At 39.4% G+C, this 139230-nt stretch overlaps 3 protein-coding genes, 1 long non-coding RNA gene and 4 pseudogenes across 4 annotated transcripts; 4 read left to right on the forward strand and 4 right to left on the reverse strand.

Annotated features, from left to right (window-relative positions):
• Positions 1–16326: 16326 nt before the first annotated feature.
• Positions 16327–16866, reverse strand: LOC112184014 (cysteine-rich receptor-like protein kinase 29). Its single transcript, XM_024322316.1, has one exon. The coding sequence runs from the start codon at positions 16864–16866 to the stop codon at positions 16327–16329; it is 540 nt and encodes a 179-aa protein (XP_024178084.1).
• Positions 16867–18043: 1177 nt separating this feature from the next.
• Positions 18044–26688, forward strand: LOC112186268 (annotated as a pseudogene).
• Positions 26689–42601: 15913 nt separating this feature from the next.
• Positions 42602–52565, forward strand: LOC112184016 (annotated as a pseudogene).
• Positions 52566–53841: 1276 nt separating this feature from the next.
• LOC112184017 (cysteine-rich receptor-like protein kinase 29) lies at positions 53842–60483 on the reverse strand. The gene is made up of 6 exons (XM_040513338.1): positions 59862–60483; positions 59045–59175; positions 58916–58962; positions 57426–57704; positions 56914–57124; positions 53842–54099 (listed from the first exon to the last, which is right to left on the reverse strand). Exons 1-6 carry the CDS (start codon positions 60481–60483, stop codon positions 53842–53844), a joined length of 1548 nt encoding a protein of 515 aa, XP_040369272.1.
• Positions 60484–61294: 811 nt separating this feature from the next.
• LOC112186277 lies at positions 61295–63118 on the reverse strand. The gene is made up of 3 exons (XR_005806119.1): positions 62647–63118; positions 61990–62318; positions 61295–61903 (listed from the first exon to the last, which is right to left on the reverse strand). It is a non-coding gene; the product is annotated as an uncharacterized LOC112186277 (long non-coding RNA).
• Positions 63119–63335: 217 nt separating this feature from the next.
• LOC112186269 (probable LRR receptor-like serine/threonine-protein kinase At1g56130) lies at positions 63336–72450 on the forward strand. Its single transcript, XM_024324621.2, has 24 exons — positions 63336–63560; positions 63890–64088; positions 64177–64248; positions 64330–64401; positions 64491–64562; positions 64932–65003; positions 65341–65412; positions 65531–65602; positions 65708–65779; positions 65862–65939; positions 66069–66140; positions 66479–66550; positions 66640–66705; positions 67593–67658; positions 67916–67960; positions 68565–68629; positions 68721–69100; positions 69594–69792; positions 69891–70052; positions 70588–70706; positions 70961–71171; positions 71264–71495; positions 71598–71748; positions 71954–72450. The coding sequence occupies exons 1-24, from the start codon at positions 63428–63430 to the stop codon at positions 72260–72262; spliced, it is 3063 nt and encodes a 1020-aa protein (XP_024180389.1). The 5' UTR covers positions 63336–63427; the 3' UTR covers positions 72263–72450.
• A 2435-nt stretch (positions 72451–74885) lies between these two features.
• Positions 74886–101805, forward strand: LOC112186275 (annotated as a pseudogene).
• A 24632-nt stretch (positions 101806–126437) lies between these two features.
• LOC112184018 lies at positions 126438–128353 on the reverse strand (annotated as a pseudogene).
• Between the last annotated feature and the right edge of the window lie 10877 nt (positions 128354–139230).

The raw sequence follows: 139230 nt of genomic DNA on the forward strand, positions 1-139230 counted from the left end.
TTTAAGTATGCTAGCTGAAGATCGAGAAATTGGAACAAGAACGTTTGCCTTGGCTGGCAATCCCATGAATACGTCGGTGTATATAAAGTGACTCTCAACATTATTATATGCACATTATAGATGCAGTGTTCAAAGATGATAGACTCCCGTACTTTTCTGGGATTTCCTTGCAGAAGTAGATGGATGATTAACATGGGATTGAACGCCGCTGGTGGAATGTGTCAAATAATAAGAATTTTACCCAGTCTCTGTAGCCAAATCAAATTAACCCTGAACCAAGGAGACCTTTATCTCTAGGTTCCCTGCATATTGAAATGTTTCTTTGACCTTCGAAATTTCGCACTGTTTTTTAATCAAATGTTAGAGACTAGACTACGTAATGGTGAGGTTTTTTAAGACAAGATGAACACTTTAGAAGAAGAAAACGAAGAATAAATCATTGATTGTTTGCCGATTATAACGCGTAATCTTGGTCGAACTTCTAAAAGAAAAGGCCAAGGAAAGGAAAGGAAGCTTATTCAAATTTTGACTTCAACTTTTTCATCCGAATTGTAAAACGTACTTATGAACGTAAGAAATAATGTGGTGCTGTCTATAGAAACCATGGCTGTTTCGGGATCCGTTTAATCTGTGGCCTTCGTTTTGCAACACCAAGGAGTTCTTGAAGACCCAAGACCCTACTCTAATGCTTCTCGGATCTAACTAGGTTCTGAATCAATACATGAGTCTGAAAAGATTGGTTTACATGGTCATAATGTGATATTGTGATTCAACCTGTTAGATTTATGACCGTACCTACCTGTGCACAATCTGTGAAAATAGTAAAGCCAATTCCAAAAATCATGTTGCTTACTTTATGTCAACTCATAAGCTATTAAACTCACTAAAAATAGCGTCCGCGCTATGCCATGTGATTTGTTATTGTTAACCATTTTATGAATTAGAATTCAAAGCACCGATCTGTATTTCCACCAACAAATATGTGTAATATCTATAAGCCACTATATACTCTTATGGAGCATAATCATAAACTTGCAAATATTCAAACCAAGTTGTCAAAAACAAGGTTAAAAATCAATTGCGAACCTTGATATAGCTTAATTCTAACCCAAATAGAACTTTCGGTAGCTCGAATAGGAACCAATCTTCCTAAAATTAGACAAATAAAATTTTGATTAAAGAAAAAACAAAGAGATTATATCAATTTAAAAATGTCTGTTGCCATCCAATAGACGTCTATTGCCCCCCAATAGACATTCAAATTTTTTTTCTTTCCTTCTGCCCCATTACTTAAAAAAAAAAAAATCCGATTTGGGCACCCACATCCTCTTCTTCTCCCATCTTCGACTTTGACGGTTACAAACCTTTCTTCTTTGAGGTTTGAATTTGCTGGAAGAGCTTGAATTTGACGGTTGAGCAACAATTTTAGGATCACCCTCTTCCTCAGCCTTGGCAGGCTTCTCTGCCTCTTCGACCACCTCCTTGGCTAGCTTGGCCTCCGGCTCCAGCACAGCCTCCTTCTCGGTCATAGACTTCTTTGCAGGCGGAGCCTCTGACTCTACCACCGCCACCTCACACAGCAGAGGCAGCAGGCTTCTCGTGTTCCTCAGCCATGTATACGACTATAATTAACTCACTCCGGCGAAAGAGGAGAGAGAGAATGCAGATCAGAGAGAGAGAGAGAGAGAGAGAGAGAGAGAGAGAGAGAGAGAGAGAGAGAGAGAGAGAGAGAGAGAGAGAGAGAGAGAGAGAGAGAGAGGCATGATAATAGTCATTTAATTAGGTTGAGGGCTTAATAGCCATTTACCTTTAAATTGGGTTAATGGGAATATAAATTTGTGGATGAGGTAAGTGAGATAATTTTGGCTCATTTTGGTGCTTTTGGTCAAGAACCCTTTTTTTTTACTATATCTGCAATGAATAAATTATTTGATGAATTGTTATGAAAAATAAAAATCAATGACCAACATACGGTCAGTGCTGTATTGCCTTCCATGAGCTGGTTGATTAGCACTCAGTGCTATATTGACCAACATATGGGTTTTGTCAAAGGTTTCGGCTGGGAGCAAGGTTCTAAAAAACGGCCTAGGCGGCCGACCAGGCGGCGCCTAGGCGCTAGGCGTCAGCATCCTGTTCCGATTTTGGCCTGGGCGAAGTGGTTAGGCGTTGAGCTTCCAGGCGGCCGCCTAGGCGGGTTAGGCGGAGGGTAGGCGGCCTAGGCGGACTTGTTCGGGGCTGGGCGCTGAATTATTTTTTTTTCCTTCTGATTCTAGCCTGGTATCAAAAGAATGAAGAAGATTCAAAACTCAAAATCATTTAGAGCTACCCTCTGAACTGAAACCCAGTCCTCGACTAAACCCTTGATTCAAAATTGACAACCCAACGCCGGCGACTTGATTGACAGTGGTGGTTCCGGCGATGAACCCGATGAGAGAGAAAGCTAGAGACCAAAATTCAAATCTTGAGTCTGAACCCGATGACTGGAGCTTTCCTTGGTGAAGGCAGCGAAGATCTTAGGTGCTTGGTTGTCAATTTTTGCGAGAGAAAGAAGAAGGATGACGAGATACTGAGAGAGGTAGAAGATGAGAGACTGCAGAGAGGAAAATAGGAGAGTTCACGAAGAAGAAGGCAGATTTTTCTAATCACACTTAATTGGAAAATGACAATTATGTCCTCACACTAATTAATATAATTACAATCAATAACACTCTGATGAGAGAGTGAGATAATTAAAACTAAAAGAAAAGGAAATAGAAAAAAACACACACTTGTTTATATATATATATATATATATATATATAATAAAGTAATAATAAAAAACCGCCTAGTCCCCACCTAGGCTCCCGCCTAGGCCTCTGGGCGCTAGGCCCCGAGCTACCGCCCGACTAGCGCCTAGCGTTTTTTAGAACCTTGGCTGGGAGGGAGATGAAGGCGGAGTTCTTGCGTTATGGTCTGGCGGAGCTCCTTGCTGATGGTGTCCTGGATCGGCGATGCCATGGCTTTGATTGATGGTGTGGAGTTTCGGGGCCTGGATCCGAATCGTGTTTCTGTGTTGCTACATGTCGAGGAGGCGTAGCTCGGGCCTGCTTGGATCGCCGGGATGCTGGCTTGGCTAGGGCGGATCGAGGCAGCGCTGGTCGGTGATGTGGGTCTTCTAGAAACTGGTCGACAGACGGTGATGTACGACGGTTGAGGGGAGGAGATGGTGGACTGGTCCGTGCCTGAGTGATGGGCCTGGAGTAATTCTTGGTAGACTACCCTATTGGGCCACAAACTATTGGGCTGGGGTTCTGCCCTAGTCCATTGCAATTTTGGGCTAGGGTTTAGGCTCTTGGCCCAAACCTATGTTTTTAGCTTTTGTCTAATTACAATAAGTTTCTTGTATTAGGAACCTAAGGAGTGTAGTTTGGCTTGTCTATTTGCTATGTGCTATGTTTCCATAGCTTTTAGGCTCGCTTTTAAAGTGAGCGATTAGTTCGAATGTAGTTGGTCTATTCTATGTACTACTGTGGCTCCTCCACGAAACCTTGATCTGGCCATTGTTATGTGTCAGCGGGTGAGTATGTAATGGCCTTCTTAGCATGCGCTATTATCAATGGAATTACCATTTATTCAAAAAGCAATATAAAACTTAAAACATCAAGTCAACCTAACCACGAGGTATAATTAAAGAATTTAAAATTAATTTAACCAAAAAGTATGCAAGCATAAGTGTTTTACCTCATGCAAAGGCATATATTTTCACTTCACAAAGAGAAAAAAAAGGTATTCTAGTATAAACCTAACCAAAAGGTAGAAAGTGCTTTAGGGTTCAGGGTACATATAATTATAAATCAACCTAACTAAAAGGTACATATAATTATAAAACACGAAATCAACATAAAAAATAATATACAAACTAGAATGTTTAACCTCATATATAGAGCAATGTTCTAAAAATCGGCCTAGGCCACCGCCTAGGCGCTGGGCACTTCCTTACCGTTCGGATTTTAGGCTAATCGATCGAGATGGGCGCGGGGCTGAAAATCGGCCGCCTAGTCGGGCTAGGCGGAGCCTAGGCGCGTCGTCCTAGGAGCAGTGTTGCTTCCTTTTTTTATTTTTTATTTTTTAAATAAACTCAAATAAACACTCACTGTCGATCACTGAAGTCGAAACCTAACTCAGACACTCACTGTCGCTGTCTCTCCTCTCTCTCTTTTTGCGGCACCGCGACACGGCCTCTCTCCCTCTCTTCGTCAAGGCCGCATGACCTCACGGGCTCACGACCGCTCTCCTTGAGGACCTTGATTGACTTATCTCTCCGTCTCTCATGAATTTCTAGGTTTAATTTCTGGGTTGAAATCGTTGAATTGCATAATTGGTAAGTTGAATTTATGGGTTTTGAATCTATCTGTTGTTTCTCACTCTTTCATGAAATCTAGGTCATGGTGGAAGAGATAGAAGGTGCTCGGTCTTTTGGTGTAGTGGGGCGAAGGAAGAGAAAAGACACAGAGATTGGTTTAGCTATTGGAACCCAGCAAAGGCTATTTCAAGTTGACAGGTTTGCTAAACCCAACAAATGTGAACTTGCAGTTTGACATACATGTGGTTTGTTCATTGAATCAAATCATATAACAAACCCACTAATATTGAGACTTTTTTTTTTTGAAATAGGTTAGCCCTTTCATTATAATTCAGCAAGCAGTACAAAAATGAAACACCCCTATGGGGTCGTCAGAAAGAATCGTTCCTTAAAATCTCATGAAACCCTATTCTAGAAGAATAAAATCCCAAAAAATCCCTAGTACACCCACCTTTTGGTAAATTCACGTACTCTGATTCTAACAAAAACCTAGAAACCTCGAAGCTTACATAAAAAGTGTCCAATTAAGGCACTGGTTTTTGCGACCCAAACAAAAATTAAAAAGCACTATGGGCCATAGAGACCCAATCCATCCAACCCCCTAACAAAAAGGTAATCCAGCCCACTTGAAACCCTAGATCCGTGAGGCCAAAACTAAGGCCCACAGACCAAATCAAGGCCCAATCTGCTCGGGCCCAAAACAGAACCCTAGCAGCCCAACACCAGGCCCAACCAAAACGCCTAGGGCAAACCCTAGCTGAGACTGCAGTCAAGCAGCCGCCGCCGCCGCCATACACCACTTGCCTGAGTGAGACACCTCACTACCACCAGCACTGATAGCACCCTCCAGAAGACCACCACCCATACCAGCAAGACACCTGGACAGAAACGGATCCCATTCTAGCAGAAGATAACGAATCTCACCACCATACTCGAAGCCCAATTCCAGCCCGTCACCCACCTCAGCCGCCAAAGAAGAATCGAGAGCACCACCGGTCCTGTTGTCCTCCAACAGAAATGATCGATCCCAGCCATGCCAGAGAGCGCCACCATAAGGCGAAAAACCCAGCCTCTTTAATTGCAGATCCAATCAGATCCAACAGCTCTCCATCGCTATCCAGACGCCACAGCCCAGGACGACTGCAAACACCAAGCGCCGCCATACGCTTCACCCACGAGCACACCTCTATAGAGCCGGTCAAACACCAGATCACCATCACTTCTGCCATCAGAAGCTTGAAAGAGAGATTTAGGCAGATTTCGACGGAGGAGCACTTTAAACCCTAGATCCGTGACCACTTGAAAGAGAGATTCTAGTATTCAGGAGATCTTTAATATCTTTTCTGAATTCTTTTTGATCTTCCTCTTTGTACTGAGGAATGGCTTTGACATGACAGATAGCATTCATGTCATGTAATCTTAATTCACAGACCACTGGGTCTTTTTCCCAAAACTTCTGAGGATCTACATCGATATTCTGTTCGAGTAGTTTCTTGATTTTTTCAAGAGTGGGAACTTTATGAGATTCAAGCTTATTCTGAAAGTGCTTGAGATTATGCTCATGGATGAAACTAGCTTCTTCTTCATCTCCACTAGTTTCTTCTTCTTCTTCAGAAGATTCGTCAACAAGTAATTCTTCTTGTTGTTTGATCTGGAGTATAGGCTCGAATTTGAGTTTGTAGGGGGTAAGATCACCACTATTCTGTTGCAATCTCTGATACTGAGTAGTAAAACCATGACCTACTACACTTTTTGCTTGTGTAAGTCAGTCTGCCCAGAACACCCGTTCTCCTTTTTTGAAGCCTATCGCTTCTTCATCCTAAATGAATCTTTGTTGGAGAATAAAATCATTTCCCAACAAGAAATCTGCTCCTTGGCCTTCAGATTGCCAAACATTCTGGATGATAAATGTTCCTCTACCAATAGTGATATGAACATTTTTTGCTACTTTATCTATGGTGAGATGGCTTCCATCAAATGTAACACTAGTAGCGGTTCTTTTCTTTTCTGTTCTCCAGAGTTCTTTTGGAATTGCAAATCTCTTTGCAACAGTGAATCCTGATCCATTATCTACAAAGGCGTGTAGATGATATTTCTTGTGATCAGGAAATTTTAGTCCAATCTCTATATAATTGCTGTATCTACTAGTAGAGATGATTTTCGATTGTTGAAGCTCATTTTCTTGAGCTTGTTCCTTAGGAATGAACGGTTTACATTCTTCCGGAATAATTTCTGGTGTTTCAACCAGTTCAATATCGATTTTTTCTTCATCGATGATTTCTTCCTTTATTTTTGAGGAAGAGGGTTCCATGATTTCTTGGAACATAGTTTTAACTTCTTTCTCTTTCTGCTTAGAGAAATATTCTTCATATTCTTGTTCTACCAATTGGCTGACAATGCCATTTTTGGTTTTTCTTCTGGCTTCATCTATGAAGCATTCTTTGTGATAAGTCTTTTTTGACTCTTCACAAAACATAGGGAGACCATTCTTTTCGTGACATAGGTAGTAGTCACAAACGAATGTACCAGGGTTTACCTGATAAGAAGACATTAAAGATTCTCTCTTACTTTCTTCCCAGTTTTTGATTCTTAGAACATTCATCCGTCTCGATTCGAAGTACTCTACTTCAGAATCTGACTCTGATTCAGATAAATCTTCTCCTTCTTCAGACCAGGCAGAGTAAACTGACCTGCCGTCTTCTTCATCATCAGAATAGGCTATTTCATAGCCTTTCATGTTTGCTGTTTCTACTATTTGCTCATATTCTTCGAAGAGTGCTTTAGTAGATCTTTTACCCTTTTCCGGCATTCATTGGCATAGTGCCCTTCAGCCTTACATAGCCGACATCTACAAGCTTTCTTGCTTGTTTGTTTATGCTGATAAGTATTCTTCTTTTTCTTGAAGAATTTCTTTTTAGGATCTTCATCCTGTTGTTTCTTGTAATTTGAACTTTTCTTGAATTTCCAGTCCTTTTTCTGATTACTCTTTTTGAATTTTTTTAGAGTAATATTTTTCTTTCTTTTTGTGGAATTTTGATTCATGACATCCTCAATTAGTGGGCATATCAAGTATTCCATAACAGAAATTTTCAACTCCTTTGAGTTGTTTTTTGTCCATCTTAGCTCTAAGATTGGCTTTGCATTGCTCTTTCAGTAGTTGCCGGATTCTGTCGGCAATTCCTCCAACTGAAAATCTTTCAATTGGTTTTTCAGCTATGCTTTCTTTCACAGCTGTTCTCCATGGTTCAGGGAGTTTTCTGTACAATAGATTAACTAGATCAGTATTCTCTAGTTCACCAATTGTACAGTAATATTCTTGAAATTCATTCAAGTATTCTTCGAAATATCTCATGTCACAAATTTTGAGTGCATAGATATTCGATTTGGCCGTTTCTTTAGCCTTTTCACTCAGATTTGAGAGATCTCCACAGAACTGATCATCAAGGGTACTGCAAAATCATACGGAGTCTTCGAATTTTTGATTTCTTCTAGCCAGTCTCTTCCTCTGGTAGTTTCTTTGAAGGATAGGTAATACTTTTTTGCTACTCCAGTAAGAGTAGTTTCATAGTACACCTGCAAATCTGGTGCTTCAAATTTTCCAAGGGTAAGTGCAGAAGCCATCATCAGGCTATCTACCCATTGGTCAATGGTTTTTCTTTTGTCTAGACTCTTGTCTAGGTTTAACCAGATGCCATAGTTCGTGATTGGAACTCTAGGCAGATTGTCCTCTGGGACAAATCTTTGGGAATTTCTTTCCCCTTTTTTACCTGTGGGGGCTTTCTGAAGTGGGAGTTTTGTTTTCCCTTTTTCTCTGCTAATGAAAGTTCTAGAGCTTTCTCCTTCTTCCATTTCAATATCTTGATAAGGAAAGACTTTTCTTGTCTTTCTGATTTTGAATTCTTTCATTTCATCGATTAGTTTTTCTAATCTTTCAGGATCTTCACAAGATTCTGCTTCTTCATAGAGGGCATAGAGCCTTTCTGCTCTGCACATATTGACTGGTCTGTTCAAATCAGCTTCCAATTCTTCTTCAGATATTGGTTCTTCAATAGTGGGTTTTTGTACCACTAACACTAGCTTCTCTAGTGCTATAGCTTCTTCTTAGCATATTTTTGTTTATCCTGAGGTTTTCAGGACAGACATCACTTTTTCTGTGATTGTCAAAATTGAGACTGATTTCTCCAGTCTTTCTACTTTCATAGATTTTTGCTTTCGCTCTTTCCGGTAGCTTTTTTGGACCGGCTAATTTCCATTCAAGAGAAAAAGTCACTTCATTCCAAGTAACTTTATGAATCTGTTGTGAATGGTTCTTCTGATTGGTGAGGAAACTAGTAGTAAGACCTGGAATATTTGTTATCCTGGTCTTGGGGGCTACTGTGGTGCTCATCAATTTGTAGTATATTCTATATACTATCGTAAGTTCTTGCATATCTTCTTTCATGGATATGCCATCTGTCTTGACTCTCAGTCGTAGACAGTGAGCTGCATCTTTCAAGCTGGTGGTGAAATTTGGGAAGCAGTTGAAATATGTTACTTGATCACATAAAGATGCTTCAAGTGTTCCCAACAGACTAGCTTGGAAATCTGTTAGTCTATTGTCTTGTAAGACACATAGGACTGAACAGTTTATGCCTTCTCGAGCGAGCAAATTTATGTCTACTTGGACTGCTCCGATATGCATAAATTGATATTTTTTTGCTTGCGCTCTGGCAACTTCTGAAGGAGTGATCAGTAGAACATCAGTCTCTCCTCCTGCTGTAGCGGGGGTTGTAATTTCCAGTAGTTTAAAATAATGGCTATCCATTAGATCAAACTTTCCCCTCTTATAGATTTGTTTAAAATCTAATTTTGGGATTGAGGAGTTTTTTATCTCCTGTTCGATTTCGTTGAATTCGAATTCTTTAGCACTTTCAGGGTTTTCAAGGAAGTGAATATTTTCTTTCTTTACAGCACTCTGCTGTGTATGAATTTCTTCAAACTGTGGTCTGGCATTCTCATAAAGTTCTTCAGCTAGTGCAAAGAGTGCTGGGAACATTAGACCACTGCTTCTTTCCTGAAAGGCAAATAGGAGATTATCTAGAATTGCCTTCTGGTGGTAAGCTAGTTTCCTGCCAGTTCGGAACACAGGAGAATCGAAAGTTCTTAATTCATAATTAAAAACATTTATAACTCCAGTTGGAGTTGGTCTGCTTTTTGGGAAAGCAGCAGCCGTCAACGGTCTTGATGAGCCTTTACCGTCTACCGTTTGAGACGGGCTAGCCAATCCTTTACCCTGGGATTGATCAGTTGAGGCTAGTCCTTTTGGACTTAGCAGAAACCTTTTGAGGATTTTGTCTTTGTGATCCTTTTCAGGCTCATGTTCTTTCCCAGTTCTTCTGCTTCTGGGATTACGACTTTCGTCGTCATCTCTTTGGCTGAACATTGCCATTTCTCTGGTCAAGGCATCTGGAAGATAGTTCTTGTTTCCTGCAATTAATTCAACATTATAATCATATTGGTTAAGAAATAATTGCCAGTTTGCTAATCTTCCTCTATCAGCAGCTTTGTCTAATTTGAAATTTTTGAAATTCTTTACTCTGGCACAATCGGTGCAGTCAGTAAAGGTTTTTCCAAGAAAAGTTGGAGAATTTAAAATTGTTTTCTTGACAGCCAAAATTTCTTTTTCCCCTGTGGGATAATTTAGTTCTGCAGGGCTGAACTTGCCGCTACAAAATTTGCAGATCTTTTCAATGTTAGTTCCAGGCGTTTTTGCCAGAACCACACCGGACCAGTAATTATCACTCGCATCTGTCTGGAGGATAATTTCATCATTCTCTTCTGGTTGTTGAAGAGGAGGGAGGTTTTTGCAGAGATTTTTTATCTGCTTCACAATTTTTTCATCATCTTCTGTGAAGTTCCATTTTCTTTTGGAACTGGTCTTAGGAGATAACATTGCTGTTAACCCTGAGATTTTAGGGATGAAATCTCTCCCATAATTTATGACACCAAGGAATCTCTCTAGACTCTTAGCATCAGGAATTCTATCTGGGAATTTCCAGATCTTTTCTAGGATGTGAGGTTGGAGTTTTATCACTCCATTCTTGATGTTTATTCCTAGGAAATCTACTTCATCGAGGATAAAGAAGATTTTCTTTTCACCTAGGATAATTCCATGCTGAACTTACAACCTCATGGAGGTGTTTCATGTGTTCTTCTCTGTTTTTGGAGAAGACAAGAATGTCATCTATATAGACGACGCAGAACTCCGCAACTTGTTTGATGATATTGTCCATCTTTCTTTGGAAGATTTAGGGAGCTTGCTTTAGACCAAAAGGCATTACCAGCCATTCGTAATGACCTTGTAGTGTTCCGAATGCAGTGAGAGGAATACTCTCAGGATGCATCTTGACCTGCCAGAAACCCGGCTTTGCATCGAATTTCGAAAAGACTTTAGCTCCTCTGAGCTGGTTGATTAGCCCTACACCCTAAACCCTAAAACCTAACACTTGAAACCCTAGATCCATGAGCTGGTTGATGTTTCCAGCCCACTTGAAACCTTAGATCCGTGAGGCCAAAACTAAGGCCCACAAACCAAATCAAGGCCCAATCTGCTCGGGCCCAAAACAGAACCCTAACAGCCCAACACCAGGCCCAACCAAAACGCCTAGGGCAAACCATAGCTGAGACTGCAGTCAAGCAGCCGCCGCCGCTGCCATACACCACTCGCCTGAGTGAGACACCTGCACCACCACCAGCACTGATAGCACCCTCCAGAAGACCACCACCCATACCAGCAAGACACCTGGACAGAAAAGGATCCCATTCTAGCAGAAGATAACGAATCTCACCACCATACTCGAAGCCCAATTCCAGCCCGTCACCCACCTCAGCCGCCAAAGAAGAATCGAGAGCACTACCAGTCCTGTTGTCCTCCAACAGAAACGATCGATCCCAGCCATGCCAGAGAGCGCCACCATAAGGCGGAAAACCCAGCCTCTTGGAATCCAAATTGCAGATCCAATCAGATCCAGCAACTCTCCATCGCTATCCAGACGCCACAGCCTAGGACGACTGCAAACACCAGGCGCCGCCATACGCTTCACCCATGAGCACACCTCTGTAGAGCCGGTCAAACACCAGATCACCATCACTTCTGCCATCAGAAGCTTGAAAGAGAGATTTAGGCAGATTTCGACGGAGGAGCACGTCTTCACCACCACAGTTTGGACCATAGAAGGAGGCAAAAGCCATCCTTCCAGATCGAAAGTACACTGCCTCCACCAGTGTTGAGAGGAAGCGGAGGAGAAAGCTCCCTTTCGAGAGTCTTTTTCTATAATACTTTTTTTTTTTTTTGATTATATCAATAACTAATCTTTTTATGAGTCGAACTCACAACCTCCCACTTATAAAGGGGAGACTTATGACACTAGACCAAATGGTACTGATAAAGGGGAGACTTTTTCTATAATACTTGATTTGATAAATTATTATTAATTAATATAGGAATAATAAATTCACTAATATTGAGACTTTATCTTAGGCTAATATTAAGTATGTTTATTAAATTCTTAATTTTTTTTCTCTATTTTGATCAATTAAACTATTTTCAATTAATTTTGAGATTTTAAATGTTTTTATTTATATAATTATATGTCATAAAATAATTAAAAAACTAAAATAATTAAAACTGCCTAGTCCCCGCCTAAGCCCCTAGGCGCTAGTCCCCAAGATACTGCCCGACTAGCGCCTAGCGTTTTTTAGAACCTTGATATAGAGGTATAATTATTTTCACCTCATAAAGATGTAAGTTTTTCACTATATATGTCTAAAATAAAGGTAAAAGTTTAACCACGCACTATATATACCTCATATGCAGATACATAAACAAAAATTTCATTACACTATAACAAATCACCAATCCATTGATAAGAGAGAAATGGTTCATGTAAAAGAGTGATGAAGACAAATTAAGTTAACAATTTCAGTACACACACACACGGAATAATAATATTTACCTCAATGGTGGTGATAAGAAAAGTGATGGTGATTAGAAAGACGAGACAATATTTTTAGGATATGAGAGAAAGAAGAAGAAGAATCAGGAAATGGGGCAATATGTATCAGGCAAGATCAAGGAAGAATAATTTCTTATTATATATAGATTTTTCTTTTGAATTCAATCAAGGAACTAATAATATAAATTAATGTCAACATATTAAATTTTCTGATATTATATTAAAACAGATTGCAATAATTTAGGATTACAGTTAATATATTGATTTTTTGTGCAAAAGATATTAAATATGGGTATATTAGGAATGAAAAATTTAGGTGTTGAGTCAGCAAGGTAGAAAATGAAATAATTCTAATATGGCAGCTGAGTCATAGGACCGTGATTAACAAAAAAATTCATCCGGACTACAATCAATATAGGATCTAGATTTTGGACTGTAATCAAATTAACTCTTTTTGTTTTCCTTTCTAATCATTTGCAATAAACCTTCTTATTACAATATTACCCTTGGCAGTTATGGTGGTGCCTATCTTCCTGCTCATTCCCAAGTTTGGAGTGTTTGGGCCTCGAACTGGATTGTGGGACTCATTTTTGGGCTCATGGGTTGGACTATTCTTTGGTGTGGGGTTGGATGGATTGGGTCTCTATGGTCCATAGTAGTATTTAAATTTTGTTAGGTCGCAAAGACCGATTGCTCTATTGACTTTTTTATTCCTACTTTGGAGTTCTGGGTTTTTGGTTAAATAAAAGTGTGTGAACTTTCAAAAAGATGGGTGTACTGAGAGTATGCTTGGTTCTTATTCTTTTTTAGACTAGAGTTTCAGGGTACTCTGCAAACAGCTCTCTTGAGTTCTGATGACCTCTTTTGGGTGGTTTTGTATTGCTTATTAAAATACAATATTGGGATGACATTTTTAGATTAAAAAAATATATAAAAAAAGAGATGCAACATAAAAAAAAATTATTAAAAAAAAAATACAAAAAGAGGAAGACGAAGCCAAAACCTTCATAATAGAAACACATACAACTAGAACTAGCTAAAAAAAATGAAATTGAGGAAGAACTAAACAGTCACTATTACAATTCAAAATAACAAAAAGAGGAGCCAAATCCCATCAAACTGAATTAGTTAAAGTGGTTCCAGAGAAGTTAAAAAACAAATAAAAGCCACTGCGAAACCAATTTGAAGCTACAGAATAGCAGCCGACTTTGCACTCTTCTTTGATTATGTCTATACCAAAGGCCTATTTAGCACGTATCTAGACAATTAAATGAATGAATCGCACTATTTAGTACCAAAGTGACTCAAACGGATGGATGCTAATTAAATTACATTATGATCGAAAAAGTGCTGTTATATTGATCAATCTTCAAGCTTTAGCGAGGATTTACTTTCAGTGATTAATGAAGCATCATCATTTTTAGTTACTTCGACAGAGACAACGTTTCTCCTGGATCTGACGCTAATATACATTAAAAATGCTGGTTTTGAGGGTACTGGGAGATTGAGAGAGTAGCTATTGAACATGAGGATAACTGAAGCCATGGTTGGTCTATCAGCTAGACTTTCTTGCACACATAACAGTCCAATGTGTATGCATCTCATTATTCCGGCCCAAGGACTAAAATATCGGATTTCGAGGATATATCGTTGGTTCAAAAAAAGGAAATTTCGATGGAAATATCGAGAAACTTTCGATATCGATAAATATTTGGAAAAAACAACGAAAATCTACATAAAAAATGGAAATTTGAAATGAAGCTTTAAGACATGCTTATTTGATCAATGATCTCTTGTATTCATATCAATAAAATATTGAGCAAATTCATTGCATATGGATTTGTAATGAAATAAGATAAATTTATATGTGCTGACAAAATAAAGATTCTTGACATTTAACTTAATACATTTCAACTTTTGATGTTATATGGATTGGAACACAATTTGAAACATGAAATTACACCTATAGTCTTTTACACAAACTATGTGTAAAAGACTAAAAGTTAAATATAGTTGAAAATAATTTGCCTTTTATTACGTCTATTTACCAAATCATCTTAATGTAAAACCAATCTAATTAGAATGTTCAATCACACATTTCATTTGTTTTTACCGAGAGAAATAATTGTATGGCTAATATGGTTTTTATTTTTTGGTCAAAATTTGTCCAAGAAACTTGGGTTTTGTTAATTGTTACTTTGTTAGAAGCTTAACTAATTTAATTTTGTTTTGAGAGTTAAATAAAATCAAAGGTGCGTGTGTATTGAGAGTTAATTTGGTTGGATTGGCAAAGCATCTCCATTTGTTTAGTGTTGGCAGAGGTTCGAAACCCACAAGTTGCCTTTTTGACTTGAATTGAATTTTAAGTGGAAATAAGTGGGAGAGAGATATTGAGCACGTGGCAAAAGAGTACAAGAGAAATAAGGGTCACGTGGCGGGTAAATAAAGAGACAGAAGGAATATTCCTAAAATATTCTCTAAAATCTCGAATATATCCTGAACTTTCAGGAAATATCCCGAAATTTCGGGAAATATCGAAAATATCGCTCGAAATTTAGTTGGTACTGAACAAAAATATCGCAACCTTAAAAAAATGAAAATTTCGCCGAGATTTCGGTGATTTTTTCGATTTTTTAGTCATTGTTCCAGCCCTTGAACTATTGAGATTATACATCCCACTCCACGTCACCCAATGTTGTCCACATGTATGACTTGCCTGTGGCGAGTGTTGAGATTATATATCACACATGAGAAAAATGGGACCTTGCCTATGAGTTTATAAGGGTTTAGACCACTCCATCTATTGCCAAAATGTTGGTTTTGGATGTGAATCCCAGATTACTTTATCATGATATCATAGCGGGTTATCCACGTGTGCATGTCTCATGGCCACACGGGCTCCACGTTACCCAATGTTGTCCATGTGTATGGCTTGAAAATTCGCTATACGTGCGGGGTCGTGCTGAGATTATACATCCCACTCCACATCACTCAATGTTGTCCACATGTTTGGCTTGCCTGTGGCGCGTGTTGAGATTAAATATTCCACATGAGAAAAATGAGACATTGCCCATGAGTTTATAAGGGTTTGGGCTACTCCATCCATTGCCAAATTGTGGGGCGTGTTGAGATTATACATCCCACGTGGGAAAAATTGGACCTTGCCTATGAGTTTATAAGGGTTTGGGCCACTCCATCCATAGCCAAATTGGTTTTGGATGTGAACTTCATATTACTTTATTATGAACCATTCTTCAATCCGGGATCTATCACATTTGAAGGTTTCCCTTCCCTCTAACTTTTCCATGCCTGCATTCATTTGTGCATTATATATAGAGTCAGAGACTGAATTTTCTTTCTTGTCACCAAAACTATACATGTTTCCTTTTACTTACATAGCTTGGAAGAGTTTCCACATTCTCTCCATGATCGAAGCAACTATTTTTCTGTCCACTTATTTTCTCCAAAATCAACACGTTCGCCAAAACTATAGACATCAGACTTAACAGAAAAATGTCCATGCTTCACATATTCGGGAGGCATATATCCGTTGCATTTGAACAAGAAGATTATAAGCTCTGTAGCCTTGTCAAGTACTTACTAGGTTCCCACAATACGATTAGTATTGCCTTGTGTTTCATCAAGCACAAACAACCTTGCCATGCCAAAATCTGAAATTTTGGGGTTCATTTATGCATCTATAATTAGGATGTTACCAACTTTGAGATCACGATGAATAGTCCTAAGGTGAGAATCAATATGAAGCTAATCACACACACACAAATGCAACATATATACTTAATGTACATTCTGAATTTGTGCTATTGGTTGATGGTGAAGGCGGATATATTGGTGGCGATGATGGAAGTGGTGCGACATTTGCTCGGTCGAGGAAGCTAGCAGGCTCATACCTAATGTTACAACTTGGTTTAAGAATTCTGGCCCCATCTTTCCCGTAACTGTAAGTTGTGATGTTTCCATAAGCACCAATCAAGCAATCAGTGCAATCTTGCTTGGACAAATCTGGCATTTTGGCGTGCACTGCGTTTGTGCATATATTGTCTTGAAATCTGAAGTAGTTGTGTTGTTTACTGCGAACTTACGAAGTGAACCACCTGCTGCAGCTTCACTATTCAAACTTTGGATTAGCTTCCAAAGCTCTTCAAAGAACCCTTCCACTTCTAATGATGCTACATTTCTTGGACTCACGAGATAGAAAGCAGGGGAATCCTCCATAGAGGGATCGGTTTGAGAAGTGTAACATGCAAGTGTTATAAAAGACAAGAGCTTCTTTTCGTTAGGACAAAGTTCTGTGAACTTGTGGCTCGACTCATTGAGGCAGCTACGACAAGCATCCTCCAGGAAATCTCTTCTACAAAGTCCGGTTGCATAAACTTCGTTGGATGAGTTTTTGGCATAGGAGGAATTGTAAAAGCCATAGCCATTGCCGTTGGTGGAGACAAGTGTGGAGATAAGGGTGCTTAGATTTGTTTGGTAGGCACTATTTAGCAGTGCAGTTGCCTTTTCCATTGGAACATGAATAGGCTGAAAGGGATTGAGTGACTGCGAGTAACAGAATATGAGAACAGAAGAATAGAGTTGCTGAGGAAACCATTGTCATGGTGGGATTTTACTTTTAAAGTGATGAAGGAAAACTATCAAGCTCTGAATCTGAATCAAGGTCAAAGTCAAGACAAAATGGAAGAGGGCTCAACAAATACTCACATGGATCGACAATGCTAGACCACAAAATGAGCTACACGTGTCAAAACCTGGATGAAAGAGTAGAATAATTAGCTACAGCACCATTAGTATAAAAGGGTTAATCAAGCTTAGTGTGATTGGTTGCGAAATTGTACAAACTCCATACCCGTAGTTTCTCTTCTTATTTTCTCTGTTTTTCTTTGTCTTCTACCTCTAGCTTAGGGTTTTGTTCACCATTGTTACTTCAATTTCAAGCTTTTTCACTATGATCGACTATGAGTTTTAACATGTGCTAGCCAATTTGTCCCGTGCTCTCTCTCTCATTTTATGCATTTAATTCATGCAAGTGACAGTAATTAGTCGCCCAACCTAGACGACATTGGTGGGTGGTCAAGAACTGAAGATCATAAGCTTGTGTGAACATGTACTTTTTTTTTTTCCCTTGATTTGATTTGAGGGATTCTTTATAGGACCAAACTTAGGTCATACGGTTCTGTAGAATACAAATTGAGAGCTATATAGCTGTGGGTTTTAATGTTAGCTCAACTTCTTGGGCTCAATTGATGATAATAACTAGCTTTAAGCCTTTAACAATACTTAAAGATATGGCATTGGGCCTTGCATACTTTCTTGGGCTCCGACATGAAAGTGATTGCCAATAATGGGCTCGAAAAAGTGAAAAACGAATAGAAGTTGGTCTTGAACTTATAACAGCTGATAAATGCTTTTCCAACAATAGTTGGGGGAGTAGCATTTGCGAACAAGTAATGACGTTTGCAGATGAAGATTCGAAAATGACATATTGTGACGAAAATTTGCTGGTAATAACATCTGTCAACGAGAGTTTCAATGGGAGCACGAGATTGTGGAAATATCTTTTACTTTTTTAACAATCTTTTGAGTAAAGTAATGAAAACGTGCCTTTTCTCTCCAATTGGAGTTTAACTTGTGCGAGATTGTCTCACTTGCTTTGTCATCCTTGGTCCCCGGTCGCCGGCGTTCATGTCACACTGACACTCAATGCTCACCTAGTCATTGCTCACCTAGACTTTAATACCTCTGGAAGACTGGAACCAATCCTTTTTGAATGGACAGATGTCACCTCGTCTTTTTTGTTTCAGACTTGAGAGCCCAAAAAGCTTTGTGCAGGTACAGATCGTCTTTTTCAACTCTGTTGCTACTTTGATCACCCTGGCTCTAAACCCAGTTTTTCCATGTCAACCAAGATGGAAGCATTCATGTCAGGGAGTGCCTCCCCATCAGTTTTGGTCTTATTTTTGTGCGTCTCTGGTATAGCACAAGCTCAAGTTTCTGCTCCTGCTCCTCAACCTCAAGCTACTAATGCCACCACTGACCCATCTCAAGGTTTCTAAATCTTTCTAATGACCGTTTTTTTTTTTTTTTTTTCCTTGTTACAGAAGAGAGCTAAAAGTGACTGTCGTCAACTTCGTGAGTTCATAACAATAACTTCTTTGCATGAAAAACAAAAACCCATATAAATGGTGCAGGACAATCTTGTCACTTCATCTATCACCACTTTGCTAACCTCTCTTCCCAGCCAAAAGCTTCTGACCTTCTGCTACCCATTTTATGATGGAAAACTCATACGTTTGACAAAGTTGTCTTTGTTTTTTTTGGGTTATGGCAAAGTTGATATTTTTGTGATTACAACATAAAGGTTTGAGGTTTCAATCTTTGTAATTGGTGTTTGCAGCGAGAGCTTTGAATTCAGTGTTTGAGAAATGGAATATTCGGGCCGATCCGAAGCAATGGAACACAACCGGAGACCCATGCAGTGGAGCTGCCATAGACTCCACCAGTCACTCCACCAAATTTGATGACCCCGCTTACAACCCCTTCATCATATGTGACTGCTCTTATCAATCCGGCACCATTTGCCACATTACACAACTGTAATTCACTCTTCTAATCTCTCATTTCTACTTCAGTGCCGCTCCCTAGAACTTCAATTTTTTAGCTTTACATAATTTGAATTTGCAGGAAAGTTCAGGACCTGGAAGTTGTTGGTGTAGTTCCAGACGAGTTATGGAGTTTGACTTCCCTCACCAATCTGTATGCTTTCTCTGAACTCGTGCACTTGAGTTGGACTCAGTTTAGTTACCCAATTTGTGATATTTCTCCCATGTATTGTAGGAATTTGGAAAGGAATTGCCTGACAGGACCTCTCTCTGCAGCCATTGCAAATCTAACTGGCTTGCAATATTTGTATGCACATCTAAACCGTTTTATTTGAATGCTATATTCAATGGATTTATTTTGGTGTTCATGATCATTTATTTGATTTTAATTTCCAGTACTATTGGCATCAACGATTTATCAGGCGAGATACCAAAAGAAATTGGACAACTTACTGAACTGAGATCATTGTAAGTTACTAAGTTTTCTCATTTGGGAGCCTCAGACCACTGATTAGGGGGACTTTGTTTGAATGTGTGATTCAAAATAAGAGAACTTAGCTTTATAGGACAGTTTGATCAGGTGGACTCGTATTTAAAGCTAAGACCTTGATGTATATGACTGTAGTCTCCCTATTCAATGTTGTCTCTGTATTGCTTGATTCAAACAAGACTTATTGTCATCTACCTGCTTGCACTTAATCTTGATTATCTGCACCAAAGAGTAATTTCAATTGGAAATTACTTGTCACTTTTGTAGGTCTTTTGGGAGAAACAACTTTTCAGGTTCTCTGCCATCTGAGCTAGGGAATTTATTCAAATTACAACAGCTGTAAGTTTGATATGTTGTTCATTTCTTTTTCAGAGCTTTGGCATGAGGGTTTCAGGTGTTTTGAAATGATCCTACATACAAAAAATTTCTAACCTCAGTTTTTTGGTTATATGCGAATGGATAGTGAACTGTGGGTATATGCAGATGTATAGGTACAAAATCTGCAAAATCGGAACTGATACAACTATTATTTACATTATTAGTCTATTACCTTATTTTAGTAATTTACTTTGAACATTCATCTGTTCTCTAATGACTGCTAGGTGTCAATTTACAAAAAGATTTAAGGTAGCAATACGTTTATGACAATTAATTACTGTTTACTTTGGCAGTTACGTATCAAATTGTGGAGTTAGCGGTGAGATTCCACCAACTTTTGCTAATCTACAAAACTTGGAGATTTTGTAAGAGCTTTACGAATGTGTTTATTTTCCCGAAATGAAAAAAGCATTAATTGATATGATGAAAGTTTATAGTTTATACATATAAGAAATTTGTACATTTGCTTGTTGCAGTTGGGCTAGAGGTGTTGAACTCTCTGGCAGGATACCAGACTTCATAGGGAATTTCTCAAAGCTTACTTCCTTGTAAGATACTGTAAATGAATACTACTTTTGTTTATTTGCAGTTTATTGACAATATTTTCATCCTTTAGTTAGGCTCTATGGGTTTTAAACTATATTTTACTTTAGGAGGTTTCAAGGAAACTCTTTCGAAGGTCCTATACCATTTGCATTTTCCAATCTGACATCTATTAAAGAGCTGTGAGTATCTAGATCTACTTGTCACTTTCTTTTTATTTTTTCATATCTACAAAGCTTACCATTTGCTGTCTGATGTAATATCAGACACATTAGTGATTTGTCGAATGCCAATGGGAGCTCTTCTCTTGCGTTTATTGAGAATATGAAGGCTCTAAGTATCTTGTAAGGCAAATATTTCTCACTTATATTTGAACCTATCACAACATCGGGATCATACTTCTGTCTTCTTATTTGTTTTCCTAATGAAACTTATCATGGCAATTTGGTTTCACATCCTGCAGGGTGCTGAGGAATAACAATATTTCTGATTCAATTCCTTCCGATTTTGGAGTATACCAAAGTTTGTCTCAGCTGTAAGTTTTTCTTGGTGAATGGTGACCATACATGTTGAGAAAACCCAAATTGCCAAAACCGGAACTTTTTTTTAAAATACTTTTGTCGTATTTCTTTTTAAATACAGAAGGAAACCAATACGACTTCTTAATTGCAACATTATCCTCTTCTCTAACATGACTGTAATGCATACAACGCTAAATAGAGTAACTTTCATTCAATTGCATCCAACCAGTTTAAGATGAATGATGATTATGGTTTCTTTTTTTTTCTTTTTTTCTTATATGAATTTTTACCGTTACTTCTTATTGGCTTAAAGCATGTAACTGATTTATATTCTTGCCTTTCCCAGGGATTTGAGCTTCAACAATTTAACTGGACAGATAGCAAACTCACTCTTTAATTTGAGTTCTCTCTCCATCTTGTAATACACCAATCCCTCTTGATTGTTTTATACACCACCCAAATGTAGTCATTTAGTATTGAGGCATGTATTTCTGTCTTTATAATTAGGTTTCTTGGAAACAATAAGTTGAATGGCACCCTTCCCGAGTATAAGACTGCATCTCTTCTCAATATGTAAGTTTTCAGCATATATGCTACAGATCTTAGTGCATTAAACTCGAGCTTTCTGATATATTTGGTTTCCATTAACTAAGGGTAGTGGTTTTGGCACTCCAAGTTCACAGTTTAACTCCACTTCTAAGGGGCTGAAAGTTGAGTGCAAGTGGTAAAATATGTTGAAAGGTGGAGTGCCAAAATCACACGCCTTGAATAAGTCATCTCTGTGTCAATGAACAGATTGCGATGATTTTACCTGAATTGCACGCTTCCTGAACTTGAAGGATTCTGAGTGCTCCACTTAACTTTGACAGTGACCTTGATACATAGAATAAAGCATTTTTGATATTGTTTTTCCTTCAAGATTGTTTGGAGCTTATTCTTAGTCCTACAGTATATTCTCTTGCTCAGTCAAATTGTTTCTCTTCATGATGTGGACTCCTATTCTAGCAAAAGCCTGAAATATAATCCACTGGGTTCAGGGGGACACATGGAGAAAATGAGGTTTTATATTCGACTTATCATGATGCAAATCATATATCAAAGTATTAATATCATGTGACATATGCTGAAGTTTGATAATGATAACAGTATTGTTATATTAAAATTTATGAACTATGGTATTTGATGTTTTTTGTCATGATATGTATGCAGAGATTTGTCGTACAATTATTTAGATGGGAGCATTCCTTCTTGGGTCAAAGAAGAAAAATTACAGCTGTATGTCTTCATTTTCCACTATTTATCTAGCTTTTTTTACTTTTCTGTTTGACAAAATTTTTATTTTATCAGTTAAAAGGCTTCTAGTTTAATGACTCTGTTTACTCTCCTTATATTATGATGTGCTAGTTCGTTAGTGATATTTTGTCCAAGTATATAGATTTTTTCTTGGTTGGCAGGATGGGTTTCCTTCATAAGTATCTGATGTCCCTTTATTAGATGAAATTAACATTGACAATTGGGCGTATTTTGCAGTAATTTAGTTGCCAACAACTTCAGCATAGAAAGTTTACAGAGCAGGTGATTCCTTTACCTCTGAGCTCATCTCTAGTGTTTTGGACATTTTGATAAGGGATGTGAGATTTGCATCTCACTTACATTTTGATACGTAATTATTGTAGCCAAGAACTCATAGCTATAAATAATATTTCTCTTTTCCTTTTGGACTAGTTGTAGAGCACATTTCACATTAAGCTATTCATGGTGAGAAAATTGGGGGCCTGAGAATCTGGTCATTTCTTGCTACCCAGAAATTAACTGCCATACTCATTTCGGTGTTTACTCATTTATTTATTTCAGTGGTCTTCCTTCAGGGTTGGCTTGCCTTCAAAGAAACTTTCCTTGCAATCGTGGCCCTGGAATCTGTAAGTATGGTCAAAGCCTTAACCATTGTTATTGTAAGTTAAAATGCCTTTGTGACCATTCTCTGATATGTGCTCTTGCATCTTTCTGCAGATTATAATTTTGGGATTAATTGTGGAGGACCTGAGATTACGTCTTCCTCCGATGGGATTGTGTATGAGAAGGAAAATGAACCCCTTGGACCAGCTTCATATTTTGTGACAGGCACAAGCAGATGGGGAGTTAGCAATGTCGGATATTTCGCTGGCAGTACCAATCCTCAGTATACAAGTTTCTCCTTATCTCAATTCACAAATACTTTTGATTCTGTGCTATTCCAGACTGCAAGGCTTTCTGCTTCATCAATTAGATACTTTGGCTTGGGGCTTCAGAATGGTAACTACACCGTGAACCTCAAGTTTGCAGAACATGTCATTGTGGCTGCTACTACCGGGAAATTTCTTGGGAAACGTCTTTTTGATATTTATATCCAGGTCCGTATCATCTTAATAAACTTTTTTTTCATATATAAAACCATGTTACGAGCTCTTATGATAACTTTTCTTTATTGAATTAGTGAAGTTGACTTGGGGTTCTCTTGGTATATATATTAAATTGTTGAATTGAATAAATTAGATCAAGTGTCTATAACAAATTTATTAATTATATTCGTCATTTTAAAATCTGATGGATATACGGAGTAGATCCAAAAGTAATCACCACTCAATTACTCAAGCTCTTACTTGATATGGTCTTCACTCCCCATCTATTGCCAATAATCATCACGTAATCACGTATGTCTTCTTTAGCCCCGAAGTTTAGTTCATTACCCCTACAATAACCCTTTCACCACCTTTCGCATCTCAATTAATTTCTGAAACCTCGATAATTCAAAGTCATTTCAAATCTTAAATATGCCAATCTCTATGGTAAGCTATAGTGAATCAAGCATCAATGTACTCTCTCATACTAAGCAAACTTAATATCCTCCTTTATTACGTTTCAGGGCATTCTGGTATCAAAGAATTTTGATATACTAAAGGAGGCAGGTATGTCATCTTTCGGAGCTGTTCAGAAGCCATACACGGCTCATGTTTCGGAGAACTACCTTGAGATCCATCTCTTTTGGGCTGGAAAGGGGACTTGCTGTATACCTGAGCGGGGTACTTACGGACCTGCTATTGCAGCCATCAGTGCTACACCGGGTAATATAATGTGGAAATTTGAGATGCAATGTAGCGTGTTTAGGTTCAGATGTTTTCACATAATCAACTAAAGAGATTTTGTACAGATTTCATACCTACTGTCAGTAACAGCATTCCAACTAGTAAGAAGAATAGAACTGGACTGATTGTTGGGATTGTTGTGGGTGGTGGAGTAATTTTGGTTCTGTTGTTTGTGGCTTTTTATCTTATTCAAAGAAGAAAAAGGTCTGACCCTGATGATGACGAAGGTAAACTGCTACTTCTTTTCTTGTTCAACGAAATCTATCATTAGTCTGTGGCAATTGCAATTAAATTTTGTGTTTGCTATAGATGCTCATAAATTAAGTTCAATCTATTTCGTTTTTATCTAGGACTAGAATTTTTGAATTTACTATTTATTTAGTAATAGTAACTGAGGCTTTGATCATTAAGTGATGAAGATTTCCAATATTCAGAAGTTCACTTAGTTTTCTGTTGCTCTTCTTTAAATTTTTGTCTATTATCTTCTTTTTATTGCCCTTGTTCTCTTTCAGTTTCTGTCCATTTTCTGCATCATTTGGTTTTAGTGAATCCATTTTTCTATATCACTACAACACTACGTAGTTCAACTTTTTTTTATTTTTTCATTGCAAACTCTTTGTATGTCAGATACATATAGCGTGTTTCAGTAGCTGCATACTTCATGGTTAACTGAAAAAAAAAAAAAAAAACAAAACAAAAGAAAGGAAAAGGGAAACTGATTGGCTGAAGAACAGGCTTACAGTTACAGACATAACAGTGTGTTATGTTAAATTTCCAGAGCTGTATGGGATAGATGTTGGACCACTTACTTTCAGTTATCCTGAACTAAAGACAGCTACAAACGACTTTGATGAAGCTCATAAGCTTGGAGAGGGAGGATTTGGACCTGTCTATAGAGTAAGTTATTATTGTAATAAAAGAGGATCCATGTGTTAGTGTTTACTAGTCGATACAGGCGTTGCACTTCTACATACCTAGTTCATATGCCTGAATGTAGACCATGACATCCTGAAACATTACAATATTCAACCCATTGAACTCTTTAGTTGTTGAACTCGCGTTTTCACTACTGATACTGGACAATGCGCATACAATAATTTTGTTAAACTTTTTTTCATAATGTTTTGATTGATAGGGAACACTTGGTGATGGAAGAGTAATTGCTGTGAAGCAATTGTCTGCTGCATCCCACCAAGGAAAGAACCAGTTTGTAACTGAGATTGCCACTATATCTGCTGTGCAACACAATAACCTCGTAAAGTTGTACGGATTCTGCACTGAGGGAGTTAAACGGCTCCTTGTCTATGAGTATCTGGAGAACAACAGTCTTGATCAAGCATTATTTGGTATGAGAATAAGACTGTTAATTTATTATGCATTATGCGTGATATAATACAAAGCACTAAAAGAATTTGTTATTATGGATTGCATGAATCAGGAGAGAGACGTTTAAATCTTGATTGGTCAACACGTTTTAATATATGCTTGGGCATAGCTAGAGGTTTAACTTATCTTCATGAAGAATAATCTCACCCCCAAGATATCGGATTTTGGTTTGGCTAAGCTTTTTGATGAGAAAAAGACCCACATAAGTACCCGTGTTGCGGGAACAATGTAAGATCTTACAAGATTCGGTCACCTTATTTTCTTTTCAAATATTAGTTTTCCATTCCCTTTTTGTCTTACAAACATGTTATGCTATTGTCAATGATACAGTGGGTATCTTGCACCGGAATATGCCATGCGTGGACACCTTACAGAGAAGACTGATGTCTTTGCCTTTGGTGTTGTGGCTCTTGAAATTGTCAGTGGTAGGCCAAATTCTGATCCGAGTTTGGGTGAAGAAATGACTTATCTTCTCGAATGGGTAAGAACTTTGTTTTTGTCCTCCCTGTCTATCCTTCCTTGCCACAAATGTTCCGAGTATTTTTCAGTTTTTGACTCTTGATGTGTTCATTGCTTTATGATTCCAAAAGCGCTTCTTGAAACGCAGGTCGATCATTATATGCCTTTTAGTTATCTTCTGCATGTGTTTCATTTTTAATGATACTATTGTGTTCTTGCTTCGTAGGCTTGGCAATTGCATGAAAACAGACGGGCAGTTGAACTAGTGGACTCTAGATTATCTGAATTCAATGAGGAAGAAGCACAACGAATAATCAAAATAGGACTTTTGTGCACTCAAACATCACCAATGCTACGACCATCCATGTCCCGTGTAGTGGGAATGCTTTCAGGAGATATGGAAGTGACAACAGTAACTTCAAAGCCCGGTTACTTGACTGACTGGAAATTTGATGATTTAACTACAGTCACCAGCCTAACAAAACTAGACGGTGTAAGTATTGTCACCAACGTGACTGATATGACGACCAGAGGAACTGATTTTAGCTTCAACAACTCATTAGCAAGTACAAGCATAATGGGGCAATCACCTCCTAATGCCATTCATTCTATGTCCAAAAATAATGTTGATGGTCGGTGAGAATTCTGAACAAGTAATTCAATGGTACGTCCCTAAAGATCGATTGTTTTCAATTTCTTTGAGGAGGGCGCGAGAATATACACGCAACTTTTGATTCTTCATGTACAAAGTGAAACTCTCATTCATTGTTTTTGTATCTTATTCTGTCTTTTGGTTGGACCAGCCTTATGTTGAAGATAAACTGAAGCTCTGGAACTATGTGTAAATGGAAAAGTAATCGAAGAACTTACAAGTTATGAAAGAGTGTGTTCCTTCGATCAACATCCAGGGTAGGTAAAATAATGGGGAAACGTCCATCGATGCCTAGGTTATAACATTGTCACGAATTAAACGATTAGTGACAAAAGCACTCTGATATTCTCCGCTTGAAAATTAACTTACAAAGAACGTGAGTGCCACACATCCTTACTACAAGGGATGACAAAGATTGTGGACCTCAATCCTTGAGCATTTAATATATACTAGTCTTCCTTACATAGCCGCGCACATGTAAAGCAGATTTTTAGTTTTAATATTTTTCTTTTAAAATTTAGGATTAATGCTCATACACCCTGATTCTATTAAAATACTTCCCAAAAACCCCAACAAATTATTTTTATTCCTCTTCACCCAGTCATCTGTCCCTTTCTTTCTTACCTCTACACAACTTTCTATTTTTCATTCCATCAGTACCCTTCTGTTGTTTCTTTACATTAGTTTATAATATGTTTAATATTTTTGTTACAATTGATAAAACGTGGTGGGTCCATTCTTAAAGTTATTTGTTTAAACAGAAGTGTGATAGAATTCATCTTCTATTTCAAAGGTAAACAGTACGATTTACTATTCATAATTTCGATCGTTGACAGACTTGAATTAATTGCTATCTGTAAGAATATTAGCAAAGAATTACAAAAAGAGAAAGAAAAATTGAGAAAGCTGAAAGCCTATAGAGATAGTCTTAATAGAAAATCTCCCAACTATTGGGATATCATTTATAGACTTCAAACTAGAATCTATAAAATAGAACAAGATATTGATAATCTCTTATATGTTCTGGAAGAGGAACAAAAACCTCTTGATTATTTGAGCATTGGTTAGATCCGCAAATCACTGGTATTAGAGCTTGTAAAATAGCTCAAAGGAGAACCCCTCCTAAATGGGGACAATGTCAGAATTGTTATTAGAGAAAATAAATTCTCTACTAAATTCCTCTGATGAGAAATATCAGAGTTTGTTACTAGAATTCTCTAGATGTCAAATTCATCTAGAAAAATTACTTGCTATAATCCACCAATTGGAAAGATTGGAAAACAAACTGGATTATATCAAGGAACTTCTAAAAACGGAAGAAGAAAAGCTGACAGTCGTCAGTAGAAAAATTCTTGAACAGCAAAAAATGCTGGATTCTATGAAAAATATACTGAAGGACAAGAAAGTGCCTACAGTAAAAACAAAGAAAGCTAATGGATTCAAACCATTAGAAAAACCAGATACAAATCTTGTTCCAAACATGATTTTTCTGGAACCATCTACTAGTCATACTAGTATTCGGTATGAAAACCCGGAAAAAAGAGATATCAAGATGTTAAGCATCTTTGGAAAAAAGAAAGGAGTACAGCTCCTGAATGCTGAAGAATTCGAATTCAACGAAATTGAACAGGAGGTAAAAAACTCTTCAATCCCAAAATTAGATTTTAAACAAATCTACAAGAGGGGAAAGTTTGATATAATGGATAGCCATTATTTTAAACTACTGGAAATTACAACCCCCGCTAAAGCAGGAGGAGAGACTGATCTTCTACTGATCACTCCTTCAGAAGTTGCCAGAGCTCAAGCAAAAAAATATCAATTTATGCATATTGGAGCAGTCCAAGTAGGCATAAATCTGCTTGCTCGAGAAGGCATAGACTGTTCAGTTCTGTGCGTTCTACAAGACAACAGATTAACAGACTTCCAAGCTAGTCTGTTGGGAACACTTGAAGCATCCTTATGCGATCAAGTAACATATTTCAACTGCTTTCCAAACTTCACCACCAGCTTAAAAGATGCAACTCACTATCTACGACTGAGAGTCAAGACCGATGGCATATCCATGAAAGAAAATATGCAAGAACTTGCAATAGTATATAGAATATAGGATTAAATTCAGTTTACCCCCCTGAGGTTTGGAGGTATTTTCATGTTAATCCCTGTCCTCTCAATTTTAACAGTTTACCCCCCGAGCTTGTCAATTTTCCTCAGCCGTGTCCAATTTCCCATTTTCCGTCTAATTTGGACGTTAAGCCTGACAATAGGGCCCACTTTTAAGGCTAAAATGGTCATTTTAAGACAAAAAAGGCAAAAAAAAAAAAAAGAAAAAAAAAAGGACAAAATACCATCTTCTTCCTCTCACTCCCTCTCTCTATCTCTATCCGTTCTCGCCGCTCCCCAAAAACCTTCACACGACCTCCGTCAGGCTACACATGCATCTTCATCTGTAGCCTCCCATTTTTGGATCTGCCTGGCAAACCCGTTAATCACCCTAAACCCGCCTGCTTAACACCCACCTCGACGGAGATGTACGTGCTAGCCAAACCCAAGAAGTTTTCCCTCACAGATCGCTTTGGAACCGGCAGAGATTCAAATCAGAAGCCTACGCCGACGCTACCGAGATCGAGTAACTCAGACTGAGCAACCGTAATCAGACCGGTTCGAAGATCAGACCTAGCTAACATCGAGGCTGCTGAGATCGAGTACTTCTGACCGGACTTGTAACCATCGATCGGCTGCTCCACCAATTTACCTAATTGGATAACCAGGTCGAAAGATTGGACCGCCGTCGGCTTCATATATATATATGTGTGTGTGTAGATAATAGTACAGAAGAAGAAGATAATGGAGAGCGTTGATCTTTTTGAAGATCTCTCTGATTCCACTTAGCGTCCCGACTCCGACAGCGAGTAGCGAGTTTACTTTGTTCCCTATAGGTCTCTCTCTCTCTCTCACTTACTCATTCTCAAATTTCAGTTTCCGCTCATACCATCAATTGTTCCAATTTTCTGCAATTTTTGGAATCAGGAGATAAAAGTTTCATTTGGATATCACAGACAAATTCAAAAAAAAAAAAATTGAATGATGAGGTTCCCGGGCTCTGTTGTATCAATTTTTGGATTTTTAGATTTGGGTGTGGCTGCATTTTGAATTTTTGATTGGATTTATGGAATTGGATTTTTCAGTTGGTGGAGGGATGTACAAGATTCAGATGGGAATGCTATTCAGATAGGAACAAAGGGGTTTTGTGTGTGGCATTCCCGGCTGCTTCGTCTTTAGATTTAATTGGGCTTTTGATGTAAATGTGCATTGGAGATATTGTTTATTCGATTCTACTTGTGTGTTATAAGTCTTATTGATCTGCACCAGTTTTTCTATGACATATTTTGAAACTTTGGTTCTGATTTTGGAGAGTCGGTTACATTTCACTGCATATGAGGTGGGTTTTGGCTTCAATTTTCCCGATTGAAACATGTATGAGGTGGGTTTTGGCTTGAATTTACCCAATTGAAACATGTATGTGGTGGGTTTTGGCTGGGCGGTGAGGGGGTTCCTGGGATTGGGTTTTGTGAGGTTGAGAGCTTTGGAGAGTTCGGGGATTAGAGGAGGAAGAAAGAATGTTTTTTTTTGTTTGTCATTTTTTGTCCTGAAATGACCATTTTAGCCTTGAAAGTAGGCCCCATCATCAGACTTAACGTTTGATTTAGACGAAAAATGGGAAATTGGACACGGTTGAGGAAAATTGACAAGCTCGGGGGGTAAACTGTTAAAATTGAGAGGACAGGGACTAACATGAAAATACCCCCAAACCTCAGGGGGGTAAACTGAATTTAATCCTAGAATATACTATAAATTGATGAGCACCGCAGTAGCCCCCAAGACCAGAATAACAAATATTCCAGGTCTTACCACTAGTTTCCTCACCAATTAGAAGAACCATTCACAATAGATCCATAAAGTTACTTGGAATGAAGTGACTTTTCCTCTTGAATGGAAATTATCCAGTCCAAAAAAGCTACCGGAAAGAGCAAAAGCAAAAATCTACGAAAGTAGAAAGACTGGAGAAATCAGTCTCAACTTTGACAATCACAGAAAAAGTGATGTCTGTCCTAAGAACCTCAGGATAAATAAAAACCTTCTCAGAAGAAGCTACAACACTAGAGAAGCTAGTGTTAGTGGTACAAAACCCACTATTGAAGAACCAATATCTGAAGAAGAATTGGAAGCTGATCTAAACAGACCGATCCATATGTTCAGAGCAGAGAAGCTCTATGAACTCTATGAAGAAGCAGAATCTTGCGAAAATCCTGAACGATTAGAAAAACTAATCGAAGAAATGAAAGAATTCAAAATCAGAAAGACAAGAAAAGTCTTTCCTTACCAAGATATAGAAATGGAAGAAGGAGAAAGCTCCAGAACTTTCATTAGCAGAGAAAGAGGGAAAACAAAACTCCCACTTCAGAAAACCCCCACGGGTAAAAAAGGGGAATGAGAAATTCCCAAAAATTTGTCCCAGAGGACAATATGCTCAGAGTTCCAATCACGAACTATGGCATCTGGTTAAATCTAGACAAAAGTCTAGATAAAAGAAAAACCATTGACCAATGGGTAGATAGCCTGATGATGGCTTCTGCACTTACCCTTGGAAAATTTGAAGCACCAGATTTGCAGGTATACTATGAAACTACTCTTACTGGAGTAGCAAAAAAGTACTATCTATCGTTCAAAGAAACTGCCAGAGGAAGAGACTGGCTTGAAGAAATCAAAAATTCAAAGTCTCAGTATGATTTTGCAGTACCCCTGTATGATCAGTTCTGTGGAGATCTTTCAAATCTGAGTGAAAAGGCTAAAGAAACGGCCAAATCGAATATCTATGCTCTCAAAATCTGTGACATGAGATATTTCGAAGAATACTTGAATGAATTTCAAGAATATTACTATACAATTGGTGAACTAGAGAATACTGATGTAGTTAATCTATTGCACAGAAAACTCCCTGAACCATGGAGAACAGCTGTGAGAGAAAGCATAGCTGAAAAACCAATTGAAAGATTTTCAGTTGGAGGAATTGTCGACAGAATCCGGCAATTATTGAAAGAGCAATGCAAAGCCAATCTTAGAGCTAAGATGGCCAAAAAACAACTCAAAGGAGTTGAGAATTTCTGTTATGGAATACTGGATATGCCCACAAATTGGGGATGTCATGAATCCAAATTCCACAGAAAAAAGAAAGAAAAATATTACTCTAAAAAATTCAAAAAGAGTAATCAGAAAAAAGATTGGAACTTCAAGAAAAGTCCCAATTACAAGAAACAGCAGGATGAAGATCCTAAAAAGAAATTCTTCAAGAAAAAGAAGAATACCCATCAACATAAACAACCAAGCAAGAAAGCTTGCAGATGTTGGTTATGTAAAGCTGAAGGGCACTATGCCAATTAATGCCCGGAAAAGGGTAAAAGATCTACTAAAGCTCTCTTTGAAGAATATGAGCAAATAGTAGAAACAACACATATAAAAGGCTACGAAATAGCCTATTCTGATGATGAAGATGACGACAGGTCAATTTATTCTGCCTGGTCTGAAGAAGATTCATCAGCTGAGTCTGAGACAGATTCTGAAGTAGAGTACTTCGAATCCAGACAAATGAATGTCTTGAGAATCAGAAACTGGGAAGAAAGTAAGACAGAATCTTTAATGTCTTCTTATCAGGTGAACCCTGATACATTCGTTTGTGACTACTGCCTATGTCACGAAAAAAATGGTCTTTCTATGTTTTGTGAAGAGTCAAAAAAGACTTATCACAAAGAATGCTTCATAGCTGAAGCAAGAAGGAAAACTAAGAATGGCATAGTCAGCCAATTGGTTGAACAAGAATATGAAGAATATTTCTCTGAGCAAAAAGAGAACGAAGTAGAAACTCTGTTCCAAGAAATCATAGAACCATCTTCCTCAAAAAAAAAGGAAGAAATCATCGGTGAAGAAAAAATCGATGAAGATATCGAACTGGTTGAATCACCAGAAATTGTTCCAGAAGAATGTAAACCATTCATCCCAAAAGAACAAGCTCAAGAAAATGAGCTTCAGCAATCGAAAGTCGTCTCTACCAATAGATACAGCAACTACATAGAGATTGGACTAAAATTCCCTGATCACAAAAAATATCATCTACATGCCTTTGTAGATAATGGATCGGGATTTACTGTTGCAAAGAGATTTGCAATTCCAGATGAACTCTGGAAAGAAGATAAGAAAAAATCTGCTACTGGTGTCACCTTTGATGGAAGTCATCTTACCATGAAAAAAGTAGCAAAAAATGTTCATATCACCATTGGTGGAGGAACATTTATCATCCAGAATGTTTGGCAATCTAAAGGCCAAGGATCAGATTTCTTGTTGGGCAATGATTTTATTCTCCAACAAAGATTTATTCAGGATAAAGAAGCAATAGGCTTCAGAAAAGGAGAACGGGTGTTCTGGGCAGACCGACTTACACAAGCAAAAAGTGTAGTAGGTCCTGGTTTTACTACTCAATATCAGAGATCACAACAGAGTAGTGGTGATCTTACCCCCTACAAACCCAAATTCGAGCCTATACTCCAAATCAAGCAACAAGAAGAATTACTTGTTGAAGAATCTTCTGAAGAAGAAGAAGAAGAAACTAGTGAAGATGAAGAAGCTAGTTTCATTCACGAGCATAACCTCAAGCACTTTCAGAATAAGCTTGAGTCTCAGAAAATTCCCACTCTTGAACAAATCAAGAAACTACTTGAACAGAATATCGATGTAGATCCTCAAAAGTTTTGGGAAAAAGACCCAGTGGTCTGTGAATTAAGATTGCATGACATGAATGCCATATGTCATGTCAAAGCAATTCCTCAGTATAAAGAGGAAGATAAAAAAAGAATTCAGAAAAGACATTGAAGATCTCCTGAACAAGAGATTAATTCAACCTTCCACTAGCCCTCATCATGCTCCGGCATTCTATGTAAGAAATCATGCAGAAAATCTAAGAGGAAAAGCTAGAATGGTAATTCACTACAGAGATGTCAACAAAAAGACTATCAAAGACGGTTATCAAATTGTTCAAGTAAGAGTATTGATCAACCAGCTCAGAGGAGCTAAAGTCTTTTCGAAATTCGATGCAAAGTCGGGTTTCTGGCAGGTCAAAATGCATCCTGAGAGTATTCCTCTCACTGCATTTGGAACACCACAAGGTCATTACGAATGGTTGGTAATGCCTTTTGATCTCAAATAAGCTTCCTCAATCTTCCAGAGAAAGATGGACAACATCTTCAAGCATGTTGCGGAGTTCTGTGTCGTCTACATAGATGACATTCTTGTCTTCTCCAAAAACAGAGAAGAACACATGAAACACCTCCAGGAGGTTGTAAAGCTGATAGTTCAGCACAGAATTATCCTAGGAGAAAAGAAAATCTTCTTTATCTTCGATGAAGTTGACTTCCTAGGAATAAACATCAAGAATAGAGTAATAAAACTCCAACCTCATATCCTTGAGAAGATCTGGAAATTCCCAGATAAAATTCCTGATGCTAAGAGTCTAGAGAGATTCCTAGGTGTCATAAATTATGGGAGAGATTTCATTCCTAAAATATCAGTGTTAACAGCAATGTTATCTCCTAAGACAAGTTCCAAAAGAAAATGGAACTTCACAGAAGATGATGAAAGAATTGTGAAGCAGATAAAAAATCTCTGCAAAAACCTCCCTCCTCTTCAACAACCAGAAGAAAATGATGAAATTATCCTACAAACAGATGCGAGCGATAATTATTGGTTCGGTGTGGTTCTGGCGAAAACGCCTGGAACTAACATTGAAAAGATTTGTAAATTTTGTAGTGGCAAGTTCAGCCCTGCAGAACTGAATTATCCCACAGGGGAAAAAGAAATTTTGGCTGTCAAGAAAACGATTTTAAATTCTCCAGCTTTTCTTGGAAAACCCTTTACTGTCCACACCGATTGTGCTAGAGTAAAGAATTTCAAAAATTATCAAACTTGATAAAGCTGCTGATAGAGGAAGATTAGCAAACTGGCAATTATTTCTTAACCAATATGATTATAATGTTGAATTAATTGCAGGAAACAAAAATTATCTTCCAGACGCATTGACCAGAGAAATGGCAATGTTCAGCCAAAAAGATTATGATGAAGGTCGTAATCCCAGAAGCAGAAGAACTGGGAAAGAATAGGAACTTGAAGAGGATCCCAAAGAAACCAAAGAAAAAATCCTTAAAAGGTTTCTGCTAGGCTCGAAAAGCCTGGCCTCAACTAATCAATCCCTGGGTAAAGGATTGGCTAGCCCGTCTCAAACGGCAGACGGTAAAGGCTCATCAAGACCGTTGATGGCTGCTGCTTTGCCAAAAAGCAGACCAACTCCAACTGGAGTTATAAATGTTTTTAATTATGAATTAAAAACTTTTGATACTCCTGTGTTCAGAATTGGCAAGAGATTAGCCTATCACCAGAAGACAATCCTGGATAATCTTTTATTTGCCTTTCAAGAAAGAAGCAGTGGTCTGATGTTCCCAGCTCTCTTTGCACTAGCTGAAGAACTCTATGAAAATGCTAGGCCACAGTTTGAAGAAATTCATACACAACAGAGTGCTGTAAGAAAAGAAAAAATTCACTTCCTTGAAAGCCCTGAAAGTGCTAGGGTCCCTATCATGACACTCAATGAATCAGACTGGCATGAATTCCACAGTCTGATAGGAAGTCATAATTCTGAAGATCGAGTTCCCCCAACTGTCTTTATCATTGCAGGACCTTATGTTGGGAGATACTTAGTCAATGTTCAGAGTGAACATCCTCAAGAACACAAGCTCTGGCTTATTGAAAATGGTTTTATCCATAATCTGTGGGCCAAAACAAATGATGATCTGAAGGGTTTGCCGCCTATCATTGTCAACACAGTCAAAAACATTAGAAAAAATGACTGTATGCTTCGTCTGAAGTTTAGATCCACTCCTCCCGAATGGATCCAAAAGGCAAACGGTGAGGTTGAGTATATTTCTCCATATCACTGTGAGAATTATCCAAAGGAAATATCTGCAGCCTGCCTGTGTCGGGTATAATGGTCAGCCAAATTCAAGCATCCCATGGATGAAAGCCATGACCATAGAATATATAAAAAAGATCATCGCTGAAGATATCCATAATACCTTCCTGGCAGCAGGAGAGAAAACTATTATCACTGCTTACGATCATCCTGACGTAGTCAGCAGTGACCTATTTCTATCTCTCACCAGAAAAGAGATAGATTCGACAATGGCATGCATGCACTGGGTGGAAAAGCTTGAAACTGACAACCACTACAAGATGTATGTTGATACAGATGTCGAAGAAAATGCTACCACTGTTAGAATGGCCCAGGCAGACAACAACTCCTTTGTCTTTGGTCACAATTCAGAAACAGACGAGAATATGTAGCATCACGGGTGAAAGAAGAAAGCACCAAAACAAGAGGCAACTGTTATCCTTTTTCAAAAAGATACCTTTTGCTTTTCAAAAAGAAGAAAGTGAAAAACATTTCACCCAACTACTTTTGCTTTTCCCTATCCGACCTCCACCAGCAGGAGCACTCAGAAAAGCAGAAGTTCACGGAGTTGTTCTGTACAATTTTATGTTTTGAATTCTAGTTTGAGTTCCGCTCCCTATATAAGGAGCTTTAAGTTCCATTTGTAAGGCATCGGAAAATTTTCATATTAGTTCTAGATCAGAAAATTGAGTAGAAGAGTCTTCTCTCAAGAAGTAAGAAAGCTAGAGTAGCAGTGTGTTTTCCTGTTCTGTGTACAGTAGTGTGCTTTCCTTACAAGTAAGTACCTGTTTTCATTCTTATGGATAGCTAAACAGCCTTTTGCTGTTTACCTGAGAATGAGGCTCTGGATTTCTAGCATGTATTTCTGTTGAATAAATAAAATAAGGATTACCCACCTATTTTTTCAAAAGTAGCAAAATTAAATATCTTTAGCTATCACTATCTGTTTCATAGTTTTGCATTCTATCTATAGATATCACTATCCGTTTCCTATATGCAGTCTGAAGTTTGAAAAGTTTTGCCTACCAGAAAAAACCAGTTTTAAAACTAAGATTAAGACAAGCAGCAGTGATTCCGCCTGTTAAAGTATCCGCTAAGCAGGGAGCCGTTAGGAGAAAAACTTGGGCATGTTGAAGGCTAGTCTTGTTTTCATTTTTGTTTTTAAATGAAGTTTCTAAGGTAGACAAAAGCTCTAAAGCTCAGGATAGCATAGGAACTACCCCTTTTTAGTCTTTTCCTAAGCAAATAGTAAGATACGAAAAGGTTGGTGCATTTGGGCACAATACATAAAATTTTTGGGCATACGGGAAATATCCCTTAATTTATAAATTATAAATAGGGAGAATTCCACAAATGGTCACTCAAGTTTCAAATATATCACTTTGGTCACTCAACTATTACACTGTCAATGACTTTAGTCACCCAAGGAGTATTTTTTTTTTCACTTTAATCACTTTTCCCAATCATTCTAATACATATTTATCAATTTTTCACAATTAGTTGGATGAAAATATCATTAATATTGTGGCACATAATTTTTTTTTTAAGAAAAAAAAATTTAACAAAGTGACTGAAGTGATTGACAGTTTAATAGTTGAGTGACCTAAGTGATATATTTGAAACTTGAGTGACCAAAGTGTCGAATGAGTCATAGTTGAGTGACTATTTGTGGAATTTTTCCTTATAAATATAATGTTTATGCCTTACTAGTTATTTGAAAAGAGAGAAAAACAGAAAGTTATAGATGAAGATAGTGAGAAGTTATGTGATGCCCCAGAAATAAGTATTTATTTTCCGAGAATTTTCCGGAATCTAATTTATAGTTATTAGACGGTTTCGTGGCTTGTGGACGGAGCGGAAGTGTTTTGGACGAATTTCTATTTGAAAAGTGTGGATTTGGGGGGGGGGGGGGGGGGGGGGGAGGGTTCAAGGTTGACTTTTGATACATTGAGACTCTCCAAAAACTTCATTTATGAAAGTTGTAGAGCACGTCAATACGAATTCATGGACATGCGGAATGCGTCAATCGGAGTCCGTATGAGAAAGTTATGCCTTTTAGAAAAAGTTTCAGTTTTAATAAAAATATGGAATTTCCGAAATTATTCTCATAATTCCTCATTTCCATTTTTGGAACCATCTTCTCTCTCGGTCGACACCTTCAATACCGAAGTTTTTCGTCTGACTCGATCCAGACCAGGCCAACCTGACCTGACTTTTCCGGCGGTGAAATCTTTCATATCAGCTCGTCTCGGCTGTCTAATCCTCCCTCTGGTGTCCTCTAGCAACGATTCTCCTTCACGGCTGTGCTACAAGGAGGCAAAGTTTAAGGATTTAGGACCCGACCGAAAATCCTTGTTCCGGTGACGACACGGCTTCAAGTTTCCTTCTTTGAGTTCGTGGAAGCTTTCTAGATTGATCTGTGGTGTTTGTTTGGATCGATTTACGTGGAAATCGGGTCAACTCGGATTAAGCAAAAATTCAAAGCTTGTGAGGTAGTTTTCGACCCTTTATGCTTGTTTTTTGACTTCAAACTAGTTATGAAAATTCACAAGCATGCTTAGATGAACAGTTTTGATGTTGGGAGTTTTGGGAAATAATGAGTTTTGGCCGGCGGGGTTGTGCCACTTCCTGTGGAGGCGTTCCAGCAGTGTTCTGGCTATCTAGGTAGACTGTTTCTGGTATTATATATATTTTACTCGTTGATATGAGTGTTTTGATATATAATATGCAAATTTTAGAGTTTGAATGGATTTGTTATGATTTTTATCGTTTCATATCGGTGAATTTATTCGATCCGTGAGGATCTGAGCATTCGATCGACTTGTGGTTTTGTCACATCGATCGTAGAAGTGTTCTGGAGACTTAGGGAGGTCTCGAATGAGGTTTCGCCTTAATTAACGTTACTTATGGGGATTTGGTTCAAAACTAGGGTTTCGAACTTTAATCACTTTGTGATTCGTGTACTCAATTGAGAACCTATGTGTTCAGATGCTTGTTGGACTTGTTGAACGGATTGCGGCGATTGTGCTTGCCTTGGTTAACGTGTGAAGACGCAGCAGGATTCTGAAGTGAGTAAATCCCATGATATTTGTTATGAGCATGATCGATATTCGTTATGAGCAAGATTACCCTATTGTCTTGGAGTTATTAGGTTAACTATGACTGTAGTTGGTATTAGTGATATTCCTGAGTGAATGATTGCGTAGATATATATTTAAGGGAAATATATATGTATTGGTGCAATGATGAATCTTTGTGATGATTGCCATGTAAAGCTTGTGTGGAATATCTGTGTAATGAATTGTTGGAATTAGTATGATGAATCTTTGTGATGATTTCCATGTAAAGCTTGTATAGGAATATCTGTGTAATGAATCATTGAAATCAGTTTGATAAATCTTTGTGATGATTGCAATCTGTGTGATGACCGGCAAAATCTGTGTGATGATCAGTTGGACAATTGCTATCTGTGTGATGACCAGCAAAATTTGTGTGATGATCAGCTGGACATTGCTATCTATGTGATGTCCCTTGGAATCTGTGTAATGATCAGTAGGATGATGGCTATCTGTGTGATGATCGGTGGAATCTGTGTGATGATCAGTGTGATGACTGCTCGGTAGCGGAGCTGAATTGTTATTAAGTTAACAATAGTAGAGAAGACTGCTGTGATGGCCGGGGCGACCTACGGACGTTAGGGTGTGGATTTATGATGACTACTATGATTTGAATTGCTTGACTTAGTGTGACATTCTGAACTAAATTATATGCAGGGTTTACCATAAATTGTTTTGCTTGTTTTTAAATGTGATTGCTTTGTTTCTTCTTAATTGTATTGATTGATGGTTTGATTTATCTTAAGAGCCATAGTGGTGATGAATTGTACTATGTGGTGAGGATAGGAAGGTGGTTCATTGAGTTTCACCTTTGATGTCATGTTGATGACAAAAGTTTCTAGTGGGAAGGGAATGAGTGTGATTTGGAATTCGCCGTAGTGCGTTAGAATGATATCAAACTTTGCTTGAGGAAGTCTTGTTTGATTGAATTTGTGTAATGGGACGCTAGTTGGAGAATCTGAGCGTGAGGCTTTAGTCACCAGTTGACTTACGTAGGTATGATATGGAAAGATATGAAATTGATGGTTGTAGGGGTGAGTTTATCTCATGCTTTGTTTCTTGATTGAAATGTGATTCGTGTGGGTTTATCCAGTGATTCGTGTGAGTTTATCTCGTGATTTGCGTGGATCTATTTCGTGTTTTGCGTGAGTTATTTGAGTTACTCATACGGGCTTGCAAAAGCTTACCGGATTTATTGTGTGGCAACCCGGTGCACCATTCAAATGGTGTAGGGGTTAGTTCTGCAGGTCAGGGTAATCGTGGCTGAAGTTGAGGTTGCGTGCTGGCAGCATTACAGTAGGAAGCCAATTGTGTGACTTTACCATTGATAGGGACTTCCGTTGTGTAGTTTACTCTGAGGAGTATTTACGTTTTATTTTGTTGTTGACAATTTAATTCATAAAACTCGTGTAATTTATTGACATTGAGGGTTCAGGGCATCAGTATGTACTTGGATTAAACGGAAAATGATTCCAGGTATTTTGTATTGATGACTGAACGTTCACACATGTATAATTATGAGATTATATATCGATTTTTATTTGTGCTAAAAATCAGGGGCGTGACAAGTTATCTTGTGATGATGGTAGTGAGAAGTTATCGATGTAGATATATTGTTAATTGGAAAAATATCTCATATGAGTAGTTATTAAATATTTTTCATTCTTTTAATTGTTTTGTTAGTATTTTGTTATTTACTTTAATAACCTTCAAATATTAAAAATAATTTGAAACTAATATATGGTGTGGGAGTCTTTATGTCTTTTCATGCTCATTTTAATTAATAAAGTGGGTCCTCTTAATAATAGTATATGTGTGTGTGTGTGTATTGTTGTAAATATTATTATTTATATGGTTGTCCACATAAATACTCATTAGTTATGTATTTTAATGTAAACCCTACCTCTATATAAAAGAGGTTAATGAGACTGATTGAAAATACTTCTACTTCCCCCAAACTATTCTCTCTTCATCTTCTTTCTACTTTATAACATATATATATTCAAATTTTCTTGGCTAAGGATGTGTCCTTACCTTAGCCTTAGGAACGGATTTTCAGTTTTGTCCACTTTTCGATCATATATTCATATTTTAAACGTTGAGTTCTTAGTTCCTAATGTATAGATCATCTCGGTAAAATTTCAGCCAAATTGATGATCGTTAAGGCATCCAAATTTGCAATTTACAAGAACAAACTGAATCTGTAGAACCGGAACCGTTAGTGTATATTGTAGTAATTTGCAGTTTTAAATACCTTAATGATTATCAATTTAGTTGAAATTTTGCAAAGATGATCTATACATTAAGATCTAAAACTGAACGGTTAAGATGTGAATATATGATCGAAAAGTGGCCAAAAACTGGAAATCCATACCTAAGCTTTGGTAAGGATATCCTTAGCCAAGAAGGACTGTATATATATTTTCTTAAAATTTTTTTTTTAAAAACTTGAAGGAGAGATGATCCCATCATTCATGAAGCTACTCTGCTATTTCTCGTGTCTCACTGCAACTAACGATGACATTCATGTGTTACTAAAGAGTGTGACACTTGTAGTTTTTTACAACTCTCTTTTATAACATGTATTTTATAAGGATTAATTTCAGTTTACCCCCTGAGGTTTGGGGGTGTCATCATTTCACCTCCTCTATTTTCAATTTTGAATTTTTACTCCCTAAACTTTCCAATTTCAATCAGCCATGTCCAATTTCTACTATTCCGTCGAAATTGGACGTTGAGTTTGACTTTTGAGGGCTAAAATGGTCATTTCAACATAAAAAATTAAAAAAATAAATTTTTTTTCTTCTGTTTTTTAGTTTTTTTTTTTTTTTCTGTTTCTTTTTTTTTTACTTTTTTTTTTTTTAAAATTTTGTCTTCAACCTATACACCACAAGTTATAATATGTTTACAAAAAAAAAAAAAAAATACTCTAGGTGGTTGAAAGCCGCTCGTTGGTCTACGATATTTGTGATATATCTTTGATAAAGTGAAGAATTTGAGGATATATCCCCAATAAAGTGAAGAAATATCTGTGTAAAATCATTTTTGGTCTATGATATTTGTGATATATCTCCATTAAATTGAAGAATTTTATGATATATCTCCAATAAAGTGAAGAAATATCTGTAAAAAAATGATTTTACACTTTATCTGTAAATATCTGTATATCCCCAATAAAGTGAAGAAATATTTGTGTAAAATCATTTTTTACAGATATTTATTTACAGATAAAGTGTAAAATTATTTTTTACAGATATTTCTTCACTTTATTAGGGATATATCCTAAATTCTTCACTTTATTGGAGATATGTCACAAATATCATAGACCAGCTAGCGGCTTTCAACTACCAGAGTATTTTTTTATTTTTATAAACCTATTATAACTTGTGGTGTATACGTTGAAGACAAAATAAAAATAAATAAAATGAAGAAACAGAAAAAAAAACTAAGAAACATAAAAAAGAAAAAAAAATAAAAAACAGAATTTTTTTTTATTTTTTAAAATTTTTTTATGTTGAAATGACCATTTTAGCCCTCAAAAGTCAAACTTAACGTCCAATTTGGACGGAATAGTAGAAATTGGACACGGCTGATTGAAATTGGAAAATTTAGGGGGTAAAAATTCAAAATTGAAAGTAGAGGGGGTGCCCAAACCTAAGGGGGATAAACTGAAATTAATCCATTTTATAACGTGTCACACAGGCCATGAGGCCGACTCAAAAACTATTGCTCAATGCCTTGTCATCCCGTAAATTTTCTTACTGTATAAATAAACTCAATAAGCACAAATTAAGGTAAATTAAGAAAAATTAATTTCAAAATGTGTAAAAATTAAGCAGATCCCGAACTTCTTGCATGCAAAACTTTCTCCTTTCCTTCCATCAAATGCAACCTTTTACTATTTCCAGATTGGTCTCAATAAGAACATGCAAGCTCCAAATCTCCACCGCTCCATTCTAAACCTATCAAACCCCAACCCTACACGTGTCAAACATCCCAGATCTACTAGGTCCCACATCAACCTCGTTCCAAGTCAACCAAAAATGTGACCTCTCGTCTTCTCCAAATCTGTGATTCGTCTTCCTCTGTTTTGGGCTTTGGCAGAGTCCTCTGTTTTTAGTGCAAACAGAGATAGCCACGAAACCAGAGACTATGACACTAGTGCTGGTCAATCTAACTAGTATTATGCAGCGAGCTGATGAGTCCCTTTTGCCTGGAGCCTACAAAAAAGTAGGAGCCTCTCTTCACACAGACCCAACTAGGTTGGGCTCTCTGACTCTATTTCGATCCATTGTCCAATCTTCCTACTACCCACTTGCTACTTATCTTGCTACGCATCACAACCGAGCCCATGTCATTGCTCTTGGTGCTTATCTTTCTATGGGCTGCCGCCACTTTTCTCGCTGGCTTCTTCATGTACGCAGAACATTGCATTGGTTGTATTCGTATTTTAAACTCTACCATTCTGACATAAGAACCTGTTTCATTTACTTGATTCCAGATTATAATTCAACATTTAGTTGTCTGATTTGGTTATTAGGTTGCTATTTCGAGAGGTTTAAATGGTATTGGAATTGTCATAGTCATTCCTGCCATTCAGTCACTTGTTGCTGACTCAACAGATGATAACAACCAATATGGTACAACATTTGGATGGTTACAACTAACAGGAAATCTAGGCTCCATAATAGGTGGTCTTTTTTCTATACTAATAGCCTCCACTTCAGTAATAGGTATAGATAGTTGGAGAATTGCTTTCCATCTGGTTGGGCTTATTAGTGTCATAGTCGGTATATTGGTTCGCCTCTTCGCTAATGATCCGCACTATATAGAGAACAATGGTAGAACTAAAGATGAAATGCCGTGTACTTTTTCAGAAGAAGTGAAGAACCTGATTAAAGAATCCAAGTCAGTTATCAGAATCCCAACTTTTCAAATACTCATTGCTCAGGCTGTCTTTGGATCATTCCTCTGGTCAGGTTTGTCATTTGTGCGCTCCTTTGTGGTTGGAGCTTATTGGCTTCTCCCACAAAGAAACGGAAGTTCTTTGGACCATATTTATAATTGGCGCCTCACTTGGAAGTCTCTTTGGAGGAAAAATGGGGGATGTCCTTGCAAAACTGACGCAGTCGGAAGTAACCTGGGTTTACAAGCAATAAACCCTAAAAAACATAGTTCTGGAATCCACCAAAGAAAGAGAAAAATCTCTAATATTTATTAAATTTGATGTGATAAACTGATTCTAATACAAATCATGATGGTGCTTATATAGGCATCCAAAACCCTAAATCATAACCTATCAAGAAATCCTAAAGAATCTAAATTAAAAAGGAAACTAAAAACCTAAAATAAAAGAATTCTAAAACAAATATAAAACTAGCCTAAAAATATTAAATCCCGAATCGGATAATTAAAACGACATATTTTGGCCTAAATCTGTTAGGGCTCACTAAAGTGAGTCTTGAAGATCTCGTCGTTCCCATTCCAGAAAGGTATCATGGGTCTCAAACGGACATTCTGGCCAAAATTTACTCCAATCTGATTCACAATCTAGAACCTAACTTTTTGCACGAAAAACCTGAAAAGTCCAAAACTGTTCAAGGAAATCCTAATTTGTTTTTAACCCAAACTCTAGGTTACTTGACCTAGTGGTAATAGGATTTAATTAGAAGGATCTATAATCCTAATCAATATAAAATTACTTTCCTTGTATTATTGAAATTCTACGCATTGTAATCCTCTATATAAAGAGGCCCTTATTATCAATGAGAATACACAGCGAATTTCTCTCAATTTCTGATTCCCTAAAACACGTTATCAGCACGAAGTTCTAACCCTGAAACCCTAATTTCATAGCCCTCAAATTCCAACATCCACCATCCCACATATTGAAGCCCTAGCCTCAAAGAATGCAGAACCGGCGGCGGAACCACCGGAACAGGCCGAAAAGCCCCTGAATCGGCCGTTGGAAAAATCGGAACGGCCCCTGCCCTCTGCAAGCACCTTCCGAGTCCTGCTGAGGTCCCTGCACGACCTTGCCGAGATCTGCTGAGTGCTGCTGAGCCTCTGTCGACAGCCCTGCAAGCATCTGCCGAGAGCCCTGCATACTTCCTGTCGAGTGCTGCCGACATCTGCCGAGAAGCCCAGAGCGCACCTACCGACACCTGCAAGAGCTGCGTAGCAGCCCTGCAGCAGCTCCGCACAAGCCCTGCAGCAGCTCCGCACAAGCCCTGCAAGGCTCTGCCACCTCTGCCTGCAGCCACCACCAACTCTGCTCCGGCCACCGACGATCACCGTTCGACCACCACTTTTCTGACGACCTCCAGCACAGTTTTCCGGCCATCTACAGTAACTTTTTCCAGTCAAAATTTCCAGCCAATTTTCATGGTAAACTTTTCTAAAAGTTCCCATTTTTGAAGTTTTTCAATTTCTTCTTCTTTTTCTCGGGGACTTCCAACATCCCTTCTTCTACCCCCCTTTTCTTCTTCATAAAGGAGACCAAAAGCCGAACTGTGGGGTTCGTGCTAACTCCAAGCTTGGAGCTTGTAGATTCCTCCAAACTTAGAGTTTGTTGAGAAGAAAAACGATTGATCACATACATCATTGTTTCTATCTAATCCAAAACCCCTCTTAGAATCGGATTTTCTTGGAAGCGACTACGCTCAGAAAATCTCTAATTTCTTGGAAGCGACTACACTCAGAAATTTATTTGTTTTTCGTGGTAGCCTTTTTCGCTCCGAAACTAACCTTACTTTCTTTTTGTTTTTCAGGATGAGTAACCTGAACAAGTTGAGCTTCGCTCCACTAGAGACAATAGGCCAGGATACCACAAATGGGTCCGTGATGTGCGCCAACATCTTAAAGCTGATAGGATCTTGAGTACGATCCAAGAGCCAAGTCAGGACGTGCTTACTCCTCAACAAGCTGCTGCTTTTGAAGCAAATAGAGCTACGAGAGAGGCTAATGAAGCAAAAGCCATCATTCTCATGACAAGGCACATGAATGACGCGCTCCAGAATGAGTACCTCAATGAAAAAGACCCAATAAAACTATGGGTAGAACTTGAGCAGCGTTTTGGCAACGTCCGTGATTCCCTGCTTCTAGACTTAGAAGTGAGATGGTATAGCCTCCGCTTCTGTGATTTCAAGTCTGTACTTGACTACAATTCAGAAGCACTTCGTATCAAGTCTTTGATGGAATTTTGTGGACAGAAAATCACTGATACGATGTTGATCGAGAAGACTCTCTCCACCTTCCCCGTCTCTGCATTGATGGTAGACAAAAACTATCAGATTGATGTCAATGCTAGACGCATCACAAGATTTCATAAGCTAATTGGTGCCTGAACGTAGCTGAAAAGCACGACAACATACTTGTGAAGAACTATAACTCTAGACACGTGGTAACCAAGTCAAATCCGGAGTCTAATTATAGTCGCGTCCCCAAGGGAGGATGCAAGGAGCGAAACTCTAAGAATAGGGATAATTCTGGACGTTCTGGTCCATATACTCGCCCTAAAGAGGAAGGAAACCGCCAAGATAGGCGTGCACGGAACTGTAGAGGTGAACATGTGAAGAGAGAGAGAGGTCAAGTCTCCGGTTATGGTGGTGACGCCACCAAAGGCCATAACCGTCCGCATAGCACTCCCAAGGCGCCTCGATCAAGGGAACCTAACCATAATGATGCTTGTCTCAGATGTGGATCAACTGGACATTGGGCAAAGGCATGTAGAGCATCCCAGAATGTTGCAAACGCATACAAAATGTATCGTGAAGCAAGGGAGACAAATTACATGGAACAAGAAGATCAAGATGGAGATCTCGATCTAAAGGTGGAAGACTTCAAGAATCAAGACCCAGAAACTGGTGATTTTGATTAAGTCTTTTTATTTTCCAAGAGATGTAGGCAATTGCCATATTATTTTTATAGTAGATGCCAATGGTATTAGTCTTTCTTCAAAGTAGGTGTACTCAATGTAAGTGTGATGTCTAGGAAGGTTTTGAGATAAGTGGTACTTAAATGAGATTTGCTCCACCGACATCTCTCTACTCACCTGGTCACGTTTACATTGGAATTACCGAAAGGAGTTAGACGACTATCGTTGTTTTGCATTAACTAGTTTATTGGATTAGATTTTCTTTAGTCAAAAGAAACAATGATGTAATTCCGTTTGGCTTATTAGTAAAAGTTGAGTTCTTTTCTTTATGACTCCTTTTTAATTATGAGCTTTTCTTTTAGGAATGGATGAACTACAGTGTCTTGCGGATAGTGCGATTACGCACACCATTCTTCGAGATAGGCAATTATTCTTAGAGATGTTGCCTACATATTCCTCTGTGACTACGATGGCTGGGCCATCAGGTTTAGTTCAAGGACATGGAATGGTCCAATTCCTTTTGCCAAATGGCACCTTGATTAAAGTCACTGAAGCTCTCTACGCTCCTAAGGCAAATTGAACCTTATTGAGCTTTAAAGATATAAGAGCCAACGGATTCCATGCAGAAACGCATAATGAGAACGGAAAAGAGTTCCTTTGCATCACCTCTAATGATTGCGGATGAAAGCGCATCTTAGAGAAGCTTATGTGTCAATCTAGTGGACTCTATGTCACTACAATTCGACCTATTAAATCCAATAATGTAATAAGAGAAGATCTCTTGGATTCTGACACATATTGGCTTTGACATGATCGACTAGGACACCCTGGTCATGATATGATGCTCCATATACTAAAGACTTCACACGAACATCCATTCTTCAGAGTGAGAAGAAGCAAGGATCGAAAATTGATCCTTGGAATTAGCAAGACCGCAACAATTGCAGCATCTGGTGCTGCAGCCGTCTTGGGACGCCATAGGGCTGCTCAAGTTCCATGTGATGACACCATCATTGGCACCAACCATGAGCATGATGCCATGGTTGTTCCTCCTGGTGGCCATGACGCCACACATACCAATTTTCATGGCTCTAACGCCATAATGGGAGATGTAGTCACACATTTTGCTTCTAATAGCGTTATGAACACTCAGGCCCAACCAAAATTCTCATTGGTTACTTCTAACGCCTCTCGCTCATTTTACAAAGCCTGTTCCTTCGGGAAACTAGGACCGAGACCGTCCTACGCAAAGGATCCCAAAATAGTCATTCCGTTCTTACAGAGAATCCAAGGGGATATCTGTGGACCAATTCAACCATCATGCAGACCTTTTAAATATTTTATGGTATTGGTTGATGCGTCGACATGCTGGTCACATGTCGCGCTGTTGTCCACTCGAAATGCTGCTTATGCTAAACTCCTCGCCCAGATTATCCGTCTACGGGCTCACTACCCTGATCATCCTATTAAGTCAATTTGACTTGATAATGCTGGGGAGTTTACATCGAAAATCTTCGATGACTATTGCATGTCACTGGGGATTGACGTAGAGCATCCAGTTCCCCATGTTCATACCCAAAATGGTCTCGCAGAAGCCGCTATCAAATAACTACAGATGATAGCTCAGACATTGGTTATGCGCACCAATCTTCCTGTTTATGCTTGGGGATATGCAATATTGCATGCAGCGATACTAATTCGTCTACGACCCGCTACAACCCAATCTTATTTTGCGTTATAGCTAGTAACTGGGTACGAGCCTGATATCTCGCACTTACGCATTTTTGGGTGTGTTATTTATGTGCCTATTACGCCGCCACAGCGTACTAAGATGGGTCCACAACGACGAATGGGCATTTATGTTGGATATGAATCTCCAACTATCATCCGCTACCTTGAATCCTTGACAGGCGATCTCTTTACCGCTAGATTTGCGGATTGTCACTTTGATGAGACAGTCTTCCCGTCGTTAGGGGGAGATAAGAACATAGATGTTCAACAGGAATGACAGGAATTGTCGTGATTTGTCCCCACTATGTCTCATCTTGATCCCCGTACCGCACAATCCTAACTTGAAGTACGAAGAATAATCGAGCTCCAGAATGTAGCAGATACTCTGCCTGATGCGTTTTCTGATATTGCTAAAGTGACGAGATCACACATACCTGCTGCAAACATGCCTGCAAGGATTAATGTTCCAAATACTGGACATCACGCCACCCCTGTGACACCAGGAGATGGCGCCATTACCCAACATGGCAATGATGTGGCATCTATGGCCGCAGGTCCCGCAAGGAAGCGCGGTAGACCAATTGGTTCGAAGGGTACTCACCCTAGAAAGAGAGCAAATGAGGCACAAACAAATCCTTTGATCATTGATACTCAAATCTGTCCCATGAGAATGTTCCGGATTATGGTTATGTCCAAGAGACATCATTGGGGGACGTCTCAATGTCAGAACTTATTCCTGAGAATGTAGAGATCTCTGTAAATTACACTAGTGTATATGGGACGTGGGAAAGAAGCTCCATCATCATTGATGATGTATTCGTGTATTCAGTGGCGCATGAGATTATTGAGGCCGATGACATCGAACCACGCTCTGTTGATGAATGTCAATGGAAAGCTGATTGGCCAAAATGGGAAGATGTGATCCAGGCAGAACTTGATTCTCTAACGAAAAGAAAGGTATTCGGACCAGTTGTGCCAATACCGCCCAACACCAAACCAGTTGGTCACAAATGAGTATTCGTTAGAAGCATAATGAGAAAAATGAGATTGTAAGGTTCAAAGCTCGCCTTGTGGGGCAAGGCTTCTCACAACGCCCTGGAATCGACTATGAGGAGACATATTCTCCCGTAATGGACGTCATAACGTTCCGCTACCTTGTCAATTTGGTACTTTCCGAAAAACTGAATATGCAGCTTATGGATGTGGTTACTGGGTATCTATATGGGGATCTAGATACAGAAATATACATGAAGGTCCCAGATGGACTTCAGTTACCCAAATCAAGTGGCTCTAAACCACGGAGCAAGTTTGCAATTAGATTGAAACGCTCACTATATGGATTAAAACAATCCGGACGGATGTGGTATAACCGTCTAAGTGACTACTTGATTGGATAGGGATATGTTAACAACGAACTATGCCCATGTGTGTTCATAAAAAGGACAAGTTATGGATTTGCAATAGTAGCGGTTTATGTCGATGACATGAATATAATTGGCACCCTTAAAGAGTTAAGGGAAACCGCTGAATACTTGAAATCTGAGTTTGAGATGAAAGATCTTGGGAAAACAAGGTTTTGCCTCGGTTTGGAACTTGAGCACCATAGAGATGGTATCCTGATTCATCAATCAGCTTATATCCAAAAGATGCTTAGGCGTTTCAACACTGATAAGATTAAGCATTCAAGCACCCCAATGGTCGTCTGTAGACTTGATCTGAAGAAGGATCCATTTCATCCAAAAGATGACGATGAAGAAGTGCTAGAGGCAGAAGTGCCCTACCTTAGTGGAATAGGCGCATTATTGTACTTAGCACAATGCACAAGACATGACATCTCATTCACTATGAACTTGTTAGCTAGATATAGGTCTGCGCCAACACGACACCATTGGACTGGTGTTAAAGATATCTTTCGATACCTGAGTGGTACAATTGATATGGACTTGTTCTATCCCTATAGAGAGAAGATGGATTCAGACCCATCAAATGACAGGGATGCTATACATGGTGGAGTGCGTTCCCTCTCCCCATCCCAAAACGATATAAGTGTTTTGGAAGGTTTTGCTGATGCTGGGTATCTCTCTGACCCACACAAAGGTCGCTTCCAAACTGGCTATGTTTTCACCATGGGAAAGACCGCGATATCTTGGAGGTCTACAAAGCAGACCTTAGTCGCTACCTCTTCGAATCATGCAGAGATTATTGCTCTTCACGAAGCAGTTCGTGAATGTATGTGGCTTCGATCCATAGTTATGCATGTTTGAAGCAATTGTGGTCTGAAGTCTACCATAGATGAGCCAACGAGCATTTATGAGGATAATGCTGCTTGCATTGAACAAATGAAGCAAGGCTATATCAAAGGCGACAACACCAAGCATATATCGCCCAAATTCTTCTACAATCAGCAACAACAGAAGCTCCTCAAGATCAAAGTGAATCAAGTTTGATCTGAAGACAATGTTGCAGACCTATTTACTAAGTCATTGCCCAAATCCACGTTCGAGAAACATGTGGCAAGAATTGGCTTGTGGAAATTATCTGAACTCCCATGATCGTAGTCATCAGGGGGAGGCGCAGACATCAGGGAGAGATGTTTACATGTTCGTCTCGAATTGTGAAGGGTGTGTTGTGCTCTTTTTCCCCTTCGATCGAGGTTATTTTTGTCCCACTGGGTTTTTGTTACTCGGCAAGGTTTTTAATGAGGAAACGAGAGAAGCACCGTGTTTGGGCAACACAAGGGGGAGTGTTCAAGGAAATCCTAATTTGTGTTTAGCCCAAACTCTAGGTTACTTGACCTAGTGGTAATAGGATTTAATTAGAAGGATCTAGAATCCTAATCAATGTAGAATACTTTCCTTGTATGATTGAGATTCTATGCATTGTAATCCTCTATATAAAGAGGCCCCTATTATAAATGAGAATACACAGTAAATTTCTCTCAATTTCTGATTCCCTAAAACAAAAACCAAATTTTCTTGGATATTGTAGCGGCTAGTAACCTCATTATGCGTGAATTACCTATTTTCCAATCACTTTTCTTGATTCCATGCCGCTTCTTTATTTTTCTAGTTTTCCGGCTAAACCAGGCCAATTCTTGTCTTACATCATTAAGAAGAGATTACTTGTCATGTGATTGACATGGACGACACTAATGTGCTTTTTGGAAGACCATGGCATGAAAGCGTCAAAGGTGGGTATTGCAAAGCCAACACATATTTATTTAGGTGGGAGTCGCATAAAATTAAAATCAAGCTTGGAAGGAAGAACATCAAGAATGAACATCCTGAGTTGTGTGAAAAGGAACATGAAGAAGCCACTTTGAAGATTGAAGAGAAACTCATTAAGGACAAGGAAGCTGATTCATTCATCACATCGATATCCATGTCATGCATGCCTAATTGTGTTCAAGATCAACCCAAGGAGAAGTCAATGCCCATTCCTTTTCAAGTGGAGGAGTTCAGGTTTCAAGATGCTTATTCCAAACTTGTCTACGGTATTGGATTCATGATGATACCTTTTAATTTCAAGAATATTGAAGTTGATGGCTTATCATGTTTTATTCCTACTAATGATCGAGCTACATACAAGAGGAACTCGAGGTCGAGTTCTTTCCAAGTGGAGGAGACTGATGTAGGACTAGATTTTAGCCAATTTCAACAAAAAATCTTGAAAAGAAAGAAGCGTCTTCACATTAAGAAGAATAATTTGAATATTGGAAATTGGTTTTCAAATAGGTTCTTAATGATGAAATTAATCATAAATTACTCTTTTGGATATATCGGGATTCTTGAGCAAAATCTTGATTGGTATTCCAAGCGTAATATTATTTAGTATCTAGGATTCTATTTCCGATTTTTATTTAATCAGGTTTAATTAGGTTTCCTAGTTTTAGTCTACAATAAATTTTTCTTTCTATTTTCTAATTGTATTAGGTTTATGCTATGTGCCCTATATAAGGCACCTCTTAGATTGTAATTTTCATTCAAGTTATCAATAAAAAAACATCAAATGTTAGAAAAGTTTCTCTATATTTCTTACGGTTGTGTCCGTAATTGCTAGTGGATTCTAGCTCATCTCATATGGCTTTCGATGCTTGACGAAGCCTCTTACTACCGTGTTCACACTTCCCGCATCAAAAACCATTTCCCAATGCTCGGAGGATTGTTCTTTCACAGATAAGTGCAAGGTCAGCCATTCCTTTTGCAACTCTTTTGCTGTTGGGGTTGCCTGATGACCCATCCACCGACTTCATGCATGGGCTGGTATTGTTCATCATGGGATAGTTCACTTCCTGGAATGCTCCGGCAACTAACAAGTATGCATCCTTGTCCCATGGTCTCCTTTTTCTGTCTTATAGTGTTTAACAAGTACTTTTTTCTTCTTCTTTTTCCTCCTATTTTGTTGTGTGGTGGGGAAGAAAGAAAGAGTGAAATCTGTCATTGAGTGGTGTAACCGCACGTACATTTCTGCATATGATGTATGCATTCAAATTTAGTAGATACACTCATCCACCTTAGGTAATCTTATCTGCAAGCATCAGTTATTGTCGATGTAAATTTCCATTTAGGTATAAGGTACTAACACAAGTCTCAGTGCGACTGAATTGAAGGAACATTTAATGAGAGTTTGATACTTGGCATAGTGGCCAAATGATTTTTCACTTGTTTGCACAATATTAAGTAAAGTTTGGAAAAAGTTTCTTCTAGTCTTTGCTCAAATGAACTTTTGAAGAGGTTTGTTTTAACTATGTTTGAGATGTCTCTAAAGAAGGTTCCGTACTTGTTTCACAGATCAATTGTTTCAGATTTTCTATGTTGGGCTCAATTATTAGCAGTCTGGAATAGCAATGTTCTAGTAATACTAATATTAACACTTGCAGAGGACTCTAATTAGGTTGGAAAGGTCCTTCATGTGGAAATTTAACCTGCAACTTTTGTGAGCTTTACAAGTTGTGTCAACATTATAATTTCAAATCTTCTCAAGTCATTGTGTTATTCAAAAGTTTGTCGTCTTGATAGTTTGATTAGTTGATTGCAAGTCCTGAAGAAAAAGAAAGAATATTAAAGACAGAAAGCAGGAACATTAATTTAAAACATGGTGCTTTCTTGATGCTTGATTTTCTTGGTCTTCTTTTTCTTGTAGTCTTCTGGTTTTCTTCCCAAAACCGTGCGTAGAGATGGTGGCGCGCATGAGGTGATCCTTGGGTACAGTTCTAGGGTTTCAGGGCAAGAGGAGAGAAGAAAAGAGTTTTTGGCTTCTGATGTAAGGTTAGGACTCGTGCTGATAACGTGTTTTAGAGTAAGAGATTTGAGAGAAGATTGTAGAGAGAAATTGTTGTAACTTTCATTGATAATAGGAGCCTATATTTGTAGAGGATACAAGTACATAATCTTTGAGTACAAGGAATCCTATTCTAATTAGAACTAGAAATCTAGAACATTATCTCATATTACAACAATATAAAGTAATCCTAATTTGGTAAGACACACATAAATCAAATATTCTTTAACAGATTTGATCTGTTATAGTGTTTGTTAGATGTGTCACACAATGAAAATTCTATAGTAGATTTTTGAAGTTGAAGAAAATGTAGAAGTCGGTCATACCAAATATGATGTGATCAAGACTTGTGTTAGGGAGGTACTCATAGACAAGAAGCCTTTCATTTCCTTCCAAGCAGAAACCGAGAAGTCTAACTAAATTTCTGTGTTGAAGCCTGGCCACTAGTAAGACATCATTTTTGAATTCTAAATCTCCTTGTCCAGAATCCATAGAGAGCCTTTTCACTGCTATCTCTTCTCCCTTGGGAAGCTTACCCTGAGAAAGTTTTTGTACAAAATAGGAGATCCAAGGAAAATATAGGATAGTGTTAACGTTAGAGTCCGCGGGGGTCTCTAGTTAGCTTTAGAAAGAGAGAGAGAGAGAGAGTGACACGAGATGTATAGTACGTCCACTTGAATGTTACACTAGTGTGTTGAGCCTTGCGGCCCAAGGGGATTACATGAGATGTAATGTGATGATTTGAGTTGTGGGAGGAGGCATTCCTTTTATAGGTGAAGGAAGCCATCTCCTTTACATGGTTTTCGATCTGGGACAAGCAACCACCATTTCTAGTCTAGAAAGCCTATTTGTGAGGGCATGTTGGCAAGGCCGGAAAGGTGGCTTCCCAGCGACGGATTTGCGACTTCCGGATACCGTAGCATAGCTTGAACATAAGGCTACAAGATGCAAGTAGCGGTTGGATCCCATGAGGGTGTTGTTTATGCTTGGTGAGGTAGCGAACTAGCCTTGCTAGTAGAGGTATCTACAAGTCCCCGAAGTCCCCGAGTAAGAGGAGCTTCTTGGTTGGGGAGTTATAATCATGAAGTCATCAAGCATAAACAATGTTCGAGAGGCGCCTAGCCCCTACAAGTCCCCGAGCTCCGTAAGCAAGAAGGGACTCCTCTAACCTACACAATGAGACAAAAACGTGCATATGTAGAATTCTTGTTGTATTGGTTACCGCTCGTATTAATGGAATGCGAAAAGAATTCATTTTGTTGCAAACAACAAATGGTAGAAGAACTCAATATTCCATTAATGTGTATGAACATGTAAAATATTGGTAGTTGTATATGTGGATCTTATGGCCATATAACACGCACAATAGATAGTGGTAAGTGTAATGGGTGTCCAAAGTAATTTTGTGGGAGTAGTCCCGGTGACATAGAATGAAGCGTTTGTGAACTTGGGGCTTAAGTAAAACATGTTGGACATGATCAAGCAAGTTGGGTTGTTTGAGCAAGTTGGGTGTAGTTGAGTGTGAAGGCGCTGTGCGAGCATGCAAGGCGTGGCCCAAGCGCAAGTCGTGGCCATACTCGATACCCAGGCGAGTCGTAACCCGAGCAAGTCGTTTATCCGAGCATGTTTAATTAAGTCGTAAGTATCACAAGCTTCTAGATGCATGTCACATGAAAGTGCATTTAAGCATGTATGTGTGTAGCATGTACTTGTAGTAAAGTTGCTAATAACATTTTGTAGGCATGCTTAAGGGTCATAGAGACATGTATAGATATGGCAATAGCTTAATCGCAAGAGTGGAAAAGATAAGATAATGTTACTTATCTTATGCCGATTTGGAGCGAGTTGGAGGAGAAATTGGTATAAGTATCCAAATCATGTTGGAGTTGTCCAAGCATGACGCTCCCATGTTGTTTTGGCGAAGTTTCTTATTAGAAGGATGATGGTTTTGCCAACTTGAAAGGTGTTCGGTGATTATACCTCCTTAACACAAGATAGATGATTAGTAACTAATCCATGTAGTTTAATTGATTAAGCATGTGTATATGTAGTCTCATGTTTCGATGTTAAAAATGCTACAATTCTATACAATTGCTATCTCAAATATACGCACAACGTCAATTTATGGTTACACGCTTGAATTTCATAAGCACGCCCATGTGCAAATTTGTACTTTAGTTGAATCATGTGAAACAAAAATCTGAGATCTTATGTATTGTGCGGTCAAGATCTGTGACCAAACATCACCAATTATCAAGGATAATTAAAGAACTCACAGTAAGGCCATGTCCATGAGGTTAATAAAATATGGTGGCAAGTCTTGGTTTAGATGTCTAATGCTAGTTGAAGCATGAATAATTAATGAGCTAGTCTTTGACGCATGCACAGCAGCTAGTGTCCAGAAGAGGACAAAAGAGTGGCATTAATTGGTGCTTTGTGTTTGATTCAAAGTTATATGATGGGAAATGCAGCAGGCATGCGATGTGGCAAACAACAAGCCCATGCAATTTAATAAACAAGCTGGTGTACTTGTTTGTTTAAGAAGCATGCTTTGATTTGACTAAAGGAGCTGTATACGCATTGAAATATCTATAGCATATGCGTCTCTATTAATTAGCTGCACGTGATATTGTATGAGGCTAATAGAGGGTCCCTGCATAGCAATAAACACATAAAATACTACATGCCCATGGCTGGGTGTAGCGATCATAACACATGGAGGTGAGTGCGACGTGTGCGTTAGTATGTGTACGATCATGCTTTTTATAGGACTAAGTGGCATTGATGTTATGCAAAGTGCAGGCACATGGTGCCCTATCTGGTAGGAGGAGAACATGGCAGACACATGTCATTAAATTACAGAAACTTAGCTTTTTATCTTTTTGCTCTGAGTGTCCAGCAATCTGAGCGCGAAGGCAACCCCGAGCCAAGACTGGTGTCTGATCAAGAAGATTGAGCGACATGTGAGTTTTTGCTGCCTCAAGACGGGTGTTTGATCAGGAAGACTAGTGGTGGCTGCCGCTGATGGATCTTAGCGGAAGAGAAAGTTGCCGCTGACAGAGTAGCGGAAGAGTGTGCCGCTGATGGATCTTAGCGGGACAGAGTTGCTGCTGACTGGAGCTTTGTTTTGCTGCGGAATGAAGTTTTACGCTGCCCCTGGGTGTCACGGGCAGAGGCCGGTGTTACCGCTGACCGAGATCGGTGGTGCCGCTGAAGAAGTTTGGCGGTGTAAGGTGATGTGCTTGGCTGATGAAGCTGTCGGAGAAAGCTTGGCGGGTTTGATCCCTTGACCTGTTTGGCGGAGGTTTTGCCGCTGCTGTATCCTAGCGGTGTTTGTGGCTAGCGACAGACTTGGTGTGCAGCGAGGAGTCGGCGGTGAGAAGTCCAGCGGAGCGGAGCATGGTGCTCGGCGGAGTTGGCTAGCGGGTTGTTCGACGGAGCGGAGCTTGGTGCTCCGCGGAGCTGGCTAGCAGATTGTTCGGCGGAGCGGAGCATGGTGCTCAGCGGAGACCACCCAGTTGTGAAGCCCAGCGGAGAAGTTCGGCGGTGAAGCTCATCGAAGCTTTGGCCAGTGAGTGAAACTTAGCAGAGCAGGATGTCAGGGGGGGTTGCCCAGCGGGCAAGCTCGGCGGATGTGTGGGGCAGCAGAGCTTTTGCCGGCGGAGGTGGCTTAGCGGAAGATCATGGTAGAAGCGTTCAGCGGAGACTGTCGGCGCTGGAGCGTCAGCCATGGTGATTGTGGCACCTAGCGGTGTACGGTTTGCTGCTGATGATGATTGAAGAGTGCTAGTTTGACTGGAGGCTTTTCCGCTGATAGAGTTGAGCGGAAAAAGTGCCGCTGACTGGAGTTGGCGGTGGCTAACCTTGCTGCCACTTCAACGAGCTGCGATTGATGGTTGGAGATGGACAGCGGTGCCCGGCGGTGTTGCTGGTTGGTGTTGTCGGTGAGGCCTGGCTGGTGGTGTTTTTTAGCCAGCGGCGGAGCTCCAAAGTTTGGCGGAGCGGAGCGTTTGGCCAGCGGAGCTATTCGTAGGTGGTTAAGCGGAGCTTTTGGCCGGCGGAGGATTAGCCGCTGGCTGTGGTCAGCGGAGCTTTGGCAGAGATGGTTCTTTGGCGGAGAACTCTCAACGGTGGCTCCTTGGCTAGCAGTTGCTCTTAGCGGCAGACATCAGCCGATCATGGACGGCGGAGCTCTTGGCTAGTGGTAATGATTGAGTGCTGGGCTTGGTCAGTGGTAATGATTGGCTGGAGATGTTTGTTGAACTTTGCTCGTGGCGGAGCTTTGTTTTAGCAGTTGCCGCCGATGGCACCCAGTGGCAGAAGCCTTGGTTGGCTGTGTTTTCTTGAAGTTCGGCGGCGCCGTTGATTGAAGCTAGGCTAGTGTGGCTGCAAGGCCGCTAGACATGACCAAAAATGGAGGCTAGGTGTCCAAAGCAAATCTCTGGGTGTCCAGAGATGATTTGACCTCAAATTTTTTTTTAAATTACCACCGAAGATGGGTAACATTTGCCGCTGGGGCAGTGTGCCGCTAATCCTGGCATAGGGGCTTGACATCCAAGTTTTTTCTTTTTTTCTTTTTTGAGTTTTGCGTTGACTGTTGTTAACCACGTTTGTTCGACGTTGACCGAACTTGATCAGCCCTGAATGGCATTGACCGGCTCAAGTTATGAGTGGGTGTAGTGTTGACTTTTCTTTAACTTGAAACCTTGCACTGGGAACAAATTTATGTTGAAAAATTTTTGTTACCGCCAAGGATAGGGCTGGGTGCAATGCTTGCCAGCAGTTTATATAATAATTCAAAGGAAAAAAAGAAAATGGCAGTGAGCAATTTTGTTAACTCAAAGAAGAGAAGAAAGAACTCTTTTGAGCTTCATTAAGATAACTTAACTCAATGGTAAGTGACGAAGCCTTTGTGTTGGCTTCCCACAGACGGCGCCAATGTTAACGTTAGAGTCCACGGGGGTCTCTAGTTAGCTTTAGAGAGAGAGAGAGAGAGTGACACGAGATGTATAGTGGTTCGTCTCCCGCCTTAGCGGGAAACTACGTCCACTTGAATGTTACACTAATGTGTTGAGCCTTGCGACGCAAGGGGATTACATGAGATGTAATGTGATGATTTGAGTTGTGGGAGGAGGCATTCCTTTTATAGGTGAAGGAAGCCATCTCCTTTACATGGTTTTCGATGTGGGACAAGCAACCACCATTTCTAGTCTAGAAAGCCTATTTGTGAGGGCATGTTGGCAAGGCCGGAAAGATGGCTTCCCGGAGACGGATTTGCGACTTCCGGATACCGTAGCATAGCTTGAACATAAGGCTACAAGATGCAAGTAGCGGTTGGATCCCATGAGGGTGTTGTTTATGCTTGGTGAGGTAGCAAACTAGCCTTGCTAGTAGAGGTATCTACAGATAGTTAACTTAAATATAGTTAAGTTGGCACATAATTGATATGAATGATCATTTAAATATGTTGATGTATCCGTACCCTGTATACAGAACCAAAACCGCCCTGTCCGAGTTTATTTGCTTCAGAAAAATCATCTGTAGCAACTCTGATGGTGCCAAAGTCAAATTGCAAGGATTTTGCACTTCTACTTTCATCTGCACCTTCAGTGCCTAAAGAGCAATACAACAAGTTTGATCAGTTTCCAAAAGAGTTGTAACATAATTAAATCCAAGTGCTTAGTACATGCAGTAATAGGCCCTGCTCAAATCAAGTAGCTAGAATAAAAATGTCAGAGGAGTTCATTTTGTTTGACCAGTAGCTGGAAGCTTACTTTGATCAAGTTTTTTATCTGTCTTCCTCGCTCTTAAATAAATGCAGATGCATACAATTATACCAGAGACACAGTGATTGGCACAACCACGAGGATTACAGTCCGCGAATTATTACTCTTCTTCGATTCTGCAAAAATTAGAATTCTTATTCTTTTGTAGTTAAGCATCCTGCCAGTTATATACACAAATACATTACCATGAGTCCATGACTATCAAATTATATAATGACTTCTTACTGGTTATCATCCACTAAAGTTTCAGAACCGAAAAGTTATGCAGGTAGCCAGGTACTATATATTAAAAATTTAAAATCACATAACATAGATGGATCTAGCCATTTAGCTTCATAATATGAAGCTAATCACCTTCTGCACCCAGTACTCTGCTAGAATTGTTTATTTTTTAGATGCCTTAAACATCACTCTAGCAAAAAATGAACGAAAGACGAACAGCAAATTTGGAAAAATCATCACACACACACACACACACACACACACATAAATGCAACAAATATACTTATGTACCTTCTGAATTTGTAGTATTGGTTGATGGTGAAGGCGGAGATATTGGTGGTGATGATGGAAGTGGTGCCACATTTGCAGGGTCGAGGAAGCTAGCAGGCTTATACCTAATGTTACAACTTGGTTTAAGAATTCTGGCCCCATCCTTCCCGTAACAGTAAGTTGTGATATCTCCATAAGCACCAACCAAGCAATCAGTGCAATCTTGCTCGGACAAATCTGGCGTGCACTGCGCTTGTGCATATATTGTCCTGAAATCTGAAGTGGTTGTGCTGTTTACTGCGAACTTACGAAGTGAACCACCTGCTGCAGCTTCACTACTCAATCTTTGGATTAGCTTCCAAAGCTCTTCAAAGAACCCTTCCACTTCCGATGATGCTATGTTTCTTGGACTCACGAGATAGAAAGGAGGGGAATCCTCCGTGAGGCCATAGAGGGATCGGTTTGAGTAGCGTAACATGCAAGTGTCATAAAAGACGAGAGCTTCTCTCTGTGAGCTTGTGGATTGAGTCATTGAGGCAGCTACGACAAGCATCCTCCAGGAAATCTCCTCTACAAAGTCCGGTTGCATAAACTTGGTTGGATGAGCTTTCGGCATAGGAGGAATTGTAAAAGCCATAGCCATTGCCGTTGGTGGAGACTAGTGTGGAGAGAAGGGTGTCTAAATTTGTTTGGTAGGTACTATTAGCGGTGTAGTTACCTTTTCCATTGGAACATGAATAGGCTGAAAACGATGGCTGAGGAAGGGATTGAGTGACCGCGAGTAACAGAAGAATAGAGTTGCTGAGGAAACCATTGTCATGGTGGGATTGCGTTGTTAAAGCGATGAAGGAAAACTATGGAGCTCTAAATATGAATCAAGCTCTAAACATGTTACTCGGTCTGTCCAGCTAGCCAAATCGATCAAGATTAACCTCATAAAACAAGTAAACTTTGTTCTAAAATGTTGATGGAGACTGGATTCACGGGACTACGAACAGACGAGTAGTGAGGTCTTTTTCAAGACTTGATCTTTGGGAAGAAAAGATAAAGAAGAATAATCCATGGATTGAAATTGTAGTGTGTTTGTGGAACGATGACTTTCTTTTGTACGTTCTTCCTTTTCTTTGCCATAGTTCGTGGTTTCCGTGCTAATGCATAATCTTGGTCCATAACCCTGTAAATGAAGGAGAGTAGGAAACTTCTTAAAGAAAAGGCTAACGCTTGTCAAAAAAAAAAGAAAAAAAGCTAAGGAAACGAAGCTTCTTCAAATTTTGATTTGTTATTAAATCAATTGTAAAATATACCATACTGTGCTGTTTATAAGAGCTACTTTTTGAAACCGAAAGAGGGAGACGAAGCCAAAACCTTCATAATAGAAACACAACATACAACTAGCTGAAGAAAATGAAATTGAGGATGAACTAAACTGTCACTATTATAATTCGAAATAACAAAAGGAGGAGCCAAATCCCATCAAACTGAACTAGTTAAAGTGGTACCAAAAAAGTTAATAAACAAATGAGAGCCACTGCAAAACCAATTTAAAGCAACAGAATAGCAACCGACTTAGCCCTCTTTTTTGATTAATGTCTATATATACCATGTTCTTCCTCATTCATTCATTTATTTAAGCACGTATCTAGACAATAAATGAATGAATCGCCCTGTTCAGTACCAAAGTGAATCAAACGGATGGATGCTAATTAAATTACATTATGATCGAAAAAGTGCTGTTATATCGATCAATCTTCAAGCTCTAGCGAGGATTTACTTCAGTGATTAATGAAGCATCATCATTTTTGGTTACTTCGAGAGAGACAAAGTTTCTCCTAGATCCGACGCTACTATACATTAAAAAATGCTGGTTTTAAGGGTACTGGGAGACTGAGAGAGTAGCTATTCAACATGAGGATAACTGAAGCCATGGTTGGTTTATCAGCTAGATTTTCTTGCACACATAACAGTCCAATGTGTACGCATCTCATTATTTCAGTTTTTGAACCATTCTTCAATGTGGGATCTATCACATTTGAAGGTGTCCCTTCCCTCCAGCTTTTCCATGCCTGCATTAATTTGTGCATTATATATAAAGTCAGAGACGGAGTTTTCTTGCTCGTCACCAAAACTATATATGTATCATTTCACTTACATAACTTGGAAGAGTCTCCACATTCTCTCCACACTTGAGGAAAGAAAACTTTACATAGCTTGGAAAGAGTCCACATTCTCTCAATGAGCAAAGCAACTATTTTTCTGTCCACTTATTATCTCCAAATTCAACACGCCAAAAACTATAGACATCAGATTGAGCAGAAAAATGTCCATGCATCACATATTCGGGAACCAAAATGCGTTTCCTAGGAAGTTAAAGTCAGATTAACCATTTCGCATAACCCAGATTTCAATCTCACAGAACCTGTCCCCTCTAAGAATGATCCAACTCACCACTAAAGTTTTGATAGCCAAATTTTGTACATTCTGTACCAGCCAACAAAACATTGTTCATTCAATAAAAATTGTGAAGACATCCATAATTCCATATGAAGTCACTCTAAATTCAAGACACATGGTGGCAACTAGTGAACAAATTGTGTGACTGCAGTGTAGCAATATAACATGATTAACATCCTTCTTGAAATCTAGATCAGTACATAACTACCGAAGATCACTCAAAATTTAAGACAACCCAAAACTAATTTTGAAAACCCCAAAATCATAAATTACCAATCAACTCACACTCCCAGGACCCATATTTCAATTAGAAAATAAGTCAAGAAGGGAATAACTAAAACTAAATCCAACCAACCTTCATTGGTCTGGGCATTGGTGACCACAAGGTCGAAATCAGTACGCCTTCTCCTTCCAGTCTCTTGTAGAGCAATAATCTGCAAATTCATCAATTCTTCATCTGTTGATGAATTAGCAAGTTTCCAAAATTCCTCATTTTCAGCATCTGAAGACGAATCTGAAAAAATTTCAACCCATGTTCATGATATTCAAGAACAGAGAAGAAATTTTGTAGCAAGATTGTTTCTTTCTGTGGAGTTTCTGTGTTTTGTGTGAGATGTAGGAAGAGAGAGGCGCGAAGGAAAGACGGTGAAACAATAAAAAAAATAAATGACCATAAGAGTTCAAGCTGTCAAATTTGACAGGGGAAAGCTTTTATGTCACATTTCACGTGTAAATGACATGTGGGTTGGAGGAGAGTTTGGGCTGTCAAAACTATTCGTCGGATTTCCACCACTCCGTCGGAGAAGGTCTAACTGATATGAGGTTGTCCTCTGGCTTTGTCATCCTTGGTCATATGTCACACTCGATGCTCACTAAGAAGAGTTTGGTACTTCTAGAATCTCACTGCTTTTCGAATGGACAGATGTTCACCTCGTAACAGGTCAACCTGAAGAACAAGTCTTTGTACGGTATAGATCAAGTCTCTCTCTTTTTTTTATTTTATAAGTACACATCATGTCTGTCAGCTCAAAAAGTCAAAAGCGTGCGTCTTTCGACTCTTCTTCAACTTTGTTGCTACTTTGATCCCTCTCTGAACCCACTTTCATTGCATTGTGTCAATCTGTTATCAATCAATCATGTCAGGAAGTGCCTCCCCATCAGTTTTGGTCTTATTTTTGTGCATCTCTGGTGTAGCACAAGCTCAAGTTTCTGCTCCTGCTCCTGCTCCTCAACCTCAAGCTACTAATGCCACCACTGACCCATCTCAAGGTTTCTAAATCTTTCTAATGACAGCTTTTTTTATTTTCTTGTTACAGAAGAGGAGCTAAAAGTGACTGTCATCAACTTCATAAGTTCATAACAATAACTTCTATGCATGAAAAAAGAACCCATATAAATGGTCCAGGACAATCTTGTCACTTCATCTATCACCACTTTGCTAACCTCTTTTCCCCGCCAAAAGCTTCTGACCTTCTGTTACCCTTTTTTTTTTATATGGAAAACTCATATGTTTGGCGCAGTCTTTTGGGTTGGTTTGGCAAATTGAGGTTTTTGTGTTTATAACATAAAGGTTTCAATCCTTGTAATTGGTGTTGCAGCAAGAGTTTTGAATTCAGTGTTTGAGAAATGGAAGATTCGGGCCGATCCAAAGCAATGGAACACAACCGGAGACCCATGCAGTGGAGCTGCCATAGACTCCACCAGTCACTCCACCAAATTTGATGACCCCGCTTACAACCCCTTTATCATATGTGACTGCTCTTATCAATCCGGCACCATTTGCCACATTACCCAACTGTAATTCGCTCTTCTAATCTCTCATTTCTACTTCAGTGCCGCTCCCTAGAACTTCAATTTTTTAGCTTTACATAATTTGAATTTGCAGGAAAGTTCAGAACTTGGGAGTTGTTGGTGTAATTCCAGACGAGTTATGGAGTTTGACTTCCCTCACCAATCTGTATGCTTTCTCTGAACTCCTGTACTTGAGTTGGACTCAGTTTAGTTACCCAATTTGTGATATTTCTCCCATGTATTGTAGGAATTTGGAAAGGAATTCCCTGACAGGACCTCTCTCTGCAGCCATTGCAAATCTAACTGGCTTGCAATACTTGTATGCACATCTAAACCATTTTATTTGAATGCTATATTCAATGGATTTATTTTGGTGTTCATGATCATTTATTTGATTTTAATTTCCAGTACTATTGGCATCAACGATTTATCAGGCGAGATACCAAAAGAACTTGGACAACTTACTGAACTGAGATCATTGTAAGTTTTCTCATTTGGGAGCCTCAGACCACTGATTAGGGGGACTTTGTTTGAATGTGTGATTCAAAACAAGAGAACTTAGCTTTATATGACAGTTTGATCAGGTGGACTCTTATTTAAAGCAAAAACCTTGATGTATATGACTGCTTTCTTTATATATATCTTCTTTATTTCAGATATTAAGACGTGTTTCCAATATAGTCCCATTTAGTAGTCTCCCTATTCAATGTTGTCTTTGTATTGCTTGATTCAAACAAGTCTTATTGTCATATACCTGCTTGCACTTAATCTTGATTATCTGCACCACTTAATCTTGATTATCTGCACCAAAGAGTAATATCAATTGGAAATTACTTGTCACTTTTGTAGGGCTTTTGGGAGAAACAACTTTTCGGGTTCTCTGCCATCTGAGCTAGGGAATTTATTCAAATTACAACAGCTGTAAGTTTGATATGTTGTTCATTTCTATTTCAGAGCTTTGGCATGAGGGTATCAGGTGGGTGTTTTGAAATGATCCTACATACAAAACTTTTCTAACCTCAGTTTTGTTGGTTATATGCGAATGGATAGTGAACTGTGGGTATATGCAGATGTATAGGTACAAAATCATCAAAATCGGAACTGATACAACTATTATTTACATTATCAGTCTATTACCATATTTTAATAATTTACTTTGAACATTCATCTGTTCTCTAATGACTGCTTGGTGTCAATTTACAAAAGTACATAAGGTAGCAATATGTTTATGACAATTAATTATTGTTTACTTTGGCAGTTACGTTGATAGTTGTGGAGTTAGCGGTGAGATTCCACCAACATTTGCTGATCTACAAAACTTGGAGATTTTGTAAGAGCTTTACGAATGTGTTTATTTTCCAGAAATGAAAAAAGCATTAATTGATATGACGAAGGTTTATAGTTTATAGTTTATACATATAAGAGATTTGTACAACTGCTTGTTGCAGTTCGGCTAGAAACGTTGAACTCTCAGGCAGGATACCAGACTTCGTAGGGAATTGGTCAAAGCTTACTACCTTGTAAGATACTGTAAATGAATACTACTTTTGTTTAGTTGCAGTTTATTGACAATATTTTCATCCTTTAGTTAGGCTCTATGGGTTTTAAACTATATTTTACTTTAGGAGGTTTCAAGGAAACTCTTTCGAAGGTCCTATACCATTTGCATTTTCCAATCTGACTTCTATGAAAGAGCTGTGAGTATCTAGATCTACTTGTCACTTTCTGTTTATTTTTTCATCTAAAAAGCTTACCATTTGCTGTCTGATGTAATATCAGACGCATTAGTGATTTGTCGAATGCCAATGGGAGCTCTTCTCTTGCATTTATTGAGAATATGAAGGCTCTAAATATCTTGTAAGGAAAATATTTCTCACTTATATTTGAATATATTTGAATCTATAACAACATCGGGATCATACTTCTGTCTTCTTGTTTGTTTTCCTTATGAAACTTATCATGGCAATTTCGTTTCACATCCTGCAGAGAGCTGAGGAATAACAATATTTCTGATTCAATTCCTTCCGATTTTGGAGTATACCAAAGTTTGTCGCAGCTGTAAGTTTTTCTTGGTGATTAGTGACCATAGATGTTGAGAAAACCCAAATTACCAAAACTGGAATTTTTTTTTTAATAATTTTTTTGTATTTCTTTTTAAAAACAGAAGGAAACCAATACGACTTCTTAATTGCAACATTATCCTCTTCTCTAACGTGACTGTAATGCATACAAGGCTAAATAGAGTAATTTCCATTCAATTGCATCCAACCAGTTTTAGATGAATGATGATTATGGTTTCTTTTTTTTTTCTTTTTCTTTTTTTCTTATAGGAATTTTTACCACTGCTTCTTATTGACTTAAAGCATGTAACTGATTTATATTCTTGCCTCCCCCAGGGATTTGAGCTTCAACAATTTAACTGGACAGATACCAGACTCACTCTTTAATTTGAGTTCTCTCTCCATCTTGTAATACACCAATCCCTCTTGATTGTTTTATACACCACCCAAATGTAGTCATTTAGTATTGAGGCATGTATTTCTGTCTTCATAATTAGGTTTCTTGGAAACAATAAGTTGAATGGCACCCTTCCCAAGTATAAGACAGCATCTCTTCTCAATATGTAAGTTTTCAGCATATATGCTACAGATCTTAGTGCATTAAACTCGAGCTTTCTGATATATTTGGTTTCCATTAACTAAGGGTAGTGGTTTTGGCAATCCAATTTCACAGTTTAACTCCACTTCTAAGGGGCTGAAAGTTGAGTGCAAGTGGTAAAATATGTTGAAAGGTGGAGTGCCAAAATCACACCCCTTGAATAAGTCATCTCTGTGTCAATGAACAGATTGCGATGATTTTACCTGAATCGCACGCTTCCTGAACTTGAAGGATTCTGAATGCTCCACTTAACTTTGACAGTGACCTTGATACATAGTATAAAGATTTCTTTTGAGTGGATTAATTATACTAAATGCCTACAGCTAAGCAACTAATTACCTAGAACTACAGATTGATATGCAGTTAGCTACATTAAGTAGCGAACAGTTTTTCTCACAAGTAGAATAATCATAACTGCATGATGAAATAGTAAAGTAGCAATGGCAGTTACAGCTTAAATCGGAGAACTTTGTCCCTTCAACGCCTTTATTGATAGGAGGTTGTCATGTATTCTTTATAAAAATCTTGAAACATTTTTGATATTGTTTTTCCTTCAAGATTGTTTGGAGCTTATTCTTAGTCCTACAGCATATTCTCTTGCTCAGTCAAATTGTTTCTCTTCATGATGTGGACTCCTATTCTAGCAAAAGCCTCAAATATAATCTAGTGGGTTCAGAGGGACACATGGAGAAAATGAGGTTTTATATTCAACTTATCATGATGCAAATCATATATCAAAGTATTAATATCATGTGACATATGCTGAAGTTTGATAATGATAGCAGTATGTATTGTTATATTAAAATTTATGAATTATGGTATTTGATGTTTTTTGTCATGATATGTATGCAGAGATTTGTCGTACAATTATCTAGATGGGAGCATTCCTTCTTGGGTCAAAGAAGAAAAATTACAGCTGTATGTCTTCATATTCCACTATTTATTTAGCTTTTTTAACGTTTCTGTTTGACAAAGTTTTTATTGTATCAGTTAAAAAGGCTTCTAGTTTAATGACTCTGTTTACTGTCCTTATATTATGATGTGCTAGTTCGTTAGTGATATTTTGTCCAAGTATACAGATTTTTTTTTTGGTTGGCAGGATGGGCTTCCTTCATAAGTATCTAATGTCCCTTTATTAAATGAAATTAACATTGACAATTGGGTGTATTTTGCAGTAATTTAGTTGCCAACAACTTCAGCATAGAAAGTTTACAGAGCAGGTGATTCCTTTACCTCTGAGCTCATCTCTAGTGTTTTGGACATTTTGATAAGGGATGTGAGAGTTGCATCTCACTTACAATATATGCCTGTCATTGTGTTGGTTCTTAAGTATAGCAACTGAGGCTACTCTTGTAATACCTCTCTGTCAGGCTGCACCTCAAAATCAAATTTTTTCTATTGTAACTCAGGTTCCCGCTACCAATCCAATGATCATCATATCTAAGTACCAGATATGTGTTGCACCAATATCAAAATGCGGAAGCTAGAAATCAATTTCTTGGTCATCACTAAGAAATACAATCTCTACTTATATAGAATATAAAATCAGACCTAGCATCTAACCAAACCTTCCCTTGTCCCTTGCCCTCCCATGAGAAGCGACATGAGTATCAACCACTCAATGATTAGCATACGTAATTATTGTAGCCAAGAACTCATAGCTATAAACAATATTTCTCTTTTCCTTTTGGACTAATGTAGAGCACATTTCACATTAAGCTATTCATGGTGAGAAAATTGGGGGCCTGAGAATCTGGTCATTTCTTGCTACCCAGAAATTAACTGCCATACTCATTTCAGTGTTTACTTATTTATTTATTTCAGTGGTCTTCCTTCAGGGTTGGCTTGCCTTCAAAGAAACTTTCCTTGCAATCGTGGCCCTGGAATCTGTAAGTATGGTGGAAGCTTTAACCATTGTTATTGTAAGTTAAAATGCCTTTGTGACCATTCTCTGATATGTGCTCTTGCATCTTTCTGCAGATTATAATTTTGGGATTAATTGTGGAGGACCTGAGATTACGTCTTCGTCCGATGGGATTGTGTATGAGAAGGAAAATGAGCCCCTTGGACCAGCTTCATATTTTGTGACTGGCACAACCAGATGGGGAGTTAGCAATGTCGGATATTTCGCTGGCAGTACCAATGCTCAGTATACAAGTTTCTCCTTATCTCAATTCACAAATACTTTTGATTCTGTGCTATTCCAGACTGCAAGGCTCTCTGCTTCATCAATTAGATACTTTGGCTTGGGGCTTGAGAATGGTAAATACACCGTGAACCTCAAGTTTGCAGAACATGTCATTCTGGCTGCTACTACCGGGAAATTTCTTGGGAGACGTCTTTTTGATATTTATATCCAGGTCTGTATCATCTTAAACTTTTCTTTCATATATAAAACCATGTTATGAGCTCTTATGATAACTTTTCCTTATTGAATTAGTGAAGTTGACTTGGGGTTCTCTTGGTATATTAAATTGTTGAATTGAATAAATTAGACCAGGTGTCTATAACAAATCAATTATATCTGTCATTTTAAAATCTGATGGATATATGGAGTAGATCCAAAAGTAATCAGCACGCAATTACTCAAGCTCTTACTTGATATGGTCTTCACTCCCCATCTATTGCCAATAATCACCACGTATGTCTTCTTTAGCCCCGAAGTTTAGTTCATTACCACTACAATAACCTTTTGACTACCTTGCGCATCTCAATTAATTTCTGAAACCTCGATAATTCAAAGTCATTTCAAATCTTAAATATGCCAATCTCTATGGTAAACTATAGTGAATCAAGCATCACTGTACTCTCTCATACCAAGCAAACTTAATAACCTCCTTTATTACTTTTCAGGGCATTCTGGTATCAAAGGATTTTGATATACTAAAGGAGGCAGGTATGTCATCTTTCGGAGCTGTTCAGAAGCCATACACGGCTCGTGTTTCGGAGAACTACCTTGAAATCCATCTGTTTTGGGCTGGAAAGGGGACTTGCTGTATACCTGAGCGGGGTACTTATGGACCTGCTATTGCAGCCATCAGTGCTACACCGGGTAATATAATGTGGAAATTTGAGATGCAATTTAGCATGTTTAGGTTCAGATGTTTTCAGAAGTGGTTTCACATAATCAAATAAAGAGATTTTGTACAGATTTCATACCTACTGTCAGTAACAGCCTTCCAACTAGTAAGAAGAATAGAACTGGGCTGATTGTTGGGATTGTTGTGGGTGGTGGAGTACTTTTGGTTCTGTTGTTTGTGGCTTTTTATCTTATTCAAAGAAGAAAAAGGTCTGACCCTGATGATGACGAAGGTAAACTGCTACTTCTTTTCTTGTTCAACGAAATCTATCATTAGTCTGTGGCAATTGCAATTAAATTTTATGTTTGCTATATAGATGCTCATAAATTAAGTTCAACCTATTTTGTTTTTATCTAGGACTAGAATTTTTGAATTTACTATTTATTTAGTAATAGTAACTTGAGGCTTTGATCATTAAGCGATGAAGATTTCCAATATTCACAAGTTCACTTATTTTTCTGTTGCTCTTCTTGAAATTTTTATCTATTATCTTCTTTTTATTGCCCTTGTTCTCTTTCAATTTCTGTCCATGTTCTGCATCATTTGGTTTTAGTGAATCCATTGTTCTATATCACTACGTAGTTCAACTTTTTTTTAATTTTTTCATTGCAAACTCTTTGTATGTCAGATACATATAGCGTGTTTCGGTAGATGCATACTTCATGGTTAACTGAAAACAAAAAAGAAAAAAAGGAAAAGGGAAACTGATTGGCTGCAGAACAGGCTTACAGTTACAGACATAACAGTGTGTTATGTTAAATTTGCAGAGCGGTATGGGATAGATGTTGGACCACTTACTTTTGGTTATCCTGAACTAAAGACAGCTACAAATGACTTTGATGAAGCTCATAAGCTTGGAGAGGGAGGATTTGGACCTGTCTATAGAGTAAGTTATTATTCTAATAAAAGAGGATCCATGTGTTAATGTTTACTAGTCGATACAGGCGTTGCACTTCTACATACCTAGTTCATATGCTTGAATGTAGACCATGACAAACTCATCATGACATCCTAAAACATTACAATATTCAACCCATCGAACTCTGTAGTTGCTAAACTTGCGTTTTCACTACAGATACTGGACAATGTGCTTATAATAATCTTGCTAAAATTTTTTTTTCATAATATTTTGATTGATAGGGAACACTTAGTGATGGAAGAGTAATTGCTGTGAAGCAATTGTCTGCAGCATCCCACCAAGGAAAGAACCAGTTTGTAACTGAGATTGCCACTATATCTGCTGTGCAACACAATAACCTGGTAAAGTTGTACGGATTCTGCACTGAGGGTGTTAAAAGGCTCCTTGTCTATGAGTATCTGGAGAACAACAGTCTTGATCAAGCATTATTTGGTATGAGAATAAGACTGTTAATTTATTATGCATTATGCGTGATATAATACAAAGCACTAAAAGAATTTGTTATTATGGATTGCATGAATCAGGAGAGAGATGTTTAAATCTTGATTGGTCAACACGTTTTAATATATGCTTGGGCATAGCTAGAGGTTTAACTTATCTTCATGAAGAATCAAGGGTTCGAATTGTACACAGAGATGTGAAGGCCAGTAATATTCTGCTTGACACTAATCTCATCCCCAAGATATCGGATTTTGGTTTGGCTAAGCTTTTTGATGAGAAAAAGACCCACATAAGTACCCATGTTGCGGGAACAATGTAAGATCTTACAAGATTTGGTCACCTTATTTTCTTGTCAAATATTAGTTTTCCATTCCCTTTTTGTCTTACAAACATGTTATGCTATTGTCAATGATACAGTGGGTATCTTGCACCTGAATATGCCATGCGTGGACACCTTACAGAGAAGACTGATGTCTTTGCCTTTGGTGTTCTGGCTCTTGAAATTGTTAGTGGTAGGCCAAATTCTGATCCGAGTTTGGGTGAAGAAATGACTTATCTTCTCGAATGGGTAAGAACTTTGTTTTTTGTCCTCCCTGTCTATCCTTCCTTGCCACAAATGTTCCAAGTATTTTTCAGTTTTTGACTCTTGATGTGTTCATTGCTTTATGATTCTAAAAGCGCTTCTTGAAACGCAGGTTGATCATTATATGCCTTTTTGTTATCTTCTGCATATGTTTCATTTTTATTGATACTATTGTGTTCTTGCTTCATAGGCTTGGCAATTGCATGAAAACAGACGGGCAGTTGAACTAGTGGACTCTAGATTATCTGAATTCAATGAGGAAGAAGCACAACGAATAATCAAAATAGGACTTTTGTGCACTCAAACATCACCAATGCTACGACCATCCATGTCCCGTGTAGTGGGAATGCTTTCAGGAGATATGGAAGTGACAACAGTAACTTCAAAGCCCGGTTACTTGACAGACTGGAAGTTTGATGATTTAACTACAGTCACCAGCCTAACAGAACTGGACGGTGTAAGTATTGTCACCAACATGACTGATATATATGACGACTAGAGGAACTGATTTTAGCTTCAACAACTCATCAGCAAGTACAAGCATAATGGGGCAATCACCTCCTAATGCCATTCATTCTATGTCTAAAAATAAGGAATCGAGTGGTACGTCCCTAAATAGCGATTGTTATCATTTTCTTTGAGGAGGGCGCGAGAATATACACGCAACTTTTGATTCTTCATGTATAAAGTGAAGAGAGTTTCTATTGGGACCTCCAAATTTGCTCATTTGACCTCACTCTATTATGAATTATTAAATGACATATTTAACCCACTATAAAATGACAATTAAGGACAATAATTATACCAAAAAAATATTATATTTATTTTATGTAGACTTTCCAATTCAATAATATTAGATTGTGTTCCTTATTATTTTCCTTATCTATTTTCATTTTCCAATTTCACTACATACTCATTAAAACATTCATACATATATATATATATATATTTAATAAGAATTAAAAATATGATTAAGATCATGTGACATAAAAATGTATGATATATATGTTGAACACATATTGGTGAGGGAAAACAAAATAAATTCTCTTATGATTTATGACCTAAATCTAAGTCAATCCATTATATTTGTGAAAAATAAATAAATAAATAAAAATTAAATAATTGATCATGTGGTACAAAAAATACAGAAAAAAATTTAAAAAACAAATGATTTTCTTTTTTTGTGAATAAAAACAAATGATTCTTTTTTTTTTTTTTGCACATCTAAAATAGAAAAAAAAAATTTAACCAGAATAATTCATGGCATTTTCTTATTGATTAGTCATTAATTTTTGAAACTCAAGTTTGATCAAGAAATGTATATTTAGTTAAGATTTATAGAGTGATTAGATCATTGAAATGATATTTTTTATTTTAAAGATAATAATTTTTTTGCAAATTATGAGTAAGGTTATTTGAGGAAGTTTACTAAGGTTTAGTAAGTAAATTTAGTATTTGAAAATTTGATAAGAGGTGTAAAAAGCATAGAGGTTCAGTGAGTAAATTTAGAGGTTCCAATAGAAAAACTCTAAAGTGAAACTCTCATTCATTGTTTTTGTATCTTATTCTGTCTTTTGGTTGGACCAGCCTTATGTTGAAGATAAACTGGAGCTCTGGAACTATGTGTAAATGGAAAAGTAATCGAAGAACTTACAAAGTTACAAGTTATGAAAGAGTGTGTTCCTTCGATCAACATCCAGGGTTGGTAAAATAATGGGAAACGTCCATCAATGCCTAGGTTATAACATTGTCACGAATTAAACGATTAGTGACAAAAGCACTCTGATATTCTCCCATCACGAACTCCGGAAGTACTCGTTTCAACCGACAAGCAAGCACTTTGAAAATTAACTTGCAAAGAACGTGAGACCTACACATCCTTGCTACAGGGGATGACAATGATTGTGGACCTAAACCAGGAGTGAAATCGAATCCTTGAGCATTTAATATGTACTAGTCTGTAGAGAGATGCTACGCACATGTAAAGCAGATTTTTAGTTTTAATTTTTTTCTTTTAAAATTTATAAATTATAAATATAATGTTTATGTCTTGCTACTTATTTGAAAAGAGGGAAAAACGGAGAGTTATAGATGAGAATAGTGGGAACTGGGAAGTTATGTAGAGATGATAGTAGTGGGAAGTTATCGACGTACACATAGGGTTGATGGAAAAATATCTGCATATGAGTAGTTATTATATATATTTTTTTCTTTTAATTGTTTTGTTAGTATTTTGTTATTTACTTTAATAACCTTCAAATATTAAAAATGATTTGAAACTAATATATGGTGTGGGAGTCTTTATGTCTTTTCACTCTCATTTTAACTAACAAAGTGGGTTCTCTTAATAATAGTACATATATATATATATATTGTTAAAAAGAAAATTTAAAAAAAAAACTTGAAGGAGAGATGATCCCATCCTTCATGAAGCTACTCTGCTATTTCTAGTGTCTCATTGCAACTAACGATGACAGTCATGTGTTACTAAAGAGTGTGACACTTGTAATCCTTTACAACTCTCTTTTATAACGTGCATTTTATAACATGTCACACAGACCATGAGACCGACTCAAAAAGTGTTGCTCAATGCCTTGTCATCCCGTAAGTTTTCTTATTATATAAATAAACTCAATAAGCACAAATTAAGGTAAATTAAGACAAATTAATTTCAAAATGCGATGAAGTGGCGTTAGCTTAGTGGTTAGAGCGCCTACTACTTAGGATACAGGTCTTGGGTTTGAGCCACCATTGGGGTAGGAGTGAAATCCTTTGATCCTATTTGGAAAAAAAAAAATTCAAAATGTTTAAAAAGAAAATCCCGAACTTCTTGCATGCAAAACTTTCTCCTTTCCTTCCATAAAAAGCAACCTATTACCATTTCCAGATTGGTCTCAATAACAACTTGCAAGCTCCAAATCTCCACCGCTCCATTCTAAACCCATCAAACCCCAACCCTACACGTGTCAAACATCCCAGATCTACTCAATCCCACATCAACCTCGTTCCAAGTCAACCAAAAATGTGACCTCTCGTCTTCTCCAAATCTCTAATTTGTCTTCCTCTATTTTGGGCTTTGGTAGAGTCCTCTGTTTTCAGTGCAAACAGAGATAGCCATGAAAATGAAACCAGAGAATGTGACTTTGGTGCTGGTCAATCTAGCCAGTATTATGCAACGAGCTGATGAGTCCCTTTTGCCAGGAGTCTACAAAGAAGTAGGAGCCTCTCTTCACACAGACCCAACTGGGTTGGGTTCTCTGACTCTGTTCAGATCCATTGTCCAATCCTCCTGCTACCCACTTGCTGCTTATCTTGCTATGCGTCACAACCGAGCCCATGTCATTGCTCTTGGTGCTTTGCTTTGGGCTGCCGCCACTTTTCTTGTTGGCTTCTCCTCTAATTTCCTTCAGGTCATCTATCTCTCTCTTTTGTCTCAGATTGGTTTTGTTATAGTGTGTACTGGGTACTTGTTGTTTGGCTCCAAAACCAGTTTGGGTGCAAACTGTCTCTTTTGAGTGCGCAAGAGTGCCAGCACCGTGGGGTGCAGTCATCGGGAGTCCCTTGACCTGACTTCTTCTCAAACGCTATGGACGAGGAGAGCACCAACCTCGTCACCAGGTTCTTTTCTCTGCCTTCCAGAAAAAGACTTCTTGCCTTACTGGTAAGGGCTTTGGTTGTGATCTATTCGCGTCATCGAATCGATACTCAACTTTGTAGGTTGAGCAGAGCAATCACTGGGAAGTTTGAAGAAAGCACGGGTTTGCTAAAGCGTATCTTTAGCTTCGCTGGGTTGCGAGGGCGTTACCCTTGCTTTGTTGGGTTGCAGGTAGGTTTGCTCTCGAGAGGCTTTGATAATCGTTGAGATTAATTGATTGAAGAGTTGTCCTTGTTTCGTCCTTGAAACCTGGTATTTATACCCTATGGTTTCGACTATTCCTTGCCATAGAAGGATTATTGATTGAAGTTTCCTATTCAATCTCCGCTACTTGATTCCAATAAGGGCTCATTTTCCTTATGGAACCGGGAATGGGTGAACCAATAATCCAAACCCAAGTAGGCTTATTTTTGGGCTGTAGGTATCGGCCCACTATGCTAAATCCCGTAAAGGGATCTTGCCAAAAATACTTTTGGGCTCAAACATTGCTCCCCAGGCCCCGAGATCAGGCCCAAGAAAATGTAACTGATTGAAGGGGACTTAAACGACACACTTGATGACCGAAACGAGGCCATTAATGAGGGTCGTGTCCATTCACTTTGCAAAATGTCTTTTCGTCGCATCGTTTCCCTCACAAAATCTCTTATTTAAACCCGCAGCCACTTTCAAACCTGTCACATTAGAAACTCTTTCAGTCTCCTAAACCCATAAACCTTCTTGTTCCATACATCTTCTCCACAGAAACCCAGAAATTGCTCCGCCCAAGAAAATGATCATCGATCAGGAGGAGGAAATCAAAGAGAAGGCTGCTCACACTTAGGGAACCAGCATCAGTGCCCACTGTTTCATCCATACAAATGTCCAGAGACCTTTGCTTCTCAGACTCCCAAACCATCATGCCGAACTGGGTCCTTCACCGCGTGACTTCATCCCAGAAGATGCGCTCGCCCTATACGGTTTACCCATCCATCGGCCTATTCCAGTCCCCGGAAGGACGCCTGGAGATTTCAACAGTTGGGGCGCGCATCACCACAGAGCCAAAATAGGGTTCTAGCCCACCATTAGCGCAGCAGAGCTCTCTTGGTATCACGAGGCGCGATCGAGAGATCTGGCTAGTTGGAATGCGGCAGGTATTACCCACACCATTGATTTATGTTTTCGCCTCTCGCGGGGTGGCAATCGCTCACCGCTGGCCGCCTTACTTTGTTTCTAGAACACCATAACCAATACTTTCGACTTTTGATTCGGGCAAATGAGTATTACATTGTTAGATATTCTTACCATCACCGGCCTACCCATCGATGGCGAGCCCTACGTGCATGGCCAATTTGACTCCGTCACATTCACTTCGACAATGGCTCAAACCAGCCGCGGTTCTTACAGCGGCTCCTACCCACGGTGGTTGACCCATTACAGCAGAGAACACAATGCGACCGGTGGAATTGCTTTCCTAGAATACTGGCTCTGTAAGTTCATTTTCTGCACTTCCTCTAACAAGCCCACTGGTCCCTGGACTTCTCTGGCCACGACCCTCTACAACGGCTGCCACGTAGGACTCAGACAACCGGTCCTAGGCGATCTCTACAACACTCTATACCAGGCCATCATGCACCCTTTCGAGACTGGCATTTCTGGCCCCTTTTGGATCCTCAACTTTTGGATTCAAACTTATTTCCCGCAGTTCCGCCACAAAGATATTCCACCGCTTCCACCAGCTGACGAGCTTCTTGGTCAATGGTTCTGCCGCGAAGCGAGGTACACATCCCCACCTTATTTTGAATGTTTCACATACTTATACCTCTTGGACGAGATGCCATACTCAGATTTGGTGCTTAGTAGAAGGTTCCCACCTCTACTTGAACATGGGTTCCTTCCCGGGGAACCCAACTATAGTGATCGCGCAAGCTCGGCCTTTCGCCTCGTGATTTCTTGCTCAGATATCAGGCTCGCCGCTGACGAACTCAGTTACGAGCTTTATGCCCCAAATCACTTCGCTCGCCAACTCAGCCTAATCTAATTAGTACCATTCCTTCTTTATGATGCTTGGAACTACAACACTTCCTAGCGTAGAATTGGCCCCATAACTAGACCTCCACCAGCCCAAAGCATGCTCGCGCTGGTCGACCTCCCTAACTGGGCCAGCGAAATCGCTCTTGTAGATGGGGCCACTGAGGATTATGATCGCTGGTGGTCAGAAGTCTCTGCTAATTGCTAGAGGCAAAGGGACGATGAACTCTTCGTGACCATCTTCCAAGATTATGAAGCTGATACTGAGTTGCTGGCTCGCTTCCCTAAAGATGAAGTACAACCTATGCCATTTGCCCCGACTCTGTGACCCGGGCAAGCCTCGCGTCCTACTCAAGCTGGCATCATAATCTGCGAGCCCTCTAAAGAGGTAATTTCCTTATCATGTTCTCCCTTCTCCTCATTCTGTTTCGCTCTTTTATCCTCCTAAATCAAATTGTATCACAGTGGAGAAATATCATGCCCTCTGGTAGTCAAGCAACTGATGCTACTCCGGCCACCGGTCAGGCCGGGAAACAAAAAACAATTGCGACGAAGCCTGAAGTCGAAGACTCTTCTGATGATGAAGACCCACAGACGGTAAGGAGTCTCTCTACTAACTCACAGTTATATCTTTTCTAGTTCCAATCTGACCCTTTTAGTTATATCAGATCGTTGCTATCCTGGCCCGCAAGTGAAGTCCCTCCGACCCCCGGACTGACCCTTGGGCAGAAGATGAACACTCACTAATCGACTGGTAATGCATACTTAACGCGAGCACTGAAAATTTCCTTCTTGGGGACCCCTAACACTTCTTATTTGCAGGTTCGTCACAGATCCCAATGCCTCTCTAGGCAGATTGGGGAAGGATCATCCAATGCTGGCGGAAGAGAATCCTCTTCTCAAGCTCAAGCACCACCTGATTCGATCAACCCTCCACCTTTTATCACTGCCGCGAGTGATTCGCAGTTGGCCCTGGTACCAGTGCAGGTTCTAGATGATAGCTCGCCTAAGTCTGAGGAAAGAATGCCACCTCCAGACACCCTTCACGAGTAGCCAACTAAAACACACCTCCTGGAACAGGTAACTCCTGATTCAGTTCCAGACGTTCTTGAGATTGCCCAAGAATAAGTGGTAACAGAAACTCCCATTCTTCTTAGTGCTTCAGGAACCCGCTGCGAGCCAATTGCTGAAGAGGTACTTTTCTTGTAGCAGACTTTATTCTAATTCCCGTCTTATTCCTCTTGAGATTCTAACACCTCTTTTTTAGGATCAGAACCTTGTCCTAATGAGGAGATGGCTGTTGTTGCTGGGGAGATAGCTGGAGAAAATCCCACTGAGCCAAATGGCAAAAATGTAGCTAATCAGGAATCTGCCCCTCATGCCTCCCAGGTACTTGAAGTAGGGGAAGGGGTGAACCCTGAGCCAGTGCCGGAGGCAGTCCCTGTCGCGGAGCCTCTTGAGGCCCCTGTCGCTACTGCCCCAAATCCACTGGCGGCGCCTCCTTCCAAACTAGAGCAGTTGGCTCGTGTGCTTGAAGTTACTCCACTTGAAGTTGTAGATGATGCTAGAGAAGGCCTTTGCTGCCTCCTGGGCCCTGACATTCTGACACCTGGCGCTCCCACGCGAGCCTTGGAGTATCTCCGAGTACTTCTCCGTGAGGGTGCCATCACTGAAGCCTAGTTCCACGAGATAGACAAGTTGTTAGAGGATCTCCCTAGATGGTTCAATGAGAAAACGGCTACGGCGGCACAGGCCAGGCAGACCCAGACACATTATCAAGCCCTTTCTCAACAGATGGACTCTCTGCGCGACTTCCTGGGTGAACAGGCCATCCTTATTCGAGACTTGAGGCTTGTGCAGAATCACCTTCGGTCCCAGATTCAGGACCTTCAGGCCCAGCTTACTGCTGTGACAGCCAGACTTGCCCATGAGGAACCTCAACTGGAGCAACCCTTAGCCACCTCTGAGACATTATCTCAAAACCTGGCCTAGGCTCGTGCGGCAGCCCAATAAGCCGAACAAGCCGCCGCTGATGCTAGCTTTCGTCTGGATTAACATTTTCTCCGCCTAACTTATGCTGGCCGAGGTCTTTAGGCCTCTGATATTAGGCCCATTATTTTGTATGAACAATATTAATATTAATATTATTATTATTTAGTTAATTGTTTAGCCCTCTTTGCCGGCCCAAATTTTCTTTACTTTCATAGGCAACAAAGCGTTTAACTTTGTATTAACTGCACATTAAAACGGTTTACCAAGGGATAATCTCGAAATATAGCAGTTACCTCCTTGAAAACCGTTCTGTTTCCCACGCGTTTTCAATTTCCTTCATTTCCAAGATCACAGCATTCAATTTTTATTGATGGCTCTATTGATAGCGTTGAATCTATTTCAACTGTCCATCAAAGGGCTGAGGCCACTGAGGTTGGCCCTATAAATATTTGTACTTGGGTGGAAATGAGAATACACTATGGCTTACCCAGAAATAGTCTTGAAAACCCTACTTCTCTTCCTTCTATTCCTGAAATCTTCTCCTCACAATCTCGCCCTTAGCCTATAGATCTTAGGCTTTATGGCTTAATCTCATTTCCTGGGTAGGCCTTATGGCCTAATCTCAGGACCAGCCGCGTGTCTTTGGCCTCAGAAAGTCTAGATGGGATTCACCTGTTTCAGTTAGGCTGAAGAACACGCGACACTCCTAACGCGGGATACCACATTCTGGGGAGTCTTTCTCCTTAGGTTTCCTCGCGCGGAGCAAACCAAAGAAGGGTGGGAGGCCACCCAAGGCCCTACGCTCTTCTTTGGCACCCTACCTCCTGGACTCAGAGGACCAAACTTTCATTTTGTCCCGGAGGGAGTTGAGGCAACTGGGCTGTTCTCTCCTCCGGTGACCACCTTCATCCCGGAGGATAACCAACTGGAAGGGTTGCGATGGATTATTTTCTTCCCTCTCCTTGCAGTACAGATGATAGCAGCTGCAGCCCAGGTCAGAGGAGGGTGAAGAGAGGAAGAGTAAGAGAGATCATCTCGCTGCCTCCCTCCTGGAAGAAAATCCAGAAACTCTTAGAAGATCTGAAATCCTTGCGATGTTCAGCCACTTTTGGCTTTGTAATCTGCAAATGTAACTTTCGCGAATGTACTTGTATTGCTTTTGGCCGCAAAGCCACATTATGAATACCAAAATATTTCTTTTGCTATTTTCAAACTTTTATTACATAGTAAGGCCTGTGGTATAGGCCTTGTTATACTTACTCTTAACACTTGTTGTCAAAAGAAATAAGAGAAAAAATTTTAGAAGACAAAATAAAAAAAAACATCTAAAAGCCTCAATTATAGAGCCTAAATGCATAGAGTGTTGCCCCCCTAGTGTTACTAGGTGAAGCGAATACATGAGAATAAGGCCACTGAGTAGGCCTGAATGTAAGGGAAGATGCGAACACAGTAAGTCTATGTTTGCCCCCCTGCCCCAGGGACAGGTGTGTCTGGTGGATCTTCAAATTCCCAAACACTGGGGTAATATTTCTTCAAGAACCTGCCATTGATTGGATTGCGGTGGAGTTCGCCGTCCAAATCTTTAAGGCGAAAAGCCCCTCGCTCCAAAATTCTGTGAATGACAAAGGGCCCTTCCCAGCGCGGAGTCCATTTACAGCGGCCGGTCAACTTCTCGCCAAACGGCAATACCGCCTTCCAAACGAGCTCACCTTCTTTGTAACTATGTCCACGCATCCTCTTATCATAGGCAAGAGCAATGCGTTGCTTTTCCATCACTACGCTGTCCAAAGCTTCTAAGCGCTGCTCGCTAAGATCTTCATGCTTCTGCCACATAGCCTGGACATAATTTTCACCGATCAGGTGATGTTGGTCTTGGATGCACAGGGATTGAACATTGATTTCTAAGAGGAGAACTGCATCATGGCCAAACATCAAGGCAGATGGCGTGGTGGCTGTAGGGTTCCGCTTGGAAGTGCGATAGGCCCATAGTGTCTCATACAGTGTTTCATGCCATTGGCGAGGGTTCTCGACAAGCATCTTCTTCAATAAGGTAATGATAATCTTATTACTAGCCTCTGCTTGACCGTTAGATTGAGCGTAATAGGGAGTGCTATGGATAAACTGTATGCCTAATTCATCTACGAGCTTCTCCACGTCTCTACCCATGAATGCTACTCCCCTATCCGACACCAACACCTCTGGGATGCCAAACCTGCATATAATATTGTGAAAAATGAATTGGCGAATGGTGGCACTGGAGGCCTCCTTCAAAGGCTCCGCCTCCACCCACTTAGTGAAGAAGTCAGTAGAGACAATGATAAACTTGTGCTGGAGTGAAGAATGAGGATGAATCATTCCAATCAAGTCCAGTGCCCAACCACGCGCAGGCCAGGGTTTAATGATAGGCTGCATGGGAATATTGGGAATGTGCTGGACTGGTCCATGTGCCTGGCAATCTTAGCATCCTTTCGTGAATGCAATACAATCCTTTAAATTACTGGGCCAATAATACCCATGACTCCTGATTAGCCAACGCATTTTTGGACCCTCTTAATGGGCTCCACAAACACTCGCATGTGCCTCGCGCATTAATCGCTTTGCTTCACTGCCATACACACACCTGAAGTCTATACCATCTTTGCCACATCGTCGTAACTCGTCACCTCTGAGGAAGTAATTTAGTGCAAGAAAACGGATCTTCCTGTCTATCATGGGCTCTGGCTGCTTGAGGTGCACGATCAAAGGGATACGCCAATCCACGTCAATAGGATCTAAAACTACTACCGTTGGTTTTTCTGGCGAGTCAGGTCGTGCAAGCCATGAAGGCAGCGTGCGTCACTCGACCTTGAGAATTCGCTCGCGAATGCCATATTTCAAGGTAATGCCAGTAGCCAGCTAAGCAAGTTCATTGGCAGCGAAGTTGCGTTCACGAGGAATATGTTCTAAGTCCACGTCATCAAATTGGACCAAAAGTTCAAGTGTGCGATCCAAATATGGTGCGAGCAAGTAGCTTGTGCACCTAAACTTCTCGCGAAGTTGATTGATCATGAGCAAAGAATCGCCGCGTACTTGGATGTCTCTAACTCCTAGCTCCAACAACACCTCTAGGCCAATAATGAGGGCCTCATTTTCCACCTGGTTATTAGTCCACCAAAACTCTAATTGGAAGGAATAGGAAAAATGATCGCCAGCTGGGTTTTCCAAGACAACCCCTACCCCTGCTACTGTATCCGTCCTTGAACCGTCAAAATATACACCCAAGGTTGGAGTGAGACTGTGGCTTGATACAGCACGGCGTATTCCGACAAACACGCCAAGTCCGGGCGATCTAAAGTTTCGTCTACAACCTCTAAATCTCTCACCGCGGGGATGTCCAGCATAGGGTGATGTGCCAAAAAGTCTACTATGGCTTGCCCCTTTACTGCTTTTTGTGGGACATAGTGTAGTGAAAATTCTAACAAGGCGAGCACCCACTTGCCAATGCGACCTCTCAAGATAGGTAGCGATAACATATACTTGACTAGATCGGTTCGAGCAATGATGTAAGTAGTAAAAGATAAACATGTAATGCCGCAATTTAAATGTTGAGAAGTATAATGTAAGACATAGCTTTTCCATTGGAGTGTACCTCGTTTCGCAATCGGTGAGTATCCTACCAAGGTAAAAGATGGCATACTCTACGTCCTCCTCATCATCCTGAGCGAGTAGGCTGCCCATTGAAGCCTTCGCTTCCGAAATATATAACTTTAATGGAAGTCCAGCTCTAGGAGGAACAAGCACTGGCGGGCTCGCTAAATAGGCCTTGATTTTGTCGAAAGCCTCTTGATGTTTAGGTTCCCACACAAACTCATTATGTCCCTGTAACTTCAGCAGTGGGGAAAAATGTTGGATTTTACCTACAGAGTTAGAGATGAATCATCGCAAGAAGTTGATCATACCTAGTAGTCACCGTAACTCTTTCTTCGTTCGCGAGGGAGACGCATTGATAACTGCATTTGCCTTATCCTCAGGGACCTCAATACCTCTATGATGGACTATAAACCATAGAAATTCACCTGCCTGAACTCCAAAAACGCACTTGGCAGGGTTCATCTTGAGTTTGTGTATCCGCATGCGCTCGAAAACTTTACTAAGATTTGCAATGTGGTCCCCTCGCTTCTTAGACTTCACGACCACGTCATCAATAGAAACCTCCAAAATCTTCCCAAGTATGTCGTGGAAGATCAGGTTCATGGCTCGTTGATAGGTCGCTCCAGCATTCTTCAATCCAAAGGGCATGACCACATATTCAAAAAATCCAGTGAACCCTGGGCAACGGAATGCAGTCTTGTGTCGATCTTCCTCCGCGACTGGAATCTGGTGATATCCTGCAGTTCCGTCCATGAAGGACAACAATTCATGTCCCGCTATCGCATCTACCAACATATCCGCGACCGGCATGGGATAGACGTCTTTAGGTGTAGCCATATTAAGGTCTCTGTAATCTACACAGACCCTCATTTTGCCGTTCTTCTTACGAACAGGCACTATATTGGATAGCCACTGATTGTATTTGGCCACCATGATAATGCCTGACTTATGCATTTTCTCGACCTCTTCTTTGACCAAAACTTGGGTCTCCGAGTTCATTTGTCGTGGCTCTTGCTTCACCGGCCTCTTATCAGGCAACGTTGGTAGCTGGTGGCATACCAAGTCTGGTGATAGGCCTGGCATGTCCTCGTATTTTTCCGCGAAGCAGTCCTTGAATTCCAGTATAAGTCGATGAGCCTCTATTTCTCGCTAGGCTCTAAGTATGTGCTGATAGCCACTTCCATGGGTTCATCAGTTGTTCCAAGATTGACCTTTTCAGTAGGGTCCCTAACCTTCGGAGGTCTATCATCCAATGCCACTGGAGCAAGCTGAATCTCCTCTTCTTGCTCCTCTTGGTCAGAGAACTCCTCGTTGATAATTTCTAAGGTCGCGACTCGATCATAGGCCTCCTTTTTCCACCAAGTACAAGGATAGCCTCTTGTACAAAGAGTAGAAGGCCTCTTTCCCTTCCTTTGGAAGGTCGTGATCCATTAACTATTCAGAGTATTGGGCACAACGTGGCCAGGTCTTTCCAGGTCTTCTTTAGCAAGCGTGAGTCCCCACTGTGCCAATTCAGAGGCCGTCACCCCTGTGGGTCGGCCCTTGTTATCGATGCCACTAACCTGCAATGGAGTAATGGGCTCCAAGTAGTACCTGACATCTACATAATTTGCAGACACAGGGAACGGGCAATGATCAACTTTAATTACCTAGCCTTATCAGTTACCCTGTTCCACATAATAAGTTCCTGGTGAAGAGTTGACGAAACACAATAGCTCCGGTGAATCCAGTCTCGGCCTAAAATGGCGCTGTAGGCTGCTTAGCAGTCCATCACAAAGAAAGCATAAACCCCCTCTGCGGGGCCGACCTTGATATGCAAGAACAATAGGCCCAATGTCTTCGTTACAGTCCCCGCGAAATTCTTAAGCGTGAGGGACGTAAACTGGATCTTCTCTTTTTTTATTCCAAGCAGCTACATGGTTCTTGTAGTAATGACATTGACAGCGGCTTCGGTGTCGACCATGATTTTGCTAACCTTGGTGCCGTCAATCTCTGCCGTAATATATAAGGGCCGCATGTGTTGGACCATAGCAGGTGTTGGCCTTATAAAGCTCATGAAGAATCCCTTGCTATTAGCGTCCTCAGTTTCAAGGAATACTGCCTCCTCTATAGGTGTCATTGCTGCTGAAGTAATTTGCAGAGGCTGTTCTCCCCTTTCTTCAGTTTCTATGCACTCCTGCGATGCAATTGGCAGAGCATATTTCGCGAGAAGCACATAAACCATGTTGCAGGAGGTGTCAACCACTTCTGTCTCATCCATGTCTTCTTCAAGATTGAGCTTGGGTTCATCAACTGGGATGTCAGTGTTGAATTGTCTGGCTACCAAATCAACCAATGACTCTTCCACGGGGACCTGCTTCCCATCCCATTTGTGTTCCTGTATCACGGCAACTTGTTTTGGTGGGTTCTGCTTCTGTTCCCCTGCTGGGCCTTCTTTTGGGGGTGCAACCTCTAGACTTTGAACTTTCTTAGGTCTCCACTGTAAGGTTTCTGAAGTATTGTCCTTGCCCCCAGTCTCTCAAAAACTGAAGACTTGGTTTCCGGCTCCTCGCAAAAAAACCTACGCTTGACACGTGGCCGCCTAGTGGGTGAGCTTTCTTGCTTAGCTGGCGGTGGTGTCCTTTCTTTAGTGATCTTGCAAAAAACATTGGGATTAGAAGTCCTTGACTCCGAGCTTGCTTGTTTTTAAAAACTGCGGGGAGCCACCAATGGCTTAGCGGCTAGCGCCTCCATCTCTTTCTGATATTGTTCAGGAGATTTGACCAATTGCGAAGGCTTGATTAGGCCCTGATCCAGAGCTTCTAGTATTCGCTTGGCCTCTCCAAATCTGCGCTGCAGTTTCCTTTTCTTGGAAGGACTGATTTCTACTGCTTTCCCCTTTTCTCTGGTGTACCACTTGCCCTCCTTGATGGACGATGTTGAAGAAGGTGGAATGTATGGCTTGGACAGGATATCTTTGTGCTTGTTCCTAGCCTTTCCCTCTTGGCTCTGTTCGGCCGCGGCCGCTTTCAATTTCTTGAACAAGTTGAAATCCCTTGGGAATGGCGGTGATTCCATCTTGTCGCTTGCTCTTGGACTAGAAGGCTGATAATTTAGCGATGGCGAAGCCTACTTGATTGGCGAGAAAGAGCCAAAATAAAATGTCTGTTCGACCTCTTCATGTGACACTTGGATGCCACATTCCTCTTTACATCGCGAGCATAGGACCACTGGTGAGGCCTCGCTGATAGGTTTGGCCCTCTTCTTTGCTGGGACCTCATCCTTGTCTTCTTCTCGACTCCTTGTAGTCAAATCTAGGGTTAGTTTCCTCTGGTTCTTCTTAGTCCAATTCACATCGACCATATTGACCCCGGTGTCAGGAAAGGGTTCAGGTCCACTAGCGCTGTCGCGGTCGTCAGAGCTTCCACCTGCAAACTACCATTATTGAGCCATACCTGAATCTAGTCCTTTAGCTTCACACAGTCAGCTGTATTATGATTCCACAGGTTGTGGAATTTGCAATACTTTTTTCCTTTTAGCTGATCTGGTCGAGGGAAGGGTCTGAAATCTGTCTTCACCATCTTCACGACTATCACTCATCTAGAATCTCATGTACCTTATTGGCATCATATGTATACGTCACGAACTCAGGTTTGGTGAAGGTTACGGATTTAAGCTTGACAGGTTCCTTAGATATTTTCAATTGCTTCAATGCTGAGTTCTTCCTGCCTGTCAGTTCAAATGCGGAGACATCATTCTCCTCCTCATCATCTTCATCCTGGGAAACCTCATCACCTTGATAATAAGGATCATAGGTGGCCGGTTGATAGTTCATGGCATCCATTGTATGGTGTTTTCCGGGTACATAGGTACCTTTGGATGCATTCTTTCTAGCGTCGGTTTCTCTGAGGAGATGCTCAAAGCTACCTACCTCTGTGATAAGCTCTCCCATTGATTGGATCATGCTACCATGTTGCTTCTTTTGCTGGTGTGGCTCCAAGCCCTTGATCGCCAACTTAACTAGTTCTTTCTCAGGCAAGATCATACTCAGCTTGGCCTTTTGAATCTGGAAGCGTTGAAGATAAGCAACAGCAGACTGGTGGGCTGTTAGGCCATCTGGGTGAGGGAAGCCAAGTCAACTTCAGGATTGATAGCTCCAAAAGTTTCTCGAAAGAGCTTTTCCATTGCTGGCCAATCTGCCACTGATCCTGGTCGAAGCTTAGAAAACCATCTAAAAGCAGCTCCAGAAAGAGAAGTACCGAAGATCCTGCACTTGAGGATGTCATCATTTTGATACTGGTCACATTGCACCCTAAACCTGCCCAGATGAGTTGTCGCGTTCTTAGTATCTTCTCCTGAAAAAGTAGAAAATATGATATTCTTGTAGCCCCTGGGAAAAGGCGCGAGCATTATATGCAGAGGGAAAGGCCCCTCATAAACCCCATCAAGGTAGGCTGATTACACGTATTTCTATGCATGTAATTGTATCTAAACACTAGAATTAAGTTAATCCTCAAGTCAATTATTATGTAATTAATACATTTTTATTTATTTTGTAGTAAATAAGCAGAGTTGTAGATTTCAGAAGAAGTTGTGCGAAATTGGAGCAAAATGAAGGTTCCAAGAAAATGACGAAAAATCAACATTGATCAACCATGGTCAACTCGAGTGAGAAAGTGGAGTCCAACTCATGGAGTTATATGCTAGAGTGTCGCGAGAAAGAAAGAAAAAAAATACAAAAGAAGACCAAGAACAAGAAAAGCAAGGAAAAGAAATAGTGCATAATTAATTAAGTTAATTAATCAAATGATTAATTACTTAATTAATCATGCAAAGAGCAGACAAAAGCAATCTTCACCATGATTTCCAAAGTGCACATGCATGCCATCAGCCTTATATCTCTAGCCAACCAAATACTGCCACGTGGCAGTCTTGTCGCTTTTTCTTACTCTTGGAAGACCACCGAAACAGCTCCTTCACTCCCATTTCTTCCTCCCTTGAATCTTAGCCATCCATTTGATAATTAGTTCACTATCCTCTCTTCCCAGCTCGAGTCACAGAAGACATGTATATATATAGAGATATTCACAGAACCCTAAGAGAGCAACAGTAGCCGCACCATACCAAAAACAGAGGTAGCCCCTTTGGGCTGCTCTCTCTTCTCCTTCTCCTCCATTTTTTTTTTCCTCTTTTGTTTCTATTTTATTTTGAGATTTGAAGGATTTACTCACCCAAAGCTTTAAAGATTCATCAAAGACTTCTCCTCTACAAGATTCAAGACTTGGGTAATTGTGAGAGTTGTAAATCAAGACTAGTCATGCTAGTTTTTTAGCTATTTGTGACTATTCTTATTTTTTCATACACTTCTCTACTCTTTTTCTATTTGAATTTTGTAATTTTGATGTCTATGATTATGAGTTGTGAGTAATTTCCTTGTTGGGGTTTAGGATTGTGTCCCTAACCCAAATTTTGTGTAAAAGATGTTTAATTTAATGTAATGATGAAATTTTCATATGATGGATGCTTATATCTATTTTTGTTGGGTTAAAATGCATGTCTAGGAGTCTAGTCAACTTCAGAGTGTGTATTTTGAGCATGTCTAGGACGGAGTTAGAGGCTTGTCCCCCTCTAATTCCTAAGCGAGAAACCTTCAATTTCGTATTCGAGGGGTTATAAGCATGGTGATTTACACCCATTGCGTGATTGTGCGGGCGGGTTGCTTAGTAGTCTAATTCCTCGATCTTTACGCCTCTTGATGTGAATTAGTGACCCTTGAACCGGCTCTAATTCATGTCAAGTGAGTTCCTACGACCCTTGAACCGGAGTAGGAATACCATGAAAGGGAATTTTGGTCCTTGAGCCTTGAACCGCCTTGGATACGACTACCGCCAAAATAGGAAATATGCATCTACATTAGATTAGCTTCCGACACATGAGATTTGGTGAAGGATCCTCCTTAGCACCCGACATTCTCATTTATATTGTTTACGCTTTTATTAATTTCTTTGCATTTTTATTAGTTGCTTTACATTTTATTACTTTTTGTTAATCTAAAATCAACCCTCAACCATTAAACTTTTCCACTCATTTGTGCATATCCATCACTAGGCTCTTAGTTTTGATTAAGCTTTGGTGAAAACCAAAGCCGAGCATTGCTAGGGCTTGGTGCCTTAGATTTGCATTTTTATTTATTTTCTTTTTCTCTTCTTTGTTTGCTAAGTGTCTTTATTTCCGATTACCCAAGGATTGTGGATTAGCCACTAATCCCCGTGGTACGATAAACTTTGGGCATAATATTTCCCTATCTTGACAATGATACGTACGCTTGCGTAAATGTGTATCAAGTCATAGGCCCTAGGGTTGGCCAACCTGATCATCTCCTCAACCTCTTCACGTCTTATATAGTCTGGGCCAGGAGGAGGAGGTATCGCCATAGTTTGGCGAGCGGTCTGCAAAGGTACAGCATTAGTAGTTGTTGTTTGTACATACCTCCAACAATATGGAGTATATTTACTACATCACCAAGCATAAGTAACACCCTCTTTGAGACACCCACAAGCCATGGTGAGGCCCAACCGAGACATGCATCTTGTAGCCCTATGTTCAAGCTACGCTATGGTATCCGGAAGTCGCAAATCCGTCGCCGGGAAGCCACCTTCCCGGCCTTGCCAACATGCCCTCACAAATAGGCTTTCTAGACTAGAATAGTAGTTTTGCATCCCACATCTAAGAAAATGTAAAGGAGAAGCATTCCTTCACCTATAAAAGGAATGCCTCCTCCCACTTAAACATCATCCAACATAACTCCATTACATTTCTTGTAATCTTGTTGGGCCGCAAGGCTCGACACACTAGTATAAGCTTTCAAGTGGACGTAGTCTCCCGCTAAGGCGGGAGGTGAACCACTATACTTCGCTTGTGTCACTCTCTCTCTCTCTCTAAAGCTAACTAGAGATCCCCATGGATCACTAACGTTAACATTGGCGCTGTCTGTGGGAAGCCAACACAAAGGCTTCGTCACCTACCACAAACTTTGACCCGAAAATGTCGAATCGACACTCATTCAACATCAAATTGGGGCCGGTCAACGCCCGGTGGGGCAAGTCAACTCCCAACATGGCTGGTCAACGCCCGGCGGAGTCGGTCAACGCCGGGATAGCTTGGTCAACGCTGAACTTCAAAAAAAAAAAAAAAAAAATATTTTGGCGGCAAACTTCTCTGGACACCCAGAGATTTGCTCTGGGCACCCAGCCACTTCCGCCAGAACTCCATCTCCGCTGGGAACCATCTCCGCCAGTCCCTACCTCCGCCCCGCTGGCCCAAAACTCAACCACCGATGGCCAAGGCTCCAGAGTAGCCTTCCGCCATGCATAGCACCGCCATGCTTCCGCCGCTCAGCAATCAGCTCCATCAGCGGCATCTTCTTACGCTTGCCAAGGCTCCGCCCCGTTGGCCCAAACCTCCACCGCCAGGTATCTCCGCCAGCTACACCACCGCTGGACAACTCGCCACACCCAGAAAACTTCTCTGGGCACCCATGGCCATTCTTCGATCATCAACACCGGCGGCACACCACCGCTAGCTATGCCCAATGGTCAGCAACCTCCGCTCCGCTCTGCCAGCCCTCCTTCGCTGGTTTTCACCGACGAGATTCACCGCAGAACTCCTCCGTTGGGAGTCACCGCCGACTCCCCGCTGCATACCAAGTCCGTCGCTAGCCACAAGCACCGCTAGGAGACACCAGCGGTAAAACCTCCGCCCAGCAAGACACCGCCATGCCTTGCACCTCCGCCAAGTCCGGCAGCTACTCCGCTCGTATCCATCAGCGGAATCTCCCTTCCGCCAGGCAAGCTTCTGAGCTTCAATCTCCGTCAGCGGCCAAGCTCCTTCAGCGGCATCTTCTTCCGCTAAATATCAGGTAGCGGTAACTCTGGTCCGCTAAGCATCACAGCTGGGAAATCTCCACCGCCAACTATGGCCAACTTACTGCCGAGCTCCTCCGCCGGCCAGGTTCCGTTGAGCAACTCCACTAAACAACTGTACACCGCCAAACTTCTTCAGCGGCACCGCCGATCTCGGTCAGCGGTAACACCGGCCATATTCCGCTGGTCTGCACCGCTGGAAGTTCACCGCGGAACTTCACTGCCGAGCTGCACCGTTGAAAGTCACCGCTAAGTTTCACCGCTGGACAAAGTCTCCGCCGGATAGGAACCACCGCCGACCAAGCCATCCACTGTTGAGCAAAGTTCCGCCTCTGCCAGTCATCATCCGCTGGCCAAGGCCCCGCTAAACTAGCACGATGCTCATCTACATCACCTCTCCGGCATCCCAAAGTGATCAAGACACCCACCAACTCCAACCACACAGGCGCCCGCTCATATCTCGGCTGAACCTACACTAGCCCACCGGGATCTTATCCAAGCATCTTGCTCAAAAAGTCGATTCGAGCACCTGCCTGCAATAATGAATGGAGGTGCTGGTTTCTACGACGGTAGAGCGGACAACAAAGCTAAGTTTATCTCCCTTCATGCTTTATCTGCTCAGTAAACTCTATATGCTCAACACGTACCCACAGCTTTGCAAAAGTGGGAAATGATAATTTATCTATATATAGAACTCGTTATCAACTGCCACAGCATGTTATACCTGTCTGCCTAGGCACACATATCACACATAGCGACATAATGACATAATTGCTTTGTTCGTGCTTTGCGACATACTGAAGCATCTAGTTGATATTCAGTACACAACATTTTGTCCTTTACTCATTACCTACAGCATGCAAGATAATCAAATGTCATCACTTATTAAACATGCTAGCTAGGCCCATGCCTCTATGACAATTGACAAGTACATATTTAATTGTCTTTAGGTCGGATATATGTATCATCAGCTATGTCTATTACTTTATATATATATATATATATATATATATATATATGCTCACAATTGGTACATAGCTGGCCGACCCAGGGGCATGTATATATATTGAGCACAACCACTGTCATGCATGTGCTACGCACTAAAACACATGACTATTAAACAAGGCTTGTCCCTCGCAGAGTGCCATTTCACTCAAAATGTCTCTAAAATATCATCACCAACTTGAAATTCATATGGCAGCCAACAAAAGCTCATGCTTCTACCTTATATTTTGTGGGCAGGGACCTATATACGTGTATAAGCTGCTGCATATGTATACCAAAAACATTATCTCACTACTGCCACATGATTAGTGCATTTACACATAATTGATGCCATCATTAATATGTTCCAATTATCATGGCACCGAATGCGTTCGGTTAAACACAAATTTGACATTCAAAATGGATATATATGCATGCTATTTGTCATCAACTACTACATATACACTTTGCCTAAAATCTCATCAAAGTACATATGCAACATGTATATACAAAATACTAGTGTTGATTTTACATACTCATGTACTAATCACCTATTTTTGTTTCAAGGAGATATAATCACCGATCACATTTCCAATTAGCGAAATTATCATCCTTTGACTAAGGTGTTTCACTGGAGCAATAGCGCATCGTGTTCCTCTAGCCTCCAACTTGGCATAAGATAAGTAACTATATCTTCTCTTTTACGCTCTTTCAAAGTGAGCTATTGCCATGCTTTCATAACTTTTGAGCATGCCTACAACATTTTGTAGATTTGGCAACGCCTTCTAGGCCTTACATGCTAGATATGCCATGCTTCACATACCGATCTCAATGATCCATTAGCATATCTACAAAAATGCAAAAATGATATTAGCATCCACATTACAAGTACATGCTATACACATACACCATGCTTCTATTTTAATTGCAAAATTAAATAAGTATGGGACACTCAAACAAAATTTTATTACTTGCTCTATGTGTTTATCATTTTTTCAAACAACCGCTAGGCGGTAAGGCAACGCCTCATAATGACAATGACCGCTACGCGGCATTGCAGTCAAGTTTCTCATTCGAGAAAACAGCTAGGGACTAGTTAACACAGCCCACGGCAGCCATTGATCCGGCAGTTAACCCCGACGCTTGGGTATCTAAGATTGGGCTCGCTACCCAACACCCTCTGCTCCGCGCAGCTCCCCTCATCAAACAATTTTCTGACCATCCGGAGGTCTATAGCCAGGAGTGGGGGACTCCTTGCAGGGCCTAGCAGGGGCCCACCCGAAAGGGCAAAAGCGTTCGCTCTAACAATTCTAGATGGACGACGCACTCGCACTAATTATGCTTGATATACGGCACAAAGCTACGCTTTGGTATCAACCCGCAAGAACACCCTCCTTGACTGGGGATGTAACGACCCGTATCTCAATTACCCGTTTACTAGTCATTTGGACGGTAAACGACTTTTATTTTCACTTTTACTATCGTTTCAGTACGTTTAGTGGCCCTAAAAGTCGACTTTTTGTTTGGGTCAAAATTTGAGAAAATTTCCTTCATGAAAGTTGTTGGGGACGTTAAACCGAGCGCGTGCATATGTAGTGCGTAAAAATCGGAGTTCGTATGCGAAAGTTATGGCAAAAAATGTGGAATTTACTGTTCATGGTAAGTTGTATATATAAATGGAAATTTACTGTTGGTAGATTTCTATTTTCAGAAATCTACCCCAACCGGGTAAGTCTCCTTTTTCTCTCTCCCCGACCCTTTCTCCCCTCTCGGCCCGATCTCGTCCACCTCCGGTTGCTTCCTCCTCCGGCCGACCCAGGGCACAATCCGGCCACCCCCAAGCTCGGTTTCTTCCCCTTGTCACGTCTGTGGAGGTAGTTTTCGACGATTTGACCGGAAAAGCTCGGATCGAAGCCAAATTCCCTCCGGCTGCAGTTTGAAGTTTTTGCCGATTTCCGGCGATTCCGGCCACCTCCGGTCCCCATCTCGCCGTCGAAGGTTCGGTTTTCATCACTGATCATTTCCCCTATGGCCTTGTATCACGATTTGTTGTGTAGATGCCGAATCGACGAATTGAAATTCTAGGGTTCTTGAGGATTTCTGGGTTTTTGTTCATTGATCGATTTCGGCCGTTTTTAATTGTTATTTGGGAATGTTGTAGTTGAGAAGTTGAATCAGTGTGTTGAGGAGGTGCTACTGTCAAATTTTGGTGTCCATTGGAGTTGGTGGCAGTGGCGGCGGCGCCGCCACTGTGGGCGGCTGTAACGGCGGCTAGGGTAGCTTTTTAATTTCAATTTCTGGCTAGTTAAATTCTATAATTATCATAGAGCTTGTATGTGAAGTTTGGTGAATTTTGGAGGAGTTTGGAATTGTTTGTGAATTTCCGAAGTTTGGGAGTTTCGGTTGTTGAATTGTGGGAATCTGACCTTCGGATTTCCCTTGTTCCGATATGGAATACACCAATCGACGGATGGATATTAATGGTGAAGTTTGATTGGGTGTGGAAGAGGATTGGAGAAGTTGAGGTTTTGGGTTTTGAGATTTAATTATTGATTATCGTAAATATTTAGCAATTTGTTGTTTACGGATTATAATTGTGTACAGGACGTGATACCGACCTATCGCTCGACGAGGATCCTTACGCTTGGATACCACGTTAGCCGTATATCGTGAGTGGACCTTTGATTTTAATTGATGCATGCAAATTAAATTCCGCAAGTTTTAAGTTATTGATTTAACAACTATTTATCGAGCATTTTATTTTGGTTTGAATTATTGAATGTTTTATTGGTTTGAACTTTTGAATTAAGATTCGTTATGCTCGATTTGAGGATTTTGTTTTATGCGGATTCGGAAATTTATACTATTGATCTTGTATTTATATTCAGCTCTTGGAGCTTTTTAAGAGATTTACAAAATAAGAATTCGAAGAAGCAAAACTTTATACTTCTTTATACCCTACTTATATTGGAACTTGAGATGATCTTGGCGTGCGGGGTCACGTCTTTATACACTTGGATTCTTATTTCGTGAGATAAGTGGGGAAATTATACAGATTTACTGGCTTTGGACGATCTTCTTCCTCACCATACGCGGGTAATGTGAATAGGTCTCCTCCTCACTTACTTTGTGTTTGTGAGTGGCAGTGAGGTAGCTTTCTCCTCCTCACGTGGGTGGTAGTCGAGGTGATATTCTCCTCCTCACACAATCTCTGTGTGAATGGAAGTTGAGGTTATTAGTTCTCCTCCTCGCACAATCTATGTGTGAGTGGCAGTCGAGGGTAGGTTGAGCCTGAGGGGCTCCATTCCCGTATGGTGAACCCATTTTCCCCATATTCTTTGTTGTTGTTCTTGACTAGCGGGGCTAGTCGGTCTTTTCTTAATTATTGCATGCATCGGGAGTTTTATTGAGATAATTGTGGAAAAGTATAAAACCCTTTTTCTTTCAATTATTTATTTTTGTCCACTCACGCTAACGTTTTTATATACTTTTCCCTGGGCCCTTCGGTTTCAAATGCCCAGATTGCAGTACTGTTGCTCGGTGTACGAGTGTGAGCCATAGTGACCGCACCTGCTTCCGCCATCACCTTCTGTAGGTTACCTGGTTAACCTACTGTATTCCTTGTCTATTTATATTCCTAGAATGCTCTGATTACTAAGGGATATGTGACCCAACCTATATGTATTATATTTGGGGTCTATGACCTAACTTTGGTGATTGTAGTAATTTATACCCTTTGGAGATTATGTTTAATGTTTTTAACTTTGAGATGGTTTGGATGAATTTGGGAGCAGGGTGGCTCCAGGAGTTATGGTCGGATTATTAGAAGTGAATTATTAGCTTTCAACAGGATTTTGGGTTACCCATTTTTAAGGGAGGTTATGCCGAAATTTTTGGTAAATCTCCTTTAGAGGTGGGTCCCGCAGGGCCACTTCGGATTCCAGGGTGGAATTCGGGGCGGGTCTTGTCAGGGGACTTCGGGGACTTGTACATACAGCCCAACATAATTAGCAACGGTCACGCTCATGCCTCAGGGCATCACCGTCGAGCTACCCGTTAATGCCTTCCCGGCACCCCAAGCTTCCCGCTCATGCCTTCCCGGCACCCTGAGCTTCCGCTCATGCCTTCCCGGCAACCCACGAGCTTCCCGCTCATGCCTTCCCGGCACCCCCGAGCTTCCGCTCATGCCTTCCCTGCAACCCACGAGCTTCCGCTCATGCCTTCCCGGCAACCCACGAGCTTCGACTCATGCCTTCCCGGCACCCACGAGCTTCGGTTCATGCCTTCCCGGCACCCCCGAGCTTCCGCTCATGCCTTCTCGGCAACCCACGAGCTTCCCGCTCATGCCTTCCCGGCACCCCCGAGCTTCCGCTCATGCCTTCCCGGCAACCCACGAGCTTCCCGCTCATGCCTTCCCGGCAACCCACGAGCTTCCGCTCATGCCTTCCCGGCACCCACGAGCTTCGACTCATGCCTTCCCGGCACCCACGAGCTTCGACTCATGCCTTCCCGGCACCCCCGAGCTTCCGCTCATGCCTTCTCGGCAACCCACGAGCTTCCCGCTCATGCCTTCCCGGCACCCACGAGCTTCGGCTCATGCCTTCTCGGCACCCCCGAGCTTCCCGCTCATGCCTTCCCGGCAACCCACGAGCTTCCGCTCATGCCTTCCCGGCACCCCCGAGCTTCCGCTCATGCCTTCCCGGCAACCCACGAGCTTCGACTCATGCCTTCCCAGCAACCCACGAGCTTCCCGCTCATGCCTTCCCAGCAACCCCGAGTGTTTCGCTCATGCCTGCCCGGCAATCCTCGAACTTTACACTCATGTCTACTCGACACACCACACGTTAATGGAACATTGAATTCTTCTACCATTTGTCGCTTATGACAAATCGAATTCTTTTCACGTTCCATTAATACGAGCGACAACCAAACAAACACAAGCGTTCAAGCATTCAACACTCACGAATTACAAACGCTTACCTCTGCAACGCTCATACAACTTACATTTATCATATGCAATCAATATGCTCACACGACCATACGCGTTCTCGAGTTTGTACGTCATAAGCGATCGTACTCGGTGCCATTCGAGTGTATACATCAACATGTATCATGCACCCCATACGTTCGTATATGCCAACGCATATAAGTGCAACTCACATTTGTTGCCCAATGCAACGAGAATCCTACATATGCCTGTTTTTTGTCTTTGTTTTGCAGGTTCACGAGTCCCTTCTTGCTTACGGAGTTCGGGGACTTGTAGGGGCTCCGTGCCGCCCGGTTACTTATGCTTGATGACATCGTGGTTATAACTCCCCAACCAAGAAGCTCCTCTTACTTGGGGACTTCGGGGACTTGTACATACCTCCAACAATATGGAGTATATTTACTACATCACCAAGCATAAGTAACACCCTCTTTGAGACACCCACAAGCCATGGTGAGGCCCAACCGAGACATGCATCTTGTAGCCCTATGTTCAAGCTACGCTACGGTATCCAGAAGTCGCAAATCCGTCGCCGGGAAGCCACCTTCCCGGCCTTGCCAACATGCCCTCACAAATAGGCTTTCTAGACTAGAATAGTAGTTTTGCATCCAACATCTAAGAAAATGTAAAGGAGAAGCATTCCTTCACCTATAAAAGGAATGCCTCCTCCCACTTAAACATCATCCAACATAACTCCATTACATTTCTTGTAATCTTGTTGGGCCGCAAGGCTCGACACACTAGTATAAGCTTTCAAGTGGACGTAGTCTCCCGCTAAGGCGGGAGGTGAACCACTATACTTCGCTTGTGTCACTCTCTCTCTCTCTCTAAAGCTAACTAGAGATCCCCACGGATCACTAACGTTAACATTGTTGTTGTCCCTTCGCCAAGGCGAATAGTCTAAGTAAAACTAGGCTGAAGAATAACCGCTGGAGTGGACACGTCCTTTACCAAAGCCGTTATTTTGATTGGATTGCCCGCCTGGTCAATGCCATAGTAATTTCCTAGGAGCTCTTGGTATACATTCTCTGCTCCATCACTGTCATATTGAGCAAACATGATAGGATCTGCAGGAGTGCCTTCACCGAATTTCAAGGCTTTACTCTTTTGCGCTACCAGGGGTGTAGACTGCTCTTTGTCGCCGATTACCAGAGCTTTGTCCTTGTTTTTAGTTGACAAAGCGGCGGCGGTCACAGATGGCGTAGCGATGTTGCTGCTAGCCTTCTCCCGAGCATTCAGTTGTATGTATTTGCCAGAGCCCGAGGGATGGCCAAGCGAACCAATGATGGCATTAGGGTCTCCCAGAGTTTTGTTCAAAACCTCTTTAGCCTGGTCCAATTCAGCCTTTTGCATGGCCACCTGGGTCGCAAGGTTAGACCCCTCGTTACTAAGAGTCACCAGTTCTGATGCAGTATGCTTGGCTTGCTATAGAAGGATTATTGATTGAAGTTTCCTATTCAATCTCCGCTACCTGATTCCAATAAGGGATCGTTTTCCTTATGGAACCCGAAATGGGTGAAGCTATAACCCAAACCCAAGTAGGCTTATTTTTGGGCCGCAGGTATTGGCCCGCTATGCTAAATACCCTAAAGAGATCTTGCCAAAAATACTTTTGGGCTCAAACACTTGTAATCATAGAGCGAAGTCATTGGGTTGGTTGATTAGGCGAGTGTGGCTGTTTGTGTTTTATTGGGTGATTTTGATATTCTTGAACAGTTTAGTCTTGTGGTTGATAAGATAGATTAGTCAGTTTTGTCAATGTAGTGTTGATTTTCCCACATTGACAAGCAAAGTGGATTAGAGTACTAATCTTGAAGATGGGTCTAGCTTTGCTTGATCTAGGAAGAATGATGATGGATTATGGATACTAAAGGAAATGTTATAGTTTTTTTAGGTGAATTAGTTGCTTCTTCTTTTTTTTTTTTTTTTTTTTTTTTAATTAAAAAGAATAGTTGAAGTTGGCATAAATTTAGTTTCCATTTCGCCTATTTTCATTTCATTTTTCATATTGAAGATCTCTCTAGAGTGACATAGTGAAATTGTCCTAAAGAATCAAGCGTATCAATAGCCAATTCAAACCTAGCAAATTTTCTGTTTTTTCCTTCTTAGCATAATGTACTTAGGCTCCTTCATTACTGAAAAAAGCTCATGCTGTATATTTGGGATACCAGTTACATGAAGCACATTTTTTTGTGTTTGAGTTAAAAATATTTAAGTATGAGTTATGATGATGCCCCTTTTGGGAATGTTTGCATTGGTTAACACAAACCTTGTAGCTCTTGAGCGGAGGTCATAAACCTTAAACTAGTTAGAAGTAAAGAAGCCCTAAAGAATGGATTCAAATTTGCTAACCACTACTCCTTAGGTGGTGATACCACCACCCAATAAGAAACTACCATGTCTGATAAATCATACTCATAACTAACCATGGTTAACTTAATTATCAGGAAAAAAAAAAAATTCTTGTTTAATACTTTAATTATTCACTAAATCAACTAATAAAGAAGATAGTAATTAAATAAAAGATATTAATTCTCTCATCTTCTTCATCGACACTAGCCCAGCAAAGCTGCAAAACCTACCATGATTTGTTTCAACTTCAAAACCCAGCAAAATCCTACATACCTAGAAAACTCAAATGGACATAAACTCTTCTTTGGCTTTTGTCTGCCACATAAACGAATAGAAAGCGATGCGAAAACGAAGGAGAGCAGTGATGGGTTTGTGAGGGCATATTAGATCTTTCCTCCCAATTTTCAGAAACACACCAACAAACCCAGATCTCGTCTAGCACTTTCCATCTTCCTCCCAACACACTGGTCCAGCACGAGGCAACTCACCAAATAATCCCAACAAACTCAATTAAAGACCATCCTACTATCGATTTTCTTCTAACTTATTTTTACTTTTGGGCTTAATTTTCCATGAAGTTCAAAGCAATTTGAGAAATTGAAGCTCTATGAATTGTGGGCAACCAATTTCAGTTTGGGTTTTCGAGGTGAAAATTTTATTTTTTTTATTTTTTTTATACGAAAAGACTAACAAGTGAAAATTTTGTTGGAAAAGGTTGGGTATTATAGTATTAAGACTTGTTCTGTCACTTGGAGAAATTGATAATGAAAAAGTTTGCAGAACTCAAATCAAATTCCAAACCTGGGTTTTCTAGTCTGAAAGAGAGAGTATTTCGTATTTCTCTCTCTTTGTTAACATTAATTCAAAGTTGTGGTGCTATTTTTGCTATTGCATGTTATTGGGTTTGCTGGGTTTGAAGGGGAAGAGAGAGAGATGGGTCTGCCAGGTTTGAACTTTGAAGGGAAAGAGAGAGAGTATTGTTTCATTTTTATTTCTCTCTCTTCATTAGCCATTAATATTATTAAAGGAGAATTTTACAAATGGTCACTTAACTATGACTCATTCGACACTTTGTTCACTCAACTTTCAAATATATCACTTTAGTCACTCAGTTATTACTCTGTCAATCACTTTAGTCACCAAAGAGGCATTTTGTCTCACTTTAATCACTTCTCTCATTCATTCCAATTCAGATTTATTAATTTTTCACAATTGGTTGGTCGAAAATATTCTTGATATTGTGGCAAATATTTTTTTTTTCAATGAAAAAAATTAATGAAGTGACTAAAGTGATCAACATAGTTAAAGAACTTAAAGTTGAGTGACCCAAATGATATATTTAAAAAGTGAGTGACCCTTTCAAAAAAAAAAAAGTGAGTGACCAAAGTATCGAACATGTAAAAATTGAGTGATCATTTATGATATTCTCCCTATTACTAATTTATTAACACTAATTCTAAAAACTTAACCATAGTTAGATTATGCGACACGTGGAAATGTTTATGGAGTGGTGGTATCACCACCTAACCAAAGGTGGTGAACAAATTTGGTTCCCTAAAGAATTGTATAAATTTTAAGGTGCAACTGAAAAATGCAGATCTTTTCAAAAAAAAAAAAAAAAACTAAAAAATGCAGATGAAAAATTCTTCATGTACACAGACACACAGTACATGACATTGGTTGTTTCGTATTTTAAACTCTACCATTCTGACATAAGAACCTGTTTCATTTACTTGATTCCAGATTATAATTCAACATTTCGTTGTCTGATTTGGTTATTAGGTAGCTATTTCAAGAGGTTTAAATGGTGTTGGACTTGCCATAGTCATTCCTGCCATGCAGTCACTTGTTGCTGACTCAACAGATGATAATAACCATGGTACAGCATTTGGATGGTTACAACTAACAGGAAATCTAGGCTCCATAATAGGTGGTCTTTTTTCTGTACTAATAGTCTCCACTTTTCAGACCAAAAAAAAAAATAGCCTCCACTTCAGTAATGGGTATAGATGGTTGGAGAATTGCATTCCATCTGGTTGGGCTCATTAGTCTCATAGTCGGTATATTGGTTCTCCTCTTTACTAATGATCCACACTATGTACAGAACAATGATAGAGCTAAAGATGAAATGCCACATACTCTTTCAGAAGAAGTGAAGGACCTGATTAAAGAATCCAAGTCGGTTATCAAAATCCCAACTTTTCAAATACTAATTGCTCAGGGTGTCTTTGGATCATTCCCCTGGTCAGGTTTGTCATTTGCTCCTTTGTGGTTGGAGCTTATTAGCTTCTCCCACAAAGAAACGGCAGTTCTTAATTTGGACCATATTTATAATTGGCGCCTCACTTGGAAGTCTCTTTGGAGGAAAAATGGGGGATGTCCTTGCAAAACCGTTTCCCAATGCTAGGAGGATAGTTCTTTCACAGATAAGTGCAGGATCAGCCATTCCTTTTGCAACTCTTTTGCTGTTGGGGTTGCTTGATGACCCATCCACTGGCTACATGCATGGGCTGGTATTGTTCATCATGGGATAGTTCACTTCCTGGAATGCTCCGGCAACTAACAAGTATGCATCCTTGTCCCATAGTCTCCTTTTTCTGTCTTATAGTGTTTAACAAGTACTTTTTTTTTTCTTCTTCTTCTTCCTCCTATTTTGTTTTGTGGTGGGGAAGAAAGAAAGAGTGAAATCTGTTATTAAGTGTATAAACGCACAATTCTGCACATGACGTATGCATTCAAATTTAGTAGATATACTCATCCACCTTAGGCAATCTTATCTGCAAGCATCAGTTATTGTCGATGTAAATTTCCATTTAGGTATAAGGTACTAACACAAGTCTCAGTGCGACTGAATTGAAGGAACATTTAATGAGAGTTTGATACTTGGCATAGTGGCCAAATGATTTTTCACTTGTTTGCACAATATTAAGTAAAGTCTAGAATAAGTTTCTTCTAGTCTTTGCTCAAACGAACTTTTGAAGAGGTTTGTTTTAACTATGTTTGGGATGTCTCTAAAGAAAGTTCCGTACTTGTTACACTGATCAATTGTTTCAGATTTTCTATGTTGGACTCAATTATTAGCAGTCTGGAATAGCAATGTTCTAGTAATACTAATATTAACACTTGCAGAGGACTGTAATTAGGTTGGAAAGGTCCTTCATGTGGAAATTTAACCTGCAACTTTTGTGAGCTTTACAAGTTGTGTCAACATTATAATTTCAAATCTTCTCAAGTCATTGTGTTATTCAAAAGTTTGTCGTCCTGATAGTTTGATTAGTTCATTGCAAGTCCTCGAAGAAAAAGAAAGAATATTAAAGACAGAAAGCAGGAACATTAATTTAAAACTTACTTGGTGCTTTCTTGATGCTTGATTTTCTTGTTCTTCTTTTCCTTGTAGTCTTCTGGTTTTCTTCCCAAAACCGTGCGTAGAGATGGTGGCGTGCATGAGATCCTAGGGTACGGTTCTACGGTTTCATGGCAAGAGGAGAGAAGAAAAGAGTTTTTGGCTTCTGATCTAAGGTTAGGGCTCGTGCTGATAACGTGTTTTAGAGTAAGAGATTTGAGAGAAAATTGTAGAGAGAAATTGTTGTAACTTTCGTTGATAATAGGAGCCTATATTTATAGAGGATACAAGTACACAATCTTTGAGTACAAGGAATCCTATTCTAATTATGGCACGTTTACTTACTTGGAATGGAAAATAATCATTTTCTCATATTACAACAGTAGAAAGTAATCCTAATTTGGTAAGACACACATAAATCGAATATTCTTCAACAGATTTGATCTGTTATAGTGTTTGTTACATGTGTCACACAATGAAAATTCTATAGTAGATTTTTGAAGTTGAAGAAAATGCAGAAGTCGGTCATACCAAATATGATGTGATCAAGACTTGCATTAGGGAGGTACTCATAGACAAGAAGCCTTTCATTTCCTTCCAAGCAGAAACCGAGAAGTCTAACTAAATTTCTGTGTTGAAGCCTAGCCACTAGTAAGACATCATTTTTGAATTCTAAATCTCCTTGTCCAGAATCCATAGAGAGCCTTTTCACTGCTATCTCTTCTCCATTGGGAAGCTTACCCTGAGAAAGTTTTTGTACAAAATAGGAGTTACATTCAAGGAAAATATATATAGGATAGTTAACTTATAGTTAAGTTGGCACATAATAATCCATGTATGACAACTAATAGTATGACTATCTACGATATTATAGGTTTCATCTCTTTAGAATTCTTCTGTAATACGAAAGAAATTATATAGAACCCTAAGGCTCCGCCGCTTCTTTGTGCGTTGCCATCAAAACCGCTGCACCAGGACGGTAACCAAATTTTAGTGATGTTACAGGGTAACATCTTGCTATGGAATTGCAGAGGCATAGTTAATGCTGAAACTCAGCGTACCTTGGTTGATATTGTGCTCGCTAAGAAACCTATGTTGATTTTTCTATCAGAGACCCTCACACAGAAGACTACAATTGATTCAATCACACGTTATCTGGGCTTCAAGGACTACTTATGTGTCCCACATGAGGAGAACTCGCAGGGCCTAGCCATTCTATGGACAAATGAGACTCACATAGATGTCCGAAGTCATTCCCCAAATCACATAGATGTTAAGGTTGGACACCCGGGATCTGATCTATGGCGTTTCACTGGCATCTATGGAGTAGCTGCACGGGGTGGACGGGATCGAACTTGGCAGTTGATAGAAACCCTAGCAGCGCAGGCTTGCCTACTGCCCTGGTTGATGGCAAGAGATTTCAATGAGGTGTTAGTGTGAAATGACAAATCAGGGAGGCCTCTTAGGGCTCTTGCAGCAATGACCAAATTTAAAAGAACAATGACTGGGTGTGGTTTGAGCGATATGGAGTTCGTGGGAAGTTGTTTTACATGGTCAAATAGATACACAAAGGAGCGCCTAGATAGGGGGTTTCAATGTGTCCACTAGCGGCAATGCTTCCCCTACAGTAGGGTGATCACCCTAAGTCCCTCAGAGTCAGATCATTGTCCATTGCTAATTGAGGCTCACATTGAACCACAAGTTCGAAGAAATTTTAATTGACCTTTCCGGTTTGAAGAAGAGTGGTTTGGAAAGGAAGATTGTTTAAACATTATAAAGCAAGGTTGGGCCATGCCTACGACGGGTAATGGTCTACAACAAATTGGAAGCAAGACAAGTGAGCTAGTGCTTAAACTGAGTACATGGCATCGAACTGAATTCAACAGGCAACAAAATGATATGAGAGTGATCCAGGAAAAGCTAAAGGACTTCATGAGGCAACCTCACTTAGTTCAGGGGTACGAAAAGCAACGAAGGTTGCACGTTCAATATAGCCAGTTACTGTCCAATCAGGAGAAATACTGGAAGCAAAGGTCCCGGGCATTATGGTTAAAAGAGGGTGTTAGGAACACTACCTATTTTCACCGGAAAGCAAGTAATCGAAAGAGTAGGAATATGATACGGGGTTTGCTTGATGAGAACAATATTTGGCAGGTGGAGCCGCAGTAAATTAAACAACTTTTATCGTCGTACTTTCAAGGAATTTTTCAGCTGAACAGGTCAATTTGGAGGCACTTGAAACTGTGATAGCTGTTGTGCCCTGCAAGGTTTCAGATGAAATGAATAATGATTTTTTAGCTTCATACACTGATGAGGAGATCAAAAAAACCCTATTCCAGATGCACCCATCGAAGAGCCCTGGACCGGATGGTATGTCACCTTTTTTGTCCCAGAAGTATTGGGATATTGTTAGCCATGATTTATGTTTGGCAGTGAGACACTTGCTTACTTATGGTGAAATGTGGCCGGAATCGAATTGTACGTATCTCTGCTTGATACAGAAAATAAAAGATCCCAAGGAGGCTGTCCACTTTCGCCCTATTTCCCTTTGTAATGTCATTTGCAGAATTGGCTCGAAAGTGTTGGCAAATAGACTAAAAACTTGGCTTCCTGAAATCGTGTCCCCATTACAAAGTGCATATGTTCCGGGTAGGTTAATCTCAGACAACACATTAGTGGCAAATGAGGCAGCACACTTCATGCATAAATTACAAAATCAAGAGGCGGGTTTCTTCTCTCTCAAGCTAGATATTTCCAAGGCGTATGATAGACTTGAATGGTCGTTTATTCGTGCCATCCTAACAAAATTGGGGTTTGCATCTCAGTGGATACAAGTTATCATGCAATGAATATCCTCTGTGACCTATTTTATTCTACTCTAGGGGGAGCCTTCTGCTATAATCAGTCCCACACAAGGCATCAGACAGGGTGATCCATTATCACCTTATCTATTCATTCTTTGTAGTGAGGGATTGTCAGCCTTAATTTCACAAGCTGTACAACAGAATACTATTCAAGGACTCACTATGTGTCCTCAAGCCCTTACCTTGCATCATCTTTTCTTTGTAGATGACAGTACTCTCTTTGGTTCTACCAGTGATGCAGAATGTATGCAGTACAGATTTATTCTTGATACTTATGAGAAGGTCTTTGGACAAAAAGTGAATTTCTAGAAGAGCAGTGTTGTCTTCAGTAATAATGTTAAGGAGGATAAGCAACATTAACTGGCAACTATATTGGGGGTGAAATGTGTCAAGGAACATGACAAGTATCTGGGATTACCTATGAGGGTGGGAAGATATAAATCGGCCATCTTTGCATGCATCAAAGAAAGATTAACCAAAAAGTTGGTCAACTGGAAGGCAAAGATCCTAAGTTCGGCAGGAAAAGAAATTCTCATCAAAGCAGTGGCTCATAGCATGCCATTGTATGCAATGAACTGCTATTTGCTACCAAAAACCTTGTATGACGACATTCATCAACTACGTGCCTCTTTCTTTTGGGGAGACACGGATGGCAAGAAAAAGATTTATTGGAAGAGTTGGGAAAAATTGTGTCTCACCAAATTAGAAGGTGGAATGGGTTTTAAAAATATTTACACTTATAACTTAGCAATGCTTGGAAAACAAGGATGGAGGTTACTGTTCAATCCTCATTCGTTGATTGCACGATTGTACAAGGCCAAATATTTTCCCAATTTCTCCTTTTAGGAGGCTGAATTGGGTGACTCTCCATCATTCTCTTGGAGAAGCATCCTAAGTGGGAGATCAGTGCTCAAAGCTGGGGTACACTGGTGTATTGGAGATGGGACTCAAGTCAATATTTGGAATGATAGGTGGTTACCACATTGCCCGCAATATTTGATCCACAAACCTCATGATTGTGTCTTTGAGAATGTCTCGGACTTAATTGACTCACACACAAGGCAATGGATTCCAGCAGCGGTTCACACAATCTTCCCACCCGACATAGCTCAAAAGGTACTATGTATTCCACTTAGTCATCGAAATAGGTGTGACAAACTTTGCTGGAGGCCGGAGAAAAAAGGCTTTTATTCTGTTAAAACGGCTTACTGGATTGCCAGGACTAAGGTACTAGAGAACGTGCTTGTCTCTACCTCTCATGGGGATCCATTTCAGGAGCTATGGAGAAAACTTTGGACGGCCAAAGTACCGGGGAAAGTCCAGATCTGTGTGTGGAGAGCAAGCTCAAATTTGCTTCCTACAAGGGCTCAACTTACTACTAAGGGATATGAGGGGGATCTTCGCCGCCTATTGTGTTCTTATCCTTATGAGGACACGCCCCACATCTTTTGTAGGTGCCCTACTGCAGATGCTGTACTCACAGCACCTCCTTTTAACTTTGGCAGTAATCTCAGGCCTCAAATGGAGTTCAAGGATTGGATGCTCGACAATGCATTGCGGCTAAAGCAGGAATTTTTTGTGAAGCTCTTGATGCTTCTATAGTGTTAGTATAGTATTGGCATTCCTTCACAAAACTCTATTCATTAAGAAGCCCAAGGTTGCAGCCCAAGCCCATACTTGTTTAAATACAATTGTTGTGGGTGACTTGGTTGTTTTGCTGTCAAAGACCCTCGTGAAGACTGGAAAATCAGTTGCTAGCAGCTTTCCCATCTTAGCATAATTGATCAATTGCAAATTGCTTCTTTTTCTCTTTGGGGGCTGCCTTGCTGTCGAAGACCAAGACCAAGTTTGAAGACTAGTTCAATTAGAACTTGCTACCTCATCAATTTGTTGCTTTGCTGCCTTGTTGACGTGCTTCCCCATCCCATCTCATCTTGATGTCTTGTCCAAGATCAAGCTTCAAACTTGAAGTTCAAAAGAAGACCCCTCTTCCCATGGCTCAAGTAAGCTCATGCATGTCATCTCTTTCTTAAAGCCAATGGTTTTTCATGGGTTCCATTCCTATGTCAGTTTTGATTATGGAGCTTGAGTGTTTTGGCTTCTTGAAATGGTATTCCCAATGATACGCTAAAAACAAGCGCTCAACTTAACCCTGCAAGATGTAGTCGTTAGCAATATAGAGTAAGCAGGGATCGTTCAAGCCGGGGATTGAGGGTAACTTTATAATTCACAAAAAAGAAAACAAAACTAAACTAACTAGTGTACAAAACAAATAACAATATTAAACTAATGAAAACGTCAAATAGTAGAAAAAGAGAAAAAGATGGCAGGAAAAGAAGGGGATAGAAAGGTGGTCTGCAATCCTAGACAAGAACAATATTTTGGGGTTTTTTGGTTTTAACGAAAATAAAAGATAATATAAAAGAAAAACGATTTTTATTTTAGGTTTTGAGAAAATAAGATGGAGAACATGTTAGAGACTTGGAAATCCACCACCAATTACTTTCGAATAATGTTAAGTTAACCTAGTTTCAATTACTAAGGTGTGAACAGAAATCAACCAAGAAACAAGTCGGAGCAGATCGTGTCCCTTATTAATGTTTCCCTAATTACTTAGTCTACGTGAACGCACAATAGCTAAGCCTATCAAACATGCAATCAAGGTATAGAACGCTATCCTATCAACAACACATATAGTGCCAACACATTTGAAGCATTAAGATCTCATGGAAACGATTGATTATAGAGTTGCAGTCTAGTGTGGAACGCCTACCTAGCATGCTCTTCTAGTTGTTTAAAACATCAACTTTTGTTCAAAGCCTTGCATACTTGTAGATTAGAAAACAAGACGATTAGGTGAATTATTTTCTAAACCTAGCTCCAATTACATGCATAAATCCTATGTTGGCCACCATAAAACAAACACATGTAAAAGTTTTCAATCAATCAGAGATAAACAACCAATCCACACCAAAGATCAAGAAACTAAATTTAAACAAACATATGTTCTACATAATTGGGGCTTCAAACCTCGCCCCTAACAAAAAGATTGTTAGTTACACATTGTTTTAAAAACCAAAATAGAACAAATAGAGAAAAAGAAGAAAACTATGGTGGCGGATGAATGAGAAAGAGAGATAGAAGAGAAGGTGAAAGGAGTGGTGTCTTTCAACGTGTTCAGAGCCTCTATATATGTAGAACGCACAGCCTAAGTTTCCTTTTCCAATTCTGCTTTGAAAGCCTCCCCTAGTTGCTTGAGGATTACCCTACTTGGTGCATAATTAAATGATTTTCAAGCCTCAATAATCTTCCAAAAATCTTGATGAATCATTCTAGGACTCTCCTTCATATTTCCAGCAGCAATAACCTTCCAAAAATTCCCTGGAAATCCGTCCAAAGAAGAATCTCGGCCAAAATGCCCTGTTTTGACTAGGATTTGATTTCTGACTCTGAAGCTTCCTTCTTGGACAAGGAACGACTTCGTCTTGACAAGTTTCTGGATGGTTCTTGACTTCCACGTGCTCTATGACATCATATAATCTATAATGATCAATAACCTTCTGGAAAACTCCAAGAAAATCTCCGGAAAAGATCTCCCAAAAAGCTTCGTGAAAAGCTGACAGTTTCTACCTTATCGGGAAGCATACTTTGACTTTGATTTCCTACTGCCTCGTTGACACTTCTGACCAGTTCTTTGGCTGTGGTTGAAGTATAACATCATTTATTCAAGGATCGCTGGCCCTTTCTTCAAAGGTGCATCTGGAAGGGTGCAAGAATTGCTCCTCAAAACAGTTCCCAGAAAGCTGATTCTGAAACTGCAGTTTTCTGCTTTGCAGCAACTGTTTTGCACAACGATTTCCGTGGACTTCCCTTGCAATTTATGGCTAAAAGGTTGATCAAACTTAGTCCTCCGCATCATTACTTCATGATCCATGGCTTAGTTTCTCCCTTTAAGCTCCTATTTCTCTTGAATCAATTCACGAACAACCTAAAAAGAAAACAAAGTTAAAACTGACTTTTACAAGGAATTAACTAAGAAAAGTGTAAGGGATTTCACACTATATTTGTTGCATTTATGCTCCTATCAAATTCCCCCACACTTAGCTTTCGCTAGTCCCTTAGCAAAATCAAAACAAAGAAAATAAAAACAAGGACTCAAAAGAGTCAAAACAAACTATGCCTTCAACATTGTTGTCTCAGAAATCTCTTACTTTCATAGCATCAAGATTAGCACGCAACCAAGAATCAATCATAAGTAATTCGAGAGTTTATTAAAACATATATTCCACATATAAGCATGTAAGACACGGATGTGACAATGGTGATGGGTGGAGCTTAGCATGTATCCAACAAGTATGATTCAAACCTCACAGGATTTACCACTCATTCTTCTCTCAGATCAAGGTTAATGCTTCAAAGCTTTTTCACTCAAATATATGTGAGAGATGATAATATTTTCGACAACTAAAAGCTCACATATATAAAGAAAGAAAGGCTATGTCGAAATTTATATATATAATTTTTTTCTTTTACGATCTCATGAAGGATACCAACTACTTGCCGGACGGACCGAACCATATGCTCAACTCTTGTAACCAATCTCCACAGATCAAAGGCTGCCCATCTTAAGGATCAAAGAGGTCTTACTTCAAGGTTGTAATGGGGCCAAGGTTTAGGGGTTTAAAGAAACGAAAGGGTAAGGAAAAATCACAAAGTGTTCTAAAAACCTAGTGGAGCTTTCATTGAAGTATTGAGACGTCTTCTTTTAGTCACCAAGGCATCTTGCAACGTTGAACTTCTTGTGTGTCTTTATTAAGGGCCGGATGTCATTGTGTTGGACCCTTGCTTCATTCTAACATTCCTTTAAACACTTGTGAAATAGGACAAAGACCAAATTCATCGTACTTAGGCCTTCACTTCAAAACAAACTCCTTATCCACAATGAGGGGACTAAAATCCATAAATACTTGCACTTTTTATTTTTTTTTCATTGCCGTACACACTTTTTTTTGTTTTTTCTTTTTCTTTTTCTTCGGCATACATGTATTTTTCTTCTTCTTTCTCATGGACAAGTCTTTCCCCCACACTTATTCTTTCTCATCATCTCTTTTGTAGTGCCTTCAAAATCATGTCTGTCTCATGAATTAGCTCCACTAAATCTTTAGAACAAGGGTAGGGATATAACTATACTAAGGTTCAAAGGTTAGAATTTTGAGGGTGATAAAAGAAAAAGGTTTAAATGTAGGCTCAAAGGGGTTAAACTAGGGGAGTCCCACGACGGGCACAAATATGGACACAGGCTATTTTTGGCTATGGTGGAATTTCCTAGGTGCCTTTATCCTTTCCAGAATCAGGGACATGTATTGATAAAAGTTTCGACCAGCACAAGAGCAAGTTCTAGTAATCTCTAGAGTCCGTCAAACTTAATCTGTGGCAAGCAGTCAATCAAAGAGAAAGATAATGAGATCACTAAGCATCGCCAAGAAAGTAAGAATATATTTTTCAATAAACACTCACAAAGAATAGCAAATAGGCTCAAATTCTCACAAGGGTTATTATGAATCAAAACTCATCATCAACATGCTCATAATTCTGTACCAAAGTCAACAAAAAACCACATCTACTACACAAGCATATGCTTTACATATATCGTAATTAACCAAAGAATTATTTTAACATCATCTCAATATTGTGATCCTCTTTTATCCATAATTTCAGAGATTAAGTTCATCCTAGACAGTTGAAAGCAACCTAAGACTCGAAAAACAAAACAAAAACAAGAACTAAAGATGCTAAAAGAAAGAACATAACTAACGAAATATTTTTTTTTTTTTCAAGTAAGACTCAAATTCCCTTCCCCCACACTTGAATCATACATTGCGCTCAATGTATGGAAAACTAAATCAAACAATGCATAATAGAAGCGTAAAGAAGGGAAATCAAAAAGAAGAAAGGTGAGAAGGTTGATAGAAAATCTCCCCCTTGTAGACCTTCCAATGCTCACGACCTTTGGAGATGACAACAAAAGACCCCAACCTCAAGACCATAAGGTCTTGACTTCCTAACGTAAGCTCCATGCGAAGTCTTGTTGCATCTTTGGAAACCATGAGTTTGTGTCGGCAGCCCATGTTCCAGGTCCCATAATTTTTCTATGCCACTTCAGATGACGATGATACCACTTGGAGGTGAAAGTGAACATTGCTAGCTCTCTGTGCATATGTGGAAAACCTTCTAACTCCAAGCGGTTTGAAAGTTATAGCCCTGCAAAGTTAGAGAAAAAACAGAAATTTCAACAGAAAACCGGGCAAAGTGACCTTTACCCACTCAAACCTTTATTCCGGGAGCATCACTGGTTCAATGGACGAGATTTTTGGCCTGAAGTTAGTATACATATAGAGCTTTGAGTACATGTAAAGAACTCCTCATTTGAACCACGGAAATATGCCCAGTTTTTCTTTTTCTGTGACACAACTGCGCAGTTTTCTGTTTTCCTGGGCTGACCTTGCTGCATTCAAATTGGAACTGGGAACGCATATGAACTCCGAATCCAGTTCTGTAAAAACCTACAGAAACTAGACTCAAAGATATTTCCATTAATGTATGGTACATCTTCTGGTTCCATCTGAGAGGAAAACGGCAGCCGTCTAAAGTAGACTGACTGTATGGTCAGCACTCTGTTTTTACAGAAGGGACACTTTTCACACTTCTTTACAACCTTATGACCTGCACACAAACTAAAAACATAAAAAGGAACTAAATAGAAAACAAAGAAAGCAAAGAAAACATCCTTTGGGTTGCCTCCCAAGAAGCGCTTGGTTTAAAGTCTTCAGCCTGACATAGCAGCTCTTCATCAAGAGTAATCAGGAGGTTTAGGCCGCGGTTCGATCAGATACTTAAGCTTCTTCAAAGATGTTTCATGGGCCCTTTCTAGCAACTTACGTAACTTGGGAGCAATGGAAAGATAGGATTTGATGCTTCTCTTTTTCTTTCTCTTCTTCCATTGTCTCCTTCTTTTCTTATGTTCAACAATCACTGCTAGAATGATCTCCTTATGTGATTTGAGATGTTCACTTATGACCATCTCCACATGATCAACAAACTCAACAGTTGCTTGGATGGGGAGAACATGTGTAGAGGTTGAATGAGGCGTTGCAGGATCAGATGGTCTTCCATGTGCTAGCAATAACGGCCCAAATGTAGGAGCTTTGATGGACTCCTCTTTTAAGCAATCTTCCCTTGTGGTCTCATAACCTCTTGGATCTTGATGAGGTAGCATGATTGGTTCAGGCACTTGGGACGCACTTGCATGAAGATCATCCTTACTTCCTTCGTGATAGGATTCATCATCATCAAACGGATCTTCCATTTCCCACTTTTCAAGCTCAGTTATGTAGCATAGTTCATAGTCCTCACAAGTCTCAACATTGAGTTGCTCTTTATATGACTCCTCCAAATCCATTACTTCATCCTCATCAAATGTTGAATCATGGACTGCATCATGAGGTTGACACAAAGCCGTAGTTGTTGGGAGCTCCCCTAAAGTTGCCATCGGTTTAGAAGGGTGCTCCTGAGATATTAAGTTCTCCAAACGCTTCAGTTTTTCTGCCAAATCATCATCAAGAGCTTGCTTTTCCTGAATCCAAGCTTGAAAAGAAGCATCTGCAGCTTGTTGTCCCTGAATCAAAGCTTGAGTAGCAGCATTTAGTTCCTTAATAATCTCATCATCATTATTAGACATACCTGAGTTTTGAGGAGGTGGGGCTTGTGGCCAATAGTCATGGTATGAATATGGAGAATCTTTGAACTCATTGAAAGATCCATGTTGCATGTTTGGATCGTCATTCCACAAAGAGTAAGGAGGATTATCCCATGCCGGATTGTATGGAGGTGAATAATAATTATTCCAATGCCCTTGGTTGTCATGAAATCCTCCAAGCATGGTATTTTGATCATAGTATCCTTCATATTGGTTGCTTGGACATGTCTCCATTGAATGACCAACCATGGAGCATATGGAACACACCTCGTAAGATTGATGCCACATTGAAAAACAAAACAGAAATTTAAGTTAGTAATATATACAAAAAGAATGTGTAAAATCCTAAAAATCAAAATATAAACAAAAATAAACCAAACAATGTGAATGTGAAAAATAAGTATTTTTCAATCCCCGGCAACGGCGCCAAAAATTGATACGCTAAAAACAAGCGCTCAACTTAACCCTGCAAGATGTAGTCGTTAGCAATATAGAGTAAGCAGGGATCGTTCAAGCCGGGGATTGAGGGTAACTTTATAATTCACAAAAAAGAAAACAAAACTAAACTAACTAGTGTACAAAACAAATAACAATATTAAACTAATGAAAACGTCAAATAGTAGAAAAAGAGAAAAAGATGGCAGGAAAAGAAGGGGATAGAAAGGTGGTCTGCAATCCTAGACAAGAACAATATTTTGGGGTTTTTTGGTTTTTAACGAAAATAAAAGATAATATAAAAGAAAAACGATTTTTATTTTAGGTTTTGAGAAAATAAGATGGAGAACATGTTAGAGACTTGGAAATCCACCACCAATTACTTTCGAATAATGTTAAGTTAACCTAGTTTCAATTACTAAGGTGTGAACAGAAATCAACCAAGAAACAAGTCGGAGCAGATCGTGTCCCTTATTAATGTTTCCCTAATTACTTAGTCTACGTGAACGCACAATAGCTAAGCCTATCAAACATGCAATCAAGGTATAGAACGCTATCCTATCAACAACACATATAGTGCCAACACATTTGAAGCATTAAGATCTCATGGAAACGATTGATTATAGAGTTGCAGTCTAGTGTGGAACGCCTACCTAGCATGCTCTTCTAGTTGTTTAAAACATCAACTTTTGTTCAAAGCCTTGCATACTTGTAGATTAGAAAACAAGACGATTAGGTGAATTATTTTCTAAACCTAGCTCCAATTACATGCATAAATCCTATGTTGGCCACCATAAAACAAACACATGTAAAAGTTTTCAATCAATCAGAGATAAACAACCAATCCACACCAAAGATCAAGAAACTAAATTTAAACAAACATATGTTCTACATAATTGGGGCTTCAAACCTCGCCCCTAACAAAAAGATTGTTAGTTACACATTGTTTTAAAAACCAAAATAGAACAAATAGAGAAAAAGAAGAAAACTATGGTGGCGGATGAATGAGAAAGAGAGATAGAAGAGAAGGTGAAAGGAGTGGTGTCTTTCAACGTGTTCAGAGCCTCTATATATGTAGAACGCACAGCCTAAGTTTCCTTTTCCAATTCTGCTTTGAAAGCCTCCCCTAGTTGCTTGAGGATTACCCTACTTGGTGCATAATTAAATGATTTTCAAGCCTCAATAATCTTCCAAAAATCTTGATGAATCATTCTAGGACTCTCCTTCATATTTCCAGCAGCAATAACCTTCCAAAAATTCCCTGGAAATCCGTCCAAAGAAGAATCTCGGCCAAAATGCCCTGTTTTGACTAGGATTTGATTTCTGACTCTGAAGCTTCCTTCTTGGACAAGGAACGACTTCGTCTTGACAAGTTTCTGGATGGTTCTTGACTTCCACGTGCTCTATGACATCATATAATCTATAATGATCAATAACCTTCTGGAAAACTCCAAGAAAATCTCCGGAAAAGATCTCCCAAAAAGCTTCGTGAAAAGCTGACAGTTTCTACCTTATCGGGAAGCATACTTTGACTTTGATTTCCTACTGCCTCGTTGACACTTCTGACCAGTTCTTTGGCTGTGGTTGAAGTATAACATCATTTATTCAAGGATCGCTGGCCCTTTCTTCAAAGGTGCATCTGGAAGGGTGCAAGAATTGCTCCTCAAAACAGTTCCCAGAAAGCTGATTCTGAAACTGCAGTTTTCTGCTTTGCAGCAACTGTTTTGCACAACGATTTCCGTGGACTTCCCTTGCAATTTATGGCTAAAAGGTTGATCAAACTTAGTCCTCCGCATCATTACTTCATGATCCATGGCTTAGTTTCTCCCTTTAAGCTCCTATTTCTCTTGAATCAATTCACGAACAACCTAAAAAGAAAACAAAGTTAAAACTGACTTTTACAAGGAATTAACTAAGAAAAGTGTAAGGGATTTCACACTATATTTGTTGCATTTATGCTCCTATCACCCAATTGAAATTAGGAGCATGGGTTTACACGGGCAATATGAAATTATGGGTATGGGTTTACTTTCTCAAATTGAGTTTAAGGGTTCTTTGAGTGAACTATTCTTTCTCTTCCTCCTCTATATATATTGGTTCTCTGTTCCTATTCAGGCATTGAAAATATTTGGGTTTTCAATCCCTTTATTGTTTAAAGTTCTATCTCTTTGGTTTTCTATTTTTCAAAGTGTCTTGTTCCATGTTGAAAACAATTTGAAAAACAACAAACCATTCAATCATTCATACATATCATATCTTGCATCCCATGAGGTCATTTAGGTATTGCAAACTTCAAAGGTGAAATCTTCAAGAAGAACTTGCTGCTTTCATAGCTTGTTTCATAGCTGAGATTTCTAAGTTGTTCACTTGTGTAAACAATTAGCAAGAGTTAAGTACAAACAGTCTAGTGAGTCAGTCTAGAATGGTTGCCGAGTTCAGTGCAATCACTGTATTGTAATCTTGTAATTTGGTTTCATAGTGAATTGGTTTTGGTCTTTCAAGAGTTAAAGGCCACGCAGATGTTTTCCCTCGATAGGGTGTTTACTGCGTTAACAAAAATCTGTGTTCTTTAATGCTTTAGTTGGTTTGCTTGATTGTTCAATATATTCAGTTCAATATCAGCACTCAGGATTGATCACCCAGTTGCAATCCCTGAGAAAGTTTTGAACGAAAAAAATTGGTTGTGAGCCTATTCACCCCCCTCTAGGCTCCTTCTAGGATCTTCAATTGGTATCAGAGCGGGTCACTAACCTGTGTTAGTGTGTTCCTCTGGACTCCTAGAATGGACCGTGATAGAGTCTCTAGTTCCATTAACTCTCCTCCATATTTTGATGGGAAAGATTACTCTCAATGGAAAGTAATGATGATGGCTTTCTTGCAATCTCAAGAGGATAAGTTATGGAACATTATATAGAAGGGTTGGATGGAACCAACTAAAAAGGAAACTGAAACTTCTAGTCTTATTCCTAAACCGAGAGGTGAGTGGACTGTTGCTGAGCAATTTGATCACAAATGTGATACTAAAGCTCGCTATAGCCTTTTCGCTGCCTTGTCAGATAAGGAAAGAAAAAGAATTACAAATTGTCCAACTGCTAAAGCTTCTTGGGATTTACTTCAAACCACTCATGAGGGTAACAAAAAGGTGAAGGCACAAAAACTTCAAAGCCTTGTGCTTGAATTTGAAGAAATGACTATGAGAGAGGATGAATCTGTTGATGACTTCCATAGTCGCCTCATCAATGTTACCAATCAATGTCATGGGTTGGGTGATCCTATTTTAGAGCATAGAATTGTGAAAAAGTTTCTTCGAGCTCTTCCTCCTAGTTTTGAGGCTAAGCAAATTGCCATTGAGGAAGCTCAAGATCTTGATACATACTCATTAGATGAGCTTGTGGGAAATTTGAAAACCTTTGAGTCAAAAAGGAAAAAGGGTCAGAAAGAAAAAATAATTGCTCTAAGCACTTTGAAAAAAGAGGAAGACCTTTCTGATTTTAATATAGAAGAATTTGCTCTTCTCACAAAATAGTTCAAAAAATTTCTTAAATCTGCAAGGTCACCCTCTTCTAGTTCTAGAAATTTTTCTAGTTCTACTTCCAAAAGAAATCAGAATGATGAAGTTTCAAATGACAAATTCTCAAAGCCCTCAAAGTTTTTTCAAAAGAAGTCTTTTGGTGAAAAACCAAAATGTTTTGAGTGTCAAGGATATGGTCATCTTGCTGCTGATTGTGCAAACAAAAAATTTAAGTCTCAATCAAATAGAGCTTTTAAAACCTCCTGGAGTGATAATGAATCAGAAACTCAGTCCGACCATGAAGAGGAGACTGTTGCCCTTGTTGCTACCACCCAAAATGAGTCCTCAGATGAATCTGATGAAAATGAGCACTCTGAGGAGGTAGCCTCTAACAAGTTCGAGCAACTGTACAAAGCCTCAAAAATAATGATTGGAAAGACTGAGGAATTGAAGGATCAACTTGCTGTTTGTGAAAAAGAAAAATCTGGGATAGCAGAGAAGTTGCAATCCTGCAAGAAGAAGTGGGAAATTGAAAGAAATGCATTGGTAAGTCAAGTGGAGACTCTGCAAGAGAATTTGAATGCTCAAATCAGGTTAGTCAATTCTCTAACTTCTGAAAAAATCTCTCTTGAAAAATCCTTACATGATTCTCAAGAAAAGTTTTAAAAATTTTCTATTGGATCTGATAAAGTTTCCAAAATGATTGGAATGGGCAAAGTTGATAGGGACAAAAAGGGTCTTGGTTTTCATTATGGAGAAAGCTCCTCTAAAAAGCCAACTATTTTCGTGAAAAGTAGGTTGCTGCCTAAAGAAAGTGTCTCTAAGTCATCCAAAAAATTCATTCCCATTTGTCACTATTGTGGTATTACTGGACACATTAGACCAAGATGTCATAAACTCAGAAATGGTCCTCAAAAGTCTACAAGGTCTCATGAAAACTCTTTTTTTTTTCTTTACAGTCAACTTTGGAAAAATCTTTGAAAGAATTTGGAAGGATTGCTAAACTTGTTGCAATCCCGAGAAAAGAAAAAGTTGTTTGGGCAAAGAAAAATAAGTCATTTCATCCACTTACCTTTGTTGATTTTAAGCCTTTTGACATTTGTGGAACTGATTTTGAACCTTCTGAAATGTGTCTTCTATCCTCTTGTTGTTTGTCACACGTTGAAGAAAATGACTCCATTGCTACATGTTTGGTTGCTCTTACTGCTCTTTCATCTAGAAGAGCTGATACTTGGTATTTGGATAGTGGGTGCTCTAGGCACATGACAGGTGATAAAAACTGGTTCTCATCCTTCTATGATGAGGCTATCAGTGGTTCTGTCACTTTTGGTGATGGAAAGAAAGCAAAGGTTGTGGGAAAAGGGATTGTAACTGCTCCTGGTATCCCAAATTTAAAAAATGTGTTGTATGTTGAAGGGCTCCAAGCTAATCTTATTAGTGTGAGTCAATTGAGTGATGACTTTGAAGAGGTTAGATTCAATAAGCTGAGATGTTTTGTTCTTGATGGTAAGGGTAAGAGTGTTATGGGTGGACTACGGTCCAAAGATCATTGTTATTGTGTCAATGCTAATGATTCTGTTTCTTCTCAGATTTGTCTTAGTTCCTCCTCGACTGATGATACTCTCAATCTTTGGCATAGACGGCTCTGCCATGTGAACTACCAAGACTTGGTGAAGCTCTCCACCAAAGAAGGGGTAAGGGGTTTGCCCAAATTGAGTGGGAAACCAACCGGTATGAGTGAGGGTTGCAAGCTTGGTAAGCAAACTCGTTCCTCACATAGGGTCATTAATTCTATGTCTACTTCACAACCTTTGGATTTAATGCATATGGATCTGGTTGGACCTGTTCAAACCAAAAGCTTAGGTGGTAAGAAGTACATGCTTGTTCTAGTCGATGATTTTTCTAGGTTCACTTGGGTGAAATTCTTGTGTGAAAAATCTGATGCTTTTGACAACTTTCAAAACTTGTGCAAAATGATTTCAAATGAGCAATACTCTTCAAATAAATGCATTGTAAGACTTAGAACTGATCATGGAACTGAATTTGAAAATGCTTCATTTGATGAGTGTTGTAATGATATGGGAATTAAGCATGAGTTCTCGGCTCCCATAACTCCGCAACAAAATGGTGTTGTGGAAAGGAAAAACAGGGTTTTAATTGAAATGGGAAGAGTTATGTTAAACTCTGCTGGTCTTGCTCATACGTTTTGGGCAGAAGCGATTAGCAATGCTTGCTATACCATCAATAGGGTCATCTTTAGATCGGGAACTGAAAAAACTCCTTATGAGATTTTGAAAGGAAAGAAACCAAATGTGAGCCATTTGAAAGTGTTTGGCAGCCCTTGTTACATCTATAGGGATAGAGAATATCTTGCCAAATTTGATGCTAAAAGTGACAAAGGAGTCTTTCTTGGTTATTCATTGAATAGTAGAGCTTATAGGGTTTATAACAAGAGAACTTGTTCTGTGATGGAAACCATTAATGTCTCTATTGATGACTCAATTGTGCTCTCACATTGTCCTTGTATAAGTTTTGATCAGGTACTTTTCGAGAGAGAAAAGGATGATGATGCTGCTGCTGAAGGCCAAGAAGATGAGGAAGCTTCAGAGGGGATTGATGATACCTCTGCAATCCAGCCAGTTTGCAGAACTGGACAGCAGCAAGTACATAAGGATCATTCCTCTTCTGACATCATTGGTGATGTGAATGATGGTTTGAAAACAAGGAGACAAGCAAAAAGGGTTGTAAGTAATCTCTCTATTCTTTCATGTTTCATTGCAAAGCATCAAGAAGATATTAGCATCATTACATTTTATGGTTTTGTTTCTATTATAGAACCTAAAAATGCTAAAGAGGCTTTGTGTGATGTTAATTGGCTAAATGCCATGCAAGATGAATTGAGTCAATTTGCTAGAAATGATGTGTGGTTTTTGGTTCCTAGACCGGACTCTTCAAATGTCATTGGAACAAAATGGATTTTCAAAAACAAATCTAATGAAAAGGGTCAGATTACCCGCAACAAAGCAAGGCTTGTTGCTCAAGGGTATTCTCAAGTTGTAGGTCTTGATTTTGATGAAACCTTTGCCCCCGTTGCAAGGCTTGAATCTGTTCATCTTCTCTTTGCCATTGCATGTCATTTGAGGTTTATTCTTTATCAAATGGATGTGAAAAGTGCGTTTTTAAATGGTGTTATTCAAGAAGAAGTGTATGTTGAACAACCTTCAGGATTCACATATCCTATCCATCCCGACCATGTGTATAGACTTAAGAAAGCTCTCTATGGGCTGAAACAAGCCCCTAGAGCTTGGTATGAGAGACTTTCCTCTCATCTTTTGGATAAAGGCTATGTTAGAGGTTCAATTGACAAAACTTTGTTTGTAAAAAGAACTTCTCATCATTTAATTCTTGCTCAAGTCTATGTGGATGACATTGTTTTTGGTTCAACTTTAGATTCATTGATTGAAGAATTCACTAATATCATGAAAAATGAGTTTGAAATGAGTTTGTGTGGCAAATTAAATTATTTTCTTGGTCTGCAAGTCCAACAAAGGAGTGATGGTCTCTACATCTCTCAAACCAAATATGCCAATGACCTTGTGAAAAATTTTGGTTTGGATGCTGCTACTGCTGTCCGAAATCCCATGGGAACTAGTTCAAAACTTGATGTGGATTTGACTGAAATTAGTGTTGATCAAACCTTGTATAGAAGCATGATAGGAAGCTTGTTGTACCTTACTGCTAGCAGACCCGATATTTCTTTTAGTGTTGGTGTTTGTGCTAGATATCAAGCTAATCCTAAGGAATCACATCTAAAGGCTGTTAAACGCATCATTAGATATGTTTCTGGAACTTCTAACTATGGGGTGGTGTACACCTTTAATTCCAATGTTGAGATTGCAGGTTATACTGACTCGGATTGGGCAGGAAATGTGGATGATCGAAGAAGCACCTCAGGTGGATGTTTCTTTGTGGGAAACAATCTTGTTTCATGGCATAGCAAGAAGCAAAACTGTGTGTCTCTCTCAACTGCTGAAGCCGAGTACATTGCAGCTGGTAGTTGTTGCACCCAAATGTTATGGATGAAACAAATGTTGAACGACTATGGTTTCCCTCAAGGTAAGTTGTCAATCTTTTGTGACAACACTAGTGCCATTAACATCTCTAAGAATCCTGTTCAGCACTCACGCACAAAGCATATTGATATTCGATATCATTTCATTCGTGATCTTGTTGATGCAAATATCCTTGAGCTGGAATTTATTCCCACTGAAAATCAATTGGCTGATTTGTTTACAAAACCCTTAGACAACCTTCGTTTTGAGTCTCTTAGGAAGTCTATTGGAGTGTGCTCTACTGTTTGAATATTCTCACTCATATATGCAGGCTGTTTGTTATATATTATGTGTGATGCATTTAGTGTAGGTTGTGAAAAATAAGTGGTTTATTTCCTTTGGGGATTGCATGCATTGTTTCAATCCTGGAAAATACTGATCATGTCTTGATCTAAGGTCAGAGGGTAGTGTGTTCATAATTTCTTCTTCCTTGGTTACTCAAGGTTCTCAAGACTCTTTGCATCTGCTTTCTATTGTTCACTGCTCATTTTTGTTAAAAAGTCTATCATCTTAAACTCTTGCACCTAAATCTCTTGTGGGGTTTCATATTGTGCTCAGTTTTTATGTTGGTTTGAGATGAGTAGTGTATGCTTCTTTGTGAAAATATTTAGAGAAGCTTGGCCAGGCTATTCCCAAAGTAAACGGGCCTCGGTCGTGGTGAACGATATGAGGATTGGGAAGAAAAGGGAACGGCTTGGTCACCCCGGTGGTATCTTCTTGTTTGATATCCTCTTTTTGACTCGAGTTGATATGTCCTTTGGAGTGTCCTTGTTACACTTAATGCCTTAAAACCAACTGGTTTGAGAGCCATTGACATAAGACTTGTTACATGGGTCAAAAATATGGGTTTATTCCTAAAAGCTCCAGCTTAACAAAGCCAATGATTATGAGCTAAATAAATTAAAAAAAAAAAATTGGAGAGATAAGGATCAATGAAAACAAATAGGACTTCATCTCATTCCTTTGTAATCTCTTATGTATCAATTCTTATCCCTTGGATGGTTTAGCTCAAGTTTCTCAAAAAATTCAAGAATCATGAAATGCTACAAGTCATCTTTGAGCTGTGTTTACAAAAAGGAACTGTCAAATTGTCTTGAGTTTCTTTGTGGGATCTGGAGGGATTCAAATGTGCTCTGCAATCCTCTGTGGCTCTTTGCCTGGCTTTTCAAGATAAATCTAGGATTAACTATGTCCTTCATCCTTGCTTGCTTGCATTTTTAAATTCTCAATAATCCGCTGCATATATTGAGGGGGAGTATTCATTGATACATGTGGTCTTCCTTGTGTTCTTCAAAATTGAAGGTTGTTATTTCAAAAATGTTATCCAAGTTGGCTATTTGCATTTTTCTGCAGATTTTGTACTCTTGAAAGGATGTTTTCTGTTCTTGTTGATAGCATTTTCCCTTTGTCATTCCTAGACAAAAAGGGGGAGAAGTGTTAGGTGCCTTTGTGGCTGTTCCTTATTGCTAATGCTTCATGTGATCTTAAAATGCTTTGCTTGGCTGCATTGTTTTTCTTGTGCCTTAATTGCCCATGCTTCACTTGGTATTTCTTGTGCAATTGTTTTAGGTTTGTTTTGCAGCTGCTATCTAAGTATTAGGCTAGTATTGTGTTGCAAAGTAGTGTTTTGTTTAGGAATGCCAAAGGGGGAGATTGTTAGTATAGTATTGGCATTCCTTCTTCACAAAACTCTATTCATTAAGAAGCCCAAGGTTGTAGCCTAAGCCCATACTTGTTTAAATACAATTGTTGTGGTTGACTTGGTTGTTTTGCTGTCAAAGACCCTCGTGAAGACAGGAAAATCAGTTGCTAGCAGCTTTCCCATCTTAGCATAATTGATCAATTGCAAATTGCTTCTTTTTCTCTTTGGGGGCTGCCTTGCTGTCGAAGACCAAGACCAAGTTTGAAGACTAGTTCAATTAGAACTTGCTACCTCATCAATTTGTTGCTTTGCTGCCTTGTTGACGTGCTTCCCCATCCCATCTCATCTTGACGTCTTGTCCAAGATCAAGCTTCAAACTTGAAGTTCAAAAGAAGACCCCTCTTCCCATGGCTCAAGTAAGCTCATGCATGTCATCTCTTTCTTAAAGCCAATGGTTTTTCATGGGTTCCATTCCTATGTCAGTTTTGATTATGGAGCTTGAGTGTTTTGGCTTCTTGAAATGGTATTCCCAATTGAAATTAGGAGCATGGGTTTACACGGGCGATATGAAATTATGGGTATGGGTTTACTTTCTCAAATTGAGTTCAAGGGTTCTTTGAGTGAACTGTTCTTTCTCTTCCTCCTCTATATATATTGGTTCTCTGTTCCTATTCAGGCATTGAAAATATTTGGGTTTTCAATCCCTTTGTTGTTTAAAGTTCAATCTCTTTGGTTTTCTGTTTTTCAAAGTGTCTTGTTCCATGTTGAAAACAATTTGAAAAACAACAAACCATTCAATCATTCATACATATCATATCTTGCATCCCATGAGGTCATTTGGGTATTGCAAACTTCAAAGGTGAAATCTCCAAGAAGAACTTGCTGCGTTCATAGCTTGTTTCATAGCTGAGATTTCTGAGTTGTTCACTTGTGTAAACAATTAGCAAGAGTTAAGTACAAACAGTCTAGTGAGTCAGTCTAGAATGGTTGCCGAATTCAGTGCAATCACTGTGTTGTAATCTTGTAATTTGTTTTCATAGTGAATTGGTTTTGGTCTTTCAAGAGTTAAAGGCCACGCAGATGTTTTCCCTCGATACAGTGTTTACTGCGTTAACAAAAATCTGTGTTCTTTAATGCTTTAGTTGGTTTGCTTGATTGTTCAATATATTCAGTTCAATATCAGCACTCAGGATTGATCACCCAGTTGCAATCCCTGAGAAAGTTTTGAACGAAAAAAATTGGTTGTGAGCCTATTCACTGATAGGAGCAAAAAAGTGTGACGATATTATTAATTATGTGCCTCATTTTAGCCTTATTTCTCCCTTAGTTTAGTGTTTTGAGTCATTAAGTCATTTTGAAAGTCTTGTTGAGTGTTTGGAGTGAAATAGGCGGAAAAAGTAAAATTCATGAAAAATCCTAGCTGGATCAGGATTCCTAACTGTCAACTATTTTTGCGGTCTTTACATTTTAATTTCCCTTTATTTTCTCTAGAAAATTCTGATATTCTCCTGCTTGTTGTAGGAAACGTTGCCTGGTTGAACTCTTGGAAACAGCAATGATGGAGTCATAAAATAAAGCATTAAGATATTTGACCAAGCAATGAAGAAGGGAAATAAAGGAGAAAAGATGTTTTCAGTTGAAGAATAAAAGAGAAAGACGTTTCAGCTGGAAAATAAATAAGAGAAAGACGTTTTCAGTTGGGGAATAAAGGAGAAAAGACGTTTTCAGTTGAGGAATAAAAGAAAAAAGATGTTTCAGCTGGAAAAATAAATAAGAGAAAGACGTTTCAGTTTGGAAATTAAAGGAATTGCCCCATTATGAGAGGAGTTAAGGCCATAAAGAAGACGTTTCAGTTGGGAAAGCCAACCAATGCTCCCCTATAAATAGGCAACGTCCAGAACTGAATTTGTATCACTTCCCAGCCAAGATCACTTCCCAGCCAAGATCACTTCCTGGCCAAAAACCATTCCCAGACTGCCCAATTCACTCCTCAAACCTCCATATCTTACAAGACCGTGACCACCATCCATCCATCAATCTACAAAGCTCTAAGGCGCTGAGTCAAGGACGCTCCACCACCATAGTAGAGACAAGTTCATCACCTTGTTGCTAAGCCGCTGAGGAAAGCTTCAAAGTGTAACTATGACTCTACTTATAATTGTTGTTTCGGTTTTGTGTGTTTCAATTTGCGAGTTGTGTAATTGGAGACATGGAATTTTCAGAATATTTTTATTAATATTTTTGAGATTTTCAGTTTATTATTGAGTTAATTTCGAGAATTCTTTTATGATGCATGTTACAATCTTGTGCCCTTTTACGTGTTTAGGTAATTTTCAGAGTTAGGTTCATAAGTTTGCATGCTAGAATAACGGTGAGAGTTCTTGTGTGTTTGCTTAATTTGCCAAGAGTAATTGTTATTTGTTAAGACGCTGAGTTAAACAAGTAGTAATTAGTTCTAACGGGTGGTAAAAATCATGCTTTAATGATTTAATGATTCTGGAAATTACGTGTTAAATTCTATGTGTAATGGTTAATTTGCACGTGTGAGTTGATTCGAGGGTTAGATAATATTACTAGTTAAGAGAATTACGCTGAGTGTTTTCGAAAATTAGTAGTATTAGGCTTGGTAAGGACTTTTCCGATCCATGCCTGCATTAGAATGAATCAGATAAGTGGATTGATCCGCTGAGGCTTTTCATTTGAGCTCTTATCTAGGCATTAAAGATGGGCACATTTTTGTAGCATGTTGAAATGAATTTTCTGTTTTTACACTTAGTAATTTCCGAGTGGTATTGGTCTAGGTTAGGGAAGTCGATCATTGTATATAGTTTTATTTGTTTTGTTTTTATTTTAAGTAGATTAGGAACCAAATTTCAAAACCCCCCATTTTATTCTTTTATTTGTTAATTGACCTTTTTGTGTAGGTGTACCCTACAATCCCCGGACTGAACGATCCCTGCTTATCCTATACTGACAACTACATTTTGCAGGGTTAAATTGTGAGGCTATTTCAGCCGCATCATTCACCCCTCTCTAGGCTCCTTCTAGGATCTTCATATGGGCCTTGTGGAAAAATAGGAACAATGTGTTGTGGGTCAATACAAAGTAGCCAGCTGATGCGCTGGTCCTTAGCTCGTTAGCGTGGTTGGAGGACTTCAACAGGGCACAACAAGTGGATAAGTCTTCCCACTTAAAACTGAGAAAAGCCTGGAAACCAGCAGAGGCTGGAGTTTGGAAGCTCAATGTGGATGGGAGTTTCATTCCAAACACAACTCTGGGGGGTGTAGGAGGTGTCTTAAGAGATGATACAGGTCAGTTTCGAGCTGCCTTTACAAAGCCTATACCAGATATGGACTCTGCCAGACAGGTGGAGTTGAGAGCTATACAAGAAGGTTTAAACTTGGCAGCAACATTACAAATTAGCACTATAGTGATCGAAACAGACTGCCTGGAGGTTCTCTCGAATATTACTGATGCAATCTACGTATGTGCATGAAGATGGCTTAATTGATGACATCCGTCAAGAACTCCATCAGAGGACTACTATCATGCTGCAGCACACACCAAGAGAAGGTAATCGAGTCACTCATCGTTTAGCTAACTCGGCCTATGAAGATTGTAATGCTTATGTTTGGTTAACCCAACCTCCAGACCTCATTCTGGAGCTACTTAAGAATGACTGTAAACCATTGGGGTAATCCTCTTTTAAATGAAATATTTTTTTTCTTTGGTTCAAAAAAAAAAAAGTTGGCACATAATTGATATGAATGATCATTTAAATATGATGATGTATCCGTACCCTATATACAGAACCAAAACCGCCCTGTCCGAGTTTATTTGCTTCAGAAAAATCATCTGTAGCAACTCTGATGTTGCCAAAGTCAAATTGCAAGGATTTTGTACTTCTACTTTCATCTGCACCTTCGGTGCCTAAGGAGCAATACAACAAGTTTGATCAGTTTACAAAGGAGTTGTAACATAATTAAATCCAAGTGCTTAGTACATGCAGTAATAGGCCCTCCTCAAATCAAGTAGCTAGAATAAAAATGTTAGAGGAGTTCATTTTGTTTGACCCGTACCTGGAAGCTTACTTTGATCAAGTTATTTCTCTCCCTTCCTCGCTCTTAAATAAATGCATATGCATACAATTATACCAGAGACACAGTGATTGGCACAACCACGAGGATTACAGTCCGCGAATTATTACTCTTCTTCGATTCTGCAAAAATTAGAATTCTTATTCTTTTGTAGTTAAGCATCCTGCCAGTTATATATACAGATAGATTACCATGGCTATCAAATTAAATAATAACTTGTGACTGGTTATCATCCACTAAAGTTTCAGAACCGAAAAGTTATGCAGGTAGCCAGGTACTATATATTAAAATCACATAACATAGATGGATCTAGCCATTTAGCTTTATACTATGAAGCTAATCACCTTCTGCACCCAGTACTCGGTGACAGAATTGTTTATTTTTTAGATGCCTTAAACATCACTCTAGCAAAAAAAGAATGAAAGACGAACAACAAATTTGGAAAGATCGTAAAACACACACACACACACACATAAATGCAGCATATATACTTATATACCTTCTGAATTTATGGTATTGATTGATGGTAAAGGTGGATATATTGGTGGCGATGATGGAGTGGTGCAACATTTGCGGAGGAAGCTAGCAAGCTCATACCTAATGTTACAACTTGGTTTAAGAATTCTGGCCCCATCCTTCCCGTAACTATAAGTTGTGATGCCTCCATAAGCACCAACCAAGCAATCAGTGCAATCTTGCTCAGACAAATCTAGTGTGCACTGCGTTTGTGCATATATTGTCTTGAAATCTGAAGTAGTTGTGCTATTTACTGTGAACTTACGAAGTGAACCACTTGATGCAGCTTCACTACTCAATATTTGGATTAGCTTCCATAGCTCTTCAAAGAACCCTTCCACTTCTGATGATGCTACGTTTCTTGAACTCACGAGATAGAAAGGAGGGGAATCCACCATGAGGCCATAGAGGGATCAGTTTGAGTAGCGTAACATGCAAGTGTCATAAAAGACGAGAGCTTCTTTTTGGTTAGGACAAAACTCTGTGATCTTGTGGCTCGAGTCATTGAGGCAGCTACGACAAGCATCCTCCAGGAAATCTCCTCTACAAAGTTCAGTTGCATAAACTTGGTTGGATGAGTTTTTGGCATAGGAGGAATTGTAAAAGCCATAGCCATTACCGTTGGTGGAGACAAATGTGGAGAGAAGGGTGTCTAGATTTGTTTGGTAGGTACTATTAGCAGTGTAGTTACCTTTTCCATTGGAACATGAATAGGCTGAAAACGATGGTTGAAGAAGGGATTGAGTGACCGCAAGTAATAGAATGTGAGAACAAAAGAATACAGTTGTTGAGGAAACCATTGTCATGGTGGGATTGTACTGTTAAAATGATGAAGGAGAACTATGAAGCTCTGAATATGAATCAATGTCAAAGTCAAGACAAAATGGAAGAGAGCTCAGCAAATACTCACATGGACAATGCTAGACCACAAAATGAGCTCCACATGTCGAAACCGGAACCTGGATGAAAGAGTTGTTAGATCAAATATGGACTTAACACATATCATCATAAAGTAATTGATGATTAGCTAAATGTCAAACCTAGTTTAACATGGATACAAACTACAAATCAATACTAGTAACTTAATGAAGCAGTGTATCAATTCATTAAGGATGATAATCCATTGCTTAGTCTACAAGAAAGGCTACAAGATTGTGATACATTAGGATTCTAATTAGGAGACTTGTCCCTTAAGAATTACCTCAATGGAAGGAATCTAAGGGTTAACTATCCTATATAAATAGATGAACTTGGTCCCTGTTACTACCACGATTATTGCATATTGTTTTGTCCATTGAGAAGCAAGTTGGTAAGTAACAGATAGCCATCTTCAAGTGACCATTGTTGTGTAGCTGCAGAAGATGGAATTCATGCCTGTGTGATAGCTAAATTTATAAGCTATTGATTTTCCTTATTCTCCTGCAAATATGTCAATTGTAATATAGGGAAATAAGGGTCTCCCGCAGAGGATTAAGTTAAACGAAAAGCTTAAACAAAAGTCACAAAACGTGACTGCAGTTCCTACTGAACAGCAGTCGAAAAACAAACTAAAATCCTAATCAAAACAACCCAGAAAAATATGAAAATTTATAGAGTTGTACTAGACACATAATACGTCCAGCATACAAAATTTGGGAATTTTTGGAGTTCGTTTACTATGGAACTAAAATACAGAAAAACAGAGAACAGAAAGAAAAACGAAACTGAAACAGATTTGAGATTGGTTGATATCAAGATGATGAAACTAACTAGGAAGGAAGTATCCACCTCTAACAATCACACACAACACACTTTGTCCAATTTACTTCCAATTAACTTAGTTGAAGACGCTCAGATTGGCTCGGTACGCTTGAACACAACCTATTACTCTTTCTTACTTTGTACGCTAGGCAGGAAGTGCTCTACACCTAGACTATTCCCAAGCAATGCAACCTAAAGGTATGTTTATTAGATTTAACATGCAGAGATCATTAAGTTTGAAAAGAGTTTGAGCAATCACTAGGCATCGCAATTGACTTAGAGCCTTGCTAAACCTAGGGTTTTGTTTACTTGCTAGTGAAAACTACCAATTACTTCTCTAGACAATTTGAGGAATCCAACTATTGATCCAGGCATCAAATAATCAAAGTATTTGAACCCTAGCATGCGTACTAAGTAGGCTTCCAAAGCACACAAACATAGAATTCATCAATGAGAAATCGGTAAACAAAACCTCAACTTTATTAATTGGAAAACAAATTGAATGTCAAAGCATGTTATGGATCATGCCTAGGGGCTTCAACTGCCCCCTAACTACTGGAAATTTAGTTACACATGATGGGAATCAAAAACACAAAGGAGTTCACGGAGGAAGAAGATAACAAAAATCAGAAATTAGAAAATACAGATCGGCGATCGATCTCGGAAATTCCAACGATCGATCGTTTATGGTGTGATTCTACAATCTTCATTCTCCTCCAGCTCTGGTGCGTCTATGCTTCTTCGTATGTGAGATGATCTGGTTCTTCAACGTCCAAGGAGAGATTTTATTCAGTTTGTAACTCTTTCCTTCTTTCCTTTTGGGACTCTAACTCCTTGATTAATGTTCTGATTGATTTAGGATTCATTGACATCCTTCTATCCAATAGGAGCAGCCAAGAGAATTAATTGCTGAATATCTTTTTCTCCATGTTGCCTTAAGCTTCCTTGATTCATCAAGAGTCCACAATTCTCCATTATTTGCACATATCTCCTTCCTTTTGCTCTTATTTCTTTCCTTGCTTTGGAAAACCTAATAAACATAAAAACAACTAAATTAACCAGAAAATAAGATAAACTAACAAAGTAAATATGGGAATTAACAACATTATTATCGCATTATTATGCTCCTATCACTGTGATTGCTGAAGGTAAGCCTTGATCCTTTTATGATTATTGTCAAGTTGATGTGCATATGTTGTGAGCATGTATATGGTTTTACAATTGGTATCAGAGCATAGGCTCACAAATATGAATTCAGCTTTTACTTGGCATGAAAATCATTTTAGGGTTTTGCAAAACAAACACAGAAAAAAAAAAAAAAAAAAAAGAGGGTTTTTTGCTTTACGGGTCAAGTAACTGATCAGGTACCTGATCAAGGTAAGTTATTTAATGAAGGCCCAGTCACAGCACGCGGACAATCCAAGCCCAAACCCGACCAAAACATGAAAAACAGGTGACCGTTGTATCACAACGGTCAGTTTTGATCAAGACAAAGGTTTGGGACTGGATTTGGAAACGCGCGAGATGTTTTCATCTCGAGAAGGGATTCAAAATCCCAACTGCTGTGAATCAAGAAGCCAATAAAGTCGATTGCTGCATCTGGTTATCAAATTCATGCTTCCGATGTGATTTTTAACAGCAAATTGGGGAAAAAGCAAAAACAAGTTTTTCTCTTAAATCGATTTCGATTCATAGCATGATTATTGAGTTTTTTGATTGTGCTCAAGAACCCTAGTTGCATTCCCGGCGTGTGTTATGTTAGAGTAGATGGTGACCGGATGAAATTTACAATTTCTTGATTATTCTGTGGTTTCTTGGAATCGAAACAATTGTCTATGCTTCAATGTGTATGTTTTGATATGCATGTTGAATTGATTGATGATATTGAATTGTATCTGTGATTGTGTAAAACTGTATGAAGAACAAAAATCTCCCAGAAATTGTTTACACATTGTTAAAGTTGACAGATACAAGAGCTTATTTTCTTACAAGGATGAATCTGGATAGAATATAAAGTAAAAGAGCTCATATGTTTTGTGGTTTTCTGTTGGCATAAGTGATTATGATTCACAAAGTATTCTTCATTGATGTTGGCAGAAAACACTAATCAGGTACCTGACCAAGTAACTGATCAAGTAGGCCTCATCAAAAAGTCTGCGGATCAAGTGGGCCGATGAAGGCCCGCCGACCCTGAGGGCCAAAAGCCAGGCCCGGCCAGTCAAAAAGCCCGCAAAAGCCCGGCCCTACCCATAGGCCAGGCCCTCCAAAAGCCCACTAGGCCAGACCAGTAAAAGCCCGTAAACTATTATATTATATATTTATATATGTATCAATGTGCTCATATTTTCTTAATTCTTATATTTCTATGCCTCTTTCTCTTGGTATATATGTTTAGTTCTCCTTATTTATGGTTAATTTACGTTAGTTTAGTGTCTTTGTAGGTGTGTTTCAAAGAAAGAATAAAAGAAGCTAAGCTAAGCTAACTAACACAGAAACTGTTGTGCAGAACACCTAACTTCGCTGAATTACTGGGAACTGCTCGGATAGAATTAGGATCTGTACACTACATAAATAGAAAGCTCCATGTGTCTAGTTTCTGAGAAATTTTACGTTTTGTGATTCTGACTTTTGTAGAAGGAGTTATGGTAATTTTAAGTGAAGGCAGTTCAGCTTAGACTAGGATCTGCAACATCTTTTACAAGTTCATGTCTAGAACCTAACTTCGCTGAATTACTGAGAACTGATCGGATAGAATTAGGAACTGTACCCTATATGCACGGAAAGCCCCATGTGTCTAGTTTCTGAGGAATTTTACGGTTTGCAATTCCGACTTTTCAAGGAGTTTTGTCAATTTAAGTGAAGGCAGTTCAGCTTGGACGGGAATCTGCAACATCTTTTACAAGTTCATATCTAGAACCTAACTTCGCTGAATTACTGGGAACTGCTCGGATGGAATTAGGAGTTGTACCCTATATGCACGGAAAGCCCCATATGTCTAGTTTCTGAAGAATTTTACGGTTTGCGATTCTGACTTTTCTAGAAGGAGTTATGGTAATTTAAGTGAAAAAAGTTCAGTTTGGACAGGAATCTACAACATCTTTTACAATATGCACGGAAAGCCCCATCTAGAAGGCCCAGCACATATATTTGGAAATCTTCAGTATGCCACATCATCATTATTGAAGATCCAGGACTTTTAGACATGTTTATATGTGTGTGTGTTTATATATATATATATATATATATATATATATATATGTTATATATGTGTGTGTGTGTGTGTGTCTTTGTGTGAGTGTGAATTTGTTGTAATTTGGTTTATGGTGAAATTGGAAGTTCTCATACTTCTATATAGAATATGTGCATATATATTCTAGTATTCTACATGTCATAACTACGGTTGACCGATTCGATTGGATTCGAAAATATGGTGAAATTAGCTAAATTTTTTACCACACTCATAATTTATTATAATAATCTCATCCAACGGTCGGTTTTTCCATTTTATTTGAATTGATAGAGGTTGCCCTTTGGAGTGAATGATATATAAATATAGGTTTATAAGAGTAACTAAGTTTGACCTAGTTGATCAAATTCGAAATGAGAACCAAATTGGCTGGATTTTCTACAACCACCATAAAACATTACAATCTCTCCAACGAGCGGTTGGTTTCTCCGAATTCATTTTCCAATTCATGGTTGCTTTAGAATGAACCTCAACAATTTAAATGCAATATATAGGTCATACAACTTTAGAAGGAAAATTGGTATAGGCCAATGTGTTTGTAATTAATTTTTTTTTTTTTATCTTATGTCCACGCACATCTATCGATGGAATATTTACAAACGTGATGTGAAAAAATAAGCACGTTTCGCGGTTGGCATGCCATCGGTCAACCAAGAAAACATACAAGTGACGATGGTTGACCAATTCGATCGGATTCGAAAGTATGGTGAAATTGGCTAAATTTTTTACCACACTCATAATTTATTGTAATAATCTCATCCAACGGTCCATTTTTCCATTTTCTTTGAATTGATAGGGGTTGTTCTTTGGAGTGTATGATATATAGATATAAGTTTATAAGAGTAACTAAATTTGACCTAATTGATCGAATTCGAAACGAGAATCAAATTAGCTGAATTTTTTATAATCACCATAAAACATTACAATCTCTCAATCGAGCAGTTGATTTCTCTAAATTCATTTTTCACTTCATGGTTGCTTCAGAATGAACCTCAATAATTTAAATGCAATATACAAGTCATACAACTTTAGGAAGCAAATTGATATAGGTCAACATCTTTGCAATTAAAATTGAAATTTTTATCTTATGTCCACGCACATCCATCGATGGAATATTTACAGACATGATGTGAAAAAATAAGCACGTTTTGCGATCGTCATGCCGTCGGTCAACCAAGAAAACATACAAGTGACGACGGTTGACCAATTCGATCGGATTCGAAAATATGGTGAAATTGGCTAAATTTTTTACCACACACATAATTTATTATAATAATCTCATCCAACGGTCGGTTTTCCCATTTTATTTAAGTTGATAGAGGTTTCTCTTTGGAGTGTATGATATATAAATATAAGTTTATAAAAAATATTATCTTTAAAGATTTATTTGTAAATAAAACCCACAAGGCCCGCCCCGAAAAAGACCTCAAGGCTTAGCCCGGCCCAGCCTGAAAAAACCGTCGAGGCCCGCATTAAATGGATGGGCTTGGATCCTTCAATTCACAATAAAGCCCGACCCGCTACTATTTAAAAATGGAGTAAGGCTCGGCCCGGCCCAAGCCAGCTACCAATGGGCCGGGCACAGCTCGACCCGTCCCGTTGATGAGGCCTATGATCAAGTAACTGTACCTGGTCAAGTAACAAAACTGAAATTGTGTTTTGTGTTTTAAAACTATGCTTTAGTTTTATCTTCCAAAGGAGTGGTCAAGTATGGTTTTAGAATACAAAACAGCAGTATGCATGCTTGGTGAAAATAAATATGGATACTTAGAAATTTTTCTTCTGTCTAAAGATGTGGATAAATTTCTTTGGATAACTTGTTTTCATTGAACATGGTATATTGATAAAGAACTCCAGGGTGTTATGCTTCTGCTCAAAAGTGTTGCTTAACATTGTTTTTGTTATGGACTGACATGAATGCAAGTATGGATTGATTAAGTTTTCTGTATGAACTCTCTTTGAACTGTTCTTGTTTTTGATTGCTTAAAGCTTAATAAAACACAGAAAACTTAAAGTTATTTTCTTTACAAATCGAGAACTCACATGAATTTTGTTTTGCTCCTTAGGTAACTCTTACATGAACTTGAACAGTGTCTTGATGCTAACTGGAACCAACTATAGAGCTTGGCTAGATTCTGTAGAGAACTATATGGGAATGCATGCAAACATAGACTATTGCTTTACTGAGGATAAGCCTGTAGAGTTGAATGATAAAAGCACCAAGAAAGAAACTGATCTTTACAAGAAGTGGCATAGATCCAATAGAATGGCTAAGAACCTCATCCGAACATCTATGTCTAAGACTATCAGGGGAAGTATAGAAGAGCCTGAGCTGACATCAGATTTTTTGGAACTCATAGGTGCTAAGTTTAAAGAAAGTGAAAAAGCAGAAACAGTCAGGCTAACCAAGGAGTTTCATGATTTGAAGTACATGGGTTCAGGGGGAGTTAGAGAGCATATTATGAAGCTGATCAATATAAATGGCAGACTCAGGGAGCTCTTGATGGGGGTTAGGGATGAGCAGGTGGTGCATTATGCACAACATTCCCTACCTAATAGTTTTAGTCATCTTAGAACCAGTTATAATTCTCAAAAGGGAAACTGGACTCTAGATGAACTTATATCCATCTGTGTGGATGAGGAATCTAGGATCAAGGAAGAAAAAGAACATGCTACAGCCATAAACCTCATAGAGAAGCCTAAGAAGAAAAAGCCGCAGACCAATCTCAAGCCTACTAAAGCCATAACTAAGAGTTCAACAGCTTCAGTGGCCAAGGAAAACAGGTCATTTAAGTTCAAGTGCTACTTTTGCAAAAGAGTAGGACACATGAAAAAGGACTGCACTGGCTATAAGAACTGGTTAGCCAAAAAAGGTAAGATTTTTTCTAATACAGTTTTTTCCTCAGAAATTAATCTTGTAAAAGTTGAACCACAGTCTTGGTGGATAAATTCAGGCTCACCTATTCATATTACTAATTCCTTGCAGGGATTCATAAGGAGGAGAATCCCAAAAAGTGATGAAGTGAACCTGTGTATAGGCAATGGCATGAGAGTGGCAGTCAAGGCTATTTGAACCTTAAATCTCTATTTAGGATTATGAAAATTGTTAGTTTTGGACAATGTTTTTTATGTACCTTCCATGAGAAGGAATTTGGTTTCATTTTCTCTTTTAGTAAAATCTGGTTGTAGACTTGTTATGGATAGTAATGGAATTCTTATTTCTAAAAATTTTGTTCAAATTGGTTCTGGTGTTATTATGAATGATTATTTACAGTTAAATTGTTCAATGGCTCAACAAGAAATTTTACTTGTTGAAAATAACACAAACAGTACTAGCACTTTAACAGGTGTTAAAAGAACCAAACTAAATGAAAAGTCTGCATTTTTATGGCATAGAAGACTCGGCCATGTTTCAAAAGAGAGACTGAAAATTTTGGTGAAAAACAACATCCTAAATGAACTTGATTTTTATGATCTAACAGACTGTGTGGAATGCTTTAAGGGAAATTGAAATGGATTGTGCAGAGGACAATGATCCAACTACATTTAGTCAGGCCATTGAAAGTAGTAAATCTCATCAATGGCAGCTAGCTATGGAAGCAGAAATCGATTCCATGAGCCAAAATGCAGTTTGGGAATTAGTTGAACCTGACCCCAAACAGAAACCTATAGGCTGTAAATGGGTTTTCAAAACCAAAAGAGATGCAAATGGCAATGTAGAGAGACACAAGGCAAGGTTAGTTGCCAAAGGTTTTACACAGAAGGAGGGCATTGACTTTATTGAGACTTTTTCTCAAGTTTCTACAAAAGACTCGTTTAGAATAATCATGGCTTTAGTGGCTCATTTTGATATGGAGCTACACCAAATGGATGTTAAAATAGCCTTCTTGAATAGTGAACTAGATGAAGTGATTTATATGAGGCAGCTAGAAGGATTTGTACAAGCTGGAACTGAAAATTTAGTGTGTAAGTTAAGAAAATCAATTTATGGCCTAAAACAAGCTTCTAGACAGTGGTACAAGAAATTTGATTATGTGATTTCTACTTTTGGATTTACAAAAAATCTTGTGGATGAATGTGTTTATTTGAAGACAGTTGGGAAAAATTTTATTTTCCTAGTTCTCTAGCTATGTGGATGATATACTTTTGGCTAGCAGTAACCTAAAGCTGCTTAAAGACACTAAGAATTTTCTGTCAAAGAATTTTGACATGAAAGACTTAGGAGAAGCATCCTATGTACTAGGTATTGAGATTAAAAGAGATAGGGCACATAGACTACTTGGTTTGTCTCAACAGAATTATGTTACCAAAATTTTAAAGAGATCTGGTATGGAGAAGTATGCAGCTGGAGAAGTTCCCATGTGCAAAGGAGATAAATTAACCAAGAAGCAAAGTCCCAAAAGTGATGTTGAAAAGGAAAATATGGAGTCAAAGCCTTATGCCAGACTTATAGAAGTCTCATGTATGTACAAGTCTGCACTAGGCCAGACTTGTCTTTTGCAGTAGGGATTTTGTCAAGATTTCAATCCAATCCAGACCATGAGCATTGGGTAACTGGGAAGAAAGTATTGAGGTACCTGCAGAGAACTAAGGGTTATATGCTAGTGTCTAGGCAAGTGGAGGATCTGAAACTTGTTAGATTTTTTCAGATTCTGATTTTGCAGGGAATTATCTAGACTCCAAGAAGTCAACTTGTGGATATGTATTCATGCTTGCAAGAGGTGCTATTACTTGGAAAACCATGAAGCAAACTCTTGTTTCAACTTCTACTATGCAAGCTGAATTTATTGCAGTATATGAAACTGTTTGTGAAGGACTTTAGATTATGAATTTTCTTATGCATACCAAAGTATTGAGTCACATTGTGGCTGGCACACTTGTGATTTATTGTGATAATGAAGCAGCCGTTTTCTTTAGCAAGAACAGTAAAAGATCAAATAATTCTAAGCATATTGATTTAAAGTATTACAGTGTTAGAGAAAGGGTAAAACATGGTGAAATAGTTGTTTTGAGCATTGACACGAATTCACAGCTAGCAGACCCCTTCACCAAGGCCTTGTCAGTAGCAGCATTTCAGAAGCATACATGAAGCATTGGAGTTTTAGCTAATTTAGATGCTTAGGTTCAGTAGAGAGTTAATCCAGTTGGAGCAATTTAAATTTCTAAGGTTTATGAGTTCTTGTATTTCCTTGAGTTGTGGATTTCCATTTTATCTATCACAACTTGGTTGTAAAGACAGTTTATTATTATCAATATAATTTCTTGAGGTATTTTCAGATTTTTGTTATTGCTGCAGCTTTTATTGAATGTTCTAAAAGTTATCGATTTTGTGTTTAAAGTTATACTTGCTATCAGATGGCTTAAATCATGTATAGCATGATGTTATGGTTCAAGCAAAAATCTTAAGCCATCAGTGTTCAGTAAATTTGTTTGAGTTTCTGGTTTTAGAAACATAAAGTAGGACCTAATATATGTTTACTTATTGATACACATTAACATATATTGTATCACTTCTGGATGGACATATGTGGATTGCAGAAGCTTGTGTTTGTGGTTTTGAAACTCTGCATTTTTGATAAAATGTATTCTGTTTCTTGCTCTACATAAGTAACTGTGATCTGACCATGTTGGAATGGATTTTTGATTTGAGTTTGTCATCTGGCGCTCACTTCAATAAGTTAAGTAGGTTTTGATGTTCTCTGGTGCAAATCATCGAGCATGATATGTGTGAGTCCAAGGGGGAGATTGTTAGATCAAATATGGACTTAACACATATCATCATAAAGTAATTGATGATTAGCTAAATGTCAAACCTAGTTTAACATGGATACAAACTGTAAATCAATACTAGTAACTTAATGAAGCAGCGTATCAATTCACTAAGGATAATAATCCATTGCTTAGTCTATAAGAAAGGCTACAAGATTGTGATACATTAGGATTCTAATTAGGAGACTTGTCCCTTAAGAATTACCTTAATGGAAGGAATCTAAGGGTTAACTATCCTATATAAATAGGGTGTCGTGACCACTTACCCAATTTCAGCTTAAAAATTGTCCACTTACTCCACTAAAAGTTTTTTAACCCCATTTACCCAATCTAACATCTACTAACAATTTTACCCATATTAATTAAATTGAAACTGCTCAATCTCTCCTCCCAAACTCTCTCTCTCTCTCTCTCTCTCTCTCTCTCTCTCTCTCTCTCTCTCTCTCTCTCTCTAAACTGAAACTGAAACTGATCGATCTCCACCGGCGAAGAGGTGGAGCATCCACACCCGACTCGAGATAATCGCCAAGTTCCAGATCCTCGAGTGGGTCTGATCCGGCGCCTACTTCGACGTCTACCGCGCCCGCCGTCTCGCCGACAACCTTAGCGTCGCTCTCAAGGAGGTCCATGACTACCAGTCGGCCTTCCGAGAAATCGAGGCCCTCCAAACGCTCCACAGCTGCCCCAACGTCGTCGTTTTGTACTAGTACTTCCGGCTCGACGACGAGGACGCCGTGCTCGTGCTCGAGTTTCTGGCCAGTGACCTGGAGACTGATCAAAGCGGCGAAGAAGAAGGAGGGCGAGATTGGCTGCGGCGAGGTCAAAAGGTGGATGCTGCAGATGCTGTTTGGGATCGACACGTGTCATTGGAATATGATCGTGCATCTGGATTTAAGCCGAGCAATTTGTTGATTGGGGAGGACGAAG

This window comes from Rosa chinensis, chromosome 2, assembly GCF_002994745.2.
Source record: "Rosa chinensis cultivar Old Blush chromosome 2, RchiOBHm-V2, whole genome shotgun sequence".
NCBI classification, from domain to species: domain Eukaryota; kingdom Viridiplantae; phylum Streptophyta; class Magnoliopsida; order Rosales; family Rosaceae; genus Rosa; species Rosa chinensis.

What these genes read in the sequence shown, in the direction of transcription:
- LOC112184014 (XM_024322316.1), bottom strand. Translation starts at nt 16,866, where the DNA reads ATGGAAAAGGCAACTGCACTGCTAAATAGTGCCTACCAAACAAATCTA.
- LOC112184017 (XM_040513338.1), bottom strand. Translation starts at nt 60,483, where the DNA reads ATGGCTATGGCTTTTACAATTCCTCCTATGCCGAAAGCTCATCCAACC. An exon ending in TACCTCACCAAGCATAAACA is followed by an intron (nt 57,705 to 58,915) that starts ACACCCTCATGG and finishes AGCAACTGCTAG; the next exon opens with CCAAGGAGCCACCGTTGAGA. An exon ending in GACTCCTCGCTGCACACCAA is followed by an intron (nt 54,100 to 56,913) that starts GTCTGTCGCTAG and finishes AAACTTTCTCAG; the next exon opens with GGTAAGCTTCCCAAGGGAGA.
- LOC112186269 (XM_024324621.2), top strand. Translation starts at nt 63,428, where the DNA reads ATGTCAGGAAGTGCCTCCCCATCAGTTTTGGTCTTATTTTTGTGCATC. An exon ending in AAAGAAGAAAAATTACAGCT is followed by an intron (nt 67,659 to 67,915) that starts GTATGTCTTCAT and finishes TGTATTTTGCAG; the next exon opens with TAATTTAGTTGCCAACAACT. An exon ending in TGACTTATCTTCTCGAATGG is followed by an intron (nt 71,749 to 71,953) that starts GTAAGAACTTTG and finishes CTTGCTTCATAG; the next exon opens with GCTTGGCAATTGCATGAAAA.